General features: G+C 49.2%; 2 protein-coding genes across 14 annotated transcripts in view; both read right to left on the reverse strand.

Moving 5' to 3' along the window:
* Positions 1 to 17,274: 17,274 nt before the first annotated feature.
* PFKFB3 (6-phosphofructo-2-kinase/fructose-2,6-biphosphatase 3) lies at positions 17,275 to 74,842 on the reverse strand. Of its 13 annotated transcripts, none has more exons than XM_089906540.1 (15): positions 74,597 to 74,842; positions 35,649 to 35,774; positions 34,566 to 34,662; positions 33,900 to 33,966; positions 33,357 to 33,431; positions 32,910 to 32,990; positions 30,610 to 30,734; positions 29,920 to 30,127; positions 29,357 to 29,503; positions 29,136 to 29,240; positions 27,663 to 27,792; positions 26,975 to 27,037; positions 26,796 to 26,860; positions 24,871 to 25,044; positions 17,275 to 19,839 (listed from the first exon to the last, which is right to left on the reverse strand). In XM_089906540.1, the coding sequence occupies exons 1-15, from the start codon at positions 74,655 to 74,657 to the stop codon at positions 19,789 to 19,791; spliced, it is 1,575 nt and encodes a 524-aa protein (XP_089762666.1). In that variant the 5' UTR covers positions 74,658 to 74,842; the 3' UTR covers positions 17,275 to 19,788. The 13 variants fall into 13 exon arrangements, with proteins under 13 accessions (XP_089762666.1, XP_089762669.1, XP_089762665.1 ...); XM_089906543.1 differs by lacking the exon at positions 74,597 to 74,842 and adding an exon at positions 45,262 to 46,537; XM_089906539.1 differs by lacking the exon at positions 74,597 to 74,842 and adding an exon at positions 42,658 to 43,833.
* Positions 74,843 to 129,749: 54,907 nt separating this feature from the next.
* Positions 129,750 to 143,673, reverse strand: part of RBM17 (RNA binding motif protein 17) — a 21,826-nt gene continuing 7,902 nt past the window's right edge. The window contains exons 3-12 of the mRNA XM_022580226.3: positions 143,372 to 143,488; positions 140,370 to 140,536; positions 139,444 to 139,541; positions 136,641 to 136,697; positions 135,560 to 135,701; positions 133,362 to 133,513; positions 132,228 to 132,301; positions 131,631 to 131,729; positions 130,461 to 130,533; positions 129,750 to 130,328 (exon numbers count right to left, since the gene is read on the reverse strand). Of these exons, the coding sequence (XP_022435934.1) occupies positions 130,225 to 130,328; positions 130,461 to 130,533; positions 131,631 to 131,729; positions 132,228 to 132,301; positions 133,362 to 133,513; positions 135,560 to 135,701; positions 136,641 to 136,697; positions 139,444 to 139,541; positions 140,370 to 140,536; positions 143,372 to 143,488 (1,083 nt within the window). The 3' untranslated portion in view covers positions 129,750 to 130,224. The remainder of the gene's footprint in view (positions 130,329 to 130,460; positions 130,534 to 131,630; positions 131,730 to 132,227; positions 132,302 to 133,361; positions 133,514 to 135,559; positions 135,702 to 136,640; positions 136,698 to 139,443; positions 139,542 to 140,369; positions 140,537 to 143,371; positions 143,489 to 143,673) is intronic.

A 143,673-nucleotide genomic window follows, 5' to 3' on the forward strand; every position in this document is an offset into this window, starting at 1 on the left:
ATGGGTTTGGTGACGTGGCGCTTGGCATAAGTGATTCCGTTTTGGTCCCGTTGACTTGTTCTTAACAATATAAAATGGAAAACAACATAGAACTAACTCATAAAGTTGTGAGGAAGATTCAATGCAAAGTTTCAAGTCTAGACATCTAGCCCATAGTGGGCATTCAAATACTACTTCTGTGTATTCTTGGGGACCATAGAATATTATATGTCTTCATATATTAATATATATTATATTATATGTTATATATATATTATTATATGTCTTCATTTATTCTGTGGTATTAAATCAAGTTGAGTCCTTGCCTGTAGTCCTGATTCCCAGAACTCATCCAACACCAAAACTGGCCACCGAAGAGCTAAGGCGATTCCCCCATCAAGACCAGAAAGGGTTCAGTTAGGACGGGTCTGAAAGATAACACATCACAGCAGTGGAACCGGAAATTGGGCTGGTTGGGGGAAAGAAAGATGGATTTTTCCCTTACTGAAGGGAGAGCTGAACTCTTGAACCAACTGGATGTGTTTTCCTGTGTTTTGCCGACTAGCCAAAAGCGGTGGGCGGATGGATGTCTCTGCCTATTTCCTCCCGATTGTTTTCACAGACCTACACTTTGAGAGGGCTAATTGTTGAGTCCTCATCTTTCCTCCCCACAAGAAGAGGGCTTTGTTCAGCGATTAAATCAGGCTGGGAGGCAAAGCCTTTCCATTTTAGATCAAGGTTTGGGCCCCCAAGTAAAAGAAATATCGCTTCTTTTTCGTTTAGCTGACAATGTTTTCTCCCTGAGAGAATGAATTGGAGATTTCCACCCCCGAGAAAGGCCCCACCGTGACTCATACGGATATCAAAATACCAGGAGGTGAGACCCCAGCTAGCAAACCAGAGCATGAAGACAATCGTTTAGACATCTTGTTTCTACTTCCAGTGAATGAACACAAGCAAAGATCGCCTTTGGCTCATCTACACAATGGCCTCAGCCCTCTCCCTTCCTTTGTCTTGGGGTGCTTTGCATTTCAGACTCACGGGGAGAGGAAACCCTGCCGGTGGCTGGGTTCTGTGCTCACTGTCACCATCTCGGGAGGTTTCTTTGCTGCCCAGCTTTGCAAGACTGATGGATTTTTCTCTGAAGTTCTAGAGCTGCTGAGAACTTCTCATTGTTGCTGTCTAAAGTCATCACCTTCTCTGAGATTAAAGCATTGTGTTCCATGGCTTTAATCTGAGTATAAACTTCTTCAGTCCTTTCTTTGGGAAATAAATATTGCCTAAGTTTCTTAGTGCAAGTCACATGGCAAATTCACCCTTTAAACAGGAGGCTCTAAGCAGCCTGGGTCCAGCGGGGTTGACGGCCAGCACCAAAAAGCAACGCAGGAGAGCGCTGGGGCTGAGGAACCCCATGCAGCATCATTGAGAAGGGGGAAGAGGGGCAGCTTGCAGGAGACGAAGGAAATTGTCTTCTCAGCTGTTCTCAGCTGTTAGTAGTAGTGGGTAGTGGCTGTAGCTGGCAGCTTAGAGCTTTAATGCCACACGGAGCTTCTGACACATCCTGGGGCACTGTTTTCTCTCTCATTCTTTCCAGGGAAGTAACTCTCAGTGAAAAAAGAGCTGGATCAGGAGTCAAGTCGGTTTAGTCCCAGCTGCTGTTATGCCTGCAACTGCTTCCCCTCTGTGAGACTCGGTTTCCTCCTTTGTAAAGTGTTAGGGTTGAACTAGAGGACCTTGAAGACCCCAGCTCGAGCCATCATGGCTTCGAAGACTAAAAGGCCCATATGATGATGTGTTTATAATTCTCTTTGATAGGAACTAATGTTTTTCTCATTCATCTCCTATAAAATTTTCTCCTAGCATTTAGCAGTCTTGGACCATAATAGGAACTCTATAAACCCCAAGTGAGTGAATGAAGGAACGAACCTGATTTAACCCGCTCTTCTCACTCCCGAGAAGCTCCATCTGAGTGAGGAAGCCTCCGTACAATACTCCTTTGTCCTTAACTGCCCTTTTCCAGCTTCTCACTCACCTAATCCTTTGTGAGCTGTGGATTTTAAAGACCAGGAATTACTTGTCCAAGGCCAAATAATTCTACTGGCAAAGTATACCAAACGTCCGAAAAAGAAAAACACTTAAGTGATTTTTTATAAGGGATACAGCTTCCCAACTCTTGCCTAGTTTCTCAGAGATGTGCTTCCTAAGTTTTGTTTTCTGTGAAGAGAGGGAAGGATGAGAAATCCGCCCCATCAAAGAGCCCAAGTCACCAGTTTTCTTCCATGTGTGCTCTAGAAAAAGGAGAGGGGTCATATCATTATTCAAGGGTCTATCTATTACTATATAAAGCAATTCCTTTTTCCACTACAAGGACCACAATTTTGTGTCTTTGAAGCATTGTGTTTTTATTGCATTACTGGGTCTAGAGTAGACTTGACCATAGCCTATTACCAATATACACAAAACTCCTAACAATGTCTATCTGCGATGTATTTTAAAAATAAATAATGACCAGCTTGGGTATATCTTAGAAGGATATAGTAAAAGCTCTCATAACGTAATACAACACATCAATAGATAAAAGGGCAAAAAGCACAATTTTTGTACATGCAAAAAAAATCCACATTCTGTTAAATCAACTCTAATTTATGATTTAACATAAAAAACTGATCAAATCAGGAAAATAAAAAAAAAAAGAATTACTCGTCCAGAGGTACTCTGCTTGCCACAGAACTAATTTATTCTTGTGTAAGAAAGCCCAGAGTGTTGACTGGGCTAAGGTCCCTCTGACCCACAGCATCCACTGAGCGCAGCTCTTTGGGGGGGACTGTACCCACACTCTCAGGCCTGGTCTGAACTGGAATACGGTTAGTGTCTTTCTAAAACACAGTGAGCAACCAGATTGCTCCAGAGAGAACAGCATCTCTCCAGAAAGTCCCTTTGTCTTGACCAAGCCTGTCTTGCTGTGGCTGGTCCGGCTCCCTTGGAGAAATGAGGGTTTGATCTTCACTACATGCACCGGACTCACGCTCCCTGGGTATGTGCTTTTTTATCCTGGTAAATGGAGTGGTGTCACGCTCTTCATTTGGCACCTGGGGCCCAGAAAGTCCCCAACAGCTGAGCTGAGGCTACGCCGTCCCCTCAATGGGCTGAGGAAACTAAGAGCTAACACGTTTAACTCCAAAACCCTGGAGTTACAAAATGTCAAATCATAATTTGTCTCACACCTTTTCCACTCCACTGAGGGGGGGAGAAGCAAAGTGAATTAGAGAAAGAGAACGGGCCCCAGTAAGAAAAAGTCCCAGGCCCCGGGGGAGCAGCCCAGGAAAACGTCTGCCTCAGCTGACAGCTCAGATGTGCAGACAAGATCAGAGGGGTGGCACTTAGAGGCCAGCCTGAGCACATGGCCGTGTCCTTGCTCCCTCCTGGGGGGGGTCGGGGAGGGCTCGTCTGATGCTGTCACAGGGCGTTTACTTCCCCTTCCTTATTCTTCGCTCCATCCCTTGTCATTCCTCACCAACTTCATCCACTGAGACATTCTGGGACTTTAATAACAAAGTAAAGAGCCTTGGGTGGGGAGTTAACATCTAGTTACATCTCGGAATTTTGTGTATATTTGTAATAGGCTATGGTCAAGTCTACTCTGGACTCACATCTTGGAGGTGTACAAAAATGCTAACTGTGTTGCCCTGGGACCAGCCACTGCTCCATTTCCAATCATGACAGTGTGGTTTGTAAAGGAATCTTTTTCTTTCTTTAATGAGACACTGAAGGTCCTGCCTTCTTCTCTAGGCTGACACCTCAGCCGTACTGGAACTCTTAGGACCTGGGCACCCCCAGTGAATCTATCAGATTGCTAGCTCAGAAAGGGTGATGCCCAGTCTTAAAATGTTTACTGTCTCTAGTACTTCAAATAATGACTTGCACATAACACACCTTCAACAGATACTTGTTGGGAGGGATAAGCCCCTTCCAAGTCATATGTGAAAGCCTCACGTTCTAGTGAATGAGCCCCTCTAGACTGCACAGTAACTGAATCTGCTGTAAAAAAAAAAGGGGGGGGGGATAAGGGATAAGTTGGGAGCTTGGGATGAACAGATACACACTACTGTTTATAAAATAGATAAACAACAAGGACCTACCATATAGCACAAGGAACTAACTATATTCAATACCTTGTAATAACCTATAATGGAAAAGAATCTCAAAAAGAATTAATATATGTGTACATCTGTAACTGAATTACTTTGCTGTACACCTGAAACTAACACACCATTGTAAATCAACTATACTTCAATTTTAAAAAAAGAAAGAAAAAAAGCAAAACAAAAACTGTTTTTAGGGCATTACATTGAGAATGTTTTCATCCTGCATGCTCAACCCAAACACCTGAGAGAAATCTTCCATTGCAGTTACTGCACTCGAGGAAACCCTGAGCCAGGAAGATGCTGACCTTCCGGTTACCATGGAAACAGGTAACCACCTCCATCCCAGTTAGGAATATGAAGTGCTAAACATTCTGGGTAGTGGAAGGCAATAGTTCATGGAAATCAAAGAACTACAGAGCAGGTAAGAAACTTAAAAACTCATCTGCAAAGGAATATCTGTGAGTCCATAGTGATATAAATAAATGATTGAATAAGTAAATGGATGGGGAGGAGTGACTAATTTTCCTTACAGAAGAATCACACACAATCACTGTAAAAGAAAGGAAGGAAAGAGAAAATTGCCGTTAGACACCACCGTAATAACATCCGCAAAGAAAATACACCAATGAATGCTAAAGTCCAAGGGGTGAAACTTTAAGAAGAAACAAGATATTAGTATATACTCAAAGTGTCTCCCCCCAAGTCTTGATCAATTACTGTGGTGGTTTTAACACATGTCCACAAATTCTTTACTACTCCTCCCTTCAGAGATGGAGATAATTTCCTCAAGAACTGAAAATTGAAAGGGAAAAACACTAACCTGACGGTGAAAAGTGGCAGACAGACACCACCTTCACCAAATGACTGGTTAACATCACCAGCAATAAGTCGTGTTGTTATCTTGTCCCCCAATATGATATGATGAGAAAATCACCTCCCCCAAAAGGCATTAGCTTAGTCCTATCATGAGAAAACCTAAGACAAATCCAAGTTGAGGAGCCTTCTGCAAGATACCTGACTAGCACTCCTCAAAAGTATCAAAGTCATTTAAAAAAAGGAAAGTCTGAGGAATTGTCACAAATTGAAGGAGGTTAAATGCCATGTGGGATCCTGAATGGGATTCTGGAACCGAAAGTGGATATTAGTGGAAAAACTGGGGAAATTCAAATAAAGTCTGCAGTTTTGGTAATGGTATTATACTAATGTTAATTCTTAGTTTTGATGAACGTATCATGTTTTTGTAAGACGTTAACATTAGGAGAAGCTGGGTAAGGGGTAGGTGGGAACTCTCTGTGCAATCTTTGCAACTCTTCTGTAAATCTAAAAAGAAAAGTTTTTCTGAATCTATCTAGTCTATGCTCTTCATTTTATATATAAGAAATCTCGGGATGCTAACATGCAAATGTCCAGTATCCTAGCACCAGGCATGTGGTAAGTGCTTGATAAATGGTCCTTTAATTACATAGACTTTATCCTAATGGCCCTAGAACCCAGGCATCCTGGCCATGCAGTCCTGGGCAAGTCCCTACAAATATTGACTCTATAAAGTAATGAAAGTAATTTTTTTTGTTTTTCGGTTTGTTTTTTTTTAAAGAAGGTGTTGGGGGTAGGAGTTTATTAATTAATTAATTTATTTTTGCTGTGTTGCGTCTTCTTTTCTGTGTGAGGGTTTTCTCTAGTTGTGGCAAGCGGGGGCCACTCTTCATCGCGGTGCGTGGGCCTCTCACTATGGCGGCCTCTCGTTGCGGAGCACATGCTCCAGACGCGCAGGCTCAGTAGTTGTGGCTCACGGGCCTAGTTGCTCCGCGGAATGTGGGATCCTCCCAGACCAGGGCTCGAACCCGTGTCCCCTGCATTAGCAGGCAGACTCTCAACCACTGCGCCACCAGGGAAGCCCAGTAGTGTTTTTTTTAAGTTTTGTTTTTAAAAGATAAAACAGAAATAAAATAAAAACAAGAAGTAGCTCCTTTCCTTTCACTAACCATGAAATTCAGATTTTCCCTAGATATATTTAGTGAAAGAGAAAAGTTAACATGGCTAAAATCTAAACTGTCTGGAAGCTGGCACATAGTTTTAATTTTAATTTTAATTTTAATTAATAGGTGGTAGACATCACTACACATTTAAAAATAAAATAAAAGGAGGACCGGTGACCATCAGAATAAATATTTCACGATACTATTTGATAGAATAGGTTTTAACCATCTCATTAAATGCCCCAGACATTTAAAGAATTCATGAAATTCTTTCACACAACTTACATGTTTCCGTGCTTCTGTTTTCACTCTGCTTTGTCAGAAGCACTGAAGAGAGTTTTATCTTTTCTACTCCTTGTTAGACTGCTGATTTAAAGGGGGGGGGGGAAAGCCAAACTCTACAGACACTTTCAAAGTTCAGTTTTATAATAAAAATTGTTTGGATAATTAGACCTTGACGCTCCTGAAGATAAAATAAACATGTAATCATCTATTTTATTTTGCTCAGTAAAATTGTTCAGAAGATCAAAAGTAGTAAAGACAATGTAAAATTTAACGTTTTGATATTGATGTTGGACCCTGTTTAACATAACATTTTGGAGAGTGACTGCCTCTGACATCAACTCAAGGAACACTTTTTTGCCGCTAATATAATCAGTTTTGTAATGACATCAGCAAAGATATGTTTATTATTTTTTTAACAAAACACACAGAAACATGTAAACGTTTTTAACTTTTACTTTGGAAATAATTTCAAAATACAGAAAAGTTGCAAGAATAAGAATGGAACCAAAACTATACACCTTTTACCTAGGTCTACCTATTGTTAAAATTTTATCCCATTTGCTTTATCATCCTTCCTCTCTCCCTCTCTCTCTCTCCCTCTCCCTGCCCCCAAGGTCAATTTTCACTCAGCCATTTTTTGCGTAAGTTGTACGTATGGAGACATCACAGCCCTGAAACCAGCAATGTAAGAGATAACATAGAAGTTTTGTCTGTGGGGATTTTTTGCAATGTTTTCTACAAATTTTATTAGCCCTAGAAAACATTCCAGTTACATTTTAAAGAATATTTATGACAACCTACATGGCTGCTCTGTTTAAAGGTATTTTTCTCTCCAGCTGGAGAATAATGTTGAGAATAACTGAAAATAATCACTTATGTTTAAATTTTTTTTAAAATTTTAAGCATTCAGTATTTCTTACTGATATTCTTTGCTTTTTCTCAAGCAACTCTCTTTCAGAAGGGTTGTATCCTTGGACACTACTGGAGAAATGGAAGAGGCCAAGGCATTGAAACAAAATTATTATTTCTTCCATTTCCTTTTATCATATACCATTCAGAATAATGTAACAAAATGATTCTCCCTTTAAAGAAATATCTATAAGGCGGGGAAAGGCAGGAAGTTCCAGGGTTCAGGGTACCTTGATTAATATTTGACGGAGTCATTTTTTGTTTCATGCCCTAGAATTTTTTTATACACTAGGGCAATGCAGCTAGGGTAGATTTGAAATGGACAAGAAGCACATTCTCAGACACATTATTTTGCAAAAGAATACAATTTAAGGAATTTAAGGCCTGGGATTGCTCGAAACTATTGCTGTTCCCCTTACACCTTAGAAGGTCTTCCTTTAAACACCCAGGGGAAACCTCAACCAGCTTAAAGGCCACTGTCCTGAACAAGTCATGGTCACCTGGGCAAAGAAGAGGTTAAACTGGAGAAAGGAGGTAAACTGAACCCAGCTTCTTGGAGATGAGAGTAAGGAGATGGTCCACCCCCTTCCCCATTCGACATGATCAAGAGTCGAGATTCAAAAGATGGCCAATAGGCACAAACGATGCACAACATCACTAATTATCAGAGAAATGCAAATCAAAACTACAATGTGGTATCACTTCACACCAGTCAGAATGACCATCATTAAAAAGTCTACAAATGACAAATGCTAGAGAGGGTGTGGAGAAAAGGGAACCCTCCTACACTGTTGGTGGGAATGTAAATTGGTGCAGCCACTATGGAGAACAGTATGGAGGTTCCTTTAAAAACTTAAAATAGGGCTTCCCTGGTGGCGCAGTGGTTGAGAGTCGCCTGCCGATGCAGGGGACACGGGTTTGTGCCCTGGTCCGGGAAGATTCCACATGCCGCGGAGCGGCTGGGCCCATGAGCCATGGCTGCTGAGCCTGCGTGTCCGGAGCCTGTGCTCCGCAACGGGAGAGGCCACGAGAGTGAGAGGCCCGCGTACAGCAAAAAAAAAACCCTTAAAATAGAGTTACCATATGATCCAGCAATCCCACTCCTGAGCATATATCTGGAGAAAACTTTAATTCAAAAAGATACATGCACCCAATGTTCATAACATCACTATTTACAATAGCCAAGACATGGAAGCAAACTAAATGTCCATCAACAGATGAGTAGATAAAGAAGATGTGGTACACACACACACACACACATATATATGTGTATGGAATATTACTCAGCCATAAAAAAGAATGAAATAATGCCATTTGCATCAACATGGATGGACCTAGAAATTATCATACTAAGTGAAGTAAGTCAGACAGAGAAAGACAAATACCATATGATATCACTTATATACAGAATCTAAAATATAACACAAACGAACTTATTTACAAAACAGAAATAGACTCGCAGACAGAAAACAAATTTATGGTTACCAAAGGGGAAAGGGGGTGGGGGAGGAGGGATAAATTAGGAGTTTGGGCTTAGCAGATACAGACTACTGTACATAAAGTAGATAAACAAGCTCCTACTGTATAGCAAAGGAAGATTGCCCCTACTGTATAGGAAAGGAATATACAGGGAACTATATTCAATATCTTGTAATAAACCACAATGGAAAAGAATATATATATATATGAATCATTTTGCTGTACACCAGAAACTAACAAAACACTGTAAATCAACTATACTTCAATAAAAATTTTTAAAAAATAGTTGAGATTCAGAGGGAAATGCAGAGTTGGGTGAGTGTCATTTTGTCCATTGGTCACCACTGCAGCATCTAATAAATATCGTATGATCAGAATGGCAGCCAAGAATGTGATTTGTGATTAATCAAGTGAAAAACAATTTGGTTAATAAAAGACAGAAAGGTCTGAAGTAACCTGAAACAGAAGGATGAGAGTTCCCAAATGGTAGCCCTTCTTTCACTCATTCACCATCAGCCTATTTGCTCTGAGATTGGTTATTGAGTATTTATCATGTATGTGTATATATATATATATATATGTATGTGTATGTGTATATATATATATATATATATATATATATATATATGTATATGTATACCCACTGGTTCTGGTCCTCTGGAGAAACTTGATCAATTAATACAATCCTTAATATTATATACTCTCAAAGAACCCCATACTTAAACTTCATGTTTTCATACAGCTATATAATGGTATAATGAAAGAGAGATAGAGGGATATAGATAGATAGATAGATAGATAGATAGATAGATAGATAGGTAGGTAGGTAGATAGATAGATAAGTAGGTAGGTAGATAGATAGATAATAAGGGACTGGCTCACACAATTAAGGAGGCTGACAAGTCCCAAGACCTGCAGGTTGAGTCACCAAGCTGGAGACCCAAGAGAACCAGCAATGTAGTTCCCATCCAAAAGCCGGCAGACTGGAGACCCAGGAAGAACGGACATTTCAGGCCGAGTCCAAAGGCAGGGGAAGACCCATATCCCATCTCAAATGCTGTCAGGCAGGAAAATTCCCCTTGCTCAGGGGACGTCAGTCTTTTGCTCTATTTAGGCCTTCAGTTGATTGGATGAGGCCCGCCCACATGAGGGAGAGCAATCTGCTTTACTCAGTCTACTGATTTAAATGTGAATCTCATCTAAGAACTCCCTCACAGAAACACCCAGAATAACATTTGATCTGGGCACCCTGTGGCCCAATCAAGTTAACATATAAAATTAACCATCACAAGGATGAAGGAAGACAGTCCAGAAGACTGACACCTAAAATTGAGTCTTAAGGGATTCGTGAGACTTGGCTAAATTTGGGGGTAAAGATTTGTGATCCAGGCAGAGAGAGAAGAATGTGGAGAGGGTCAAGAATAGAAAACATGGCTCACTCTGAAAATCACAGAGGATCAGACAGTGGGAGCTGGGGTAACCAGGCCTGGAGGTCGTTAGGGGAGGTGTTGGAAGGTAAGCAGAAGGGTCCCTGGCTTGGGGGCTTTGCCTGCCACACTAACACCCTGTCCTTTTTTGTGGGAAATGAATGGGTGGTCCCTGAAAGGTTTTATGCATAGGAATTATCAGATTTCCCTTAAAAACCTTTAAATTATAAAACAATACTTACAGACATTTTCTCAAAAATGAATGAAGTGAGCTTATCACTTTAAGGAAAACAACTGACAGTATTTGTTGGCCATTTTAAGTTTTCAAGTGAAAATTAGAACTGTAGAAAACTTGAATCCATCACTATAAGGTTCATTGCTTTCTAATACTTTAAGAAGATGAGATCAGAGGGAGATGAATCAACATGATTGTTTTTAAATATTGTGTTATGAAATGTGTCATATGGAAGATCTTCATAACTCAGTGAATCAATATTTTCCAAATGACCAGTGTTGGATGTTACATAATCACATGTGGGTTTAAAAAATCAATCCAAAGAGCAAGATCAACTGAATGGATTTTTTGTTGTTGTTGTTGTTTGTTTTTTTTTTTGTTTCTTTGCGGTACGCGGGCCTCTCACTGCTGTGGCCTCTCCCGTTGCGGAGCACAGGCTCCGGACGCGCAGGCTCAGCGGCCATGGCTCACGGGCCCAGCTGCTCCGCGGCACGTGGGATCTTCCCGGACTGGGGTACGAACCTGTGTCCCCTGAATTGGCAGGCGGACTCTCAACCACTGAGCCACCAGGGAAGCCCAACCAAATGGATTTTAATGTAACAAAGTACAAAAAGTTCACTGACATGGTTTCAGGTTTGGCACTGCAACTAACATTTAAGAAACTATAATTTGTCCAGTTTGGGTGTAGGATCAAAGGAGAATACTCACAATTATTTGAAAAGGCTATTAACACACTCCTCCCATTTTCAACTACATTTCTGTGTGAGGCTAGATTTTCTTCCCATACTTCAACTCAAGCAACATATCACAATAGATTGAACACAGAATCAGATACGAGAATCTGCCATTAAAGAGATTTCTAAAAAATATAAATGCCATTCTTCTCCCTAAAAATTTTCTATTTTGAAAATTATAGTTATTTTGCATTAAATATAGGTTAGTTATAACATGTGATGTGTTTATTATTTTTAAATAAATTATTAAAACATAGTTTAAATTTTTTTTCCGTTTTCATTTCAAATACACTAAATATGAATAGATATAACTCACATGAACAAGGGCTCTTTGGAGTCTTTAATAATTTTTAAGACTGTAAAGGCGCTTTCAGATAAAAAATTTGGAGAACTGTTGCATTAACATATTGCGTTAACTGTTCTAAATTCAAAACGTTCCAGTAGTAGCTGAGGTTCACGTTTAACAGGAAGATAGGGTAGGAAAGAAATCCCTGGGGGTGCGTAGTGCCTGAGTTAATCATTAATGGAGGCTTCCCTTTCTTGGGTGCCCTGTAGGTGTTTCCACCCTTGGTGCAATGCACTGTAGTGAGTGCTTTTGGGATGGGGAGGGCTTTGCCTTTCTCTGCCTTGTTTGCAAAGTAGAGAAAGACTATTTGTGAATCTAAGCAAACTTCTCAGGCTATCTGGAAAGGGCAAATGTGGAAGTTGAGGATCTGGAAACCTATTTGCCTAAAACGTAACCTTAACCTATGCAGGTGAACTCCTGAGAAAGCCTTCATGTACCCCAGGAATCGGGTACTCCAAAAGATGGTCTTGAGGCCCAGTTTAAAACAGGTGGGAAGGGGAAAACACAGAATCTTAGAGACTGGGCATCCTGAATCACGACCCCTTAAAGAAATCCTATTTTCTTAACGTATTTTTGGACACAGACAGTCCTCTCCATAGCCCCAGGGACACAAAAGCCCGTTTGCTAATTAACATGTGATTCATCTGGCAGCGCCTGGCTCAGCCCTGACACCTGGAGCTGACCACCAGTTAGGGCTGGGCGGAAACAGGCAGTCTCCGTAAATTCTCCCAGCCTCGGATCCTCACCTGTAAAGTGGGGTCCACAGCATCGACTTTGCATTTAAAGGACCCGGCACCCGTGACTAGATTAATAACAGCCATTCCAGTGCTTACTCTATGGCAGAACTGTCCAGGGCTCTTCATGTATAAGATTTAGTCCTCACAAAAGCCTGAAACTTCATTACAGTATTGCTGCACTTCTAAGGAGACTTTTGGTCTACATTTAACACATCCAAAATTGAATTTTGTCTTGCATTGGTTGTGCATGTGGTTAGTTCTCTTTTGTAGGAAAAGTTAATAAATTGATGGTGTATTCTACGGAAAATATGGTATGAGTTCCCCCATTTTACGGATGGGGAACAAGTTAAAAATATAAAGTGATTTGTCCAGGTCCACACATCAAGAACGTGGGAGGACAGAAGTGAACCCAGGACTATCTTTCTCCAAAGCCTGAGGTCATCTTATCGATTCACTGCACTGGGCTGGTAGTCTCCCCTCTCCCCTTGATTCTGCCACATGGCACAGATTTCTGAAAATAAACTGAGCCCACCCAGGCCTTGAGTGCCCCCTCTACCCCTCTGTGCACCAAATGTAGGTGTCAGAATATCCAGATGAGACATCTTTTGCGCAGTTAACCCGACGTCAGAGGCAGAGTTGCTCTGATGCCTGCAGCTGAAGTTTAGGCCTCAAGGAACTGAAAATGGACGGCTCGCACCCCCGGTGTAGAGCACTTATTGACAATGCAACGTTATGAAATATCTTATATATGGGGGACACGTCCGCACACTGCCCACCCTCATCCCCACCACCATCAGGTTCTAACAGTCCACCAAGCCAGCCTGTCCCTGGGCTTCATTTCACCCTAGACGTTGAATCTTGTGTGGCTAATGCGTGAAAAAAATGAGGCTTCTTCCATGGACGTCCACACCATTAAATACATGCAAAGACATCTCTCAGGGAGTGTGCGGAGGGCCCCCTTTAGTCCTAAGTGGCTGAAGTACTCTGTTTTGTGCTTCTGCTGTCTTTTTCTTTTTTACTTTTTTTGTGTGATATAGTTGATGTACAATATTATATAAGTTACAGGTGTATATCATAGTGATTCACAATTTTTAAAGGTTATACTCCATTTATAGTTATTATAAAATATTGTCTATATTCCCTGTGTTGTGTAATACATCCTTGTAGCTTATTTATTTTATACATAAGAGTTTGCACCTCTTAATCCCCCATGCTTCTGTTGTCTTCATGGGAGTTCCCTCTGAGCATGATCTTAGTTGTATGTCAGAACCTGTGGGTCGAAACCAGTGCCTAAGCCATCAATGCACTGGCTGAAGACTTGACCCAAACTACTCACACTGTGTCAAAAAAATGTGAGCTCCAACTGAATCTGTTAAAACAACCATTAGAACTTAACTCCAGGGACTTCTCTGGTGGCACAGTGGTTAAAAATCCACCTGCCAATGCAGAGGACATGGGTTCGAGACCTGGTCCAGGAAGATCCCACATGTCGCAGAGCAACTATGCCCGGGCAGCACAACTACTGAGCCAGTGCTCTGGAGCCCACGAATCACAACTACTGAGCCCACGTGCTGCAACTACTGAAGCCCGCATGCCTAGAGCCCGCGCTCCGCAACAAGAGAAGCCACCGCAATGAGAAGCCCACGCACTGCAACGAAGAGTAGCCCCCGCTCGCCGCAACTAGAGAAAGCCCGCACGCAGCAACGAAGACCCAATGCAGCCAAACATAAATAAATAAATTTATTAAAAAAAAGAACTTTTAACTCCAGCAAACGTCAGTTGCCACATCTTTAAATGGTAAGGATTAAATAAAAGCCTTTGTCCAAGGATCTAGAAGAGTCTCCATGTTTTTCTTACTGCTCTGGATGTGTTTCCAATTTATATTTTAGAAAAACTTGGGGATTTGTTGCAAATATCTGTTAGCCTGTTGTTTTCCTTTTACTCATGTTCAAGGTTTTCTATGACATTGAACTTAAAATGTTCACAGGGTGTGGAATCTCAGTATTTCCTTTGTAGTTAATCTTATTGCTTCTAAGCCTGGTCTTTGTCCAACCAAAAATTAGATATTCACCAACATTTTCTTCTCCTTTGTTAATAGCTTGATTTTTTTGTTTTGTTTTTGTTTGTTTGTTCTTGCGGTACGCGGGCCTCTCACTGTTGTGGCCTCTCCCGTTGCAGAGCACAGGCTCCGGACGCGCAGGCTCAGCAGCCATGGCTCACGGGCCCAGCCGCTCCGCGGCATGTGGGATCCTCCCGGACCGGGGCACGAACCCGTGTCCCCTGCATCGGCAGGCGGACTCTCAACCACTGCGCCACCAGGGAAGCCCTAGCTTGATTTTTAAAAAACACTTAGATGGACGGTGCAACACATGATCTGATTAGCTTTTTCGTCCCAAATAGTTGGCCAATTCTCCCGCTAGTTTATTAAGTAATTCCAAGTTAAGAGACTCTCAACCGTGCTGGTGGGAAAAGTGGAGAGTGAGCCAAGGGCAAAGTGAGATGAGAATCAATCTGGCTGGAGGCTCCTGCCAGCCGCCCGGGCCTGCAGGTGTGAGCACCTAGCATGAAGAATGCAGGCACAGCCCGCCCTCGAGAAGGATGCCACCAGCTCTGTTCACTCAGGTCACTTTGCTGCAGCAACTCTTCCCTAAGCACGCATGCCCACTCCCCACCCCACGAGGCATCCTCTATGCAACCGTGTGATCTGTTGCCTCTTAAAGGTGCTAGTCAATTTCTTGGGAGGAAAGATTAGCAAGGCGGATTCTGGATATTACCTGGGGAGTCCAGAATCTGGACCAGGGCGCCCACCTTCTCCTGAAGACCCTGACCGTCCGGCCACCACCAGCTGGGCACCGCAGGGAGCAAGGCGGGAAGACGGCCCATGCCTCCCAGCCCAGCAGGCAAACAGCTTGAAACTGACCTGACCTCTCACCTGTTCCACTGCTAACTCCCATTAACTTGGAGAGACCAGAAATCTGTGGAGGGGAAATTTTACAACGGTTAAAGCCACAAACCTTAGTGTCCCAGGCACTTGGATTTGAATCCTTGAAATTCACCTGCTAAGCAGCCTTGGGGAAGTTCTTTACCTTTGGCGAGTGTCGGATTCTCCATCTGCAAAACAGCAGACAGCAGACAGGAACTGCCTCACCCCTCAGGCCACGTAAGGATCTCCTTAAGACCATTAAGTCTTAGGTGTTGCAGCTGTTCCTGTTTGACAGAATGACTTTATCCGCACTGGGGAATTCCTCACTTGGTTTTCCTGGTACAAAGAGCCACAGTCTTGCTCTAGACCCTCCATAGTGAGTGTCCTTCCAGCATTCACCTTCCTGCAGCTCTCTGCACCCCTTCACCCACCATGCGTCCACCCGGTGACTCATTGTTCAGTATTTTTTCAATAACAGTCACGGTCGCACAGATGACTCTCAGCTTGCCCAAAAGGCCACAGAACTGTCATGGATTCCCATCTCCCAACAGGCCTGGGACTTTAAACTATGTACATATCCTGTTAGGGCAGCCTTCCAATGAAGTGAAAGGTGAAAGCTGCCTCTCTAAGCCCTGAACCCAATGCATAATGAGCACTGTGCCCCGTCACGTCGGTGATGGGTGACAACATCCGAAGTCATTTCACAGTGGAGGTGCCAAACTGCTGAGTCCTACTCTCTTCACAAGGTAGGGCTGGAAAGCGTATGGGATGCAGAAGGACTAATTTGGGAGTGAGGGCTATTTCTGGAGCGTAGCAGTGGGGCTGTGGACAAAAGAAAAAAAAAATCAGACACGGTGAGAGCCCTGCGGGTCACAAAGGCCGTGCCCGATGGGGGTGCTCAGTGCTGCCTTATAACCACACGCATGTCCTCACCCAGCCCCGTACTCACCTGAGGAAGTCCCCTCATCGCAGAGATGAAGATGCTGAAGCAAAATGACAGGCTTGAGTTGTGGCAAAGTGGTCCTGGAAGTTGGATTGAATCTCTTCCCATTGGAACCTTGGAAGGGGCTACAAGGGGGTGGGAGGAAGGGCAGGGAAGTGAAAGGGACCAAGAACCTAAGATGAAATGCCTTCCTGTGATTCTACCCAGGGCCCCAACACCATCTGCAGGGCTTGTATAAGAACAGCTGCTGACTGGGACTTCCCTGGTGGTCCAGTGGTTAAGAATCCGCCTTCCAATGCAGGGGATGTGGGTTCGATCCCTGGTCGGGGAACTAAGATCCCTCATGTTGCGGGGCAACTAAGCCTGAGCGCTGTAGAGCCCGCGCGCCACACCTAGAGAGCCCACGTGCCGCAACTACTGAGCCCTCGTGCTCTGGAGCTGGCACGCCACAAGAGAGAAGCCCACGCGCCACAACTAAGACCAGATACAGCCAAATAAATCAATAAATAAATCAATAAAAAAGAACAGCTGCTGACTGAAGGGGCTGGGGGAAGGGATGGATGGCATTCTGAATGCCGTGATGGTAGATACATATCAGTACGTGTTTGTCAAAACGCACAGGACCACACAACAGAGTGAGCCCTAGTGGAAACCATAGATTCTAAGTAATAATAACGCATCAATATTGGCTCATCAGTTGTAACAAATGCACCACAAATGCAAGATGCTAATAACAGGGGAGACATATACCTGGACCTGGGGGTATCCAAGAACTCTCTGTACTACCTGCTCTTCTCTGTAAACCTAACACTGCTCTAAAAATAAAGGCTATTCATTTTTTTTTTAAAGGTGACACAACATTGTTTTGCAAATGCAGACATTAGGCAATCAGAATCTGCATGTCCCGTTTTGTTTTTTTCCTTGGTCACGCCGCACGGCCTGCAGGATCTTAGTTCCCCAACCAGGGCTCGAACCCAGGGGCCTTGCAGTAGAAGCGCAGAGCCCTAACCAATGGACCATCAGGGAATTCCCTGCAAGTCCTGTTTGAAGGAAGGTGATGGGGCCGAGTGGTAGAAACTTGATGTACTGACCCCAAGTGTGATTAAAGACTCTTCCTCCCCACCCCCCAAAAAGGACCAGAGACACACTTCATCTGTGTATTTCAACCAGGTATTTTATTGTTCTGGCAACTGCAAAATATACAAATTTCCGACAGGCATCCCCTGTTTGAAAGCTGGCACAGCTTCATCCCGGGTAATTAATTCAGACAAATGTATACAGAACAGAGAAGTCAGAAATCACACGTAAAAGGCCCCCAAGCCAACCAACTAACAAGACCCAAACTATACAGCTTTCTGTCTTCAGGATCCCTTATACTTATTAAATAAATAAATAGCACATCTGCTATCAAAATAATAAAAAAATAAATTTCAAGTATTAGAAACGAAAACGTCATTGGCGTGGTTCCAACAGTCTTTCTTCCCCCCCGCCCCCAAACGAAGAGCTTCGCCCACAGTCTCAGGACAGAAGGAGGAGAGGGGTGAGCCTGCCCCCAAAACAAACATGCAAAGTTAAAAATATTGGTCCCAGATGTTTTCCGGGGGGTGAGGGAGTGAGAGTCAATGGTCGGCGTTGCAGAAGCCCTGAGACCGTGGCTCAGACACACCCTTGTCCACCTCCTCCCTCCTCAGATGTCAGGCCCCTGGTCTCCAGTCTCCCAGCCTCCGCCCTCTCCCCATCTCCCCTCCCCGCCCGTATTGATGTTCTCTCTCCCCACTGGGGCTCCTGAAAACCAAGGTCCCGGGTTAGGCCAAGCGCATCCTTTGTGGATGCACTGATTTCGGGCAGTCAGAGGCAAGGGGGGACACACCTTCACGAAGACCCCACTCAGACCAGCCAGAAGAGTCAAAATTCAAGGTCAGCTCCGACAACCAGAGAAGGAACCAAAAGGTGGACATAAGAGAGCCATTCTCAAGAGCAGAGCTGCAGGCCCCTCCGTCTAAAAACACAAACCTACACACACACACACACACACACACACGTCTGACAAGACAGCGAGAAAGTGAGAAAGTAACCAGTCTTGCACGGAATGTAGAGAGAGACATCGTCTTGGGAAGATGGCCAGTTAAGGGAAGGGAGGATTTGAATGGTTTTGTGTGAAACCCACAAACCTGATTGTAGGGTGTCTGAATGGTGTTCCCATTTCTCCCAACCAGAGGAACGTGCATTTTTCTACGAGCTCCTCTCAAACAAAAACCCCAAAACAGCTCCTCTCCCCACTCCCAGCTCCAGCTGTCTAGACGCCCCTGCCTCTACCCCCAGTGACTACTGCACAAGCTAAGAGGGGTAAAGATGTGGGACCCCAAAGCAGAAGGCAGGAAGGGAAGGGAAGGTGACCTTTGGCACCGGCTTTCAGAAATCCTGAAAAGGGTCATTTGGACAAACTCTACTGCTGAGCCCAAATCCATCCTCCTGGGCCTAAACACCCCCCCTCCCCCAGTCCTCGGAGGCCTCAGAGGAAAACCCGCAGGCGGAAACTACAGGTGTTTAGAACCACGTGTTCACAAGCCCTGCCTTGAACCACGCCCCCAAAATGCCACAGGTGCCATGAAGGCAAACGAGGACATTCTCTCCTCCAGAATCTCCCAAGGCACCCAGCTCCATGCTGGGCACACAGCAGACGCTTGACAAGCGTAGGGAACGGAGCTGAATCCTGTCAGGAGACAGCGGACAGCCAGGCTCTCAGAGGAAGTGGCCGCGAGCGAGGCCTGGCTTGGGCCACTGGCCCCACCAGGGAAACACAGGAGGTGATGAAGGCCCCAAAGGAGGAGGCCAGGCCCTCGTTCCCCGGCCGTTTTACGGGGTGAGGGGTCCCTCCCCTCCCCACAGGCTGCCCAACTCCCACATACTTTCAGAGCTCCAACCCCAAGGGCGCAAAATGCAAACATCTAAGTTCCTGAAGGTGTGACTTTCAGGTCACACTCTGCCATAAAAAAAGTGCACGAGCCAGCAGCCCCGGGAGAGCCGTGTCCCAGGCGCCTCGAATCCAGGCAGGAGCCTTCCCTGGGAGGCGAGGCCCCGGTTTTCTTTCGGCAACGTATTTCCTCCTGCCTCCGCAGCTAGACGGTCCCACACCATCTTCAGAGACAGGACACACACCCGGGAGGGTGAGCGACACGCGGAGGGTCGCTGCCTGGCTGACCAGCAGGTCCAGCTCCGGGCTCTCCCGGCCGACCCCAACCTAGCACGGGCCGAGGGCTCCCTGCAGGAGGCAACGTCCAGGCCGAGAGGCACCAAGAGCCTTCTGAAAGTCTTCAGTGTCTCTTAACCTTCAGCAGCTGAGATCCAGGCCCCTTTTAAGGTTAGGACTCGGGGCAGTGTCATCTCCGCAGCAGGGAAGGTCCAGAAACGAGATGAACAAGCCCACGGGGAGGCGCCGCCGTCCCGCCTCCACTGCACATCGTCCTTCCCGGGCCTCAAGGGGTCCGTGGGGCGCGTGGCCCGAAGGCCAGGGGAGCGCAGGCAGGCGGGGGCCCGGTCCTCCTGGAGCAGCAGCCCCTCCTCCACGCCGCCCTCCGGGAGATGTCCTCGGGATCGCTGGCCTTGGGCAGACAGAAGGGCAGGAGCAAAGCTGCGGGAGCGAAAGGGCGGGGCGCCGGGCGGGGCTGCGTCAGTGCGTCCTGGAGGCCTCTGCGCCGCTCGGGGAGCCTTTCATGTTCTGCTTTTGGGAGAAAAGACGGGGAAGCCGGTTACCATTCCTGTTGACTAGGGTTCTAAAGCAAAGACAAAAGCCATGCAGTTGAGGCGTGCCCCCCTCTCCCCAACAAAGAACACGGCTCTGAAGAGCGTCATTACCAAACAGTGGCCCAGGAACGTGGTGGAGGCTAAGCCCGGGGGTCCCAGGGGAGAAGGGCCGGGAGGGCCCCTGACATCTGCCTGAAGGAGGCAGGGAGGCAGGGAGGGGAGGGCAGGCAGCTCCTGTGGGTCACAGCTGTCCTGGGGAGCACTGGGTGCCAGCACCTAGGCACCCCCCGCCGCCCCCGGCTCACGACGCTTTAGAGCCCAAGGCTACCCTTGCCCCAACCCGGGAAACTCTTGCTGGCTTCGCTGTCAGGCAGAGGAAGGAGTGGGGGTGGGGTTAAATCTGGAGAAGCATCAGGACTCTCCTCCCAGCAGGGTATACCACAGATCTAGGGACCTGGATTCCAGGAACACAGCTCAGATGCTGGAACTCAAGCAAGGGAGCCGTGCAGAGAAGGCATGTGTCAGTAAAGCTCTCACCCCGTTCTAATAAAAGCAATCCTACCCAGAAGCCCCACCCCAAAGATGCTGGCCAGTACCAAAACCCCCTTAAAAAATATTTTTCAATCAGCTGGGCACAGACGATGGCTGCCACCACACAGCAGCAGTCTCTTGACCTACTCTCCCTACTAAGCCACCCTGCAGGATAGGGAAGCAGAATCTTTAAAAGTGTTCTCTTGCATCCTGAGTGTCTCCACCAAGACTGTCTCAAAGGGGTGGCAGGGAGAGTGAAACCCAGGCAGACAGAAATGTAAGCATCACCAAGGCTCACTCCCCTCCCGCGTGAACCGGGGGGCTGAGGTGGAGAATCTCTACAGAGGACCATCGCAGGGCTGGCAGCACGGAAGCCAGTGCCTGATCTGAGCCCACTCTCAGCCGGACTCAGGAGCCCAGGTGACCGACCCTCCGACCACGAGTGCATCAGACAGCCCCTGTGAGCGGGGTGTCTCCTGGGGAGGCCCCCAGCCTCGCAGCCAGAGAGGACCCAGTCAACTTGTGGGGTCAGAGATGGAAGTGCTGGCTCCCACCCACCCTGGGACACCTCATGCCCAAGGTTGGAGCACCCACGAATGATGGCAATGCAATGATGACACGGGGGACCACAGGCACAGGCCACGTCATTCGCTCATGGTGCCCCTGGCTCTGGACACATGGAGGATCTCAAGACAATGGGGCACACAAGTTCTGGGGCACAGGGTGTATGAGTCACAGACTTCACAATGGCCAGTCTTCACGCAGACTGAGACGCCCCAAGGGCTGAGATGCCATGACCCAGAGGGACGTGGAGGGGACAGGAGGGCATGCACGGAGCCATTTACCTTTCCAAGGTTAGTAAGGAGAAAACTTTGAGAAAATATGACAGACAGTTCGTCTTTCAAGCATGGGGGGGGGGAGGAAGAAACATGTTGGGAAAGAAAAACAAAACAAGACATCTTTAGTAGGATTCTCTTCTTAGTGTGCATTTGAAATTTAAAAGTCAAGGATGCATCGTGAGGGCCAGATGGTCCGTTGGTCCCCAGCCCTAGTGCAGCCCGTGGAGAGTGGACTGCAGGGTGGGCGCTGAGTCCCACCTGGCTGTCGTGCCTGTTTTACCAGAGCACCACCATCACTGGCATCCTCGGGCCACAACCCTAAGACCCCAGGGGCACCCCACTCCCTAGTCCCTAGGCGCTCCTGCTGCCCACGAGGAGAAATCCCCCTGGCCTGTGCAGGAGGGAACACAGACCAGAGAGCCCTGGATGTAACCACCAAAGCACAGGGCATCACATCTCCCACGGGAACAGCTACTGTGCACCAGGCCCTGACCACACGTCAGGTATCTTGCTAAGTGCTACATCCATATTCTCATCATCAAAACACCTGGACGCTGGGACACCTGAGTGGATGCAGATGTGATGGGTCCAGAGAACACATTTTTGCTGAACTGAAGGGATTTTGGCTACAGGCATCATTAGCCTTAGAGATGGCCAAGTTCAACCTTAGAGGATTGGGGGATGTGCCTGAATGGCCCCCTCCCAGCAAGAAGATTTCTCTCCTGGCAGCATCAGGCCACGGGTCAGAAGGAACAGGATACACACAGATGCAAAACCATAAGGTTCCAAACCCAAAGGCTAGTTTTCACACAAGGAGAACTCTTGATCCCAGGGCATCCTGGGTGCAATGCCTGGTGTCAAGGCGGTAACGGACGTGGGACTGTTACTCTTAAAGACTGAACTCAACGGGCAGGCCCACCATTAAATAAACACATCTCAGCCACGGGAAGCAGCTGCAGGGGAGAGGCTGCAAGAAAGAGAAAGGAAATTGAACAGCTCGGGGCCACGCCCCACAGGCTGCAATCGTCAGGTGCCCAGGATAGGCAGGTGAACGGGACCCTGGGTGTTCTGGAAACCAGCAGAGAGAAAACAGCCAGCCTTTGGGACTGGGAGACCCATTCAAGGGCTAGTTCTGCTACAAACCAGCTGGGTGACCGTGGGCGAGAGACTCACCCTCATCTGGGCAACAGGGACAGGAACTGCCTTGCGACCTCCTGGGGTTGTATTTTAAGGACCAAAGACTCGGGATGTGTATAAGCCGTAAAGTGATGAAATATATTTCTCAACAGGTGGTACCACCTAGTCCAAGCATGATGCCCAACAGCTCCTATTTTCCAAGAATAAGCCACGTTTCTGCGCGAATTAGTCCAGGTAGCCTAACCAGCGAAAGGGACGCGGGGTGGGTGTGACTCGTGGCGTTGGGGATGATATTTCAGGGTATCTCTTATTAAAACTCTGCAACATAAAGGCCTCAGTTCCTTCTGGGGCTGGGGCCGCCGGAGCAGAGAAAGCGCTGGATGATCCAGCGGCTGGTAACACTGAACTCTCTGCAGAGCGAAAGCTGCACCCCATCCTGAACGTGACCGTAAACGTCGAGCAGGTTGTGATACAGGACACCCCGATGCAGAATGATGGCTCCCAAACAGAACTCTCCAGAGCCTGGGGGTCCCGGAGCCCCTGAAGGTGGGAATCCTTGCCAGGACAGGAGGGAGAGGCTTGGGTCCTCCACTCTTTGTTTTGCAGGTTAGGCTCTGGGTAAACTTTCCAGGGCTCTCCCGGGAGAGGCCCAGAACTTAAAAGACAACATCAGTAGGCACAAACCCAGCTCCCGCCAAAATCTGACTCTAAGAGGGAAAAAGTAGATAGACATCCAGCCACCAAGCACTGCAAATACTAACAATCGCCCCGGCCCCGCGGTGGCCGCGGCAGCAGGAGGATGCACCAAAAACCCGGCGACTTCCTGTATCCTTTTCTGAAAATCCATGAATCCCTTATTCTTCCTCCCGTCCCATCTTCCTCCTTCAGATTTCACAGAAACTGGCATTACCCTCAACACTTTTAACAGGTAGGAGGCCAAACTGGCAAGCAAGGAGAAAGAGATGCAAAAAGCAAAAGTATTCAGAGAAAAATACTTACAAACAGGCTTTCCCTAGCAAAGGCTGCAGAGAGAAAAGGTGGGAGAGAGAGTCAGTTGAGGGACAGGGTGAGGGCCCAGGTCATCGGGGACCAGGCAGCCTCCGCGGGGACAGAGCCCTGGACCCTCCCGGCCTGGCCAGCCAGTGGCCCTGCACACTGCCCAACCCCCGCCCGGCCGGTCCCCACGGCGTCTGTGACTGCAGCCTCTAACATTCCAACTATGACCCCACCGTTTACACCAACGCAGGATATCACTGACACACCACTTCAGTTCTCAGTTTTCATAAAAAGCACCTCTGACGTTAGACCTGAAAGGAGCACTAATTAGACATCTCCCAGCCAGTCTACCTCCCTCATTTTACAAAACAGGGAGACTGAAGGCCCGGGGAGATGACGGAACCTGACAGTAAAACCCCAGAGCCGGCGCCAGGAGCAGATACCACCATGTCAGAGTCTCAGCACGATCACCCCATTGATCAGCCCTCGGCAGTAGCTGCTGCTCCCCCATTCCACAGATGCGAAAACTGAGGCCTGAAGAGGTACGATGGCCTGCTGGGGCTGCACAACACCCCCCCACACACACACACAACACATTTTCAGACAACACACAGTTTAAATGCGTTTTGGGGGAAACGCAGGAAGAGCTTGTGGGCCTTCAGCACCCAGCTCATTAACAAATCCAATTCGAACCTGAGCCTGTGATTTCTGTGTCAGAGGCCAGGCGTGGCGGGTTGGAGGTGGGGGAGACCACTGCGTGGGACCCAAATTTGTGCCCAGGGATTTCTACGTCTCACATCCTGGCCAGGATTCTCGGGTGTTGTTGAGGAAAAGGGTGGTTTTCTGAAAAAAAATCTTAATGCCCAGTAGCCAGTATCTTTTAGCCTTGCACCATCACAGCGAATGAAATAACCTAAGAATGAAATCTAATTGGTTTTCTGCTTTGGGGTTTTTTACTACGTTATAGGAGAAAGTGGCTAATTCCAGGTCCTCCGGCCCGGGTTCTAGCCCGGCCATGCTGGCTCCATACACGCTCCCAGGGCCCCATCTGACAAGAGCTTTTCTCTAACGGGGAACGATGGCAAGGGAGCAAGTGAGGAAGAATACTCAGCATGGGGACAGAAAAGACGTCCCCGGGACACACAGATGCCAACAGCCCAGAGCTGGATGGAGACTCCTGAACTGGGGGTTGCCTTCAACTTTTAGAAGAAACTGTTCACCAATGTGAATGGATCGCAGACACTCGGCCATTTCTTTGCTCTGCCTGGTTCTGCCCGGGGAACACCACCTCCCCAGAATGGGCGTATGCACGCACAGCCAAGGTCTCAAGGACGGATCCGGGGGTCCCACACTCAGAGCGGCATCCGTGTCCTCTTCCCGCACACCCCCAAGCGGGCCTGGGTCTGAGGCCGCCACCGCCCCACCGGGCACACTCCTCCCCAGCAGCCACGCTCTCCCCACCCTGCACGAGACTCGACTCAGGAAGGAGAAGGGGGTCAACGCACTTGTCCGGGCAGCTGCGTGGGCACCTCCGGGGGCAGGCAGGTGGGCAGGGCAGCGGAGGTAGAGGCCACATGCTCCTCAAAGCTGTTGATGCGAGGCTTTTTGGTGGGCTCGGGGCTGGCTAGTGGGGTGACACTATTGCGTCTCATGAGCGGGTTAGGTCCCTTCTTTGCATCCTAAGCAAGACAAAGACAAAAGAGAGAAGGCGACAGTTACGAGGAAAAGGAAGTCAATAAGCCAAAACAAAAAATCCAAAACCAAACCAAACACATTTCTCTGCTTCCGGATTTCACTGAGACCACAAGCCCGACCACGGTGAACAGGTGGACCGAGGGGCTGCTGGCTCGTCCCGTGTCTAGCGCTCGGCAAGAACAAGGGATGATCTCTCCTCCCGAACCCCCTACCCGATCATTCCAAGACACCCACTCAGACAGACACGATGTTTGCAAAGCAGGCGAGGGAGGACGAGCAGGACGGTTCTGCACAGACAGTGATGCAGTTACAGCAGGGAAGAGATCAGAAGAAGGACCTTGCTGCCAGCCTCCAAGAACACAGAGGCAGGGGTCCTGGGCGTGAGGCTTGGGCGACCGCTGGGGGCAGCAGGTGAGCAAGTGTGGTGCTGGACCCCCTCCCACTGACCTCAAGCCAGGATCTTCACAGCTCCTGTTGCCAGCGAGAACACCCAGCTTAGGACAGGAAACGCAAGCCTCCCCCAGCCAGGAGACCAAAGACGCAGGAAACCGCGAGGGCCCAACACCAGCCTTCCGACAAAGTGACAACTCCAGTGGAGTGGGGACCTCTGAAGTCCCCCAGGACCTGTCACTCTGTAGCTCGTGGCCCAGGAGCCTGAGCTGGGGTCTGTCTCCAGCAAGCCCCTGCCTGCCCTGCTCTGAACAAGTGAAGTGTTCAGGGGCCACCAGAGCCCAGTTCGGGCCCAACCCCAAGAACCCGGCTGCTGGCAGTCCAGCGGGGAGGCTGCTACTCCTGGAAGGAGGGCAAACGCGCATCCTGCCACCCCAGCCCAGGAGGTGCCGTCACAGCCAAGGGAAGCCGTCCACCTTCACTTCGGTCAACCAGCCAGGCAACTGCCATGGGAGCTGGGATTTTAATGCCAAAATCCTCTGGCCAAGCTCCCTGGGAACAGGGACAAGAACATCACACTCGGTGTAAAAGAAAGGGTCGGACTGATGCTGGCAGAGAGCTGGAGTTTGACAGTCGGTATAGAGTAAATTCAAACTTTCTTTCGCAATGTACGCCTGGGCAGAACCCTGCACTGCCCTTGGGACAGTGCTGACCACCGAATTCCAGACCCCACCCTAGAGGCGGGGGTCAGGTGTGGCCAGGCATTGGGGTCTCCTGGAAAATCATTCCACCCGCCACTGCTCCCATGGCTAACTCCCGAATCACAGCTGTGTTTCCCAGTCCCACCCCTTCTTCACTCTTATTGTCTTCGTGGGAATCCGGGACCTGAGTGCACGCAGATGACTGAGTGGATCTGTGGGTTCCGTGACTCTGGAACCTGCAATCGTTTAGCTGCCCCGGAGGAAAAGGTAACAGTAACTGGGCTACGGTTACGTTTAAAAGAGCAAGAATGTCTTCCTTCTCAACACTCACTTCTCGGGTCAAGTGGTGGGGGAAGCAGCATGGCAAGAAAGAAAAGGAAGACGATGCCGAGAAGCCACCAGACGGGCAGGTAGGAGCACACAGATGCTGAGGAGAGGGAGGGCCGTCACGAAGGCCACTGTTCCAAACGAGACAGAATCCACCGACGGACACAGCCAGCCTTTACAAGCAAACCGCCGGGGGTGTGGGGGGCGTCCCAAGTGCTGGCGCCCACTGGTGCCGCCGCTTGGCAGCATCTTTCCCAGAAGGAGGACAGGGCAGGAGTGTGCGGGGGTGGGGTGGGGGGCAGCGAGCTCGCACTCACCTCTGACCTCTCCCGATGCGTGCTCACGGACTCCACGTTCAGATAGATGGATTCTACTCGGCAGCCTGGGCGAGGGCAGGGAAAAGGTCGGCTACCGGTTAGAGGGGCCCCGCGCTCACAGCCTCACCGCCACCCCGCCAGGGAGACGGGTCTCGGAGCGGCTGCGTCACCACACTCACCGTAAGCGACAGGCGTCAGCTTCAAGACCGCATGAAGGGGGCACTTCAGGTAGGGCATCTCCTCTGAGAAGGAGAGAAGGGCCCACGGTGAGACCGGAGACTTGACGGGGGACATTCCCAGGCCTCAGTGAGAGCTTCTGCCACATGGGGACCACCTGCAGAGGCCTCACTGGGCAGGGTGTCCCCCCCTCAACTCCCGCAACCCGGCCGCCAGCCTGCTGTGCTCGAGGCAGGCGGCCCTACAAAGAACAGAACCGAAGCAAACCCAAACCCTCGCACAATGAGCCGGAGTAAAAGAGTCAATTTCCCAAACAATTTAGGTGTCAGGATCCACATTTAAGTGTTAAGAGTAACGTCAGAGTTTTCTGGGCTATTAGCTCCTTAGAGGTGGGCTGCCTCTTCCCCACCCGACCCACAGCCCCTGAGACGTGGGGACACAGGGCTTCCGGGAGGCTGGTTCTCGAAGCCATTAAGCCCACCCAGCATCAAACTGCTTGAGTGTCTTCCAGGGGCTGCAAGGAAGCGCTAGGCGGGGGAAGGGGGAGGGGACGCAGCCCTTCCTCACCCCTGGCAGCAGGCTACCCCAGCTCTAAGGCCAGTTTCCTTTCCCTCTCTCCTTTGGGGGGGCTGTGACTGGCTCCCCACACCCCTGACCTCCCGGGAGAGGATGCATTGGAGGACCAGGCACCTGCACTCTTGTCCAGGAAGTAGGCCAGGAGGCAGCGCAGGACGGCCTGGTGGCAGATGACCAGCACGTTCTCCTGCCGCTCCAGCTCCATGATCACCGGCTCCAGGCGCTGGACCAGGTCCTGGTAGGACTGCAAGGCAGAGGGACGGGGCACCAAGTTGGAGCAGAAGCCCGGCATCCGTGGCTACACCTCTCCCACTCATAAACCAGAGACCACACGATGGATCCTCCATCAACCTCCCCCCCTCCGCCACCATCAGTGTGCTGCATTCCTCCCGGGCACTGGGGGACCCACCCCAACTGCCCTCTCCCTCTCACTGCTCCTTCCTGACCCTCACCCTCCACCAGGAAAGTGAGGGAACGGGACCCTGACACACACTACAGCGCGTAACAGCCCTGAACACGTTATACAGAGTGAAAGACCACAGGGTGTACGATTCCACTGACGTGAAACGTCCAGAACAGGGAACTCCAGAGACAGAACGTAGACTCACAGTTGTCGGGGGCTGGGGAGGAGGAACTGGGACTGACTGCTAAAAGGCTGTGGTTTATTTATGGAGCGATGGAATGTTCTAGAATTAGTGGTGATAGCTGCACGATATTGTGAAATATAAGAAAAACCACTGACCTGTACACTTTGGTTAAAATGGTGACTTTCATATGATGTGAGTTTTATCTCAATAAAAGAAAATTGAAAAAGAAGGGGTAGGCCTGTACCTTTAAGACCACCGAGGTTCCCTCCACCCCTAGTCCCCTCTCTCAGTAAGCAGGTCCCAGGGAACAAGGGCCTGGGAGGGACCAGGGACAGTGTCCTGGGCTCCAGGGAACTGACACGCTGAGCGGAAGGAAGCACCACAGATGGAAAGCACCCCCGCTGGGTGTCACCAGGCCCAGCCTGCAGAGACCCCAGGGCACCGCCTACAGCTGGACTCTCCATTCAGTGCTGCAGACAGCTGCTCGCTCAGCCCGAGGGGGCTACACAGCCTAAGGGTCCCTCCACCAGCATCGATGGAGTCAGTACAAGTGACTTGCTGACGTGTCTGCCATGTCGCCCACAGTCAAGGGGGCCCTTGTGTCCAGTGAGTCACCATCCAGGACTGTTTTTCTTTCCTGAATTGTCATGTACGTCATTAGAGAAAGACATCTGTCCCTGCTGCTTGTGGGAAACACAACTGTGCTTCTCTGGGAGCTGTTTACAAGGTCCAACTCGGGAAGACTCGATTCAAAGGCAGACGGGCCAGGGCGAGCATCGGTACAGGGTAGCGGGGTGGACGCAGGGGCCCTTCCTCCCCGGAGTCACCAGTAACGGGTCCCTCCGGGTCCCTAGCAGACCCCTCCACAGCCTCGCCTGACACAGTAGCCTCAGAAGGACCAGCTCAGCTCCTTGCCCACAGCACCCTGGCCAGCTGCCCATCACTTGCCCAGAGCACACAGGCCCGAGCCAGAGACGCAGAGGGAGCGGGCGGCACGCACCTCCCCGGTGGGGTAGCGGTAGTAGTACTTGTCCTGCTCGCGCAGCGCGTACTCCTCGGGGTAGGTGTCTTTGATCTCCTCATAGGTCATCTCCTCACAGACACCCTGGCGGGAATACCCAGAGGTCACTGGAGGGAATACCCGCCACGGCCGCCCCGACCTGGCCAGCGCAGCCCCTGCAGGTGGGAAGGACTCCCAGCGGCTCCCGGCCCCGGACTCACGGCATCAATCTCGTTGAGCGCCTTCCACTGCTCGTAGGGGAGCTGCAGGGCCTCTGCCGTCTGGATGGTGCTCTTCAGCTGGCTGGTCCACACCCTGAGGTCCTTCAGGTTCTGCTCCTCCACAAACTTGCTCAGGGCACTGGCGAACTGGGGGGGGGGGGGAGACGGCGGACGGGATGAGGGGCTCACGCCGGACCATCAGCTCTGCCCCTCCCTCCCAGAGAAACAGTGCAGGGCCCGTCCCCGTGCACATCGGGGTCGGCCACACTGTCCTCACTGCTGGTGAGGGGGGCCTGGGAGCAGCCACTGCACACGTACCCCCTCCCTTCGGACACACACACACACACACACCCCTCCCCACAGGCTCAAGAGACCCTCCACCCTCCCCAGACACATATACGTACACACACAGACACACGTGCATATACATACCCAGAGGAACACACACAGACATACATGCACATGTACACATGTACACACAGGGAAACACACACACAGAGACGCACACAGGGACACACAGCCCCATCCCTCGGCTTCCTGCCCCATCCCCGCACTCCTCCTACCTTCCTGCCCCTGCTGGACAGGCCCGAGTCCCCGCCGATCTTGCCCTGGAGGTTGTGCTCGCTCTCCCCGTGCCGGCATAGGTAGATGGTGCGGGGCTGCACATGGATGTTCATCAGGTAGTACACGATGCGGCTCTGGATGTGGTCCTGGACCCTGTTCACCAGGAACCGCCGGCCCACATCGATCACCTTGATCAGGGACAGGTCCCTGCACAGGAGGGCGACCAGCACGTCAGAACACTGGACAGTACAGCCGGGGCAAAGCCCCGACGCCGCCCCAGCCCCACTGCCGAGACTCAGCCCCAACCGATCCGCAGTGTCAGCTCCTGGGGACACAGACGGAACCTCTCTTCTCTGAGAGTCAGGGGGTCTAAGTCTGTAATTCCCGCAGAGGAGTGAGCGCTGGAGAGGCTGGCTGGCCTCCCAGAGCATGGGGAAAGAAAAGCAAGAGGATGGAAAGGAAAGCAAGGGAAACATCAAAGGACAGGAGCAAGACGGGGCTCAAATATTCCCTTTCCACACCTGTACACAGTGTCTACAACACCGAATATGTCATCAAGAGTTTTTTTTTAAGATACTTAAAAAAACAGTTTATAAAAGTATCCAGGAGCAAATGCTTCGTGGGAACATCAAGAATAATATTCAAAGCCCTGAAGTAGGTGGCTCAGACGGTCACCTCTTAGGAATTACCTGTCACATTTATCGGGGTCGAGGGGCTGGTAGCTGGCTTCATAGCAATTAATTCTCTTCATGAAGTCGTCCATAGCTTCTGCTGAGTTGCAGTCTTTGTAATCCGGGCTGGAGATTTTCACTTCCTGTAACGCCACAAAGAGACAGCTGATAAATCACGCTGGAAGGCTTTCTGCTTAGAATGAAGCAGGATTTGGGGCTCGCAAACGGGGAAAAGCACAGACGGGCTCAGAATGATGATGACCCTACCCAGCGTTTTAAGAGAAAAAAAAAAGGAGATATGGCTGGACGCTGAGTCATAACCCCATGCTTCCACGGGGAGAGCACCCAGGGCAGACAGAGCCTCTCAGCTTGGAAGGGCGAACACAGGAAATCCACGCAGATTCTAATGAGCCCCTCTGAATGGGTCCCGATTCGGGATCAATCCAGGAGCCAGGTCACCACCAGACAACCCGGCCTTCAATTCAGCTGAGTCCCCATAAGCACCTACAGCGTTCACCCCACCAAGCGGAGGTTGTCCGTAAGCAAAAGTGCACCGGGTGGTGCTGGCGGTGCCCTGGTCCCACGTGCCAGGCAGGATTCCTCCTCCACTGCCCAGAGGTGGGGGCAGCACGCACTTGTCACCGGTCCTCAATGGATGCTTCTCCGCCTGGACTGCATGTCCTGTCCTCCTGCCCAAGGCTTGCTCTCATGGGACAGAGACGGAGGAGAAATGCCCTCGGGCCTGCCATCCCCTATAACTGACCAATAGGCCTGAGCAACCTGGCAGATTTCAGGGAAACTGCCAGGATGTGTTAATGCATGTGCTCTTTTCGTCCTCAACGATGACCACAACCATAAAAGAGAGGCAGGCACGCTGCAAACTCCGAGTTCAGCGGGGAGTTTCATGGGTGCACGGTTACGTTCCGGGAAGATGAAGAAGTTCTGGAGGTGGATGCTGGGGATGGCTTCCCAACAATGTGAATGGCTGAGTGTCACGGAGCTGAACACTTAAAAACGGCCCAAATGGTACCTTTTATATTATGTATATTTGAGCACAATTTAAAAAAAAATCTCAGTTCACAAACCCCTTTCTCCAGCACAGCCTTTGCATAAAAAGCACAACAGAAAGGCCTAAAAACTGCAAAGCTGCTTTGAGGCTTCATCAGAGAAAGAGATCTCTGAACACGGAGAGGGTCGGGGCAAACAGATCCACGGATTCACAGAGGATGAGACAGAGTTTCTGGCCAAAGCGAGTGTAGACGGCTCACTGGGGGATACGATTCTGCAGCTGCACTCTGCTTCCCTACCAAGTGGAAATGGTAGAACCAAACCAAAGAAATACAGCAAGACCCTTTGTTTAGAGCACGGCAACTTCCGTTTCCTCCTACTCTGAGCCTCTTCCTTTGGGGCCACTGAAACCAATCTGGACTGATTTTCTACCATTTCAATAGCTCTTCCTGAAATATGAACTCATTTCTGAGAAATGAGTGTAAATATTCCCACTGCCTTGGAGAAAAGGCCCAACACCAAAAGCTAACTAACTCCCAGCATCCCTTTAAAGGATGCGCACTTGTAGGAGGCCAAACTCTAGCGCTCCCTGTAGAAGTGTCGGACCAGCTTTTCTTTACAGGTAACGTCTTACTCTGATGTATTTAAGCTGGAGAAGAAATTATCTACGATATAAGAAAGGGAACTGCGGTGAAGTCTTCATAGTAACTGTTTCCGTTTATGAGCTATTGCTATCAAATAAAATTTAAGAATTAATCAAATTAAACTGCCAATTACCCTCAACTTACCCAGGAAACTTCCCCTTGGTACAGGGAGAGGAGCAGGAAGATGGTTTAACCACCCACATTCTTCCCAAATTCGGGAATTCTGCCTTCTGTCCGCTGAGTCCTATGTGCTTTTGTCAATACACAACCATTCTTACCTACCAGGGGCCTTTACAGCAAAAGAGACCAGCCTGCTACCTCCTTTCCCGTCCAGAGGGGTGAGGTGCTCTTTGCCCTAAGCAGCCCCATCACCCCCCAAATGCCAAGCTCCTGCCACCAACAGAAACTGTTCGAGGTTCCCCAATTTCTCTCTTATGTCCCACAAAGACAGCTTTCTGCCAACCATCTGAAGGGACCTTGATAAAGCCAGTCCAAGTCACAGAATGTGCTTTTAAGTTAAATACCACTCTGTACTCCTGACCCCCCGATCCCTCCTCAGACAAAATCAACAACCAGCTGGGAGAGCCAGCTCTTTCTCAGGGTGGCTTCTCTGGGCCGACCCAGTCCCTCACTCTTCTCAGATTAGCACACTACAAAGGGTCTTACCATGATGTTGGAGGCCACAACTGTAGGATCATCACACACAGACTCAATGAAAAACACCTGGGACGAAGCAAGACAGAAACGCTAAGAAACAACAAATGTGGTAACACAAGGGGCCAACTCTGGTATCATTGTGATGTCACTACCACACTGGAGCAGAAAGGACCCCACTCATAAATCCCCAAATACAGAAAAAGGAACCAGCCACTCAGTCCTGAGTCCTCTGCACCCGCCCCCAATAGAGGGATGCTCCCCCTCCCCCTCCCTAGTCGCTGTAACCCCTAAGAGCCCCCACCAGTCAGGCCCAATCTGTAGGCAGCAAAACCCAGGCAGCGGGAGGGGAAGGCCCGAGCATGGAGCACAGGTGCTCCAGACACAGGAACCAGCCAATCCCTGCGGGACTTCCCTTGCTCCTGCGCGCTCCGAGGCGAGACGAGAAATCAGGCTCACCTTGAAATCATTTTCTTTGGCAAAATGAAGGATCATGTGTCTCCTCTCTCTAGTAGTATTGGTGGCGTCGAAAACCTGGCAGGGAGAAAGAAGGGCAGTGAACAGAGCCCAGTTTGAGTTGAACAGCGTTTACCAAACCACCAGAGGTCAGGCCTGACACTTCCTGGGGCTCCAGGAGAGACCTCACCCTCCCAGGCCCCCCACTGCCTCCTCCTGCACTCAAGGATGGAAGGGGAGGGATGGGAATAGAACTTAAAGCAAAGGAACAACAGCCATACGCAGGGGAGGGAGCACAAGGAAGGGACACTGGCTCCCTCGGCTGCAGCCGCCCCAGGTCCAGCTGCCTGTGCCCCGCCCCCGAGTCCGCCAGACGATCACATTCCTCCCGAGTCCCTGTGCTGCCCTTGCCCCCTGCTTCCCTCACAGCTCAGGCCAGACACCTGTCCCCACTGGAGGTGTCCCCACGCAGCTCTGACTACATTCCCTCCCTCCCAGGGCACCATCCCGCTGGGATCGGAGACAGGGCTTATACTCCAGGCTTACTGCAATTTGGCCCCCTTCCTTCGTCAGGTAACTTTTGACATCTCTCAAGGCAGCCAGCGCACACTGCCTGCAACACACAGAAAGAGCATGGGCGCGTCAGAGCCGGGCCATCGCAGGAGGACGCGCAGGCACCCCCAATTCACCCCAACGAGCAGGGTGACCTGTGATTCTACTGCTAAACTGCTCAGGCAGGCGGGACCGTCAGGCCCGAGGCCCGCGATGCGAGGCCCGAGGCCCCCGATGGGAGCCCCGCACACATGGCTGCAGCACTTGGGACTCGGCCTCGTGCCGGCTGCACACTGAAATTCCCCTGGGAGCTTTCAAAACACGGATGCCCAGGTCCTGCCCACAAATGCCCACTGTACACATCTGGGCAGGGCTGTGCCCAGCTCCCAAGTGATCCTAAAGTGCAGATGTCACACTTCAGTTCCCTGGTCACTTTGAGCTGAAAAGAAAATCCTTTTCCAACGTAAACACATGATTTTCCAGGAAAATGATTTAGTTCACTCCTAATGAGATGTTGTTGTCGGACAGCGGGATCAGTGAGGCTCAGAGGCCGAGAGGCTCATGCTGATACACAAGGAGGGGGACCAGCTGCCTCTCTCTCACCCAACCTGGTGCTACAGAGCGCCCGTCCCACTCTGCCCACTGCAGCCGGGGCCTCACTTGCGGACTTTCATGGCCTCCTCATTGTCGGGGCGGAAGAAGTTGTAGGAGCTGTACTGCTTCACGGCCTCCCGGCGGTACTCGCCCACGTTGAACACTGGATGGAAAAGAAAGGTCCCTTAGCTGACCACGCTGACCACCAGAAGGGCCTCCCATGGTCAGGATCGCTCTTTCCAGAAAAGAAAAGCAAGCCGGCACATGACTTGAATAAGATCCCGATAAGACCCGGAAACCAGACAGTGGGCTCTGCGTCCTGTGCCAGTATCGCTTGGCCTGGAAGGCTGCCCAGCTCCCCCAAACCCAGGACCTTGTTTCTCCAGGGTTGCCTCCCATGGCCCAGCCTGCAGGCCGGCCTCTCCAGGCCGGGGCTGGAGCCTGAGCCTGAGAGCAGGTGGCAGCCACAGGCCTAGTGAAAATCGGGGCCATGATGTTCACCAACGCACTGGGGGTGGAGAGAGTGAGGGCTCATACGCATGGCCGGGGCCACAGCAGCCATTCTGCAGATCAGCAGCCCGCACCCAGGGTGGGCAGTGGGTGCTGAGCCAGTGCTTAGTGTAGGAAGCACTGCGCTGGGCACAGGGCGGGGTGGGCAGCAAATGTGAAAAATTAGTCCCCGTGCTCAACACCCCCCGTGTAGGTGGGAAGACCGGCAAAGATTCGCAAAAATATAATCAATAGTACAGAGCACTTTATGACGGTCAGTGGAGGAGTGTCACAACTAAGGGCTTGGGGAACTTAAAGGAAAAGATCCACACAGACTGCGGTGGTCAGAGAAGCCTTCTTGGAGGAGGTGAGGGCTGAGCTGGGCAGGATGCAGGGCAGTGGGAACCAGACAGCAGCCAGTGAAAAGAGACCCTCCCCCTCCCATACACAGCAGGGTGTGCATACAGGGTGGAGGGTGGCACAGCCGGAAAGGAAAGTGTGTCCCTCGACTACAGGGACAGCACCCTGTCAGATGGCCCTGCAAAGAGAGTCCCAGCAGCTGGAGAGGGAAAGGCCATTCTTTTTTTTGGGGGGGGGTGGTCATGGCAAGCGGGAGGGTGCCCTCAGCCTGACAGCCCCGGCCTGGGGGCGCAGGCTCACCTTTCGTGGGGACGCCAATCCAGTTGAGGTAGCGGGTCAGCTTCTTGGAGATGTACGTCTTCCCCCGGGCTGGGAGGCCCACCATGACAATCACCGTTGGGGAGTTGGTGAGCTTCGGCCCACAGGCTGGGGAGAGCAACACAGAAAGGGCCATGAATAAAGCAGCCAGCGGGGCCCACAACAGGCTTTAAAGAATTCCACGAGGGACTTTCCTGGTAGTCCAGCATTTAAGACTCCGTGCTCCCAACGCAGGGGGCATGGGTTCGATCCCTGGTCAGGGAGCTAAGATCCTGCAAGCCTCACGGTGCGGCAAAAAAAAAAGAAAAGAAAAGAAAGAATTCCACGGAAACACAGCTTTCATTCCCACCTCAAAGCCCCTACATTTTACAATCCAGCGGGACTGGGCCCCTGGTGGCCAGAGCCCTTGGTCACACAGCTCCCTTTTGCTTTGAGGTCCACACGGCAGGGACCCCAAATTCCCAGCTTGACACCTGAGGGCCCAAAACCCAACCAGGAACAAATTACTAACCCCAGAGCAGAAAGCACCGCTGGGGTACACTGTATGGCTCACCAGTGATGATGAGGTTATCAGTAGGAGAGGTTGTTTCTGATGCAACATAACACGTAAATCGAGGCGGCAAGTAGGAGCCCTGGGGGTGGGGCCCCAGCGGTGGCCAAATTACAGACAGAAGCCTATTGTCAATGTCTGCACCGCCATGCACGAAGTCTGCATGGCCTTCCTAAAATAAGTAATTTTTAAAAGGCAATTTTCACAAGTAAGAGTTTATCAAATGCAAGTAGGTCAGGGACCCGGAGTCTGACTCCCACAAATTTATCTGTCCCTGAGACTCTCCTGCCCCTTCCTGCTCCCCGCTTCCACCAGATCACATGGGCCCTGGCAGGGGCCCTAGAAACCCAGAGGGTCTTGCCTGACTTTGCTGAAAGTCAAAGGGGACTTGCAAAATCCCCTCCTGACTTTGCTGCTGAACCACTGTCCCATGTTCCTCGGAATCTCAACAAAACAGCAGGGAGAGAGGTTTTCACTGGGTTTGAAGAAAGCAGCCCAAAGAACCCTGTTCTGGACATTTCAGATGCAGTGTTTCCTCGGCTGGCGTCTTGCCCCTGAGATGCTCCGGCATCCTGGTGACGAGAGTGTTCTCGAGCCTGGGGCTGCCCATGGGAGCCAGAGACCAGCCGCCTGCCCGCTCCCTGACCAGCAGATGGGAGGCAGGGAGGGCCACCAGGCTACTGACAGCACAGGCTTGAGGAGATGCCTCCTCTTAAGCTGGACACCCCAACACAGCCCCATGATGCTGGGCCTGGGGGCCAAACTGAGGTCACGTGCCCAAACACCGGCCATGCTGTTGCAGGGTCTGCTCCTGGACCTGCAGGCTGGGGCCACAGAGGCAGCAAGCACCGCACACAGGGGCTGTGTCTCCTTTCATGTTTCTAGACCATCGGTGACCTTCTCCACACAGAGCGAGGAGGAGAAGGAAAAAGGCCATCGGGAGGCCAGGAGACACGAGGGAGCCACAGAAACTCTTGGCTGGGATTCCCCAGCAGCCATCGGCCGGGAACAAACAGGTTCCTAGAAAACAGAGGCCATTTCCCTGCCCTGCGTGAGCACACGAGTGGGGCAAAGACGCACCGGTCGGCCATGTGTCACTCCGGCAACTGCAGGTGACACATGAGAAAGTGAAAGTGTCCTCGCTTGTGCCTGGAAACGATACTCATTCTGCTCACCCTTCCCCCAAGCCACCGGTTTTCCCCTGGTCTTATCTGATGTCCCCACATGCCACCGCTCTCAAGAGCATCCACACACAGAGACAGACGTGCACACGTGCACGCGCGCGCACACACACACTCTCAGCTGTGCACATACATGGAATACTTTTGTTGGACTCATGCCAAGGAAACAGAGACAGAGACTGACTGATTTATCAAATCGGGAATTACTTCTATATCCACTAGTCGTATGCACAAATCTCTGGCAGTAGACACTTGGGGAGGAAAAAAAAAAACCCATAAAGACATGGCAGAGTACATATCTGAAGCCAAAAATTCAAGCTGGATCTCAAACCCAAACAAACCATCCCTCCTTTGTCTGGCGAAGCAGAAATGATTCCTCTCTTCCTTTGGCTTCTTGCGTGAGATTCAGAGAGCTGCCAGAGGGATGGCCAAAGGTGCCTGCAGCTGCCCCTCCGCCCAGGGGTCCCCAAGACAGAAGGGAAACCACAAAACCTTGTGGCTAAACCTTCGGGTTTTACTCTTCTTCATCCCTGCCCCCTCTTTTTTTAAACTCACAACACATCTCAAAGTGCTTTCACGGTCCTATAATCCCCTCTGACTCTCAGTTTCTTCTTCTCTGCAGACCTTTTTAACCCTCCCACCTCTCATACCTTCCTCCCTGGAGCTCTGCCTTTTCGTCTTCCTCCCCAACAGCACAGAGATTTTCCAAAAAGTACTTGTGTGTAAGGGGATACACAGAGGTTAGTGGGGTAAAGAAGCAATCGTCTGAAGCCCCTGGACAGAGGCTGCATTCGCAGGTTCCAATTCCAGCCCTGCTCCCTGACTGAGCTGCTAACCTCTCTGATCTATGTAACCCACTGCCTCAAGCAGGCAGGACAGCTGTCCCGGCCCGCGGCATGGACACCACAACGCAGGCTCAGAAAATAAAAGAAACCAATGGAAGACACTTTGCCGCTGCTCCCATACCTCCTGCAAGCTTTCTTCTACTCAGAGGCGCTCCTAAATGTTAACCTCAAAAAGATGCCACATCACTTGTGCTCTTTCCCTACGAGTAGATAAGTCATGTTTCAGTGCCGAGTTTCAGGGGAACTAATGGAAGACTGACAGCCAAGCTGTAGCTGTAGACAGGGCCAGTGCTCAGGATAGCCCCATGGAAGTTCCACGGCCGGGTGTCTACAGTAACCATGGCAACCTGCTCCCCTGCCGCTGCCCGGCAAGGGCTGTGACCCTGCGGTGATGCCACTGCCCAAGGAGGGCTCTCCGGGGAATGGGTCCATGTGATTGGCCCTGGACTGTGCTCCGGTGGACACAAACCCTCTCCTGAGATCACACCAGCCCAGAGAGTCTGCTTGGTCCGTGTTAAGAATACACATCTAGGGACTTCCCTGGCGGTCCAGTTGTGGAGACTTCGCCTTCTGATGCGGGGCCTGTGGGTTTGATCCCTGGTCAGGAAGCTAAGATCCCACATGCCTCGTGGCCAAAAAACCAAAACATAAATCAGAAGCAATGTTGCAACAAATTCAATAAAGACTTTAAAAATGGTCCACATCAAAAAAAAAAAAAATCTTAAAAAAAACAAAACAAAACATCTAAGTGAGCTTGCCCCAGGCAGGCGGGCTGAGGCTCTGCGGGGTGGAGAGACCCCAGCTCAGCAAAATCTCTTTTCAAAGCTCTTCTGGACTATGTGGTGGATGCCAAACTCATTCATTGCTTTGCACGCACATTTTAACTCGCGCCTAACCTTTGTGCAGCAAACGGTCCTCCCAACCCGACACGCTCTCCGGCAGACAGCGAGGGATGGGCATTTTAGTGAATCAGTTGACAACACAAGAGCATGGTGGCTGAGAGGGTCTAGAGCCAAGCAGAGTTCAAAGCCGGGCCCTGGCACTTCCTCGGGCCGTGGACAAGTTACTTGATCTCTCAGGGTCTCGGTTTTCCCTTTCTGTGAAATGCAGGGATGCTTCAGAAAGGTTCTCGGGAGGATTAATCACAAGATAATATGTGTAAGATACTTGCTACGTTGGCCTCCATCAGCCATTAAGGCTTCATCATCCCAGACACGAGGGAACTAGGACCCACAAGTGAAGGAGGTCCCCCTGCACAGGCAGTGAGGGACAGACCTGGAGCTCACCTCCGTCTTTCTCACCCGCAATCCTTCAGTCCCTCCTTCCTCAATCAGTGGTTCTCAACCAGTGGCTGAACCTAAGAAGCTTTTTAAAACCAGGATGCCCGGGCCCCACCTTCAGCAATTCTCACGTGGTGTGGGGTACCAGCATGGATTTTTTTCCCAAAGTCTCCCCTAAATGATTTTAATGTGAAGTCAGGGCCAAGAATCACCTCTATAAATTATAGTGGCCACCCAAGGATAAGGTCAGGATATTTCTGGAAGGTTTCCTTCCCTTCCTTCCCTCTTTAAGTTGGAAAACCATCAGTGGAGCTAAGCCCCTGATGAGATGAAACCTCCTCTCAGCAGACAGTACACAACCTACTTTACAGAGATGAGGAAACTGGATTCTGAGTGGGGAAACGATAAGTAAGTCCAGACCTGTACACAGAACTCTCAGCTTTCTGTGAGGACAAACAGAAAGGATCGCCAGTCGAGGATTTACTTCTTTGTACATTTAGCTGATTCACCAAGTCAGTAAGTCTCCCTGAGTTACGGTCTGCGCTTGAAGGAAGCTGCAGGTTTTGTAAGAAGCACTTACCACCATGAAGGTATAGCAACGGGGCCCCTAACCGATGTGTTTCAGAGGTGGAAATACCACCAAACGAATCAATCTGGGGCTTTGTACTGTGCTTGTGTGACTGCTCTTTATAATCAGCAGTAGTGTTTCCGCCGCCCTCTTGTAGTTTTCACATCTCAGAGGAGGCTGCTGTACACCCCCAACCAGGACAGCACTTAGAAAGACGGGAACAGGTTCAGAAGGGAGAAAATCCACCCAGTGTTCCGAATGCCATGAAAGAAGGGGGGAGGGGCAGGGAATCTGGAAAGACGCCAAGAAGGGATACCCTCTCTTCGCTATTGGATGAGAGACAAATGTGACTATATAAACGGTGACAGACACTGCTACTTAAAATAATGGCATGTAAGCAGTAAATATCCAGGGTACAGATATTTTCATAAGAAAAAAACATAACCCCACAGCCACACGCAGGGATTCCAGGAGTGGGCGGGGACAGGAGACTTAATCCATCAGCTTTAGCAAGCCCCCCCACCCCCAACCTCAAGCCGTGAATTGTTCCGACAGGGATTTTCAGGCAAATCTCTCATCTGCGTGTGAGACGTGCAGACTGATAGATTCTAATGGATGGGTCTGTGAAGCCTGGAGGAAAAGCATGGCTGCATACTTGTGTCTCTCACAATCACGCGGCTGAGCGGACGCCAGCCAATCTCAGTACCCCGGCACCGGCTGGACCTCCCAGCTCTCACCCCACCGTGAACCCCAGGGAACGACTAAATGTGTGTGTGCATTTGTATGCGCATACATACAGGCGTTTAGAGAACCAACCCATTATTTGTATGACCCATTACAGTTCACCGAGCACTCCATAAATATCTTTTATTCAAAAGTCAAAAAGGCTGGGGCTGTTTCTGCATCTCGCCATCTCCCTCAGGATTTCAGGCGGGGCATTCCTCACTACCAGTGTTTTACAGAAATACAACCAGACCGTGGTCAGCCTGTTCAGCGAGCTATGTAAGAGCATACCTGAAAGGCCGGTGGAACAAGACACCTGAAAGGCCCCCAGCCCTCGGCTACCTTGTAAAGAAGCCCAGCTGTCCTTCAGGCTTCTGTAGCCCGCTGGACCAGAGGGGTCAAGCTGGTGGAGGAGCACCCCCCCCCGCCCCCAGTGTGGGGAGCACCTGGCCAGGTCCCCATCAACAGGACAACCTAGGAGCACCCCAGGGCCAGCTCTCCCAAGCTCCTGGGGCAGGTCCGGGGTTGGTGGGGGGCGGGGGGGGTGATTCACACCTGGGCAAAGCCTGGGGAGAGGAGCTGTCACCGTGGCCTTGGTGACCATCCCCTGAGAAACGTGGCAGCAGAGAAGGTCAGCAGGCCACCTAGTGCCCAGGCTCTGTGGATGCCTAAAAGCCACCTGGAGCGTTTGCACTTGGAAGCCCCCGTTTACCTCTCAGGCAACCTGACCTGACCTGGAGCAAAACACGGCTGTCTCAGCCTGGCCACCTGACAGGCTCCTGGGCGGGTTCCCTGGAGGAGGAGTGTCGCCTTCAAACCACCCACACCACCCTTTTAAGAGGTGCTCTCTCCCTGGCTGGGGACGGAGCCCAAGGTAAACCTTCCCAAAGCATTTATGGGCCACGACGGACAGGGCGAGGAGGTGAACTGCCGGCAAACTCCAAGCTCAGTGAGTGTGTGTGCACACGCGCGCACGTGGGAAACGTTGCCAACTGTGCAGTCACCCACCCGCAGACACACCCCCCCCCAAAACCTGCACAAAGACTTGGTTCCAGACAACTCTCTTGTAGGCCCCAGCACAGGAGCTAGAGGTGGGAGCGGGGAAAGGAAGAGAGGAGGGAGGTAGACAGCAGTAAAGAGAGAGAAGACAGGTAAAAACCAGAACTAGAGAGAGGAGATTAGAAATGCATAGAAAGAAGGAGAGAAAAACAGAAGATATATAAAGAGAGAGAAACATATAGAAAGATGGGGTGAGAGGGAGTGGAAATACAGAGGTTGAGAGATAAATATATAGGAGGGAAAGGCGAGATGGAAAGAGGTAAAAAGGAGGGAGGGAAGGAGGGGGAGAGAGAGGAGGGGAGGTAGCGACGGACAGAGAAAGGGGGCTGAGACCCGCGGAGGCGCGGCGGGCGCCCAGGAGCGGGGCCCGGGCCGGGGGACACGCAGGCGTCCCTTCCCACGCCTCCCCGAAGCGGAGACCTTCTGCCGCGCTCCGCGCTTCCCGTCCCGTGCGCTCGCCGTTTCCGGGTCCCTCTGCGCTCCCGGCGCGAGCGGAGTGGAGCTCCGCGGAGACCGCGGGCCGGGCCACAGCGCCCCCGACGCCGGCCAGGGTAGGCGCAGCGCCCGCGCCGTCCCCGCCTCGCGCCAAGGCCGGCGGGGAGGAGCTGGGGGCGCCTGGGCCGGGCCTCGGGGACGGCGTGGAGGGCGGCGCCCGGCCCGCCCGAGCGCGCCGGAGGAGGGGAGCCGGCACAAAAGCGCTCGGCCGGCGCCCGCCACACAATGGCCTCGCTGTCCACACGGCGCGCCCTCCCCGGCAGCCCGGCCCCGCGCACGTCTGCACTCACATCTGGGCAACGAGGGGCGGTGGTCGACCGGGATCCAGATCTTCTGCACCCGACTCTGAGTCAGCTCCAGGGGCATCTTCTCAGCCGAGACTCGGCGGCCCTCCGCCCCTTCTGAAGAATTCGGACTTGGGGAGGAGAGCGGTCTGGCGACCCCCCGAAACAAAGGGGGGAGGGGGTGCGTGCGTGAGAGCGCGGCTTTTTGGAAACGTGCTTTGTGCTAAATCACGGACGCTCGCCCGAGGCGTGAGGCTCCCAGAGAGGAGCGGGAGGGCTGGGGCTGCACCCGCAGCTCCCGCAGGGATGGACTCTTCCGCTCGGGAAGCCCCGGGATGCTCGGAGCGCCGTGACAGCCGCGGTCCCTGTGCGCTGGCTCGAGTGCGCCGCGGTCCACAACAACTCACCTCCTCTCTGGCTCTGCTGGGATGCCCAGCGCTCCTCCCGGGCTTTTAAGAATCCGGGCCGGCAGAGACGCACACGTCAGCCCCGGGGCGGGGACGCATTCCTCGTGTTCCATCCCCCTTTCACGTGGAAGGAGGGTGGCCCAGCCAGGAGACAGCCTGCTGGCGCCCCCTGCAGGCCGGCGACACCGGCGCGCCCGGCTACTGAGGTCCCCCGGATAACGCCCTAAACCAGCCCTGGCTGAAAGTGCTACTCCGTGGGCCTCCTCCTATCATCCCCTAAAAGCGACCTGCGCAGCCTCCCAGAATAGTCAACTCAACTGAGCTGGGAGGAAAGAAACAGCACCGTCCACTGTGGTCCACGAAGCCCCTCTGCCGAATCACCTGGCATGCTTAATGCATACTGCGGACTCGGTCTCTCTGGGAATGGGAACCCCATACTCTGCATTTTTAGCACGCGCTCCGGGTCAGGCACAGTCAAGGTGAAGACGCGGGTTTCGGGTTAAAGGTTGCAGAGAGGTTAGAGGGGACGGGGGCGGGGGTGGGGGGTGTTGCCTCTGCTACCCTAGAGGGAAGCCAGAGGGAGGATGCTGAGAGCGCCTGTGGGTCACTCCTTGCCGGAGCTGCTCCCTAATAATACCTGTGAGTCACCCACCACGGGCCCCGCCACTCACGGGGAGAGGGCTTCCCTGGTCCTTCGTCCTCACCACGCCCAATTTCCTGAATTCCTTAGAAACCCCAACTAGTGCTGAACATAGCTCCCCCGACACCTAGCCCCCAAGACCTGGAACCCCGGGTCCCGGAATGTCGGGCACGAGGAGGGGGTGGGAGAGACCCGGAGGCTGGACCAAAATGGAACGTGGCATCTTGGTTTTCACGGTCACCGTTTACAATATTTTCGATATACCTTTATCTCTCCGAGTAAAAGAGGAAATAAAATAGATCCTATTCCGACCTGCAATTCATTACTTGGCTGCAAGCCCCGGAATAACTATTGGGAGGCGTCACCATGATTGTGCAAACCCCTAAAATTCGTGCCATTTAACCGGCGCAGCCCTACTGCATCTCTTCCTCGCCAGTTTTTGGTGTATGTGTCCCTTCTGCATCCCCGGTCCCCGCAGCTTTGCATCAGGAGGCGACATGTGGCAGTCGTGTAGTCAGGTCGGTGGCCGCCCCGTGAAGATCTGGGCTGCTTTGAGCGGGGGCTGCCGCCCGCACAGGGCATGGCATGTTTGTGACTTTGGAACGTGATGCCTCGGTGCGCAGCGCAGCCCTGCCCTGCAGAGGTGTATCCCTCACGCTGGGCTGCGCCGTGATTGGAAGGAGGCGGCGCTCGCTGAAACCCACACCGCCACGGAACAGTCTGCGCAGAGGCTGCCACACGTCGCTCACGTACCGCATGGCTCGGCTGGGACGGCGCCCGCTCCCTGGCGGCCGTCAAGCTGCTCCCGCCTGCCCCGCCCCCCCCCCGGCCTCCCCCTTCCCCTCACCCCAGCCTGCCCAGAGGCGGGGACCGCCCAGCGTCGCCCATCGGGCGGGTGCCCCAAACCACCCCCCAGCCGGACCTCCACCCCAGGCACACCCCCAGTCCAGGCATCCCCCTCCCAGCCCGCCCAGGGTCGCGGAGCGCCCAGTGTTGACCACCCGGCGGTACCCCCGACCCCTTCCCACGCCCCGCGCCCCGACGCCCACTCTAGGCACCCTACTAGCCCGGGAATCCCCCACTTTCCCCGCATCCCAGCCCAGGGACGAGCGTCGCCTACCGAAAGGGTGCCCTTGACCTCCTCCTCCCCCCGCCCCGCCCCCACCCTGGGTACCCCCCCCACTCCCACCCCCACCTCCCTCTCCTGAGTCCCTGCTCTCCTTCCTCCCACAGCTTTGCTGACAGTCTGGTTTCGGCGCTTGGGCAGCTGTTCAGAAACCCGAGTGCACTGCATTTGGACTTGTTTTTCTGTACCGGGAGCAAATGCCAGAGATGACACCCTATAGCGCCCCAGAGAGAGTCCCACTCCACTCCTGAAATAAGAATGGTCTGATCCAAAGAGGAAAATAGCAGCGAGGGAGCGCTGGCGCCCGCGCCGGAAAGTCGCCGCCTCCAGATCGCTGGGGCCGGGGTGGGGACGGCTGCAGCCCTACAGGCTTGCACACTTGTCTCTCCCGGAGGACCCAGTGTACCTGGTGTACCCGCGTGCCTGTACTTGCCTACCGATTTTTTTGCACACGCTGAAGGGCAAGCCAGGGGATGGGGGTCCAAGCTTGAAAACAACTGTGGGTCTCAGCTCAGCGGGAGAGCGGTCCACACCAGGGAAGGCACATCTTTAATCTCGTCATCCGGATGATGTGTCTGACCAGGGTCCAGCTCTGAGGGCACGAGGCGGTTGACATTCCTCGGAGCTTCTAGCTAAGTATTCACACTCCACACCCAGACCTGGTGCCTTCCCGGCCCGGGTGTCGGTAACGCCTAGAGCCTCAGGCGTTCTGGCTACAGAGCAGAGATTTTCTCCCTCATCACCTCCTACACCTAATGGGGGCCAGCAAATGGAAGTTTCAAGTAATCCCCCTCCCACTTCTGATATCTAAGTGCAAACAAACTGGGAATGAGTGGGGGACTCGGACAAATGTACACTTTAAAATAAAGGGGGGGGGCAGCTAGAACTGGTGTGGCCCTTGCAATCCTCAAGTGTCATACATTAGCGTAGCATCCTTCTGGAAGCTAACACTGATTGACTGCAATGCCGTTTACAAACAACCCAACTACATCTGAACTCCAAGAACGTACTGGTTCAGTGTTTACTGTTTCAGACATCCACCTCTTTCCCTAGTTCTGCCAAAGACCGCATCTGTATCTAACTATCCAGGGCTTTGACCAACCCCCCCACCCCCAAGCAGACGATCAGAACGCCGTCCTTCAGAAAAGGCAGCAAAGAATGTAAAAATTCCTCGAATACGATGATGCTTTTACAGATAGGACAGCTCCAAGTACTGGGGCAGGTGGTGGGGGATTCTATGACCCGTGGTCCTAGGCATTATTAAGGCTAGAAGGAATTTTCCAGATAATCCAGTCATCCTTTTAAATGAGTAAAGGGAAGTTTAGCGCTTAGAGGAGTTAGAACTAGGCCAAAGGTCAAGGAACACAGCCAGTTAGGACCTTCTACTTGACACAGTGGGCAGATGGCCCCCAAGGGACTTATGATGACTGCAGCCTGACCCGGGGGTGCTGAGTGGAGTCCTGATGAGGGGCAGAGCACACTGTGACTCAGACCATCTCACCCAGAACAGCTGAGCGGTCTGGCAGGAGAGAGCAAAGAAAGCCCTTCTTGCACAGTAGTGCCTCTTGCGGTGCTTATTTATAGCGAATTCCTTAGCTAGCTCCAGGCTCAGAAAGGATGATGGGGGTGGGTTTTCTCCATGACCTCTCTCTTCTCAGTTCCCTCTGCCGGCCAAAGGCATCTAACCCTCACCCCTGCTCCCCCCATGCTGCTGTAAATTCAGCCAAAAGCAACCCCATTTCCACGATCAGAAGCCAGTGAGCCAGACTGAAACACTGAAACCATGCTGGAACCCACCTCCTTCTGTCCAGTGAGAGGAGGCAGAACAAGCCATGGCAGGCGTGAGCAATCAGAAGTTGCTAATTAGACACAAAGCGTCATCACTTGCTCCTGCGAACGATCCTGTGTCTGAGAGAGTGAAGAGAGACACCAAATAAAAGACTGAAATAAGCCCTTACCTCATCGCCCATCCAAAGACAGGGGAGAGGGCGACATTTTTTTTTTTTTTTCTAAATAAAATGTAACTCATGTGAATGGGAACACAGGCACGGACGTCCACACGTTTTCAACGGCAGGTTGAAAACCCAGTTCAAAACTTGCACACAGAGGTTTATAGCAGCTTTATTCATAATCACCAAAACGTGGAAGCAGCCAAGATGTCTATCAGTAGGTGAAACGATAAATGAACTGTGGTGCCTCCAGACAATGGGATATTATTCAGTGCCCAAAAGAAATGAGCTGTCAGCCACGATAAAGACATGGAAGAACGGTAAGTACATATTCCTAAGTGGAAGAAGCCAATCTGAAAAGGCTACAGACTGTATGATTCCAACTCTATGACATTCTGAAAAGGTACAACTACAGTAAAAAGATGAATGGTTGCCAGGGGTTGGGGGGAAAGAGGGATGAATAGGAGGATTTTTAGGGTAGTGAATCTGCTCTGTATGATCTTACAATGATGGATACATGTCTTTATACATTTGTCCAAACCCATTAAATATACAACACCAAGAGTGAACCCACGGTAAACTATGGACTTTGGGTGACAATGATGTGTCCGTGTAGGTTCACCCTTAGTAAAAATGTACCATCTGGTGAGTGACATTGATAACCGGGGAGGCTGTGCATGAGTAGGGGCAGGGGGTACATGGGAAATCTCTATACTTTCCTCTCAATTTTGCTGTGAACCTAAAACTGTCCTAAAAAATAAAGTCTGTTTTTAAAAAAATCATTCCTCTTCTACAAATGTCATGTACACTTTTCTCCAAATGAGGGGACTTACCCATCTTGTTACGAGAGTATCAGGACAGTTAAACGTGGCTACGACCTGGCTCTGGGTGAATCGTCACAACTGAATTCCTACTGAACCAGCAAGCTTCCTTTCCTTCTGCCCAGTCCGCGGTCCTCCACTTCCTGCAGGCCTTTCCTCTTCTGAGTGTACGCCCCTGACCTTGGGACCGACCACGCTATTGAAACTGCCCCTGGGTGTTTCACACCTAGCATCACACCAGGCTCCTGCTTTGAGAGTATTTTACACTCCCTGTCAACCTCCTCACCCTATATGAAGACATATGTTATTTGTGTTTAAAAGTATTACTTTATGACTTCAGAATCTGTGTGCTTTTAAAAACTCAGATATTCTGTAGTCTAGTTAACAGTCTTGTACCAACGTCAATTTCCTGGTTTTGCTATTTTACTACAGTCATATAAGATGTCAGTATTAAAGGAAGCTGGGTGAAGGGTTCATGGGACTCTATGTACTATTTTGTAACTTCTTGTATTTCAAAATTTCAAAAAGTTTTTTTAAAACTCCCCAAATATTAAATCGGTGATAGCTCAGTTTGCTCAAATTCCAGAGAAAAAAAAGAAGAAAAGCATAGATGGTATAGATCCAGGCATTGAGGGAGAAGGGAACTGACGGAAAGGTAGCCAAGAACTCTGTAGTGATTTGCACGTGTTCCTAACACCTTTGCTTCTTGCAAATGACACAAATATACAAACAGGATTTGCACAAATCCTGCACCTGTGGAAACATGGAATCAGGCTTAAGCTGTGTTTTACTTGGGGTGGGGGGACGACTCGATTTCTGGGCTTTGCACAGATCGCCGGGAGAATATCGGTGGGTTTGTAGTCTTTGTTGTCACCAACTTGCAGGCACAACACAAAATAAAGAGAAGACACATGCAGACTTCAGCTGAGGACTCCGGACGGCTATGCTGAGCCTGTCCTTCCCGGAGGGAAGGGGAGCCGCAGAGATGAGCAGCCCGCTGTCCATCTTCTGGCACATTTAATAGATGCTCACAAGCAGTAGCTGCGTGTCAGACACTACACAGAACAGGCTGCACCGGAACCACAACAATCTCGGGTCCAGCCAGGAAGAGCAGGTGATCGAACAGCTGTCATCAAGGTGTTCCAGGCTCCATCTCACTCCGAGTGTGACAAAGAGAGCTCTCCCACGCCCAAGAGCTTGTAATTGAAGACCAGAGGGGGAAATGTACACGAATTAGAATACAAGTAGGGAACTAAGAGAGAGGTGTTGGGTAAGATTATGCCCAATGCAGGCTCAGGGTAAAGTCCAGGTTGAGAGAACAAGGAAAGTTTGCATGTAATTGGGGCAGATCCACGGGGAATTTCATATCCATTTCATTGTCCTTCAGCGTTTCTCTAATAAGCCCAAGAGCAAACATGGAACTAAAAGTCAGTATCTCTCATTTCTTCCCACATTAAACAAGTATTCACCGAAAGCAACTGTCCAGGGGTCTCTAGAGTCAAGTGAGATGTGGTCCTTGTCAGAATTATGAATTCATTTTTGAATTTCACAGTGTCCCTAACACACAAACACACACAGACACACACACGCGTGTGCGCCCCTACCTTTTTCCCTTGGAGTTAATGAAACTGAGGCTCAGAAATATTACATTACTTCCCTGTGATCACACAGCTAATAAGCAAAGGAATAAAAAACAAGACCTCCGGCTAGGCTGGTACTCTTTCAAGTGTCACGCAATTAAATTACTTTCCAACTAGAACATTCAGTCTTCTTCTCAATAACAAAGTCAACAATAATACTTTGGATCCAAGTGGTTTCTATGACAGTGTCTAAATTACTTAGTATTTGGATATAATGAGGAAATAAGAATCGTCTTAAGAAACGATTATGAAGATTAATAACTAAAAACTTTCAAATGAACCTACAATGTAAAGTGCTACTTAGCATATGAAGACAGAGAGACAGCCTCCCAAAGAGTCCCAGCCCTCATACTGGGACAGCCTGCCCTACTGATGCAGAAAAGGCTCATGGTCGACACCATGGCTGAGCCAATTTAAAAAGAAATTACTATTCTATGAAATAAAACTGAGTCAGCTTTAAAAATTTTTTTTAAAGAGGTAGAGGAGGCCTTGGGCTTTCTGTGTACTTCTCAAAGGTTTTAAGATGTCCTAATTGGGCTTCCCTGGTGGCGCAGTGGTTGAGAGTCCGCCTGCCGATGCAGGGGACACGGGTTCGTGCCCCGGTCCGGGAAGATCCCACATGCCATGGAGCGGCTGGGCCCGTGAGCCATGGCCGCTGAGCCTGCGCGTCCAGAGCCTGTGCTCCGCAACGGGAGAGGCCACAACAGTGAGAGGCCCGCGTACCACAAAAAAAAAAAAAAAAAAAAGATGTCCTAATTGATTAGCAAAGGGAAAGAAGAAAAGAAAGATCCTATTTCTCGGACACTATTCAAATTCTTCAGTAAGCTTCAAATTTCTATTGCTGATAATACATCTTTACGGCCAGGCTGTCAACAGCACGACATCACCGTAGCTGCAGCGCAGCACTGGCGCATAGGAGCGGCAACCTTGGCTTAAGGTTTTCCAGTTGTGCGAAGAAACAGGAGAAGCTACCAGCAGCACTAGATACTAGTTGGCCTCACACAGCCCAGATGCTGTCCCTTCAACACGTGCTGTAACAAGCTGGCGAGATGGTCCACATTCCATTTTGTATCCTGCATCTTCGGTCGCCCTTCCAGGTATCTGGAGTATGAGGCGTCCAAGTGGAGACACAACATGGACAGAGGCGCTGGGGTGGGATCTGGATTCAGGGAAGAGCCAGGTGGGTGGCACAGAGAGGACTGGAGAGTGAGGAGGGGGAGGGGCAGTCGGGGGCACCTTGTGGACCCTCAGGACGACTGACTCCTGTTCTGAGAAAGAGGAAGTCCCCCAAAGGGCACTGAGAAGGGTGAGCAAGAGGACGGGAGGGACCTTCCTCGCTTTCACAGCTGTTTCCATCCCGAGGGGCCTAGAACAGAGCCAGGCTGGTGGCATGTATCCGTCAACACTGCTTGACAGAATGCATGTTTGGTTAAAGACTGGCCTCTGGGGACTTTCCCTGGTGGTCCCGTGGTTAAGACTCAGCGCTCGCAATGCAGGGGGCACGGGTTCGATCCCTGGCCAGGGAACTAAGATCCTACATGCCACAGTGGCAAAAAAAAAAAAAAGACTGGCCTCTGGTTACGGTGCTAAGAACAGGTTATAATAAGCAGGTAATGGTCTTGGGATCCTGAAATAACCGTTAGCTCCAGGATCTCCACTCTGGGTTTGTAAGGAAGATGGGGTCAAGGGGAGCTCAAGAGACAGGCCCCTGTGTGGAGACAGTTTCTCTTCCACTCCTCCCCCAGAGAGCATTTATCCTATGAAACTAGAAGAGGAGTCTAGGCCAGAAACCTTTATTCTGGAAAATTCCTCTCCAAGGCTTTAAAACAAGAGGCGGGGGTGGGGTAGAAAAAGATCAGGGTGCTGGAACCCATAACTGGATGTTGGGATCCGTAACCACACTATACGTTGTGGTAAAGGGCCCTCAGATCCTGAAAAAGTTGCCCTGTGCAGTGGGGATAAATTAATGGGTACTTTGCTGAGAAACTATTTATCAGTTTCTGATACACAGCTCTGGGAGCAGCCCTGACAGGAACCCACATGCTCTTTTCTCTGCCCCGCCAGGCACAGAATCCCTCTAACTCCCGCTTACCTGCCCTCACAGACAGCTCACTGGCGAGCAGACCTGAATGTTCTATTCTGACCAGCAGCCACGATCCTCCTAGAAACGTACCAAGTGGGCAATCTAGTTTAAATACCATTCTCTCACCACTTTGGTTTGTGACTTGGTCTCCCTAGGCTTGACCATCTCTGGCTGCACTGCTAAAATCCAGCTTCTAAAGAAGAAAATCTGAGGACTAGACACCGAGGCACAGGGACCCCACACAGACAAGGCTGGCCACCCATTCCTCTCTGATACCAACCTGGTTTGTTTTCATTGTGAGCAAGGATATATGCCCTAGAACACTTGTGGCTTTGTTTCTTGTCAGAAAAGTTTCCCAGTGACAATATTTTATAGACACAAACACAAAACAGAGATGGAAGAAACAATCCAGAAGTGAAGAAAGACCCAGATAAACTGAGGTAGCAGCTCTGGGTAAACTCACTGTGGAGTAGGGAAAACCATGGCAGCTACTAAGCCACTCCAGAAGTCCCCTGTCCGAGAGTCTTCTAGGACCTGCACGACGCTCTCTCCCAAATCACAGATGGAAAAGAAACAGGCAAAAACCCACCTCTGCCATGAGAAAAGGGCTGCATGACCTTCAGTAGGTGAAAGATTTTCAGAGTACATCACTAGATAAACTGAGGATAAGTTGGACAACTCTGGAGTTATTCTTTTTGATAGTTCTTGCTGTTTCCTTATCAGTAAGAAAGCTATCACTCAGCCATTAGTCACGGTGGATAAAGAGGCCAGACAGATGCCAGGGAGAGTGTGCAAACAGCTGGACAGTGATTACATCCACTAAAGACTCAAACAACCCAGCAGCTCTTCACTGCCCCAAGGCAAGCTCACAACACAGCTGCTTGTCAAATACCTGTTACCAGCTTTAGGAGGGCCAGCGCTGCCCTGACACAGAAGGCTGGACTTTGAATCTGCACCCAGACACTTAGGTCCCTGGGGACAGTGTACACATACTACCTGGCCCTCCTCTGCCACCCATCCCCCAGTGCCAGTAACTCCTTTATGTAAAAAGGCAGTGGGTGTAGCAGCATTTTTTGCAAGAACCAAAAGCCCAAGAGTCCATCAAGAGATGAATGGAAAGACAAAATGTGGTCCATGCATACAGTGGAATATTATTCAGTCGTGAAAAGAAAGGAGGGGGACTTCCATGGTGGCGCAGTGGTTAAGAATCCGCCTGCCAATGCAGGGGACACAGGTTCGAGCCCTGGTGTAGGAAGATCCCACATGCCGCAGAGCAGCTAAGCCCGTGTGCCACAACTACTGAGCTGCGCTCTAGAGCCCGTGAGCCACAACTACTGAAATCCGTGCGCCTAGAGCCTGTGCTCCGCAACAAGAGAAGCCACCACAATGAGAAGCTCGTGCACCACAACGAAGAGTAGACCCCGCTCACCGTAACTAGAGAAAGGCTGCATGCAGCAACGAAGACCCAATGCAGCCAAAAATAAATAAATAAATAAATAAATTTTTTAAAAATTTAAAAAGAAAAGGAAGGAGGTATTGAAACACACTGCAACATGGATAAAGCTTGAAGACATTACAGGTGTGGACTGAGTTGTGTTCCCCTAGAACTCATATGCTGAAGCCCTAGCCCCTAGTACCTCAGAATGTGACTGTATTTGGACATACAGTTTTTAAAGAAGTAATTAAGTTAAATGAGGCCATTAGCATGGACCCTCATCCAATCTGACTGTGTCTCTATAAGAAGAGGAATTTGGAAATTCCCTGGGGTCCAGTGGTTAGGACTCCATGCTCTCACTGCCGAGGGCCCGGGTTCAATCTCAGGTCAGGGAACTAAAATCCCACAAGCTGTGTGGCATGGCCAAAAAAAAAAATAAAAGAAGAGGAATTTGGACACACCAAGACATACCAGGTGTGTATGCCCACAGAGGAAAGGTCCTGTGAGGACACAGCAAAAAGCTGGGCATCTGCAAGCCAAGGAGAGAGAAACCCAACCTCATCTTGGGCTTCCAGCCTCCAGAACCATGAGAAAATAAGTGTCTGTTGTGTAAGCCACCCAGTCTGTGGTATTTGTCATGGCAGCCGGAGCAAACTAATACAATTATGCAAGGTGAAAGAAACCAGACACAAAAGGTTATGTACTGTGTGATTCCATCAGTGGGAAATATCCAGAATAGGTAAATCCATACAGACAGAAGGCAGATTAGCGCTTGCCAGGGGCCGCTGAGAACAGGGGTGGCTGCTCACTGGGGGTGGGGCTTCCTTTCCAAGTGATGAACACGTTTTGGAATTGGAGAGAGGCAAGGGTTGCACAGCGCTGTGACTGTACTAAATACCACTGAACTGTGTGCTTTAAAATGGTTCGTTTTATGTTATGTGAATTTCACCTCAATTAAAAAAAAAAAAAGACAGTGGATGAGGGAAGGCAGAGAGCGATCTGAAACATGAAGATATTAAACCTGTTCAAGTTAGGACAGGGTGGTTAACAAGACAGAGAGGAAGAGGATGCTAGAAAGACCAGGAAAAAGCAAATTCGAGAGACCGGAGAAAAACAGAAAAGACACGGTCAGCCCAGACCTCTGCATCCACAGCCCGGTCTGCACCTGCCGACTGGCAGCCTCCCCCCACTTTTCTCCTTAACCCAGGCCTCTCGTCATCAACAACACAAGGGGTGGGGAAGGAGGAGAGGGGAGGAGACCGAACAAAATCATTTCACATCGTGTTCATTTCACATCAGGCGGGTGTGACCTGCTGTACCAGAGTGGCTTTGCTCAACAATGCATTGGGGACAATGCCCACCTATATACAATGGGGTTTTCGTCAGAAGAGTGCACAGCAGAGCCCTGGCACACAGTGGGATCATGATTTTGTAGCCAAGAGCTCTGTGCAAAGCGAGCCTTCAGCTTTCTCCAGAACCTGCAGCTCTCCCTGAACTCTCAGCCAGGTGGTGGCATCTAAGCTAGAAAACAGGTTCCCCAATTCCTTCCCCACTCCACCCTGCTCAGTGAAATCCATCACATAGCTGGGAGGTTCCATTACTTCCTGTAATAGTCAGGGTTCTCCTGAGAAATATGTATGTATGTACAAAAGGAAACTCATTACATGGTTTTGGAGGCTAAGAGGTCCCATTATCTGCCGTCTGCAGGCTGGAGACCCAGGAAATCAGGTGGGATTCACTCAGAATCTGAAGGCCCGATAACCAGGAGCTCCGAGGTCCGATGTCCAAGGACAGAAGAGGATGGACACCCCAACTCATGCCGAGAGAGCGAGTTCACCCTTCCTCCATGCTTCTGTTCCATCCAGGCCCTCACCAGACAGGATGGTGCACACCGCTTTGGGGAGGACCATATGCTTTACTCAGTCCACTGAATCAGAGGCAGTCTCTCCAGAAACATCCACGCACACACACCCAGAAATCATGTTTTACCAGCTACCTGGGCACCCCTTGGCCCAGTCAGGTTGACACATAAAATTAGCTGTCACTCACCCCAGTAGCCACTCTTCCCATCATCCTTAGCAGCAGAACCCCAGTTTTTAGCTAAACAATCTCCCGGCTAAAGGATGATTTTCAGACTTGCAGGTTAGCCATGGCTGAGGCGAAGGTGGAGCCAGGAGAGAGGGTCAAGCTCCCAGCCGCTCCACCGCCCGCACCTGGCACCTCCTTCTGCTGCGGGAACAGCTTACCTCCCCGCCCTCCACACCCTGCATGCTCCCTAGGCTATTTCCACACCGCATCTAGAAACCCCAGTCTAGAAATCTGACGGCCCTCCCGCAAAGCCTCAGCTTGAACCTGTGGCTTCAGCCTAGTCATTCTATTATTAGATGGGCTGCTGGCCAGACAGACAAATGTCCCTTCCTGCAACTTTCCTCAATTCTCTCTCTGCCACCTGCCCCCTCCTCCAGGGCAGATGCCCACCCTCCAACCTGTGTGAGCAGCTGTCGTGTCCCCATGAGACAGGCACTCTTCAGGCTCAGAAGCCCACTCCTAGGCTTTAAAGCAGCATGAACACAGCCTTCCACGGCACACAGCAGAGCAAGAGTGGACAGGCCCCATGATGTGAAAAGAATCAGGTTCTAGGGAGGAGTGAATGCTGACTGACACCATAACACTTACTGCTAATACCACAGCCAGGCTCTTGAAATGACTGGCAAAAAGCAATTCTAGGGAACCTATGGATAACCCAGGTTTGGATCCTCAACTATGCAAACCAGCCCTGTCTGGTCTCCAAAGCTTATTCAGCGGGAGTGGGGGGCACGGAAGAGACTGCAGGGTGGGGAGGGGTGTGGGCTAGGGCTGGGAGCCTGGACCCCGCCCTGACCCTGTCTGTACCAGGTCACGGGATTGCCCTCTCTGAAAAGTTCCCTCCTCTGCCCATGAGCCCTCTAGATGGTCTGGAAGCATCTCCTCCACTTCTCCAAGGATTCTAATTGCTCTCAATGAAAAGCAAATAGAAACTGGGTTGCAATTACTAGACTATAAGCACTTAAAACACAGACAGCTATTCATCTGTGTATCACCAGAGCCTGCCATCATGTCAGGCACATGGGACATCTTCAGTATGTTGGATGAAGGAAGAATGTATTTGCAGTGATGCTATATGGCTCACATCATGGGCTGGAAGTAGCCTCTGTAACCTCTCAGGGAACCCCAGGGCTCAGAGAGAGACAGAGAGCCACTCGCCCTGGTGAGCAGCTGGCTCATCTGGAAAATCAGGATAATCACTGCCTGTGCACCTTGCGAGGTGGGGAAGGGGGTCAAATCAGGTACCACTAAAAGTGCTCATGCAAACACTCCAGTACTCAACACATACATGAAGATTAGCATTTTCTGAATCATCCAGGCCCACCCCGAGGTGGTGGCTGAGGCGTGCTAGTAGACTTCTCCTCGAGGCTCCACGACCTGGTCTCCAGCCCTTGGTTTCCTCAACACACACACACACACACACACGACCTGGTCTCCAGCCCTTGGTTTCCTCAACACACACACACACACACACACACACACACACACACACACGACCTGGTCTCCAGCCCTTGGTTTCCTCAACACACACACACACACACACACACACACACACACACACACACACACACGGAGAAGAGCCGAAGTCAAAACAACTGAGGTTCCCGACCCAGGACCCTGGTGAGGACAGAACTGACAAGCAGCCACCTTCTGCCGTGTGGTGAGCGCCCAGGGCGATGCACCAGGAGCCGAGGTTGAGAAAGTGGGGAGCAGGCTGTGTCGCAAGTCTGCTTACGCCCCATGGCGCGTGCAGCTCTGCAATTGCCAAATCAGAGCTGACATCCTTTCCCCTCTCTGTTCCCCCTTGGACTTCTTCCTTCTCCCGGGGGAAAACATTCTAAAAATAGAGCCAAATCAAGCCAAAAAAAAGTTTAAATGCAGGTTTTATAAAACAGCACTGAGTAGATGTTGGAAAGCCTACAGCAGCTGGGCCGTGCTTATGCCTAGCGTTCAAGTTAGAGGGGCGGGTGGTCTGTAATCGCCGTGCTAAGACCACGCTGCGCATGTGTCCGGTTCTGGGAGACGCCTTTTAAGGGAACGGTCACAAACTCAGACACGTCCAGAGGAAGGCAATCAGAAGGCCCCAGCCATCTGGAAACCACTCTGTGAGGAACAGCTAAAGAACTAGATGTGAGATAAAGAACAAGATGATGAGGTAAAATGATAAACAGGTACCAATACAGGGGAGCTGACTTGCATTGTGTTGCTCCCGGGAGCGGAAGCCCGATTGCGGGCTGGAGGCTACGGGGGACCATGATGGGACAGAACGATGACACAGTGCCTGCCCCATTGTGAGCCCCCGGCCCAGCTCATCAACTTGGTGATTTGGGGCAGGGCACTTCTGTACACCTGAAGTGTGGAACGACCTCATGATCTCAGTGGTCCTTTTCCGTTGTAAAGTCTTAAAGTCTAGAACCACGATACTAAGTGAATCGTGAACCACGATACTAAGCTGCTGACCCAGCATTTAATCACACATCTGATCAGCCTGGGTAGCCAAGGGGCCAGGAGCCACAGATTGGGTGGAACATTACTCTGACAAGCCCCTTGGAAGACAATAGCCCTCCGGTGATCCCGGCTGACGACTCATTCTTTCTAGTCACCCGTTGGGGCAACGGAGACCATTACGGCCCCTCTGAACCAATCAGAGACGCCAGCTCGAAACCCCAGACGAGAACGGAGTTAGACACCTAGACCAGCGTTTCCCATCTAGTGATGACTGAAATCTCAGGGAATGACAAACGTGTGGGACCCCAAGAGGCTGTTCACCCCCGTGTAGAAATTAGTTCTGTTTCAAATTTCTCAAGTTTGAATCAACAAACACAATCTTTAAATATTTTTCCTATGGCAGCCTTAGAGGTATGCCCCTCCGGTCTCCCTTTAAGAAAGAACTTGCTCATCAGCTATGAGGGGTGCAGTTAAATGAGTCTCCAGCCACAGCACTTTGGGATCCGTGGTGGCCTCGGAGCCCAGGCCATGCCCCTCCCGGCAGCTCCCAGGTAAGGACTGAGCCCAGCAGGGCACCAGGGCCTGGCTGTTTCTGCCCACAATGGGCAAGCTCTGCACTGAAGCTCCCCACCGGGGCTGGCAGAGACTTCTCAGAGATGCCCTCCACCTTTTCCTGCACCCCCCCGCCCCGCAGCTCGCCGTTCACAGGTATCAGGCCTGCAACCCTCTCCCTTTATTTTTCACAAGCACTACCCCCAATAAATCTCTTGCACTTCTGACTCCTGTCTGCTTCCCCGAGGACCCAACCAACACACACGCCCAAAATAAAACAGCTTGAGAGCATCCGAGTGTGTACGGTGTTCACAGAAGTTAGGGTGAAAGATGATGTGCTCTTGATGCTTGGCTGGCTTATCGCTCCGATGAATTACCAGCAGCCGCTCTGAGGGGTTTGGCCATGGTACAGCTTTAGACAAATTTAGTCTCAGTTATTTGGTATTTGATGTATACCCTGTATGGATGACTGTGTAAAGATGGGAACCACAAGAATCACTGATGTTGACATGTGACTTCATGAGAAAATGATAAGGAGATGTCAAACAAGACACAAAGGCCTACTTTAAGGCATTCCACGGGTCAAATCTGGTACAAGTTGGGCAACAAAATGAATAATAGTAATAGGTTATAACCCTGAGTAAAATGAGAATCCCCAAATCCATTCACCTGTAAATAAAACGAATGAATGAATGGGTGCAGGAGATGAAAGAGCATCTCTACACAGAATGCCAACAAGTAAGTGTAAAAGCAATGATGAATTTGTAAGGCACTACTTGGTAATAATTATTTCAGATAAGAGTCATCGAGTGGCTGAAAGTTTGACAAGAAATGGGATATTTGCAGCATCTCAGAGTATCTCCCCACAAGACACTTATTAATTACAGAGGAGGAATAGAAACCTCACAGTAGAGGAAGCTGGCAGACGCCATCCTACACAAGGGATCAAAGTGAACATGGGCAGGAATAAGACTAAGACCTACCACACAAAGACCTACCCCAAGGACACGGCACTACTCCCCGGATGTTCCTGCCAAAAATGTAGAGGCAGGATCTAATCATAAAGAAGCAACAAACAAACCCAGATAGGGGGATATTCTAAGAAATACACGGCCTGGATCCCGAGGAGTTACTTGCACACCCATGTTCAAAACAGCATTATTCACGGTAGCCAAGAGGTGGAAACAACCCAAATGTCCATCCACAGATGAATGGATACACAGAATATGGTCTATCCGCAGTGGAATATTATTCAGCCTGTAAAAAGGAAGGAAATTCTGACGTCTGCTACAACATGCATGAACTGTGGGGACATTATGTTGAGTGAAATAAACCAGTCATAAAAGAACAAATACCGTATGATTCCACTTACATGGCACACCTAGGGTGGGTAGGGTGGATGGATGGATGGACGGATGGATGGATGGATGGAGAGAGAGACAGACAGGCAGAGGAGTGAGGGAAAGAGAGAGAAAAAGGGAGAAGCAGAAATCAAATAGGGTAAATGTTAACATTTGCAAAATCTGGATAAAGGCTATCTTGGAAGGCTTTGTGCTATTTTTGCAACTTTCCTGTAAGTCTGAAATTATTTCAAAACAAAAAACAAAACTCAAAAAAAGTTTTAAGTTCATGAAGCACCTAAAATGGTAGTAAAAAAATTTTAAGTTCATGGAGCACCTAAAATGGTAGTAATTCTGCACATTCACTTCAAGAGGCTCTTCCTCAGGGTTGGAATTTGCACGCATCTGATCAAATCACGGCATCTCTCATATTTCAAAATCTAATGTTGAAAGATAATGTATAATGGCAATTACATTTAATTTAACTTTTCACTTGTTGGCAACAAAAGACCTGCCACATGGGAATTCCCTGGCGGTCCAGTGGTTAGGACTCCGAGCTTTCACTGCCAAGGGCCTGGGTTTGATCCCTGCTCAGGGAACTAAGATCCCACAAGCCACGTGGCTTGGCCAAAAAAAAAAAAAAAAAAAAGTCCTGCCACACAGGAAACAGGTAATTTGTAGAGAAGCAGCCTAGAATAGTTGCCTAACATTTCTCTCCTCATTTACTATATTTTAAATGGTGTAACATAAGCCATGTCATATGTATTACACTATATTAAACAGTGTAACATACGCTATGTTGTACATATTACACTATTTAAATATTATAAAGTTATGTAGAGCAAAATATACTGGCATAAAGGATGCTTGGCTTTTTACTTTTAAAACACTCTGCAGGGGACTTCCCTGGTGCGCAGTGGTTAAGACTCTGTGCTCCCAATGCAGGGGGCCCGGGTTTGGTCCCCGGTCAGGGAACTAGATCCCACATGCATGCCGCAACTAAGAGTTTGCATGCCACAACTAAGGAGCCTGCCTGCCACAACTAAGACCTGGTGCAACCAAATAAGTAAGTAAATATTTTAAAAAATCAAAAACAAAAACACTCTGCAGAAGTCTTGGAACTCCTCCCCGTCACCTCACTGGCCAGAACGTGGTTTCCACACTGGCCACAAAGTCAGGAGGGAAACTCAGTCTTTTATCCGGACCAAATGCCCAGGATTCTGCTGCTCAGAAAGGGGGGCCCGTGGATGTTGGGGGAATGCTCGCAGTCTCTGCCATAGCATCCTTTACGGATAACACAGTTTTTCAACAAACCCCTCTCAGGAGACATAGTCTTTTATTACAAAAAGAGTGGGGAAAGCTATCAAGCTTTGCACTCAGACGAGACCAATGAGGTTTATATGTCCCGTCTCCAACCCGAACAGGTACCGTCGTGCAATGCCTTTTTTTTTGGCCACGCTGAGTGGCTTGCGGGGTCTTAGTTCTGGGACCAGCGATGGAACCCACGCCCTCAGAAGTGAAAGTGCCGAATCCTGACCACTAGATCACCAGGGAAGTCCCTACAATGCCATTCTTGAACTCACCTGTCGAAAATTCATGTTTCCCTTCCATAACCAAAGTAAATCAAATAGCGTGTGTTAGCTGTAAAATACCGAAAGCTGAAGATCTGTTTCAGTGGATGTGGAGACGTGGCCCACTGCCCGCCCTGCAGCCCCTCCGTTTCTCCCCGGCTGCCTGCACCTCGCTTGGGCAGATGGGGGAGGCGGAAATCCCCAATTTCAGGGTAAGCTGCCTCCCGTCCCATCCGCAAGCCACTCCCCCTGGCAGGTCTGGCTGTGACCATCTGACCCGTTCTCGATGGAAAACAATAAAGAACATCCTTTAGGTTTAAGCTACTGATGGTCAGGAATTCTGTGAGTTCTAGCCAAAAGCATTCCTAACTGGTAGATGTGTCATGAGAATCATCAAAATTCTAATACAGACTTCATACACAATTATTATGTTAATAATATAATCAAGAACAAAAGAGTTTCACTTAAAGTCATTTCTCTTTTTATATACCACCAAAAACACCACCAGAACAAAAAAAAAAACTTTTGATTTTGGCCTCTTTGCATCCCTGAAAGCAAGGGAAGACCCCAACAGCTTCACTGGAGCCACCCCAGAAAACTTGGACAGGGCTCCTGCTCTTGCGGGAGAATCAGCAAGACCTTACATCACTGTGGAAAGGGTTCCGGGGTTTTTGTAATAAAGGAGGAAGGAACTATTGATCTAGTATAACTGGGTGAGGCCTGAGCCCCACAGAGTGACTTGCCTCAGCTCCCAGACTGAGCACTTGTCCAGCCACACCAGAGGGAAGAAGGACGGGACCAGAGGGACCACATCTGAGGCCCTGGCCTTCCTCCACCGCCCTCCTCGCCCCCTCAGTTGGCCAGTTTTTGTGGCCTGTTCTCTTCATCCTTATCAAGCTTTCTTCCAGAAAAGAACCTGCACCCCATCCCCATTAGATTATCAATGATAGCTGGGTGGCTTAAAGCATAGCCCCTCCCGTGGTCCTTGACTTAACCGGCATCCAAGCCCTTAAGCTGAAGAGACAGCACATCAGGTACAGATCCCGAGGCCCTGCACGTGGTGGGTGGGCTCAGGACTGGCCTCTCGTGGCCTACATCTGCTTCCAGGGGCTGGTCTCTTCCGGGGGGATCCCTGAGCCCCTTCATGTCTGCCTGCTGAGGGGAATTCTCTCTTTGCTTTGGTCTTTAGGAAACTGGCCCGAGCCACTCAGCGTCCTGGCCTGGGCCCCCCCAGATCGCTGCTTCTGGAGCTGGAAAGACACCCACACCCAGAAGGAGGCAGAGGCACAAGGCTGCCAGGCAGAGGTGTGCAGGGAGAACCCTACTCACTCGGAACAAGAGGGAGGCAGAGCACCGGCTCCAAGGGCGTCCTTTGGGTGCACAAATCAAGTAGAAAACACCCCCATGGGCGAATAGCCAATGCAGGGGACCCAATCTGATGACCCAGCTCCACAGTGAGTGGTCAGAAACTCATCACCAGGGAATAAGGAGGAAAAGGATAAAAGCCAGAGACACAGAAGTCACTGGACCCAGATGGTGTCACTGCCGCGGTGAGTGCGTCTTTTGGACACTGTCACGTGCCATATATGAGGTGTACTGCTGATAGCAGAATACGGCGACAAGGAAATTACACATAAGATAATGCTGGTGGGATACAGAGAACAGACTTGTGGTTGCCAAAGGGGAAAGGGGTGGGGGAGGAACGGAATGGGAGTTTGGGGTTAGCAGATGCAAACTGTTACATATAGAATGGCTAAACAACAAGGTCCTACTGTATAGCACAGGGAACTATATTCAATATCCTGTGATAAACCATACGGAAAAGAACATGAAAAAGAACATATATATGTATAAATGAGTCACTTTGCTGTACAGCAGAAATTAACACAACATTGTAAATCAACTATACCAATACTGCAATAAATTTTTTTTAAAAAGTAATGCTGGCGGGCTTCCCTGGTGGCGCAGTGGTTGAGAGTCCACCTGCCGATGCAGGGGACACGGGTTCGTGCCCCGGTCCGGGAAGATGCCACATGCCGCGGAGCGGCTGGGCCCGTGAGCCATGGCCGCTGAGCCTGCACGTCCGGAGCCTGTGCTCCGCAACGGGAGAGACCACAACAGTAAGAGGCCCGCGTACCGCAAAAAAAAAAAAGTAACGCTGGGGCTTCCTTGGTGGCGCAGCGGTTCAGAGTCCACCTGCCGATGCAGGGGACGCGGGTTCGTGCCCCGGTCCGGGAGGATCCCACACGCCGCAGAGCGGCTGGGCCCGTGAGCCATGGCCGCTGAGCCTGCGCGCGTCCGGAGCCTCTGCTCCGCAACGGGGGGAAAAAAAGTAATGCTGGTGGAATCTCAACTTTCTAGAATATATTAGATGTGTCTATAGATCAGAAATGATAGATCTAGGTGGTTGAATTATAGGTGATTTTCATTTTGTGAATGTATTTTAAGATATTTTATAATGACTAGAGTACAATACTATAACAACTATTTGATAATCATAATAGTAATCATTATTAAAACAGCTACCATTTATCAATCACTAAATCTGGGCCAAGCTCTATGCTCAAGTTTTACATATAATTTTCTCAACAGTGCAATCAGGTAAGTAATGGTGTCACTAGTTTTCAGAGAAGGAAATCCAGGTTGAGAGGCAGAAATCCTGCACCAGCTCACACGACAGGGATTCAAATCCAGATGTGCCTGCCGCAAAGTTAATAGTTGTTGCCGTTAACCACTGCACCCCATCGGCCTCCTGAAATGAAACCCTTTTAAAAGAAATATATATGTGTGGGTGAAACTGGTTAATGGGGGCAAGAAAATGGGAAGGATGGCGGGTCTGGGCTGGAGGTCTGCTGGTGACCCTCAGGCAGGAGGGGCCACCGGGAGCCCCCGTGTCACCCAAAGGAAGGGGCCCCTGAGGTTTAACTCCCCGGGGAGGGAGCCTGAGGTTGGCAGCCCTCACTGCCCCTTCTCACCTACTTGCTGATCCAAACAGTCTTCCTGGAGGAAGACAAAGGCTCTCATTTCTCAGTCTGACCTCCAGTGCAAATTTGGGTTAAATAACACTTTAACAAAAACAAGGGACACAGTAAATGACTAGCATATTAGCAACTATAAATAGGGGTGTCTTCTGATTACCTTCTTTTTTTTTTTTTGACAAGGGAACTCAAGAGCCCCATGCTGGAGGTTGGAGGAAAGGCACCAAAAGGAGAAGAAACTTATGGGTCTTGGCAGATGCTACAGCCTCCAGGTAACGTGGATGGGATGAGCTCCCTGCAGAAACAGCCTGGCCCGGGATGCCTTGTAAATGGACTGTGGGTTAAAACAGCAGTCGTTTCCATAATCCTCCCAAAGCAATGAGAGATCAAATGAGGATGTACGGAGAGAACTGGAAGACCTCATGGGCCGATAAGAGTTGCTGAAGTGAAGCAACTTCAGCAGGAAACCCTCTGGGGCACGACCTGGTCACCCATGCGTTTCTTCCACTGAGCCTCATGGAAAGCCAGGCCTTAGCCTCCTGGCTATTTCAATCAGGTTTGTTATGTCCTGGGTTTCAATAACTTGAGATCCCAGGCTGATAGGCTGGATAATCTAGGGGGAAAAAAAACGAGTGAATATGCAAAACTGATTACTTAACCTGAACCATGATACAGATCACTGGTTTTCAGCATCAGGGACACATGAGAACCATCCAGAGAACATTTTCCAAACATCCGATGTGTAAACCCCATGCTAGACCCATTCGGTCAGAACTGCTGGGCAGGATTTAGGCTTTGCAGTTTCTTAAGAGCCTCTCAAGTGATCACTGTGTCTAGCCAAATCAAGATCCTAATTTGCACCACACCTAACCAGCCCTATGCTGAGCTTCAGGCTGGGGCCACAGGATTAGGAGAAGTTCGTGGCATCTGACTACAAATGCTTTATATCTTGTTCAGGAAACAAGACATATCTGCATGGGAAGCAACTAGTAGACACAATCGCCATGGAGTTTGTTGGTGTTTTGGAGAGATCTGTGAGCCAAAAAACCTAGACTAAGTGAACCTCTCGGAGTCGGTGAGCCCGCTACACCTGCAGCCTTTTCTTGTTTTTGTTTTTATTTTTTTTTGCGGTACGTGGGCCTCTCACTGTTGTGGCCTCTGCCGTTGCGGAGCACAGGCTCTGGACGCGCAGTGTCGGCGGCCATGGCTCACGGGCCCAGCCGCTCCGCGGCACGTGGGATCTTCCCGGACCGGGACACGAACCCGTGTCCCCTGCATCGGCAGGCGGACTCTCAACCACTGCGCCACCAGGGAAGCCCTGCAGGCTTTTCTTTTCCGTGCCTTATGACCAGCCACTTACCAGCCTTGAAACTTGTTCTTGTTTGTTTTGTTTTGCTTTTGAGAATGAAAAACTGCGTTGACCTTCTCAAAGAAGGCTGGATAAATTCTTAGGATACTCAACTACTAGATAGTTTCCAGAGAAAATTCCCTTCTACCTGCTTTGCTAGGCTAGAAAAGTCCCCCGAAAGGTCATTTACCCACGAGGTCCGTTCACCCAACGGAGACGAGGAGAATCACTGGGAGTCCCCTCCCCACCCCCCATGAGAGCAGCTGGGGTGGCAGGTAAAGACTAAGTCACCTAGGGATGGGCCTGGGTGCATGCGTGTGTGTCTGCGTGTACACGTGTGCACGCAGGGCTCTGCTGCTTCAGACCCTGCAGGGCTCGGCCATGTCCATTTTTTGAGGCCAACAGGGTGGGTCCACAGGGACAGACGGACACTCCGGCTGACCCTGCCGTGGAGCAAGTGGGGTCCCTGGGGCACCGGCAATGGGGTTGCAGTGTCTGGCAGAGACTCGGCCCTCTGCCCTCCTGACCCTGGCCCCAGACCCTGGACTGGATGACAAACTTCACCCACACTTGGGCATCGTCCAGCTGAGCCAGGGAGAGCCTGGGGCCAACTCGCCGCCTCCTCCACTGGCCTCCACGGGCCCCCGAGCCAGGCTCCATGTCCGCAGCCTGGAGGAACAGGAGTGGGCGGAGAGCCAGCCCGTGGGAGGCATCGGGCCTGTGATCTGGGAGGCCCTGCTTCTCCCAGAGGTGGTGTCAGGATTCCAAGCCGCCCCAAGTGTGTGCCGGGCTCCCCTCCGCTACCTGCCCCTCCTCCTCCCCTCTTCTTGTGTGTGATGCACAGACTCGCACTTCCCAGAGGACGGGTCAGGGGTTAGAGAGGCAGCCGCGGGGAGGAGGGGGACGAAGAGTCACCAGAGCAGAGACACCACGGCTGGAAGCCAGGCTCCACGGCTCCAACTCTTTTGCCCTGTTTTGTTTCTTTCTGGTGAAATATATGTAACCTACAACGTACCAATTTCACCATTCCTAAGCGTTCAGTCCAGTGGCACTGAGCACATCCACGTGCGGTACAACCATCACCACCATCCACCTCCAGAAATTTCCATCTTCCCAAACTGAAACTCTCACCCACTAAAGGATAAGTCCCCCTCCCCCTCTCCATCGGCCCTGGTAACCTGCATTCTACTTCCTGTCTCTGAATTCCCCAGAGAGGTGGAATCCATGTATTTGCCCTCTCGTGACTGTCCCATTTCTCTTAGCGTGATGTCCTCAGAGTTCACACGTGCTGCAGCACGTGTCACAAAGTCCTTTCTTCCACAAAGGCCGAGTATTATCCCACTGTGTGGGTTAATGCATTCATCCGTCGATGGGCACCTGGCTGCTTCCGCCTTTTGGCTGTGGTGAACGTGCATGGGTGTACAAACGCCTGTTCAAGGGTCAGCCTCTATGATTAGGATGTGCCTTAGTTTTAGGGACACATTCAACAATTTGCCATTTTCCGGAGAACAAATAAACCGAGTAGACCATCTTAAGTTTGAATTCTTAAAAGTAAGGCAGTCAGAGTACAAACTGCATACATCCCATGATCAACTTTTTGGAAAAAAGTAGGAAATTCCCAGAAGTGATAGCAACAGCTACCTCTATGTTAGGGAAACACGGGTGATGCCTTTCTTTCGTTGTACTTTCCTGCCCTTTCTACAGTAAGCCTGTATTATCGTTATCCTTAGGGGAAAAAAAATAGTACTATGTTTTTCCCTCGGTCTGAATGCCTTTGGACTGCCTGTTGCCCTGGAGTCCACACTGACTTACATATACATCATTCACTCACTCATTCATTCATTCGTTCGTTCAAAATAGCGCTAATTCCAGACATTTCTAAAAGCTGGTAACTTTGAATGGCTGGGTGCTGAGAGTCCAATCCTTCCCGCAGTCGCACCTGTCACTTAGATTGATCTCACTCTACACCTGTTAAAGGGCACTCCCCACTGGAGCTAGTCACCAAACTGGCAGGAGCACTGGGTTCCAGCGCCAGCACCGCTGTCTGCCTTGGCTGAGTCTGGCTCCCATGCACACCTCTGTTCGTGCCTCCCGTACCTACCCGCTCAGACAACAGGATTCCTGTCCACCTCGGGCTCCTGGGGCGCCAGCTTCCTCACCATTCAAAAACCCAGCCTCCGACAGGTAGAACTCAGGGGGATGGGTTCCTTCTCTTCCCCCACCTTCTGCCCGTTGCCTTCCTGGGCCTCCACACCATCCTCTGAGGACCCGAACTGATGGTGACACCCCAGAGCAGAGGAAGGAGGGACAGGAAAATTCCTCCAGCTGGGGGTCTCCTCCCCATGCCCCAATCTTTCTGCTTGTAGATGTGGCCTTTCAGCACCAAAGGGAACAAACTGTTAGTTGATAAATGATCAGAAAGCTCCCAGCACAGAGTAAGGGACTCGGAGAAAGACCTCAAGAGCAGCATAGGGTCCTACAAGTTCAAGCTTTTGCCTGCTTCACCTTCATCTCTTGCTCTTCCCTGGTGGGAACCAGACTGCCTGGGTTCAAATTCACCACTTACCAGCTGTGTGACCTTGGACCAAGAACTTAACCTCTCTGTGCCCCAGTTTCTTCACTGGTAAAACAGGGTAGAAAATAGAGCCCAGGAAGTTTAGCTACTTTTATTCCTAGCCAATAAATTCATCACAGCTCCCTTTTATTGAATGTACCAGGCATCGTGTTAAGTACTTAAAAGAGATTATCTCTCATCCTTAGAACTACCCAACCGGGTAGGAACTATTGCTATTCTGGAGATAAGGATGCAATCTCAGAGAGATTAAATAACTTGTCCCAGGACCCGGAGTGGTAGAGAAGCCTTCCACAGTGGTCACCAGAGTAGGGAGGAGGAAACTGGGACTAGAGACCATTTCCCAAGGCAGTTTGTTTCAAAAGTGGGGCTTCCCTGGTGGCGCAGTGGTTGAGGGTCTGCCTGCCGATGCAGGGGACCTGGGTTCGTGCCCCGGTCCGGGGGGATCCCGCATGCCGCGGAGCGGCTGGGCCCGTGAGCCATGGCCGCTGAGCCTGCGCGTCCGGAGCCTGTGCTCCGCAACGGGAGAGGCCACAACAGTGAGAGGCCTGCGTACCGCAAAAAAAAAAAAAAAAAAAAAAGTGGTGCCAGCAGTGACCAAAGTCCTACATCAAATCCCACCAGCCCAATGTGCAGAAGCAGAAGCGCAGGGTGCCCTCTGGGGCAGAAGAGGCAAGTAGGGGCCAAACACAGGCAGGGGGCCTCAGACACTTCCCCACGTGCCCTGCCCTGTGAGGCCTGGAATTGCTCCAAAAGCAATAAATCCCTTGATCCAGCAGACAAATTCAAGGCAAAGATGCCCACTCCCTGCCCCCAGGAGAAATAACACCTGACTGCATTCCAGAGCAATCGCCAAAGGCCCCTGTGTCGGGGAGGGGCTCTCTGTCCACGTGACAGGCCCCCTCCTCCCCTCCCGCACCCCCTGCCGAAGTCACTTGGTGATACCACCACCACCACCACCACCCCCCGCCCCGTCACTATGATTTAGCACACACACACATCCCCCCCGACGCTTCACACCCCTCCTTCCTGTTTTATTTCCCCCCCTGCACACTTATCACCATTAACGTGCGTGTTATCCTGTTTACTGTCTCATCTCCTCCATGAGGGCAGAGATTTTTGTTTGTTTCTTTCTGCCGCTAATGAAGCCTTGGGACGAAAGAAGCCCGGCCCCCAGTAGGTGTGCCGTAAACATCCGGACGAGTGGGTGGTGCTGTGCTGGGCAGCGTGTGCCCACAGAGGCCTACGCAATGGGGCCTGAATAAACAAACGGGCTCTCTGAGTCTGGGCATCACTGATGTTCGATGCCTCACGTTTCCCATTATTACCCAGGCGGCATCCAAGTCCGACAGGAGCTTCTCCGTACGTTGGCCCCTCCCGTGTGTGGGGTCTTCACACCAGCCCCACTTCTCACATCCACCCTCACGTGCACCCCTGCAGGTGCCCGGAGCTCTCTGTGATGCACTCCACCTCCCAGAGTTTTCCACACTCCCCAAACAATCTCCACCCCATGCCTGCATCCAAAGCTTCCCATTAACTGGGTTTTCCTGAAGTCTTTTATGTGTAGGGGAAAGAGAATCTGGTACGAGGAATTCATACAAAGATGTGAATGGCTGCATGTCAGTCACCAGGTAGCGGCTGAATTTCTGTCCACTGGGAGTCAGAGCAAAGCAGTTAGCCCAAACCCGGAGGGTTCGGGCTGACTGTAGAGCTCGGAAGTGTGTCCTGTAAGAAGCCACTGCAGAACCACAAGCGCTGGGGTGGCTCCCTGCAGGCGCTCTTAGCGCTGCACACCGGAGTCATAGGAGGCCTCAGAGTTGCTCCCAGCCCAGGAAGCCCAGCTCGGAAAGCCCCCAAGAGCACGCAGTCAGGGGGCTCCCATCTGCTTTCCCCAGCCCTGGCCAGACAGCACCTGCATCTCCCGTCCTGATTTCATCCCCGATTTCTTCCCAACCCACTCGATCTGTTTCATGTACTTAGACTTCAGGTGAGGTTTTGTTTAGAGATGGTTCTGCGGCCCTGAGAGATCTGCAAACCACCTAGTCCCGGCCATCAACTTCCCAGAAAAGTGGATCCAGACGGAGGTGGCTGGCCCGAGGCACTCACAAGTTGGCGGCAGCTAGAACCCAGGTTTCCAATCCCCCAAGCCATTTTTAAAATCAACATCTCATTCTCATTTTTGTAACATACGTACAAAAATGCACCCCTCGATAAAGCTCCAGGTGAACCCGCCTGCGTAACCATCGCCCGCGCAAGAACTAGGTCACTTCCCGAAACCCCAGGAGCCCCGTGCCCTTGCCGGTCACCACCCACTTATGATAATGGATTAGTCTGTTTGGTTCAAGCGCTACGTCAGCAGAGCAGCACGTTACTGCTCTCCTGGGTCTGGCTTTACGCACTCGACGCTGTGCCCGTGAGATTCTTTCGTGTCGCCTCTTACAGCCGTGGTTACTTCGTTATCACTGTTCCATTGCACAATGTACCACAATTTCTTTCTCCATGTTGCTGGAACGCTGAATGGTTTCCACTGGGGGGCTCTTGCGATAATGCCGCTGGGAACGTTCTTGCAAGTCTGGGCACATAAACGATTCCTGTGGGTCTACACCGAGGACTGGAGCTGCTGGACCACAGTTCAGTAAATATTGCCAAAGCATTTTCCAAAATGATGATAGCAATTTTCACCTCCAGACGAGCGTTCCTGTCACTCTAGTCTCCTCAATACTTGGTCTCTTTCTTTTTAGCCATCCTGGCTGAAACAGGGACAGACAGTTGACCCTTGAACAATATGTGTTTGAACTGTGTGGGTCCACTTTTATGTGGAGTTTTTTCAATAAAGAGAGTACCTGTGTTTTCATTTTACAGACCCTTAAATTAACTAAGGGTGGGGAAACATTTGTGGCACTTAGAGATCATGATACGTGGAATCAAAAGAACAAAGGTTTGAGTCCTGATTCGCTCCAAACTGTGTCAGCTTCCTGCCCTTGGGTGAGTCATTTATCAATTCCTCTGTTTTTGAGGCAGAGATAGCAGTAGGTGGATTCTCGACTATGTGTGTGTGTGTGGGGGGGGGGTTGGGGGGTGTCAGCACCCCTAACCCCTACATTGTTCAAGGGTCTGATGGTGGCTTTAATTTGATTTCCTAGACGACTAGGGAGATGGAGTCACTTTTCATTGCTTCCTGACCATTTGGATTGCCTCCTCTTCTGAACACAATGAGATGTATATCTGTGTTTCCACATTAAAGCCCTTTCTGGTTTGTTTGGTTTTTCTTTCTCCTTCCTCCACAGTGACTTTCATGGAGCAACGCCGTTTCCTGGGTAAGGGCTCCGGAGCCAAACTTCCTGGTCACGTTCCAGCTCCAGTGACACAGGGAGTGGCCATCACTCTGGGCTCTATCCCTCCCCATGCCCAGCGACACCCTCTGTGAAACGGGACTGTGGATGCTAGGACCTCACTCCTTAAGCTTGAATGTGCGCACGCAAACATCCAGGACGACACCTGCACGAACTAAGTGCTCCATGCATTGGGATTTTGACCGTGACACCTGGCAATCTGCCCCTGAAAGAGCCTGAAACTGCAGAGAAAAAGGACAGAGGGCGCAGAGCAAGACTGAGACAACGTTTCACAATCTGTTAGTAATTTTTCACAATCTGTCAGTAATTTATCACCACTTCAATAGCGGCCTCCTGCTTCTCCCTATGAAAAAGAGAGATTTCCCTCATGCGCGGGAACCCGAGAAGAGGTGATGCTGGTGTCCGAGGAGAGACGCTGGGTCCGATTCATCTCCACTGAAAAAAACCAAACAGGCCCATGCATGAGGCTCGCCAGGACCCCAGGTCCGGGCATCACCCGCAAAGCCTGCAGACTGGGAACTCGGAGCCCCTGGGCCCCACGGAGCGCCAGGTGGCCTCACACCCACCCTTCGTCCCGCCATACCCAAAGCGCTCAGTTCCGGCCTCGCCGGCCAGTCCCCACGGTCCGGGGCAGGGATGACCATGTGCCTGATAGCTGGGCTCCATCTCAGCCTCCTTGGCCGGGGCCTCGGGCAGCTCCAGGCAGCAGGCCCAGGAGGTCAGCCCGGGCTGTGGCCACCCTCACTTGACGGAACCTGAGCTGCACCTGGGGACACCCTGCCTGGACAGCCGGGCCAAGGCCAGGCCAGGTGCTGGGGGTGCTGGGACTCTTCTAAGAAGCCCCATGCTGGATGAATGGGAAAAGTAGGTGATGCGGCCAGACGGGAAGAGATCAGGGAGGGCTGGGCTTCCGGTAAACAGGCCTGGTCAGTGAAACGATGTAAACAGCAGGCGTGTGCCAGGAGACCAGGATGAGTCACCAGGCCCCAGCTCCCTGAGTGTACAGACAAGGAAACTGAGGCTCAGGGAGGTTAGAAGCCCAACTGGTGATCCCTGGTCCCTCTGACCATAACCTGTTCCTCCAGGCCCCTCCAATCCCCACGGCTAATTAGTCACCAGACCCTATTTTACGTAAGGTCACTCATACAAGTGATCTGTGTTCTCCTTTCCTACTGTCTCCTGTCAGATGTAAGCCCTCGAAGCTCCTGAGACCACAGGTCGTCACTTCCCATCTCCTCCCCCAGCCTCCCTATTCCAGTCCAACATACACACCGCTCACACACTCATCTCCTAAAACGGTACTTCAGCTCTGTCCTTCCCCCTGCTCAGGAACTATCACTGGCTCCCTACTTCCCCTAAGACCACTTCCAACCTCCTCAGTCTTCACTGCAGGTCCTCTGCAGGGACCTCTCTCCCCTGCGCCTCCTCCACTTGGGCCAGAGATCTGCTTCTTTCCCCAGACATGCCCTCCCCCACCCCCTTCACCCCCCACCCCCCCCCCGCCTGTCTCTGCTTTTCTACAGAGCAACCCTCCGGAAATCCCTTTCCTCCTTTCTGTCCAATCCCTACATGTCCTCCGTGTCTCTTAGCATCTCTCCCTTGCTGTTCCCGTGAGCTTTTATTTCCTGTACTACATCAAACACTGGCATCCTGTCTGCACCTTTTCACATGCGTGGATCTGTGTTGTACGTGTGTGTTCAGAGCCTGAATGTTCTCTCTGCATCCAACACAGCGGGCAGCATAGCCCCCCAGAACGTGGGTGCTGAAAGTATACGCTGACGGACTAGACACACACAAGACGCCGACAGCACGCACAGCCTTCTTGACAAGCTCTCCCTCCAGTTTAGATGCACTCGGCCTTGGGAACGCGGAGGCTACGGAATCTCACATCCACCTTCCATGGGCCGCTGCGGACACAGACACGAACACAAGCAGTGACTGTTATAGAAGTGCGTGAGGGCCTGGTGGAAGGAGCGAGGAGAACGCTCAATTCTTCCACGAGCAGTCTGGGAAGGCTTCGTGGAGGAAGTGTTGTGAGGGGAAATCTGAAGTGTCAAGTGCGGGAAGGGGGAGCACAGGGGTGAGAGAGGAGGACGTCCCCAGTTGGAAGAGTGTGTGAGGGGGTCTGGGGAGGCCTGAATAACGGGCCTTCGTGACTGAGCAGGTCGTGAAGACAGGCTCATCACGAAGGGGCCTTTCCTGGGGAGCGACAGGGCAGACGTGCTCCAGCACTCCTGGAGGTGGAGGATCTTGTCCTGCTGCTGCTTCCCAGGTGCTGTCTGGCCTTGGGGGGCTGGTAAATCACTCTGGTCCTCAGTGCCCAGGTCCTGGTGACCCATCACCTGCCATGTGTTCCTGGTCCTTGTCGGAAGCCAAGCCTCTTATGTCTCCCAACCCACTGACTGCTGGGTCTCGTTAGGGGTCTGAGAATTTAGTGTTTGAACCACAAGGACGCTGAGTGGTGACTGGATGCATCAACAGGGCATTCAGATGTTTACCTGGAGAGCAACCTTCCATTCGGATGCTGCAGACACAGGGGGGGATGTCCACCTGTCCCACGCCCAGGGCCACCCCTTCTGCTTCAGGACGTGCCAAACCAGGCCTGGCTGTTACATTTGAGGCCTCAGGGAAAGCGTTAGAAATTCTCTTTTCAAAGAGACTCTTCTCATGCTGTGTTGGGGAAGCTTACCACACTCTGGGCCACCACAAGGCTGGTGTTGAATGCGCGTGCCTTCCACAGCCAAACCCCTTTGTACATCAGTCAGCAGCCCAGGAAGGCTTCATGGAGGAAGTGGGCTTACGAGCCTCCTAAGTGGGCTTCTTCTAGCCAGAGGGGTTTGAAGGGGGAAGGTGGGGCTTCTAAATGGCAAGACATGGGTGTGAGGATGGGGACGGTGGGGCCTGTGCTGTCTGTTCACAGTCAACTCCTTTCCCAAATCTGTAGACCAAGCTCCATGGGCTCCAGACCCGAGGTCACAGACTCTGGGGCCCAATGCTGGGAAATATTCTTTAGAGCCAGCAGGCTGAACCCCATCCAGACTCTGGCCCAGAACAGACTGGAAGAAAATCCTCCCACCTCGGTTCCCGGAGGGGACATTTCTGTTCTTGTGCTTGAGGACAATTCACAGCTACGTTAAGTGCAAATGGTCAAACACTACTTAAGAGACACATCACACTGGATAAAAAGAAAAAGCAAGCCCCACGAAAAGAAATCCGGCTTAAGTATGAAGACATGCATCATTAAAAGTAAAAGGATGGGGGAACTACAGCATGCAAACACTAGTCAACAGAAAAGGGAGCTGCTGTATTAACAGCAAAGTAAATTTCAGAACAAACAATATTAGCAGTGTTCAAGAGGGACCTTCCTTAGCGGGTAAATAGGCTGATTTAGCAAGAAGACATAACAACCAGCATAAATCATTAGGATTATCGTTATTAAGTTTCAAATGTATTAATCACCATCGTTTCTGTTTCAGTCGAATTGAGGAGAAATTCCAGTGTCTGCACACTGAGTCCCCTGCTGCCATCCCCCTCCCCCCACCCCCCCTTATCTTGCTGAGACCCTGAGGTCTCAGCCTAAACGCTCCGCCAGTTCACCTTCTCTGCTGCTCCTTCCATGGCAACGGGAACCCGCAGCAGCACAGAGACCTGACCCCATCACGGCACCCAACAGGCTGGTAGATGCATCTTTGCTCCTCTGTTTCCCTCCTTAAGGCCAAGGACTGCCTTGTTCATCCCTGAATTCTGAACACTTAAGACTGGACACATCCTAGATACTTATCTGATGAATGAATGGAGGATTGAAGTCCTCAAAAACTCAATCCTCTTAGCTCTCACTGGCTCCTAGAATAGAAACAAGTATTTATTCCAACATAAAGAACAAGCAAGCACGCAGCGGGAAGAGCCTGCCCTGCTCCACTGCTGCCCAGCCCTGCAATCTTAGATGAGTCGGCTGACCACTCAGGGCCTCAGCTTCCTCATTTACAAAGTGGTAAAAGGAATTCTAGGCCCGGGGAGCTGTGGTTTTTAGGCAGCAGTGTCGAAATGTGCTTTGCCAATGTTAGTTAACGTTAGAAGCGGTAAGTACCAACCGTGTCACCTGTGTCTCAGAGTGCCCAGACAAGGCCGGCAAGGGAAGGGAAGTGCGGGGAATGCACAGAAGGCAGGAGGGGCGGGGGCCGGCTTTAACGGGGCGTACCTGTTTGCTCACCTCCTCCCTCCCCTCCCCTCCCCCTCCCCCCCTCATCTCCCCTCCCCCTCCTCTCCCTCTGCACTGCATAGGGTTAGGGCCATCTGGACCAAGCAAAGCAACGTCATATGACCCAGGGCAATGACACATCCCTGATGGGAACAGATGCCAGGACCTCTATGATATTCACCACACAGGGACTTCCATGCAGCGCCAGGGGTAAGCCTGGGACATTCTGGGGAGGAGGTTCCAGAATATCTGTTCCTGACCCCCTGCTGGCTTCCAGGTTACACTCTATGACTAAGACACCGGATGAATGGATACTGTGGCAAAAAAAAAACGGGGGGGGGAGGGGAGAAACACCATTTCACCCCTTCTGAGTCAACCCTCCAACTGCAGAAGGGGGAACTCCAGCCCAGACCTATTGAACACAAATTTGCATTTCAACTGCATCTCCAATGAGTCACGTGCATTCAAGTTTGCAAAGCACTGTTCTCTCCCTGCTGTGTCATCATTTCTCTGAGCAGTGGCCTCCCAACTTCTCTGATCACAAATCACTACCCCCCAATAAGATACGTCTTTAGTTGTAAATTATATACAGGTGCTACTGCGCTGATATATTATGTACGTTATAAAACTTGCTTGAAAATTAGAAATTAAAAAGGATGAGTTAATAATAAGTAGAAAGAGAAGGTGCAGTATTTTCTTCCTGCACTTGAAGTCATCCTTTGGGGGCTGAGGAAGGACACAGGCATACACCCTGCCTTTCCCAGCTGCAGGATTAAGGAGGGATACTCAGCACAGAGGTTCGGTTGGGGTCCTGGCAGCGGTCCTCTCCTCTGGCTTCTCAGCAAGCGCTCACGCCCCGGTATCACCCCCACCACTCTCGTTCTTAACCGTCCCATTTGCACCACCGATGGCCTCAGGAATATGTGTGGCTGAAAGTTTCCACTCCCGTTTAAACGTTCATCTTTCTGTATTCCATTTGTTACAGGGGCACGAAAGCAAGGATACATGAGGAGTGGAAGAGAGTAGGAGTGAGCTTGGAAGATAGATTTCTCTTTTGATGTGAAAGCAATCCACACTCTTTCTGATTTCTGGATCACCGGACACTCCAAGCAGTTTCTCAAGATAAGATGAGGATCAAACGACAGAGGTTTTTTAATTGCTTCTAGCACGCTGCCTACTATCTTGGAATAAGGATCTATTTCTGGAGCTCCAGGAGATGGTAAACCTGGTTCTTCTGCTTGAAGGCAAAACCACCTCCTCAGAGAACCGGCGGGCAGGCCCCCAAGGCACATCCCCCCAGCCCTGCCACTTCAAAATAACCACAAACAGACATCCAGGAAATTCGCTGCAAAAAAAGATTCCCAAAGTGTTACTAATTTAAGGTTCGTACAAACAGGGAATAGGAAAAGTCAAGTCTTTCCAGAGAGCAAGCCATACATACAACCAGTAAGAACGTCAGTCTTCTAGTGTACAGACCCAGAACCTCAAAGAGGCTGGTGAAGGTTTAAGGAAATGCACATCTACAAAACTAAAACTTCATAAAAACATAAAATTGGGAGTCAGGCCAGGGCCAGTCCTCCCTAGGGTCTCTGATCCTTGTTGCAAATTTTGTAGCAAGCCCAAAGGCTGGGATTTTGCCCCATTACATATGCATTTAAGGATGCTGCATTTTTTAGAAGGATTTTTAAAGATTCTTCACACTTGTGAGCCTCTCCCTGGACCTCAGAAAACTACCCCTTTCTCCCAGTTCCTCGCCCACACCCACCAGTCAGCAGGGCAAGTACACACACACACACACACACACACACCCCCTGCCCGCTGGAGGCCTAAGGAACAAAGGCCCAAGATCAAAATCAAAAATCCAGCGGGAACACAGGTCTGCTCTGTATCTACTGAGGATGGACATCTCCTCCCGGCTCCCAGCAACTGCAATGATTGTGGCCCGGTTTTGAGCCCCTTTCACTCCTATTTCCACTGAAGTTAAGATCCAGCTCTGCTTGTAGCCACCAGAGACCCCATTACAACCCCACAGGTGTGCGAGTGAGGAAAACTGGAGAAACTTTTCGCCCCCAGGCCGAGGGACGACCCCATCAGCTGCACCCGGGAAAGCACGAGGGGGTCCCTGCTGGAGAATCTGGGGAGGCGGGCAGGGGGGCGTTCCGCCGAGGACCACTTTGGGGGGTGCGGTCCCCAGGCAAATGGATCACTAGCAAGTTTCCTAGACAATCGGCACCGCGGACCACCTGCCTTCCCACAGGGCAGCCCTGGGTGTCAGGGTCAATCGGGCCTGGAAGGGCAGTGAGACCTCCAGGCGGCAGCAGATGCAGTGCTGACCGCTCGCCCCCGCCCCCCGTCGTCCAACCCACTGGAGCTCACTCAGAAGCGGGTGGCAGCAGCAACCGCAGAGCTGTCATCGCTGGGCTGAGGGCACCGGCTGTGGAGCACCGAGCATGTGCCAGGCCCAGACTGGAGTGCTTCCTGCTTCATCCTCAGGACCACCCCACTCGGCTGACGGGGGAGGAAACTGAGGCACAGAGACATGAAGGAACTTCCCCAAGGTCACGCGGCTGGTGTGTGAGCCCAGGAAGCGTGACTCCAGAACTCGAAGCAATATCCCACCTCTCTCGCTTGCAATCCCAGCCTCCAGCACAAAGCCTGGGCGGTTTGATCTTATTGACCGAATCCCTTATTGAATGAATTATAAGTGAATACAAAGACCACCGGGCAGGGAGCAGGACTCTGGCTCAGTAAGCACGAACGTAAGTGGGGTGTCTCACGGCTAGCTTCCAAAGCACTCATCACCTCCACCTCCACAGCTACCCACCCCTCCCCCAGCTGCCCTTTAGGATGTGAACGTTGCGGGGGAGGGGGGGGGTGGAAGCTAGGGAAAGAAGAGCGCTGTGACTTAACCTTGGCCCCTACCCTAACCCTAGGGTGTTTATCAGTTAAAATGCAAGCTGTGGGAAAAACGGACCAGAAGGAGGGAGGCAGACAGAAACATTTCCCCCTCTCTACCCTGTTGATTAGGGCTGGGCTGGGCTGCCTGGGAGACGACCAACGCCTTGATACCCTGGAGGCAGAGGAGAGAGGAGGACCCAGGAGGTTAAGGATGAAAAATCAGGAGATTTACTGAAAGGAAGGAGAGTGGACCTTCAGAAATCGCCTCCAGAGCTCTAAAAACTGTGTCCAGGGCAGAAGTAGCCTCAGACAAGTTCCTCGTGGGGAAGAGGGCTCAGCTTGGTATTTTCTCACTGGGTTTTTTAAATAAGAAATTGTAACCAGGAAGTGAGAGTGGCATGGACATATATACACTACCAAACGTAAAATAGCTACTGGGAAGCAGGCGCATAGCACAGGGAGATCAGCTCAGTGGTTTGTGACCACCTAGAGGGGTGGGATAGGGAGGGTGGGAAGGACGGAGATGCAAGAGGGAAGAGATATGGAAACATATGTATAACTGATTTACTTTGTTATAAAGCAGAAACTAACACACCATTGTAAAGCAATTATACTCCAATAAAGATGTTAAAAAAAAAAAAAAGAAAGAAATTGTAACCAGGTCCGCTAGAGATCCAAGAAAAACCAGATTCTTTACAAGCATTTCATACCCCTACCTTCCTCCCAGGGATGCTAAAATGGGATACACTGAACAATTTAATACATGCAGTGGAGACAAAAACTGACTCCTAAAGTACTCTTGTCTTTTCAGAAAGCATGAAGCTATTAATTCATAAAATGAACCCAAGACCTCAGGGAGGGCCACCTCCTCTATGCATCTTCCCTAGAGGCTTAAAGTCTGAACTATGAGGCACTGAGGGCCACAGAGAGACTCCAACCAGCCCGGGCCCTCCCCTCCTGACTTGTCAGGGCACTGTGTCTCATGCTGCCTGCAGGGCTGACATGTACTCAGGTCAGAGTTATTTGTTCCCCCAGTCCTCAGCTCTTAATGCGTTGGTCCCACTTTTAGCCAGGTCTAGGCAGACAGAGTGGGCAAGGGGCAGAGGGGCAGAAGCAAAAAGAGGGCTGGGAGGCCATGACAAAGAGTGACGACCGTTGGGTACTGTGATCCCATCTGTTAAACTCAAAGTCAAGATTGGTGTAACAGGGCTTCCCTGGTGGCACAGTGGTTGAGAGTCCGCCTGCTGATGCAGGGGACACGGGTTCGTGCCCCGGTCCGGGAAGATCCCACATGCCGCGGAGCGGCTGGGCCCGTGAGCCATCGCCACCGAGCCTGTGCGTCCGGAGCCTGTGCTCCGCAACGGGAGAGGCCACAACAGTGAGAGGCCACAACAGTGAGAGGCCCGCGTACGGCAAAAAAAAAAAAAAAAAAGATTGCTGTAACAAGTATGAGAGCACTTGCAGGGACAATGGATCAGAGATGTGCGTGGCTGGAAAATCTGACTTGCTGGTGAGATAGGGGCCCTCCTCCTTCTCAGGTAGCCGTGGCATCCTGTCTGGCCCAGGATAACCTCCCTCTTCATCGGATCTAGAATCAGTGACACCACTATCCTCCAGTCCAATGCACTCCATCAGTGCAGAAACCCTTTGGCACTGTCATTACCCCCAAAGTAACCCATCCCATTAAAAACAGATACGTCGTGAAAACTGAAAAGGCAAGGGCTTTGGAATCTGGCAGATCAGAGTTTGAATCTAAGCTCCACCATTTTCCTACTGATACATGTAAACACCCAGCTGTACCAGGTTTTTGGAGAAAATGCCATCAACTTTCTTCCCTGCCCCGTCTCTGTAATTGACCTGAAATTCACCTCCTGTAAACATGTCTGTTCTGTCAGCTCAGGCAGCACGGGGAACCAGAGCAATCCGAGAGTCCTTCACATATTTGCAGCTGGGCTCGTGTGCCCCCGAGGCCTGTCTGGGCTAAACACCACAGTTCTTCAGCCACTCCTCATATGACTTGGTTTCCTGACCCTCCACTAGCTGAGTCACTCTGCGAAAGTTAACTTCAGAGAGAAGAGTCGTATGTAGCCACGGTCCCAACTCATTCTAGGCTCTGGGGGAGGGGGAGGGCTGGGATGCGGGCTGAGGGGAATTGCTCAGCTCGGGGTCAGACCCGGGCCTCAACCCGGGGGTAGGGGAGAGGGCTGGGAAAGCTTGCATGCAGGGGTGGTTGCGGTTTCTGGGGTTCACTGAGGCCCCCGACCCTCGGGAGGCCTCTCAGGGTGGCTGTGCGGGCTGTTTACACGATGTCACACGGAACATCGCGTCCACAATCAGCGGGTTTGGTACGTCTTTCTGCCGGGCAGGAAAACGCAGCGCGTGGCACTTGCACTGTTTATTTCCCGAAAATAAAAACACTGCACGCGCTTACGCAATCTCCCGCGTCCAGGGCTCTTTTTAATGCCTCCCCGATCCCCTTCCTCTTCTGCGGCGCGCACCCCGCCCCCGCCTGGCACCGCTCGGGTTCGGCAAGCCACCTGCCGACATAGTTCCTCTGGCGCTTTAACAAAGCTCAGCCACTCTCAGGCCTTCTCAGAAGAAACCCTTGGCCGGAAAATAAAACCAAGCCGCGGGGAGGGGATGCAGCTCGGGGTGCGCGGCAGCGCGCGGTACACGCCGCGCCCACGTGCAGGACCCGCGCCGCGGGGCAGGCTGGGGTGGCGCCACGTGAACGCTGCGTGGGGCGCGCCGGGGCGCGCGCTGACCGGCCCGTGCGCCGCGTTGACAGCCAATCCGCGCGCCCGACCGCACACCCGGTCCTGCCCCGCCCGCCAGGCCCCGCCCCGCCGCTGCCTCGTGTCCGGGAGTGACCTCTCCAGGGGCGGCCCGGCTCAGCTGACCTGCGCGCAGGCCATCAGCCCCAGGAGGGCGAGGCGGCGGCTAGAGCAGGGCTCCACCTGCAGGCTCCTGCCTGGCCTCCCGCCCGGGAGACGCCGCAGAGCCCTGCCCGCCTGCCCCGCCTTATCCCACGGTACCTGCCCACCTCCGTCCCCACAGCCTGGCTCCAGGAGTTGTATCAAGGGCGGCAGAATCTGCCACACCAAAATATGCCTCTTGGCTTAAGGGTTATTTTGAGCTGGTTATTTTTGAGAAACCGCAGACACAGGAGAAGTTACCCTTTTACAAGGGGAATTTACATTAGAAGGGGGGGACTTTCTGGGAAGCAGCACTTCTTCACCTGAGACACCTGTCTGCAGGGCGGGGGACTGTGGACCACACCTTTCCACCACCCCCCGCCCCCCCCCCCCGCCTTCCAGCGAGCAGCCTTCCTCCCCTGAGAAGTCCCCAGACCCCCATCCCTGGCCTTAGCTTAGGAGGGTATATAAGCCTCAACTGCCTGGCAGCCTTTTGAATCTCATATCTTTGTGGGTACACGTACGTCCATCATTTAAAAATTTTTTTCCTATTAATCTTTTTTTTGTTGGAGGGGGAGTCCTCAGCCAACGACCCAGAAGGGTGGAGGGAAAATTTATTTCCTCCCCTGCAATATGTAGGATGGAATGTTGGCATCCGATCCATATAGGGCTTTTTTTCTTGCCCTCCTCTCTCTTCCCTCTGCAACCTTCCATCTTGACAACCTTCCATCTTGAGATTATCTAGGATTTTAGTTATACATATTTTAAAATTACTCATCGAGAATTACTGAAACCTAATCTAGGTTTTCTATTTCGTTACTCACCACTGTTTCTTGTATCTGATAACATTAAATTCTTCCAGCTACCTTCCTCATCCTTCAGTCCCCCTCACTCCCCAGACCCTCTGCCAGAGGGCATGAGCCTAGTAACTTGTCTGAATCTTTGCCATCCTAAATGCGTCTTTATTTTGCTCTCATTTCACTGGTACATTATATACTAAATATAGGATTCCAAGAAAAAATATTTTTCCTTGTTTTCCCCTAATGTCTGGTTTTGCCAGTGAAAGCTCAGATGCAGTACTAAAAGAGACCACCTCACCTGGGGCTTCTGACTCACTAATTTTCAGTTCAGCTGAATCTACTTCTGCTTTCCAGTCCACCAATCATTTTTTCCATTCAATCATCAAAATCTCAAATGCCAGGCCCTCCAGCTCAGCGCTGCAGACATCAATAGGCATATAGATCACCTGTGGGTCTTGGGAAACTACAGGTTCTGTTGTCATTCTGGGGTGAGGCCTGAGAGTCTGGATTTCTAACAAGCTCCCAGGTCACAGCGAGGGGGACCACATCTCGAGAAGCAAGGCTCTAGCTGCTGCCTCTTCACAATGTGACTCCGCTTTAATCATTCTGAAGATGTTAATCATCAATCCCACAGTCTGCCTCTGTGTTCTCTAAGAACTCTGTATCTTGTCTGTTAATACTTGTATCTGTTAAGCTTGTGGCTTCTCTCTTCTAGCGCTGGTTTTCCTCAGTATTTTTCTTTTTCTTTCTCCTTTTTAAATGCCTGGTGGTCTGAGCTGCCTGTTGCTTATCTGCTCCCATCAGTGTGGGTGAGGAGCAGCCCTGCTGCCCAGGAGGCCGGGGTCGGGGGGGTGGGGCGCGGATAGCAGGCGAGGGGGTTCTACACCCCATCTCCCGAACTTTTCCCTTAGAAATTCCTGTGTCTTATTTTTAAAGTAACATACATGCATTGTGAAATGACTGGCAGGTACAGAAATAACGTGAAGAATTCCTGGTCGTGTTTCCTCCAGAACCCCCTGCCTGTGCAGGTTTTTTAAGGCCCCAGAAGACTCGGTGTCAGCCCCCACCTGTGCACTGAATTTACGATCCATTCACTGCCATTGCTCGTGGGGAATCAGGCATTCATCGTGAGGAATTTCGTTTACCAAATTAATAACACCAGGAGTAAAGGAGATTCAAGATTAAAAAACAAAAAAGATTCCTGGGGAAAATATAAAAAGTAAATATGGAATTGGAGGGGAAGGAGAGGAAGAACTGTCTGGTATTCGACCGGAATGCGAGAGAGCAGTATGAATTTATGATATTTTAAAGCATCTGTTTCCTAGCTCTGCCCACTGAAAAGGCCCTAGAAACAGTGGTAGCCCAGGTGCAGGAAGCAAACCAGAGCCCAGATCTGGCTTCTAACTCCCACCCTCCTGTGAAAGTAACCAGGGCTCCTTGGAGAAATGGCGGATCCCAAGGCTGAGCCAGGCGGTAGAGGCGAGCCCACAGCACCTGATTGTGCCAGAAAGTAAGGAAGAGCTCGGAAAGCAGAGGGAATGTGTCAAAGAGACATGGCAGCCATGTTGAAAGGGTCTCAGCAAAATCTGGGACGATTTGAGCATCAAAATGCATCACCTCGGGAATGGATTCTAACACATGCGATCATAATTTTAAAAATCCCCGAATCCATATGGACAAATTAAGAGAACATTCTTGGACTTCCCTGGTGGTGCAGTGCTTAAGAATCCACCTGCCATAGCCAGAACATGGAAGCAACCTAAGTGTCCCTCGACAGATGAATGGATAAAGATGTGGCACATATATACAATGGAATATTACTCAGCCATAAAAAGGAAATGAAATTGAGTTATTTGTAGTGAGGTGGATGGACCCAGAGTCTGTCATACAGAGTGAAGTAAGTCAGAAAGAGAAAAACAAGGACCGTATGCTAACACATATATATGGAATCTAAAAAAAAAAAAAAAGAGGTTCTAATGAACCTAGGGGCAGGACAGGAATAAAGACGCAGACATATAAAATGGACTTGAGGACACTGGGAGGGGGAAGGGTAAACTGGGATGAAGTGAGAGAGTAGCATTGACATATATTTACTACCAAATGTAAAATAGATAGCTAGTGGGAAGCAGCTGCATAGCACAGGGAGATCAGCTCAGTGCTTTGTGACCACCTAGAGGGGTGGGATAGGGAGGGTGGGAGGGAGACGCAAGAGGGAGGGGATATGGGGATATGTGTGTGCATATAGCTGATTCACTCTTATACAGCAGAAACTAACACACCACTGTAAAGCAATTATACTCCAATAAAGATGTTAAAAAGAAAAAAACAGAATCCACCTGCCAATGCAGGGGACACAGGTTCGATCTCTGGCCCGGGAAGATCCCACGTGCTGCGGAGCAACTAAGCCCATGCACCACAACTACTGAGCCTGTGCTCTAGAGCCCGCGAGCCACAACTACTGAAGCCCACGCGCCTAGAGACTGAGCTCCGCAACAAGAGAAGCCACCGCAGTGAGAAGCCCGCGCGTCACAACTAAGACCCAACGCAGCCAAAAATAAAGAAAGAAAAAGAAATTTATTTAAAAAAAAGGGAGAGAGAACATTCTTGATCTGGGGAGGTACACGCTGAATTATTTAGGGATGATGTGTCATTATGTCTGCAACAAAGTCTCAAATGGTTCAACAATAGCAAAACAGGTTGAGACAATAACACAGAAAAATGCAACAGCCGGGGAATCCAGGTGGCACAGGTTGTTCCCTGTGCCATGCCTGCAACTTTGCTAAATGCTTAACATTTTTTAAAGTCAAAAGAGAGACAGAAATGGAAAACCCTCCAGGCAAGGAGCGTCCCTCGTTGCCGTCACATACTTTTATTACTTTCCTGACACACGCAATTAATGCTCATGCAGCCGAAAACTATTCCTGAGTCATCAAGTGTAAGTTAAAAGTGTTATGTTTGTGTAGACACACAAATAAAATACATATGCAATTAAAGGGACACGTCTGGGGCAAATGAGTCCCAAGTGTTTTATCCAACATTGAGTGCAGGAAAAGATTTCCCATCTGCTCCCAGGCCCCCCGCCTCCCGAGCAGGGCAGTTGTCCCCTTTAGGGAGGCTCACACGCTCAGTGGGCGGCCACTTTATAACAGACTTCGAGGAGGGTAGATGCTGCCATTTCTGCTGCAGATCAAAGAACAACGTGGACATTGATAATTAGGAGGCACAGGGGGTCACAGAAAAGGTCTCTTGAAACCTGGGCCTCCCTTTGGCCACTTGTGCTGGGACACATTTCTGCTGTCACTTAAGCATTTCGTGTCTCCTTTGTTACGGGAGGCCAGCCAGGCCTGTCCTGTCCATTCATCTCACACACACTGCAGTGGTTCTCAAACCTTCAGGAGGAGACCCAGGACCGCCTGAACTCTATTACCTCGTGTTCCAGGGGGGTCCTCTCAGGGGTTCTGATTCGTTCTTAACGTCCCCCCAGACACCCTGCATGGTTGTGATGGCGGGTATCCCGGCTGGAATAACTTAGGATCCTACCTAAGCATCTTGGAGAGAACAGCGTCTAACTCGTCTCTCTCTGCAAAAGAGGTGTTTGGTTAGAAGGGGGAGCAATGAAGGAGAGGTGCAATGCAGAATAAAACTCGAGGAAATGCCCCAGAAGAAGTCATCGGAGCTATTCTGCAGGGTCAACAACACATGAAGGCCTAGAGGCTGGGTGCTCCCAAGACAGGCAGCTGCAAACCCCAGAGACTCTGGAAAAGGTGTCGGTTTTCGGGCTTCTGTTCCTTCGCGGGAAGCGCACCTTCTGTGTGATCGTTGTCAGGGACTGGGATAAGATTCTGATTTAATCAAGAAGCAAGAAAGACCCTCAAGTCAGAGATGACATTCTTTGAGGCCTCTTCTGTGCACTGAAGTATTAATGTTCCTATTAATTCATTAGTTAATTCAATATGTGGTTATCAGTCATCTACCAGGCCCGAGGCTGGACAACAGGACACTACCTGGGAGCTTACAGTCTGGCTGGGGAAATGGAATGAACACACATTACAGCACAGGAACCACGACTACCTCCAGCTTGAAGACTGTAAGGCTAAATTTTAAAAAAATTAATTAAATTTAAAAATAAAAGAAGAAAATGCTGGATCTTTTTTGCAAAGAATTGCTCCTACTGTAATAGCGAATTCAACACCTATAAACATTTTAAAAATAAAACACTAGGGCTTCCCTGATGGCGCAGTGGTTGAGAGTCTGCCTGCCGATGCAGGGGACGCAGGTTCGTGCCCTGGTCTGGGAAGATCCCACAAGCCGCAGAGCGGCTGGGCCCGTGAGCCATGGCCGCTGAGCCTGCGCATCCGGAGCTGTGCTCCGCAACGGGAGAGGCCACAACAGTGAGAGGCCCATGTACTGCAAAAAAGTAAAATAAAATAAAACACTAGACAAATTTTAAAAAGACTGTAAGGCAGCCTGTGTTTTGAGTTGGGCCTTGAAGGGTAGGGTACAGATGCATCCAAGGAGGGAGCTGATGAGAAAAAGCAGAGCTGGGAAAGTGAGGGGTGTGCACAAGGAAAAGCATGCAATGAAACTGCAAGAAATGTAAAGAATTGCAAAACTTTGTGTTTCCGAGAGCGAAGGCAGAGTAAGGAAGATACGAGGGGAAAAAAATCTCCGGAAGGTAAACTTTTCCCAAGGAAGACAGCATCCTTCCCCAACATCAAGTAGAAAACACAATCTCTAATCCACAAAGGAGAGAGAACTTCATCTACAGCCAGGTGCTAGAGGAACTAAACCTCCGTCTCCACCATCAGCTGGCACGTCCACAGAAACGAGTGTTTTCACCACCAAAAGGCAGGTACAGGTAAAATGTTCATCGGAGCTCAGGGTGTAATAACCCCAAAGCAAAAACAACCCAAAGGTCCACGAACAACAGAAAGGACACAACGAAACACTCCACAGCAACAAGGATGAACTAAGCCTCCTACAAACAACCACATGAGAGAATCTCACGGTCAGAATGTTGATGGAAAGAAGCCACCTTCAAAAGATACGTAATGTTAAAAAAAAGAATGAAATTTTGTCATTTGCAGCAACATGGATGGACTTGGAGGGCATTATGCCCAGTGAAATAAATCAGATGGAGAAAGACACATACTGTATGATATCACTTATATGTGGAATCTAAACAATAAACTAGTGGGCTTCCCTGGTGGCGCAGTGGTTGAGAATCCGCCTGCCAATGCAAGGGACACGGGTTCGAGCCCTGGTCCGGGAGGATCCCACATGCCGCGGAGCGGCTAAGCCCATGCGCCACAACTGCTGAGCCTGCGCTCTAGAGCCCGCGCGCCTGGAGCCTGTGCTCCGCAACGGGAGAGACCACCGCAATGAGAAGCCCGTGCACCGACATGAGGGGTGGCCCCCGTTCGCCGCAACTAGAGAAAGCCCGAGCGCAGCAACAAAGACCCAACGTAGCCAAAAATAAGTTAAATAAATAAATAAAACTAGTGAATATAACAAAACAGAAACAAACTCACAGATATAGAGAGCAAACTAGTGGTTACCCATGGGGAGGGGGAAAGGGGAGGAGCAAGATATAGGGGTAGGGGATTGAGAGACACAAACCTACAGGGGCTTCCCTGGTGGCGCAGTGGTTGAGAGTCCACCTGCTGATGCAGGGGACACGGGTTCGCACCCCAGTCTGGGAAGATCCCACATGCCGTGGAGCGTCTGGGCCCATGAGCCATGGCCGCTGAGCCTGCGCGTCCGGAGCCTGTGCTCCGCAACGGGAGAGGCCACAGCAGTGAGAGGCCCGCGTACCACAAAAAAAAAAAAAAAAAAAAGAATCATTACTATAGCCCTTTGGGGGCTAAAAATCAAATGCATGTTTAATGCTGTTCATCCTAACAGCATGAGAGATGAAAGAAGACCACTAGAACTGCAGAAGGAACTTGCTGGAAGAGATGACCCAGTTAACTCCTCCATTTTATAGAGGAGAGAATGAAGGTCCAGAGAGATGAAGCGACCATCAGAGGTCCCTCGACAGGTAGAGATATCACAGGACTGGAATCCAGGTCCCTCCCGCCTGCCCAGCACACTCCCATACTCCCGGAGGTCTCCTGAGGCAGTTCCCAGGTCAAGGTCCACGTCACCCCTGCCCCGAAGCCCCCCTGCCCCGAAGCCGGCCCTCATGGAAGAAGGACAAGCAAGTGATGGGCAGGCAGAAGTCTAGACAGAGCCTGGAACCCAGGAGCAGCCTCAGCCATTCCTCCTGGTCACCCGTCACCTTGACAAGGTCTATGAAATCTTTCTCTTTCTGCTCATCCAGGAAGTGGAGCCAAACCTTGCTTCTCAAAGGCTGAGAAACCAGCCGCTGGTTGGCTCCAAACAGCCAGGCTCCAAATGAATTCTGCCAATTGGCACCATCACGCCCAGCACCCCGGGCAGGACCACCCACCGCATTTACTGTCCTCTCTCTAATCTGGGTCCCTAATACTAATACCTAATACTAATACTAATACTTTAAAGTACCTACTATTTGAAATGGACTCTCCAAATCATTTCATTTCTCTGTTAAAACTTAAATATAATTGGTAATAGTAGAAACAAGAATTTAAAATTTTAAAATACGACTTTATGTTCTATTTAGATGCCATGTGACATTCAGTCCTGGATTGACCGTCTTCTTCTTGCTACACGTCCACTCACTTAGCAAACGATCCCTTCTGTGGGCACAAACGGCAATCTAACTGCCTTACAGCTATTTTATAAACCATGAAAACTTACAGCTTTGGGAGCTGCTGATCTTTTTAACAAGTAGGAAGGAAAATTCCTCTCCATGCTTTGGTGATTTGGGTATAGAGAACTGGGTTAATCTTAACCCTTGGTTCATCTCATGCTCCCATCCTTGACCCCTGAATGGCCCTCTTCTGTATGTTGGTTCGTTTTGATGATATAATAGACAACCAGGAATCTATCAGCCAATCGACATCTGAATTACCGGCTCTGATGACATCTGTCTGTACGAGAGAGAAGTAACCATTCTCCTGAATCTCATAAAAGAAATATCATTTTATTATATAGGTATTCCTCAAAAGCATATTGTTTAGTTTTTGTTGTTTTAATTTTATTTTTTAAAAAGTATCTGACTGTATCTAATGTTTTGAGTTTTTTTAAATTGTCATGGATAATACAGAGTGTAGCTGTCTTCAGAGCGTAGCTCATTCAGACGGCCACAGAATATTCTGTTATGGGACTATACCAAGAGTGAATTCATTCTTCTCTTGTCCATGTGCTTTCGGGTTGTTTAAAGGCATTCCTAATAGAATCTTAGAGTGAACGCCAGCGGCCCAGAAGTCTCTCTGTGACACACCCAGGAATGACACCTGGTTACAGGGTGTGCGGATTTCAACTTTACAATTCCAAACTGTTTCCCTCGCCCACCAGCAATATATCAGAGACCCTTCTGACCAGCATTCTCTCCGACACTTGATAACGTCAGACTTCGTTTCTGCCAGCAAAGAAGGGTAAAAGGGAGCCTTCCGGGCTTCCCTGGTGGCGCAGTGGTTGAGAGTCCGCCTGCCGATGCAGGGGACGCGGGTTCGTGCCCCGGTCCGGGAAGATCCCACATTGCTGCGGAGCGGCTGGGCCCGTGAGCCATGGCCGCTGAGCCTGCGCGTCCGGAGCCTGTGCTCCGCAACGGGAGAGGCCACAGCAGTGAGAGGCCCGCGTACCGCAAAAAAAAAAAAAAAAAAAAAAGGGAGCCTTCCACGGTGATCTCCATCTGTGTTTTCCTGAGAAGTGAAGAGGCTAAATTTCTCTGTTTTTTCTTCAGCCCGTTACACACTCCCTGATTTATAAAAGGTTTTTACCAGTCATCTGGTTATTTCTAACAGAAGCCAGAGAAAGGAACATGGCCACAGAGACACACAGGCCCGTCCCCTTGCTGGGCACAGCTGGCTCTCCTGGAGAGCAGATGACCAGTTTAGTGTCATGCCATGTATTACTTATTGGGAGGCATCCACAATGAATTTGTAAGAGTTTTATATGGTTAAGAAACCAATTTCCTCTAAAGCAGTAGTGACCGTATGACCTTTCACTGCATTCAAATGACTTTATCCAAAAAGCTTTTATATCATCCGGGATTTGCACCAAACATGATTTCAGCTGGAACTGCTTTCTGCTTTCTTTTCCCCACTTATATCTGGGAAATGATGCAACAACAGCAAACATGATTCATGGTAAAGTGGATGCTGACTGACTCATTTTCATGAAAAGGGGATGACATTTGAGTTTTAGGCTTTTCACACTGAAACCAGGCAATTTGCAGGTTCAGACTCCTGTGCTGTTATTACAGCAAGTTGATGATAAAATTCTTGCTCTGATTTCCTGATGCGGCTGTTGGCAGAATTGCTTTGAAACGTATTTTCCATACTTTCAAGCCGTAACCCAGGGCCACAGAATTAGCTTGGATTCTATTTGTTGTCCAAACGTGGTTGAGGTTTGCAAACCTCTTTCTCTAACATGAGGCCGTCTAGGGGTCACCAAGCCCAAGGCATGAGGGTTGGCTGGAGGTGGGGAGGCTGACCCACTGTCCCAGTTTGCCTGGGATGAGGAAGTGGCTGGGTCTTGGGACTGTCGAGGCTGAAACGGAAATCGCGGGTGATCCCCGGTGAGCTGGTCACCCCGCTAGGAGGCTAACTTGGTCAGCTGGTGGCCGGCCTGAGTTTGTTCAGGAAGCCTTCCTGGAGTGGGGTTTTCCTTTTCTCCCCACAATGGGGGCCTTCACACTTTAAGGAAACTGAGGAAGGGAGAGAAATTTAATTGCTACTTTGGTACTACTGACATGGAAACACTGGCCCCGTGGGAAACCTACCAGTCGCTTCCCTCCCAGCTTGGAAACTATCTGTGCCCAGCGCCACACGGAAACTTGACGGATCCCTTATGTGAGGCAAGAATGGTCAACCCTGATTTGACTTGGAAGCCAGTTGCTTCTTATGAGAAGCATCTATCTGGAGACGAGCCCGAAGCATAACGGATCTTCGCAGAGGGCCGCGTGCCGAGTCCCAAACCTCTCGAATCCCCTCGTAGTTACTCAACAGGCACTGGGCCCCCTAACCCCACCCTGCTGTGACCTGTCCCCTTGGCTGGTCCTGAGGCTGTTAATGTCCTCAGCATCCCCACAGATCAGCCAGGGGGCAGTCGTGGGAGCTACCCTGACTCACTCTCTCTCCCCCCACGTCCAGTCCATCCACAGGCCCCGCGGTCTCTACCTCCTGAACACACTCAGAACGCAACCTCCCACTGCACCACCCGGACCCCAGCCCACGGCACCGCTCGCGGGCCACCTTAGCCGACTCCCATGCCACCTGCAACCTGCTCTCGGGAGGGCAGCCACGGACCATCCAGAGGGTTTGCTAACCTAAAGTTCACTCGAGCCTCGCCCTCACTAAAACCCTCCCAGGGCCTCCCACCCACTCCAAGGAGGAGGTCAAAGCCTTACCACAGCCTCGAGGACCCAAATGACCCACGCTTTCTGAGCCATGTTCCACACCCACTACACACCAGCCCCACTGGCCTCCACGCTCAGCCCACTGTGGCCACAGGGCATTTGCACCTACACGTCCCCCTGCCAGACACTCTGCTAAGATACCGTGTGGTCCACTCCCCCAGTCCCTTTGGTTTCTGCCCAGGTGTCCTCTCAGTGACCATCCTATCATCCTACTTAAAACAGCAGCCCCTGCCCCCTCCCTCTTCTTTCCCATGTTATTTTTCTCCCCAGCACTGGTACCCACTGGACACATACTGTACTCACCCGTCTGTTACCGTCTGTCTCCCCGTCAGGACGTAAGGCCACGAGGGCAGGTGTCTCTGTCCAGTTCCCTGCTGCACCCTCAGCACTTGACCCAGCCCTGCTCCACGAGGCGCTGAACAGACATTTGCCGCATGATGGAAGGGCTAATGGGGGCGACTAAAGTATTGATAACATCACGGGGCTGGGGGCAGTCGGCACAGGCAGGGGCAGTGCAGCCAGCCTCCTAGTATGTTTCTTGCCTTTTTTTCTCAAGTTCCTCAGCTGTAACTCTCCCTTTCCTATATTCCCAAAATGTTTACTTTATGATGTTTTCCAGCAAAACATGGCCCATGCAGATGGCTGCTTGACGGGGGCCTCCCTCCCTCTAGATGGATCTGCTGCTTCCTCCCACGGGCCCCTGGCTCAGAAACCCATCCCCCAAAGGTCAGGCAGGTCACTTGCACCCCCCAGACCTGACGGAGACCCTCAGTCACACCCAGAACCCGAGGTGCAAGGGAGTCTGGGAGGTGCCGGTGAGGGCTTCCTAGCATTTTCAAGAGTGTGGGTCCCTCCCCATTCATGGCCTTGAAATGGGTCTTTGGAGCCCGACCAGAATCTTTAATGAAATGGAATAGACTGGAAATGTTACCGTGTACCTTGTATCCTACAGATAAGATCGATTCATGAATCTTTCTGCCCAGGCATCAACCCAGAACCATTAAATCAGAATTTCCGGAGCATCCGAATTTTTTAGAAAACTCCCCAGTTAACCCAAATGTGTGGCCAGGAATGAGATAAACGGTGCCCCTGTACCCGTTGCTCCCGGGCAGCATGAGCTACCCCAGCAGTCAGGGGGCGTGCTGCCGAGGGCCAGGCTTTCCCGAGAGTCTGCATCAAAATGCATCTTTCTGTGCTCAGGACCTCTCTCCTTCTCTCTTCCTGCTTCAAAGCCCACATGGGGGCACCTTGCTAAGCTCCTGTCCGACCCCCACCGGCTGATGGAATCTTGCCCTTCCTGTGAAGACTGGCCCTTGTCCCCAGGCCTCTGGATGAGGCCTCAGCGGGAGGCCTTCCTGAATCCCATCGCTGGGGTGCAGCAGGTGAGGCCGACAGTCAAAATAGCAAAGCAATCGGCCCTCGGTTGTTTTCTCAAAAGCATCAGCATCCCTGCACTTCCAGGCAGGAGGGCCAGGGCAGCACAGCCCCAAACCCTCCTGTTCCGCAGATGTCACCTGCCCGGCCCCTGATCAGGACCGTGACACCTCCAGGCTGGGCCCCCTTGCTCAGTCTGGACACCGATGCAGGCAGGAGCCAGACGTGCTGTTTCAGGCCAGTGGGATGGGGGCTTGCTCCTCTTACTGTTGTCCCTCCTCCGGCCTTGTCACCAGGAGGAATCCGGGAACCGTTCTCTGCAGGTCGTGAAAGGATGAGCAGCTTTCATGTTCTTTTCGGTTCTCTGCATTTTCCAAGTTGCTCACAATTGAACTTACGTGGGAAACACTACAGCTTCAGTTTTTTTTTAAAGGCTTGTTGATGTGGACCATTTTTTTAATAAGATGAACCACTTTATTTATTTATTTATTTATGGCTGTGTTGGGTCTTCGTTGCTGCGCGCAGGCTTTCTCTAGCTGCGGCGAGCGGGGGCTACTGCTCGCTGTGGTACACTTGCTTCTCATTGCAGTGGGTTCTCTTGTTGCGGAGCATGGGCTCTAGGCGCGTAGTCTCAGTAGTTGTAGCACGTGGGCTCAGTCGTTGTGGCTCGCGTGCTCTAGAGCGCAGGCTCAGTACTTGTGGCGCACGGGCTTAGTTGCTCCATGGCATGTGGGATCTTCCCGGACCAGGGCTCGAACCCGTGTCCCCTGCATTGGCAGGCGGATTCTTAACCACTGCGCCACCAGGGAAGTCTATGTGGACCATTTTTCAAAGTCTTTATTGAGTTTGTTACAATATTGCTTCTGTTTTATATTTTGGTTTTTTGGCCCCGAGGAATGTGGGATCTTAGCTCCCCAACCAGGGATTGAACCCGCACCCACTGCATTGGAAGGCAAAGTCTTAACCACTGGATAGCCAGGAGAGTCCCCACGGCTTCGATTTTTGATATACATGAGTTACAGCTCTTCCCCAGGCCCCCTGTGAACACGTGAGGCTCAGTCACTCTTTGCTGAAGTTCTGCACGGAAGGTCCTGCTACTGGTGATTCCTTTAGACTCTGGGGAGACCTGTCAAGAGACGGTGGCCGCGAGCTCCCTGCAGGATGCAGACCCAGGATTACGTCGGCCTGACATCACGGGCAGGTTCCAGAAGGGTTCCGTGTGCTTCCACAAAAGGCGGGCTCCAACACCGACTTCCTTTTGGTCCAATTTCCATCCTGAAGTCGTAGCCAGAGGAGTGCAGAGACCAGAGACAGCAGGCCCAAGACGCCATCATTTGCCACTCGCCTCCCGCCTGGAGCTGCTGGAGAGACAGGCCAGGGTGCCCGGGACAGAGTCCCTGGAGGACCCGGCCCAGCGGGGACCCCCAGCCTCCCGTGGCCCGGCTTAGCCAAGGAGCTCGGAGGGGGAGATGGGGCGCATGTGTGACAAGCTCCCCAGCAACTGGGAAGCATCTGTCTCTGGGCCGGAGCTGCAGGGAATCTAACTTCACCCCCTTTGTTTCCAGATGGGTCAACCGAAGCCGAGCGCCATCCAGGGGTGGCCCTGAGACCCAGCCCGTCACCAACACGGTGGACCTGCCACCACTGGGTCTCCCAGCGCCCGGCCGGGGTGTCTCCCCGACGGCACACATCTGACTCCTGCTGAGGTCACGGCCCCACATCCTTAGATGCTTCCTGCAGCTTCCACGTCACTTCTGCCACCTGTGGGTACCTGCCCTGCCCCAGCCACTCTCAGGACTGTCCCAACAATGATGAATAAACGCTGAGAGAAGAGCCTGTCTGTAAACAGGACTGGCTCCTCCGCCTCTTGGGCTCTGCAGATCATCACCTGGGGCCATCACACTGGGGGCGGCGGCAGAGGTTATAAAAGACCCGGGCTCTTAGGTTATAGACCTCGAACCTCAACTCCTGCAGAACAGCAGGCGGGCCAGGGGCCAGGGGTGGGAACACTCCTGACCTCCCTCCCCTCCCCTCCCCTCCCCTCTTTTGTCCCCTCCCCTCACTGCCTGTGCCCCTCCCCCTGCTCTTCCCGGGCTTCTCCTGTGACTTGGTGACTTCCTGTGTTCGTTTTATCCAGCTTTCATCTAAATGCAGCAATTGGGAAGGACGGGAAGACACAGTCGGCCTGCCTCTTGTAGGGCCCCCAGGTGCTGATTCCGGCACCTCCCAGGAATCCGATGCAGATAAGGAGGAAACAGGAGGCCACCCACGTAGGTGCCAGGAGCTGGGACGGAGGTGACCACCCAGGCCCTGCCCTGGGAGAGTCCTGTGAAGTTAAAGATTCGCATTCCTTGCAGGGGAGGTAAAGGGATGATGCATGCTTGGACGCTTCATGGAGGTACAGTTCCTGAGCATGTGGTACTTTTAGCTCCACAAGGAGAAGAGTGCCTGCTTGCACCGGGCCCCCAGGTCTGAACTAACCAAGGTGCAGACCACACTCAGGCACACAGCTTGTTATTGTCGTTTGGACCCTGCAATTTCACCCAGAAGCACCAAAATCGTGACCACAGTAAAAATCAGAAGAGTGTCCGCCTTGCTTACATTTATGACTTGGTATTGTCTTTATTTTAGATTACACGTGGGACGCTGACCCTAATCTTTCGGTGATTAGGGATCTGACAGTCTTACTTCAACTCTGCAACTACCCACTGCAGAAGAAAATGGAGTTTTGGACAAATTAACCAGGCAAAGGATTTATGAAGCACTTGCTACCACCTGTTCAGAGGGAAGTATGAGATCTAGGCCCTCCCCCAAATGGAGGACAATTAAGTGCGAGGACAAGTAACTGCCTGCAAGAGCCCCATCTGCATAGAATAGATGGAAAATGGGGCAGAGAAGACTTGAACTTGAGCAGGGCCTTAAGGAACCACCAGAAGCCTACACGTGCCCACGTGTATATCCACACGTGTGCAAATGTACCGTGAAGGATGGTGGCACCTGGGAGGGTGCGGCTGGGTCCTCGGAGGGGAGAGGATGCAGGAGGGAAGCACAGATGTGGGAGCACAGGGACGCTGGTGGCCACTACTGGACACCGAGGACACAGACCAGGGCAGAGGACACGCTTTAAGATAACGGGAAGGGGCTTCCCTGGTGGCGCAGTGGTTGAGAGTCCGCCTGCCGATGCAGGGGACACGGGTTCGTGCCCCGGTCCGGGAAGATCCCACATGCCGCAGAGCGGCTGGGCCCGTGAGCCATGGCCGCTGAGCCTGCGGTCCGGAGCCTGTGCTCCCCAACGGGAGAAGCCACAACAGTGAGAGGCCCGAGTACCACAAAAAAAACCCAAAACAAAACAAAAGCAAACAAAAAAAGATAACGGGAGGGCATTAGAAGGGCGCAGCCCAGGGATCAAAGGCCTGAGAAGACAAAGCAGAGGATTCAGAAGGGAAACCTGGAGACAGAGGCCCTGCGGGAAACGGGCAGGCCCAGCCTGGTTGGCGGCTGCTTCCCTGGGGCCGTAGTCTCCGAAATGCAGCCCGTCCTGCCCAGCAAGCTGCCAGACCCCAAGGGAGGAAAGTTTGTCTGAGGACAGAGCCCGCCAGCAGGGCCCCAGAGTGGAGGGCGGTGCCGGCCCAGCACCAGAGCTCAGGGGAGGGATGAAAGGACCAGGGGCCAGCCCAGCCCTGCCGAGTCTAGTCGGGATCTGCTCTTTGCACTCCTACTGGGAGTGAAAGGAAGGCGAGGTCCCGGGTTTGGGTCCAAAAATGCTGACCTAACTGCGATGGAGTTCCCACTGCAAGCAGCTCACCTGCAGGAACCCCTAAGGTGCTGCATCCTCCGTGCCCAGCAGGGGACGGGGCAGTTCCTGGGCAGCTGTGACCTGTCATCTGGCTGGAGTATCATCTCCACGACACCAGAGCCATGTTATGAGTCCAGCCCCTGACAGCTGTGCCCTTGGGGCCACGAGAGACAGGGGACCCCCGACTGTCCCCACGTGCAGTCCCATCCCTTCCACCTGTCTCAAGGATTCAGAAGAGTCAGGCATCTAAGTCTGTCTCTCGGCTCATTTCTAACGTGGAAGACGTCTGATGTTCATAACGGCAGACTTAGCATACTGTACGGTCTCAGCCTGACACACGTCATACCACATCCCAAGCTAGCCCATCACTGGGGTCCAAGCCGGAAAGGCAGAGCCTCAGCCCAGCACTGCTCAGCACACGAGTTGACCATTGTGTATGGAGCCTCTCTGAGCCTCACTTCCTTCACCTTCACAGTGGAAATAATAGCCCCTGGGGTAGCTGTGAGGACAAATGCACATGTGCAAAGCACTCAGCACAGGACCTGGAAGGTGGTCCCTAAGTGTGTTTGGTTTCTTACTGTTATTTATTATTAGAACCTTCACCCCTATCCCCATCCCTACTGAAGGTAGGATGTGCAGGAATACTTGGGACTCCACCATCTGAAGACATTTTTTTCAGCATCTCCACCTGAAAGGGACCTCGAGAATTTAGCCAAGACCACAGTCTCTGAACAGAGCACTCCTCAACCCTCTAGAAAGTCACCATCTAGCCTGCCTTTAACATCCTCCAGAGAAAGAAGTTTCCAGCTTTAATCACCCCATTCACCACCTTCCTCCTGGGGCCCACCTAAGTTCTTCCCACCCCTTTGTTCTCATGAGTTTCCTTAATGGTCCACGTCAGGGCATTTCCTTCTTACTCGAGCCCATCTCAAAATTCCAGCAGCTCAGCTGAGGGTCGGACTCTGTTCGCCCCACTAGCCCCCAGCACCCTGGAACCACCAAGCAGAGGCCAGGGCGGATGTGAGTGCGAACGCGGTGCCCGCATGCCATCCCCTCAGCCGGCGGGGAAGGGCACCATCGGCTACTGCCCGCCACCCCGCCCCACCATTCACCCAACTCAGGCTACACAGTCCCTGCTGGCCATTATCACAGCAGGTGGACCACGCCGGGGTGGTGTGACTGCGGTGAGGGAACTGTCAAGTCTGTCATTCACCGAGAGCCTCCAGCGTGCCCGGCGCAGAGCAGGCGCTCTGTCTAGAGAATGAATGAATGAATGAACAAATGAATGAACGAGCGAATGAATGAATGAGCAAGCGAGTGAGTGGCGTGCAGTCACTGAACTCTGCCCTAATTACATTCAGTGCCATCGATCAAGGCAAGGCCCGGGATGAGTACCAAAGATCGGCTGGTCATCTCTTTGTTCCCCCAGATCCGCTGTCACGAAGGGCAAATCCACCCGTCTCCGGTCCCCGCAGGCTGACCTGCACACACACGACAGGCTCCCTGGCCCTCGGCTGCCCATGTCCTGGGGTCAGAGGGAGGGAGCAGCGTGGGGCCTCTGCGGGGGCCACAAGCCGCCTGCATCCTCCAGGGAGGGACAGCCCGCCTTGGGCCACTGGCTCCAGTGACTGCTCGACCCTCACCCCTCAGACCTGGGGTGGGACTGCCTGGGCTTCTGCAATATCCCCTGTGGTTTTCCTCTACCCTAACCCAAACCTTTGTAACAGCCTTCATTAAATTCTTTTCAACTTGCCCTATATGAGCGGGCGTGTGCTTCCTGCCAGGCCCTGACCCAGCTGGTCCCCGAGTCTTACTTGTCAAGACATAGAAACACAGCCTGGGAAGGGAATCAGCGGTCAATTAACCTTCTAGACGTTAGCTACAAGGAAGTCCTTCTCCATCTGGCTTCTCTTCGTTTTGCGCAGAGAGAAGCAAAGTCTTTTCATTTCCCATTTTTTAAATTACTTTTTTTGAATAGTTAATAGATTCAGATGGTTCAAAATTTTTTTAAAGTATAAAAGAGGGGCTTCCCTGGTGGCGCAGTGGTTGAGAGTCCGCCTGCTGATGAAGGGGACACGGGTTCGTGCCCCGGTCCGGGAAGATCCCACATGCCACGGAGCGGCTAGGCCCGTGAGCCATGGCCGCTGAGCCTGCGCTTCCGGAGCCTGTGCTCCGCAAGGGGAGAGGCCACAACAGTGAGAGGCCCGCGTACGGGAAAAAAAAAAAGTATAAAAGAGTATATATACTGAAGTCTGAATATATACTGTATATATATTCCATATATATACATATACTGAAGTCTCCAGCACCGGGACAGTTCCAGGGATGGGGTGCCATATCCCCGGTCACGGGCCCAGCTTTCCACCTCCAGGCAGGTCCAGATGACGTCTCATCACCAGATTGAACAAACCCGGCCTTGCCATCATTTCCACTTACTGTGTTCACTTCTCAACAGGAGGTTCCGACCAAGCCAAATGGGGAGGTTCTGCCTTGGGCTGGAAGCAAGCCCTCCAGGGCCCCTGCCCTGGCTCACACCAAAGCTTCCAGAAAACCCAACAACGCCTGTTTCTCACACCCTGGCCCTTTAGGAATCAGCATTCACAGAATGGAGGGGCAGGATTCACCTCTCCAGGCAGCAGTGCTCTCTTCAGATTAGAAAAAGAAAAGTCAAAGCTTAACGTGGTTGGCGGCGGGCAGACAGACGTCTGTCGCATGTGACCTAATGATGCCATCACATAGGGAAACCTTCCCAGGTGAACACTCACTCAACAGCCCAGGTACTTAAGCCTCCTGCATAAGGCTCCCTCCAGCTCTGTGACAAGTAAACGGGCACTTTGCCTCCTAGGAGTTTGCCTCCAGAGACCACAGAACACAGCAGATAAATGGCCATTCACACTGCAGCTAAATGAGGTCAGCTGGGGACTCGGGGGAACGTCCAGGGACACAGCATTGCCGTTATATATGGAATAATGGAGCCAATGAAGACGGTGAGTTTGGGACCACACGTCATCAGCTCAGGATCCGACTGACCCCTGAACCCTCTGTCCCTGCTCGTGGCTTTCACCTTCCTTCTCAACATCCCCACAGCACAGGGAGTGCCAACCATGCATCTTCACAACCAGGACCTCACAGTGGCACCTTAGCAACCTCCGTTTAAGGGACAAAGGCCAATAGGGTAATACTGGCAACCGTAGCATTAACCTGACGATTAATCGGGATTATGAGAGAAGTGAAGAGACGGCCAGAAAGGTGGGGTGGAGGCAGCGGCGGGAAGCCACGCAGCCAGTCCCAGGTACCCGGGTGCCTGGGAGGGAGTCTCGGCTTCCTCTCTGTTCGCCCCGGTCAGTGGTACCCAGATGGGGGTGGGGAAAGCTTGGGTCAGAGTGACAATGGGTCACCGAGCCCAAGCCCCTTCCAACACAAACAGAAAAAGCAGGAGGAGCCAATCAGCTCTGTTCGGAAAGTAAAAACGAGTCTCCTCCATCCTAGGCTCCGACCTGAGGGTGGCAAGTCCCGACCCAGCTCTGCAGCGCCCTGGGCACAGCAGGGCCTCCATCGCCCTGCCCGGAAATTGGGGCCCCGCGAGCATCTGGGATTTTCCGGCAGGCCTTGCGCACCCAGCCCGCGGTGCAGGTGGGCCAGGTGGGGCGCTGGGTGCCAGCTGCCAGGCACAGGGAGGCAGGTCTTGCCTGGCCGGCCGGCCGTTGCCCCGCGCCTCTGCATGCTGAGCCGCGCGCCTCTCACCCGTCCCGGTCCCCACACGGTCGTCCCGGTTCACGCGCTCGTTTTGCGGATGAAGAAACTGAGGTTCCGGGTGGTTAACTGACTTCCCCGAGAGTCAGAGGGTAGAAAAGGCCGAAGGCAGGACCCGTACTCGGACCTGCTTCCACACCGCCGAGCTGCCCACCCCCAACCCCTCGCCCTCCAGTCCCTCCCGGAGACTCGGACCGCAATCCGAGCGCGCCGCCGGGACCCCACGCTGCAAACCTCTCGACACCGTAGAACAATCGACCCCCCGCCCCAAATCTCCAGTCCGCCGGGAGAACCCGATTCCACCTGTATCTCAGAACTTGCTGCGGCGCAATCCGGGTGCGGTCCAAGTATCGCGACCGCGCTCTGCTCGCCGGCTCTGCGCACCGGCTCCGGCATGTGGGGTCGGCCGCCGAGTGCCCGGAAGGGGCGAAGTGGGGTCGCAGGGGCGATGCGGCAGGAGAGGGGCAGTGCGGGGTCGGGCCCTGCGCCCTCCCGGCCGCCCCCCGGCACCTGGCGGCGCAGGTCTCCCGCTCCGGCCCGGGAGCGCTAGCGGGGGGACTCCGCCTACCTTTCCGGAAGGGCATCCTGGAGGGGCGCTCCGGGAGGGGCCGGCCCGGGACACCGGGGCCGGGCGACGTCCGAGTGCCAGCCCCGCGGCTCGGGGTTGCCTACGGCCGCCGGGTGCCGGGCGAGGAGAGGGGAAAGGGACATATTTGGGCAAAGGCCGGGGCGTCACCGGCGGAGGGAGGAACCACGGCGAAGCGGGAAGCGCGGCCCCGGGGCGGGCCTGGCGGAAACCACTTAACCCCTGAGCTCCCGGCCGAGCAGCGCGCCGGCGGCCTCCCCAGCCCGAGCCGGGGTCTGGGTCGCGAGCCCCCCACGCCGTGCATCGGAGCTGGGCCTGCCTCTCCCGACGCCCCTGAGCGGAAAGGAAACTCCTGATCGGGAAGAAAAGCAACTCGCTCATCCACGCCTTTGGGCGGCTGGAGGACATCATCCCTGGAAGTATTTGGGGAACTTTATTCCATTTTAATCTTTTTGTCCTCAGGCCCAGGAGTCCGCTCAAAGGCTGGTTGACTTGACTTGAAATTAAGGGAGGGCTGGGGGGAGCAATCCCACACACAGCTCAATAAATATGTTAAAAAATAATGATGGTAGTGGGACTTCAGGAACTATAACCCAGAGAAATGGGGGAGGGGCCTCACCCCCCACATTACTATTTATTTTGCCTTTGGGAAGACCCGCACCTGAGAAAATGCTTTATTATTTGGTGGACTCAAAAGTCTCAAAGGCAGGACATCCTTCCAGTCAGGTAAGAGTTAACTCCTGTGACAAGTGCTGTTTCACATTGCAGTTTGAAGACCGGTGTCACCACAGTCTCCTGATGTAATATTTAAAGCACCCATGCAGATAGCAATCGGCCCACTGTCTGTATAGTGAAAAAAACCCATCGAGGTGAGCTGGGAAAGTCAGAGCCAGTGGTTTGGTGGTTTGTTTTTTTTTTTATCTTTTCTTAATCAGAATCAGTTGTTCAGCCTGTTGTCTTTTATGATTAATAGTCCAAACTCTCCCCACCCCCTTTTGAAGGGAGAAGGAAGTAGCCATTAGGTCAGGTACTGTATTGTCAGCTGGCTTGGGAACATGGTAGAGCCTCCTGGAAAGACACTGTTGCATGGACCCAGCTGGAGATCCAGATGGTGAGCCCTGATGAGTGTAGGCATCAGTCTGCCTGAGAGGAGCAGGAAGCGAGGGATGCTGGGGGAGTCCCAGATTCAGTGCTGGCAGCAATGGTCAGCTCCCTCTGCCCTTTTCCCTGGCACGACCATAATGCCTGGTGGACATGCACTTTACTCAGGCGACTTATCTGCTAGGGAAGGCAAATTGTCTTTAAGGCCAGATAAAGCGTCAAGACCGCACATCTTGGACTCAGACTGCCGTGAGTCATCCTGAAGCCAGAGGACATGCACTTTGAGAGGACGGACCTTGCGTCCTTCTGGTTGGCACCTTTACTGCCCTATGGACTCATGTGGCTGCTTGTGCTACGTACGGTAAGAAATTTATGTTTGGTCTTTTTCACCGGTTCTTGACACAGAGCTCCTAAAACCTTTGGAATCTCTGCAGTGATCTTCTGTATGCTAAGGAGAGGACAGGTGGCTGGGGGCCCCTAGATAGCTTCAGGAGAGGGGCTGGTGGCTAGAAGACCAAGCACGATTAGAGGACTGGAAATTGAGTTCAATCACCAACGGCCAATGATTTAACCAATCATACCTACAAAATGAAACCTCAGTAAAAACCCCACCATGACGGGGCTTGGAGAGCTTCTGGCTGGTGGGCACATGGAGGCGCTGCGAGGGTGAAGCACGCAGAGTGGGCACGGAGGCTCCGCGTGCCTCTGCGCTCTCACCTTGCCCCCGTGCATCTCCTCCACGTGGCTGCTCCTGACTTGCATCCTCTATAATCAACTGATAATAGCAAGTGAAGTACTTTTCTGAGTTCTGTGAGCCGTTCTAGCCAATTATCGAACCTGAAAGGAGGGCGTTGGAGGATCCCCAGACTTCGTAGCCAAGTTGGACAGAAGATGGGTACCCTGGGCATCTGTAGTGGGGCAGTCTTGCAGGACTGAGACCGTAACCTATGGGATGTGGGCTAAACCCTGGTAGTTTCAGAACGGAGTTGAATTGCAGGACATCCAGTTAGTGTCCAGAGAGCTGGACAACTGGCTGTTGGCGTGGAAAACCCACACATTTGGTATCAGAAGGATTCAGATTCATACAGCCTGATCTCGGCTTTGAGTCTAATGCCATGCAGGAAAAAGAACACAGGGAGCCCTTTCAGCCTGGTTACCATCCTGTGTTCAGAGAGCAGCCCTCTCAGATTTTTGTAGTGCTTGTTTAACAATCCTGAGAACACTTTTTCTTTCACCACCAGTCAGAGGCAGCCAGCAAGGACTGATGTCAACATCTTATAACTCAGAGGGCTTCTACTTGTCCCTTGCAGAAGGGAGGAAACAGCCCAGGCAAGTTCACACAAGAGATAAGAGTGGCGTGGACGGCTGGATTTGCTGAAGCACTAACTCATCACCGCCAGCACTGGGGGGAATTGGGCTGGAGTGGTGGGTCATGGCCCTCTGGTTTTCAGACGTGGAAGAAAGATTGGAAGCAATTTTAAATTGAGAATAAATTCCCAGGCCCTGTCAACAATGTAGCATGAGTCATAAACTAAGTCATTTCATCAGTGTTCACCAAATTTCAGTTGTGTCTGGTGACACTTCTGTTCTCAATCTGATGCACTATTGATTCAACACTGCTCCTCTCCTAGGGAGCGCTTAGTACCTCAAAGTGATGTTTTTAAAATCTAGCCTAATTGCTATGACCATGAGGAAACTCCAAGGCCTCCTCCGGGCCTCAGTTTATCGTCAGTTTAGGATGGTCACCGTCAGCAGCATAATCTGAGGTCACCTGAGGTCCAACTTGCAGGCAAGAGAGGAGCTTAGAGGGCTGCCCACACGGATCGCTGGGCCTCAGCCCCCGCTTCTGATTCAGTCTGGGGCGGGGCCTAAGAACTGGCCCACTCACAAGGTGCCCAGGTCATAAGGATGTTGCTGGTTCTTCTGGTTCCAGACCGCCCTTGAAAAGTGAAACTCAACGGTGAGGTGAAGGCCCCAGAGGAGCTAGATCAGAATCTTGGGCTCTGTTTACCCAGGGCACGAGCTGCCTTTCTCCTGGCTTTGGTGACCTGTTCCCAGGCTCTTGGCAGGGAGTGCCCAGGCCACAGCCTCTGGTTTTCTCACTGCAGGGTAAGATTTCTTTTCCGATTCATAGGCAGAAGACTTTCATGCCCTCTCAGAGGGACGGTAGCACTCAAATAGGAAGAGATCTAACACTCTGTACCCCTGGCAACTCACTGTCCCTACCACAGCCTTTCCCTTCCCAGGTATTTGGGCATCTGCATTTTTAAGCCTTGTCTCTCTAATTATAGAATGTAAGGCTTTGTCTCCGGTGAAGGGTTCCCAGGCCAAAGAAGGGGACTGGGAACTTTTGATGGGGGTCAGGAACAATGGTAAAAAGAAGTTTGTGTGTGAAAGAGGAAGGAAGAGGAAGGAAGAGGAAGGTGCCGGGGGCAGGGCCCACCCCCGCCTCCACCAGGCTGCCAGCAAGGGGAGACCAGGGGCTGTCCCCACTGCACTGGCTCCCATGGCCTGGCCGCCCCCTCACTCCTTGCCCCTCGGCATGGTTTAAGCTTCCAGCTCCTTGGCGTTTGCCAAAAGGCAGCCCTACAGCCAGCACAGGGAAGGGTGGATGCGAAGAGCAGGGGTGGGGAGTGAGAACCGCCACAGTGTGCTTCCTGCTCTGGCTGTGTGCTATGCCCTCTTGGAGCCTCTGTTGTCGGTCTATAAATGGGGATACTGCCTTCTCCGTGCATCGCTGTAAGGATTCGAACTCATGTTTGCCTGGAGCACGAGGACCCAACAAAAAGGTAGTTACTGTTAATAATATTAATAGAGCTGGAAGCGGAGAGAGGCTACTTTCAGGGTCCCCAGGGTAATGAATGGGAAGGGTCCCAGCAGAGGAGCTAAGTGATAGGAACTCCTGGGGAGGCACAGGGTGGGAGTGCGTGGCTGGCCCAGGAAACGTAGGGGCTGGTTCAGGGGGGGTCAAGTGCAGCAAGAGAAGTCCAGCTGCCAGGGGATGAGCTCCCAGTGACTCTGCGTTTTACCAAAATGTGAGTCTGTGTGTGTGTGTGTGTGTGTATGTGTGTGACTATGAAAAGATTAATGATCCACAGTATCAGAGAAAACTATGACCATTAAGAGTAGATCTATGGAAATAGCCAAGATATGGAAACAACCTAAATCCATTCATCAGCAGGTGAATGGATAAAGAAGAATGAAATCATGCCGTTTGCAGCTACATGGATGGACCTAGAGATTATTATACTAAGTGAAGTAAGTCAGACAGAGAAAGACAAATACCACATGATATCACTTATATGTGGAATCTAAAATATGATACAAATCAACATATCTACAAAACGGAGACAGAATCACAGACATAGAGAACAGACTTGTGGTTGACAAGGGGGAGGAGGTTAGGGGAGGGAAGGATTGGGAGTTTGGGATTAGCAGATGCAAACTATTATATATAGGATACATAAACAACAAGGTCCTACTGTGTAGCACAGGGAACTATATTCAATATCCTGTGATAAACCATAATGGAAAAGAATATATTTTATATATATATATAAAGAATATATATATGAGTCACTTAGCTGAACAGCAGAAATTAACACAACATTGTAAATCAACTGTACGTCAATAAAATTAAAAAAAAAAAAAGAACCGTTCTGTGGACACGTCTAACTCACAGATCTTGGTTTCTAAATACCGTTCTCTGGTTAAAGGGCCCAGGAGATCTTGGAGGGTTGGAGTGGAAAGATGAGCCTGGAACATGTTAGGGTGCCAAGAAATAAGTAACTTTTATGCTGAGGTGCCAACAAGTGACGGGGACGTGTCTGAAACACCCAGGGGCCAACCTGAAAGGGCTCTTCTGGGAGAGTTTGAGCAACAAGATAAATCATGATGGCAATGGGTTCTGACGCATAGAATAAAGACTCCGTGAGTCCAAGCTGACGTAAAGAAATAGGTACATGAGTAATAAGTGGGAGCAGAGGGAATGCTCTTCCTCAAAAATTCTAGGATTTATAGAAATTAATGATTTCTAAAATTTATAGAAATTATTATAATTCTAGCTAATAAGCCGCATAGCACAGGGAGATCAGCTCTGTGCTTTGTGACCACCTAGAGGGGTGGGATAGGGAGGGTGGGAGGGAGACGCAAGAGGGAGGAGATATGGGGATATATGTATACATATAGCTGATTCACTTTCTTATAAAGCAGAAACTAACACACCATTGTAAAGCAATTATACTCCAATAAAGATGTTTAAAAAAAATCCTGCCATTCATATAAATGCATCAACTCAAATTTTTTCCAAGTATCAAAAACAGCATTTCTCCATAACTACCTTGTATTGTAATTAAAGTTCTTATCTCAGTTAAAGTGTTTTCCCTCTAATACTGTTCTTTGTGGAGAAGCTGTAGAACACAATTACTGATATTCAGACTTTTTACTTTTTTATCTAATTGGTTTACTATTCTTCAGCTTCGATCCCAAATAAAAAGATAAAAATTTAAAACTCTAAAAAAAAAGAAAAGAACTCTAGTTAATAAATGTAGAAGGAATCGTAGACTAGGACAGTCACTGGCAAATCCCACAGTAGTGCTTGTTTCACAGAGGAATCATCAGTGGTTGCTGAAATTAGCAAAAATACGATGAGAAACAGGATACTGACAGTTTCACAGTATCTCCCACAAGGTAGTTACTACTGACAAAGGGGAAGAAGGCAGCTTTACCGGGGAGAAACCTGGCAGCTGCCTTAACCAAGGGATCAAAGTGAACGCCTCCAGTGATGGACCAAATCGACATTGTGTGCCTCTTGACACAAGGCACTGAGAAGGGCATGGGATGACACCTTCAGTGTTCTTGCCAAAAATGCATAATTTGAATTTAATCCTGAGGAAACATCAGGCACCTAAAATAAGGGGCATTCTACAAAATAACTAGCCAGTACTTCTTCGAAAACGTTAAAATCACAATGGACAAAGACTGAGGAGGACTGAAGGCTTCCTGCACTGCGTCCTGGACCACAAAGGGGACACCAGTAGGACAGTCGGGGAAATTTAAATAGGATTGTGCCAGTGTTAATTTCCAGATTTCCATAATTGTGCTGTGTTTATGTAACAATTGGGAAATTGGAGTGAAGGTATTTGAGAGCTCTTGGTACTGCTTACAACATTTTTGTAAGTCTGAAATTAATTCAAAAGGAAAAGTTTTTAAAAAGTAAAAAGTAATTATAGATGCTGGAAAGCTCACTAAATGAGAAGACTCCCAAATTGATTTGGCGTGTAGTCAGCTGCTAGTTACCTTAGTGACAGGTAACCAGCAGCTGATCACTAGCAGTGACAGGAACGGCCCAACTGCCAGGTGGCAGGAGCATCACCACACATCGAGGGGCTTCAACACTGCCCGTCTACTAGCTCGCTGTTCTGTAGGTCAGAGGTCACGCAGCAAGACTGGGTTCTCTGCTCTCTGAACCAAGGTGTCAGCCGGGCTGAGTTCTAACCGGGAGGATCTGGAGAAAAACCCACTTCCGAGCCCTTTCTCGTGGGCAGAATTCAGTTCCCGTGGCTGTCCGCGGGTTCCCATTTCCCTCTGGCTGTCCGCGGGGGCCACCTGCGTTCCCGCCTCCATCTTCAAGGCGGGACGAGTCCTTCTCACGCTCTGAGCTCTGACCTCTTCTTCTGGGACCACCTGGAGAAAACTCTCTGCCTTAAAGGACTCTGGCCCACCCGGATAATCCCCCTCTCTTAAGGTCAGCTGACTTGGGCTCTTAATTACATCTGCAATTCCCTCCTCTGTGGTACCTAGACTCCTGTTTGCCGGAATCACTGCGGAGGTGTGTGTACACCGCGGCCAGGAATCTCGGGGGCCATGGGAGAAGCCCGCCAACCACGGGGGAGTAATCTCTTAAACCGAATGCATGCATGCGAATTGGCAGCAGGTGATGGCCGGGGAGAGTGGGCTACCCACAGTGAGGGTGCGGATGCCCCAGGGCCCCCGCCCCGCCACGGGCTGATCCTCAGAGAGGCCTCCTTTCTCTCCAGGCAATCCTCCTGCTTAAACTCCCTGACCGTGCGGGAAGGTGGTCAGTTTTCCTCTCTCCTCCTTTCAGCTGGAGTTTCAGAAATCAGGATTTAGTCTCTAGGGGACCGATCCTTTTCAAATCCTTGATTAATGCCCCCAAGGGAGGAGAGCGCCATTGTGTTTCTTGTTCAGCTGTCCCTGCAACTTCCTAAGCACGGAGCAGTTACAGCTGAGCCTGTTGGGAACATGTGCCTCGCGGCCAACCAGCTCCATCGGGGACAGTCACCCCTTTCTTCAGAAGGAAAGGATAGCTGAAGTGAGGCTCCAAAGTCAGTGGTTGGCCTTGGCCAGCAGTTCACAGAGTCTAACTCCAGCCTTTGAAGCCCACTGGGCCCAGGGATGGGTTTGAGGTGAGGACAGAGCCACTGAAAACATCAGAGCCCTCAATGACTGAGCGTAACCAGTCTGCTCCTAGGAAGCCACTCCTGTGGCAGTACAAGCAGGCTTTTTTTTAATGTTACAAAGGGATTTCGTGTGTTTTCACTGCACTCTGACAAGTTTTTGATTCATGCAGAGGCCAACATTCACCCCGTTTCTCGGACGACAAAGCTGGCCCCGGGGCGGGGGGGGGAGGGGTTTGCCCCCGGGGCTGGGCCAGACAAGGACAGAGCTCCGAATCTAGGCCTCTGGACCAAGGCCATTGTTCTCACTCCGCACCCTCTCTCCAGGGAGCTGTGCTCTCTCCTGGCCCTCACTGTCCTGCGGGCAGGATGTCACAGTCCTGAGGGTAAGCTTAGCCGGGAATCGGGGGCCATTTGATCTCAGTGTATTTTGTCTTAATAACCTATTCATGGCTGAGGAGCCAGGCTGCCTCTTTCCCAGAAATCAGGCTAAATCTCCTGGGCCAAGTGGCGGCTTTCCACCCCATTATGGTCCAAGAATGTGATGCTGCCTCTGAAGGGGGAAATGAAGAGTCATTGTGATTTCAATGAGTCACATAATCACTTCTGGAGAAAAAGGGTAAATTTGCTTTATGACATAGGTTTCACTTCACCTGTAATAAGGACACTCACTCAAGAGGCAAACGAAACAGTGGAAGGGTCAGGCCGTGGAGGCGGGTGGCGGATGCGTGACCAAGTCCAGCGCTGGCTCTGGTTCTGCTGCCGAGGCCACTTCTCCCTTCCTCTGCCTCTGATTCCCCATCTCGGCAACAAAGAATACCAGTTGTCGGCTGAATGTAAGGAGCAAACGACTGCTTAAAAGATACATCAAAGTTCTAACGTAAGACAAACATCTTTTACTGTAATTGAGAGTGGCTTTTACATATATAAAAAACTGCTTGAATTATGTCTATTTTTATTTAATATCCATTTTATTCAAATTCAAAATTTTAGGTTTTCCTTAAGCTTTTAGGCTTAAAACTGCATCATTCTACTTAGAACTTTATTTTATAAAATATAGTAAAATTTAGCTGTCACTGTTAAGGGAAACTTGGATGACTGGTCCCATTTAGAAATTTAGTTATTTAAACTGCCTTAACAATTTAAACCTGCATTTATGAAATTAACTTTAGAATACTTCAGTTTGCTCACAAGTCTTCCCAAGTTCTTTATTTATTTTATTTATTTATTTACTTATTTTTGGCTGCGTCGGGTCTTCGTTGCTGCGTGCGGGCTTTCTCCAGTTGTGGTGAGCAGGGGCTACTCTTCGTTGCAGTGTGCGGGCTTCTCACTGCGGTGGCTTCTTTTGTTGTGGAGCACGGGCTCTAGAGCATGCAGGCTTCAGTAGTTGTAGCGCACGGGCTTAGCTGCTCCACAGCATGTGGGATCTTTCCAGACCAGGGCTCGAACCCGTGTCCCCTGAATTGGCAGGCAGATTCTTAACCACCGTGCCACCAGGGAAGTCCCACTTCCCAAGTCTTGACCAACTGAATATGGTGAATCTTGAGTTCACTTAAATGTTTCCATACTGCTTACAATCTTAATAAAATTGCACTGCACCTTTCAGCTTAACACAAGTCAACATCAATTACTCAATTCGAGTCACAAGCTTCCTACATTGGTTACCCAAATTTGACACTTTCTCTTAAAATTAAAAGTTCTTAAAATACCAAATACAGATCACCTAAACTAACCCCAAATTTTCAAAAGTATGAGTTTAATTTGCTTCACATTCCTCTGCTTACATAGAAACTTTTCCAGGGTTATAAGAAACTTAATAAAGAAACAATTGTCATTACCAGCGAGTCAAGGGTTCTGTCCCAGGGCACTGAAGTTACCTATAGATAACACGTAATAATGGTTTCCAGACCGGAGTTGGGGGTTATTTATTTTTGCAATAAAATGTTTAAAACTAAAAAGAAAGCTAAATTATAGATCTGCTGCTGGGAAGTTTCTAAACGGGATTTGAGAAGAGCTTTGAAGCTGTTCCCAGGCCTTTGCTGCTTGCTTCAAAAGGGCTTCAAGAATTAGCCAGGGAATTAATTTCTAAATGGTGTCATGTGCCAGAAGCATCCAGGGCTGTGTCTGGGGTCTCTGCCAGCCGCCCTGCAGAGCTTCCTCAGGCACAGGGCTGCAGAGGGAAGGAGAGAAGGATGAGACTGCGTAAGGTTAAAGAAAAAGCAAGGCACCAAAATCAGTCCCACGGGGCAAGGGCATCAGACTCTTGGGTCTGAAGGACAGATATCTAACTCAAAGGAGTGTAGGCAAAAGGGCAGTTTTCTGGAAGAATGCTGAGGTTATTTAGGACAAGCCACAGGACAGGATGACAGCCTGCTACAGGGACAACGGGCACAAGGACGCCTGGACACAGCCGGGACCCGCCCCTCTCTCATCTCTTCTTCCTGCTGATGGTCGCCTTATTTCACGGTGAACCAGCCCCCCACCCCTGTGTGGAGGGACACAGCTGATGGCGACAGCAGGGGTTTTTGGTGTCCCCACTCCCCCTCCATCGTGGAGGTCCTGAAGGTGCAGGCGGCTAGGACAGGAACCAAGCTTTCTGAGCTGGGGAAGAACGGTTCCCAAAGTGAGGAGCTGTGACTCCAGGAGCGGGGTGGGCGCTCCTGAAGGGTCAAGCCTGGCTCAGAAGAGCAGCTTGTCCCCTTGGGCTTCACCAACCATAGACAGATTTACGGGGAGGGCCAGGCATCAGGAGACCTAGGTTCTGGTGCCAGCTGCTGCCACCAGCTAATCTGCTGACCTTGGATGAGCCTCTTCCCTTCTCTGGGCCTCAGTTACTCTAAAGTGACTGAAAGACCTCAAAGGGGGCTTCCCAGCTCTGGCACTACAGGTCTCTGAATTAGGGACGGAAAGGTAGACTGGGGGGCAAAGGAGGGGTAACAAGGGCACTGGGTGGACTGATGGAGATGCAGGCACTGATTACATAGCCAACACCCTGGAGGAAATGGGGCTTTGAAGCGAAGGATGTGGGCCAGCGGAAACTGCCCGGCCAGATGCAAAACGTGGAAGAGGGAGAGGGCTTGTGGCCCAAGTGGGACTGGAGCACCCGGTCATCCCGCAGCGAGAGCCCTGACCATTCATGCTGGTCAGACCCACCAAAGTGCCTCCATCTGGGTCCCCTCCCCTTGTTTCATTCCTTCCTGAATTCAACTTCTGGCACCTATGGTCCTATTCAAAAGCAGAATGATTTTGTAATCCTGTTTACTGATGTTTCCCCTCAACACATGAGCTCTGAGCCTGCCTGGTACATAGTAGGTTCTCAACGAACATTTATTGGGTAGATGAAGGATGGATATTTGGAAGACTGTGCTCCTAAAAGCTTAGGGCCATGATATTCATCTCTGTATCTTTAGCTCCAAGAGTCTGGTTCACTGTAGATGCACAATAATTGTTACAAGAATGAGCCAGCCAATCACAAAACTACCTTTGCTGAATATGGATTCATATTTCTATGTGGCTTGGACTCTAAATGCATCTTGTTCCTTTTGTGTCGCTGGTCTTGCACAATGCGTGGCGTGCAGAAAACGTTCAGTAAACACTTGTTAAAATGCAGTGAAATAAACAGAACCTCCTAAGCTCCATATTAAATTTAAAAAATAATCCTGGGAGCCACTCATTTTCAGATACCTATTTCTGTATCAGTCAGGGATGTGTCTGCCCATAAGTTACAGAAACCTGGGTCTGCTGGGACTTAAACAAGAAAGGGCTCCTTTTTCAGGTGTAAGAAGTCCAGAGGTGAGAAGTCCAGGGCTGGCAATGAATCTACAGGTTCTGTTCTGCCGACCATGGCAAGTAGGCTTGTTGCCCATGGTCCAGCCACTGTTGCACCTCCAGGCACCGGGGCCACATGGTTCAAACTTGAACTGGGACAAAGGGTAACCACCAGCTCATCTTTCCCTTTTACCAAGAAAGCAAAAGCTTTCCCTGAAAGGGCTGAGATAGTTCTACTTTCATCTCATGAGACAGACTTACAGCTTGGCTTCTGAGAAGCAGAAAATGTGTTTCCTACAATAGGACAGGTGGGAAAAGGAGGGCTAGGGGATGACATGTGACCACAGTGCTCCTATATGGAGAGGAGGGCATTTGGAGGCCTTTCAGTCCTGTTCAACATCAGTTGGGAGAAGCATTCTCCATGGGATATTCAAGGTTCTTCCTATCCCAGTCCTGGAAACTTACTCAAAACAAATGTTTTAGACAAGCACCAATCTTGGACCAAGGATTTTTTTTTTAATACATTTGTTTGTTTGTTTATTTATTTATTTTTGGCTGCATTGGGTCTTCATTGCTGTGCGCGGGCTTTCTCTACTTGTGGTGAGAGGGGGCTACTCTTTGTTGCAGTGTGCGGGCTTCTTATTGCAGTGGCTTCTCTTGCTGCAGAGCACGGGCTCTAGGCACGTGGGCTTCAGCAGTTGTGGCACACGGGCTTCAGTAGTTGTGGCTCACAGGCTCTAGAGCACAGGCTCGGTAGTTGTGGCACACGGGCTTAGTTGCTCCGCGGCATGTGGAATCATCCCGGACCAGGGCTCGAACCTGTGTCCCCTGCATTGGCAGGTGGATTCTTAACCACTGAGCCACCAGGGAAGTCCTGGACCAAGGATTTTTAAAACATCTTACTAAAATGAACTGTTTCGGATTCCCAAGATTAGCTTGGAGTTCACAGTCGACATGCTGTCTCATAGGTAAATTCGGTGTGACGACTGTACCGTCTGACCGAGGATGCCTAGTGGCCCATCTCTGGCTGGTGGACTGAGAACTAAACACAGATGAGACGTGGAACCAAGGCTTTCATCCACCTCTGGCTGGGTAGGAGGAGTCTACCTGCCTTTCAAGGAAGACTGATGAGCCAGGTAAACACTAAAATTTTGGTGTGGATAAGAGCCTTCAGTGGCTTCGGCAAAGGGTTCATGCTTTGGGATTTTTTAATGTGGCTTTAAGAGCTGGAAAAAGGAAAAATAATCTCTTTTTTCTATGCCTTGGATGCAGTTTTCAGGCCAATCATACCTTCATCTGTTTGCTAACATTACGGTTTACATATTTTAGAACCATATTTGTTCCCACATTTTCAACATGATTTTGGGACATCTGATAGATATATGTTTTTATTTATATTAGTGCCTAACAGTATGGTAAGCATTTCATAAATACTTCTTCAGTGTCTAACTGGTATGAAAATATATGATTTCCCTGAATACATTTTTCAACCTGCCCCAATAAACAAATAAATTGCGTAATTTGGCTTAAATGATTCTTCTTTGTAGATAAGCAGAGAGATGGCATCTTTTAACACTGGAAAAAGCAAGTTATATCACTCTTCCCCGCCTCACCCAATACTTTCAAGTTGACTTGTTTCAGAAAGAAGTTGAACATCTTACTCCAGCCTCTTCTTCCCACTAAGCCTTGGGAAGATGAAACAGTTCAACACGAGTAAGCTTGATAAGGGCCATCAACCAGCACAGTGGTGGCAGCACCCAGCTGGCAGTGGTATTTCAGTCTTTGGATACAACTTCTGGGTCTGCCCAAAAGGGCTGTCATTAGTAGGAGGGGACTAGCTCTCCCGAATGAGGTATGTGTGGGTTAGCCTAAAAGGACCCGCGAGGAGGAAGGTTTATTTTTGTCAGAAGATATGCATTTGTCTAATCGCCTGGAGGGAAAAGCATTGCCTTTATTCCCGCACAGTCATTGTTACGAAAATAACACAACTGGTGAGAAGCGGCAAATGAGGAAATCATACGCCAGCCTCCATGAGTTGTATAAGCAACTGTCCGCGGTGAAGTCTTATTAAAGTGAAATTGTTAGTTCTCGGCTTCTCAAGAAGCATGGAGTCTTTGACTAGAAGCTCTCAGGTGGAGGCCATCCTGCACCAGCCCTGCTGTTCGGGAGGGCATTCCGCTCCAAGAGCAGGAACCCACGAGAAGGCGAAGAAGGGCGCGGATGAACTCGGGGGAGGAGCCTAACGATGGCAGGTGCCCACTGCCTGGCGCATCGTCCTCACCTGCGCATCCCGGCTCCCGCCTCCCTCCCGCCCCCAAGCTGTGGACTCAGCTGAGAAGTGTCTAAGCCCCTCCTACGTGTCCTCAACAAGCCCACTGAAATATGCTAGGGGCGGGGGCGGGGCAGTGACAACGAAAGGAGCGTGAGGCGCGCGATCTTCACAGACAGAAAGCCCCCCTCAGCGGGAACACCCGGTAGAGACTGACAGAGACAGGCAAAGTGAGTCAGAGGCCTGCGTCAGCGTGAAGATGGGGACTCACTGGACCAGGGCCACATGAGGCGGCACAAATGAGAAATTCTCCGCCTCCGTCCTCGGCCAAGCCTCCTTTGGACCAAAGGTTTTATTTTCAGTGAATGCCATGTCTTCCCTCTTACGTTATCTGATAAGGTCCAGACTTATTAAACTGCTGCAAGAAACCCTAACTCCTTTCATACCTTTGGGGGCTTAGAAACACCTCTAGGAAGGAGACGGAGGAGAACCATCTGCAAAAAGAGCAGCGCAGAGGAGACTCCACGACACCCGGGTGCGAGTGGGAAGGCGCCGCTCTCTGTGAATGAGGGCTGCCTGGGCAAGGTCGGGAGGCTGGGGCTCAGCTACCTAGTCGTGCTGGCAGAGCAGCAGACGTGACCATCACTTACCTTGAGCTTCCAAGCTAACGCAACAGCCTGCATCTCATTAAAAACAAAGTCAGTTTTGGAGTTCTTCAGACGTCTCTGGTTCCTACAACATAGATCACTTTTTAAGAGAATATATTATCAAGACATTTAGAAAATCATTAAACAAGGACAGTAACTTTCGGAGATTCATTTCAGAAACGACTTTCTATACATGTCCTGGGGAAATAAGACAAGCCACCCTGACTGTGGAAGATTGCTGGTTGCCTACCTAATACCCATTCACCCTCTTCTTCTCAGAAAGAGAACTTGCAAGGTTTAGCAGGACACAAAGCTGTCTGAAAAAAGGCAACGTCCCCAGCCTCCTTTTCAGCTGGCTGTGCACATGACCAAGTTCCATCCAATGCAAAGTGAACAGAAATACTGGATTGTGTTATCAAAGTACAGCTGGCACATGCCTCCGTAAACTCTTCTTCTACCCCTCTTTCTCCTTCTTGTAGATGGAAAGCAGATGTGATGGCTGGAACTTAAGCAGCCTTCACAGACCATGAAGTGGAAGGCACGTGCTAAACATGGTAGGGCAATTAGATAGGCAGCACCTGGGTTCCTCTTACTGTCACCTGGCCACCTCAAACTGCTTCTCTTGGAACTTTCCTGTGAAAGACAAAAACACTCTTATTTAAGCTACTGTACTGGGTTGAATAGTGTCCTCCAAATTTATGCCCTTTCCAGAACCCCAGAATGTGACCTTATTTGGAAATAGGGTCTTTGCAGATGCAATTAGTCAAGATGAGGGCATACTGGAGTAGGGTAACCCTAAATCCAACATGACCGGTGTCCTTGTAAGAAAGATACCGGGACAGAACGCCACGTGATAGAGATTGAAGTGATGTGTCTAAAGGCCAGGAAATGCCAAGGATGGCCACAACTACCAGAAGATAGGAAGAGGCCAGGAAGGATCCTCCCCGGGGCCTTCAGAGAGAGCTCAGTCCTGTCGACACCTTGATTTCGGACTTGTAGCTTCCAGAACGGTGAGAGAATAAATTTCTGTTGTTTTCAGCCCCCCAGTTTGTGGTCATTTGCTATGGCAGCCCCAGGAAACTGGTTCATCTCCTGTTATATGTTTTGTCTTTGTTACACAAGGCCTAGCCTAACCCTCTGTACTAACCCTGCAGAACCACTGCTTTTTCCATTTGACGCCACTGTTCACTCAGGAATGGGAAATTTTGCTGGCAAATGGCTGATGATTTCCACTGATTTATAGGAGATGAAAGTTTTATTACCAGCTCCACTCTTAACTCTGCCCAGACCCTTCCTCCCTGCACCTCACACTAGATTCAGCAGTGCTCTCTGTGACCGCGCAATTGATAAAAAAACGCAATACAGTTGGTTCTTTGTATCCACGGGTTCCACATCCGCGGATTAAACCAGCTGCGGATCAAAAATATTTGAAAAAACTTTCCAGAAAGTTCCAAAAAGCAAAACTTGAATTTGCCCCGTGCTGGCAACTATACAGCCTTTACCTTATTAGGTATTATAAGCAATCTGGAGGTGATTTAAAGTGTACGGGAGCATGTGGGTAGGTTACATGCAAATACTATGCCATTTTATATAAGGGACTTGAGTATCCTCAGATTTTGGTATGGGGGGGTGTTTCCTGGAACCAATGCCCCACAGATACCGAGGGGTGACCCTAGAGGTAAGGGGGGCAGAGCAGGAAAACTGCCTGGTTAATAAGATCACTCAGCGCTTACTTTCTAACACCCAGTTTCTCTTTCACTCTTGTTCTGTCATTCCTCTTCACCGTCTCCCCTCTCCCTACCCGCTGCCCCATCCACTCTGGGCAAGGAACCTTTGGGCCATCCCAGAAGCAAGTCACAAAGTGCTACCTGGAAAGTATATCTAGACCCCTCTGAAGTAGCTGTGGTAACTAGGCCTTCCACACCCAAATTCCAGATATATAACTGCAAGGACTCCAAAAAGAAAACAACAGTAATAATCAGAATCTGAGCTGGATGACTGCCACGTAAGAGGTGCTTTTAGCACAAGCTGCACCATCCTTGCTCTTGGCTTCTCCTCATGATGTAATGGCAAGTGCTGACCTGAAGGGCACACACAGCCCTTGCCGACAGCCTAAGCCATCAGCGCTCCCTGCTGCAGCAACAACGACCCACGAGAATGAGTGTGTCAAGTTTCCCTTTTTCCAGCATTGGATGACTCCACTTATCTCTCAATCTTCAAGTTCATTAACGCCTCTGATGCATCACTGCCATACTTCAAGTGTCCCCTTAGGCACAGTAACCCTCTTTTACTGATGGCAGAGGTTAGAACAGAGACTGCAAAAACTTAAAAAAAATCAAAAGTTTCCTTTGAGTTCATTGATACGTATTATCAATGCCCTTAAAACACCACAAACCTTAACTTACTGATAAAAAAGAAAAAAGTCAAGAATAATTATCCAAAAGTCACACCAAAAATGTTCAGAGCTCAAATAAGTTGTCATTCATTCATTCAGAGATCAGAGAGCCTACTGATGCTCTCTGATGCCGGGCTTGTTGGCAGCGTGGACTCTTTCTGCACAGTCCGGGGGTGCGTACAGACCGGCAGCCACATGCGCTCCACAGTGTGACGAGTGCTATGACACAGGGTGACAGAGGGGGTGACGGGAGCAGAGGCCACGCCTAGCGTGGAGCTGTGGGTACAGGTATTAGCAGGCATTTATAACCTAAGGGTTGGAGCCTGAAGGATCAGCAGAAATCACCTAGGGGAAAGTGGAAGCCCCACAAGGTGGAAGAACTCTGAGAAGTTCTGTGTGGCCCTGGAGCAGGTGCAGGGGTGTGGGAGGGTGACGGTGCAAGGGGAGGATGGAGAAGCACGCAGGGCAGGAGAGCGGGGGCTTTGTTGGGCATGCGAAGGAAAATCAGGGCAGCTCCAGACTTGAGGACACAGACTCAACTCGGAGTAAAGTCTAGGCCTTAGGCTGAAATCAGGGAGTTAAAGAAAGTTTGCTGAATTAAGTGAGGGGAACCCCAGCTCACTTCCCAGAACACTAGCTGGGGAATGTAGTCTTTATTTTTTGGACAGTTTTGTGTTCAGCTAAAGCTTAGAGGTCTCTTTCTAAGGAAAGGGGTGTGAGGGGTATTAGGGTAGGAAACCAGCAATCTACCACAGTCAGGATGGCTTGTCCTATTATTCTGTTGTTGTTGTTTATCTTGTCCCATGTATAGTCCAAGTGCTTAGACAACTGCCTGTACATAGCGCTTAATAAAGAATCATTGAGATAATAAAACAAAAAAACCTCATTTATGTCCTCAAAGAGATAAAGTTAGGGGAAAAAAGAAAGACCAGGATGCCATGCTAAAAAGTAAAAAGAGAGAGAGAAAGGAAGGAAGGGAGGACGGGAGGGAGGGAAGAAAGAAGAAAGAGTATATCAAAATAACATTTCAAAAAGAATTTAAGATCCAATACTTGATTAATTGGAGTTTCAGAAAAAGAGAACAGAAAACTAAATGATGAAGCAATAGTACTACATAATACAAGATTAATTTCCCAGACTTTAAAGACACAAGTCTCTAGGTTGAAAGGGCCAACGACATCATGACATTTCTCAACACTGGGAGTAAAGAAAACATCCTAAATGTTTCCAGAGAGAAAAAGATGTCACATTTAAGGAAAAATCAGAAGAGTCCTAGACTTCTCAACATCAACTGAAGGAACTAAAATGAAATGGCATAACAGCTCAGAAGTCTGATGGAAGACAGTTAAAAACCCAGCCACGTATGTAAGTATAAAAATCAAGGATGGGGTTAGAATAAAGACATTTATAGACACATAAAAACTAACAAAATTCTCATGAAGTTCCTGGCGGGATGTATTCCGTGAAAGCAAGAACATAGAAGATAGGAGACTATAAAAATAAGGGACCCAACACTGAAAACAGACAAGGGAGGTCTCAAGATGGCAATGCACAAATACCTAGAAAGTGACCAGTCCAGATTGGGGCAAAAGGTCAGAGGACTCAGTGGGGAGAGGGCTTCAGGAAAAATATGAAACTAATGGATTAACTGATATACCTGCCCAGGGGTAAAAATATTTAATGGCAGATAAAAACCAATGGAAGAATTAGGAAAAAAAACTTAAGTACATACACTAAACAGTTTTTTGAGTTTTTTTTAAACTGGGCAATTATTATTAACTCTACAAAAACCCGGAAGTTATATAAGAAAATAATCACGATATACTACCTGGATCATAACTGGATCATATTTATGTACTAGTAAGTTAGGAGTGACTACTGCTTTAACACAAAATTTTGATGTAAATATATTAGAACTGGGGAGGAGATACAGGACACAAAAGTGGGGTTAAGAGAGCTAAATCCTCCTCTCCCATAACAGAAAATCCTTAAAAAAAAGTCTAAAAATAGAAAGTCAAGAAATAGCATTATTAGCAAGTGAGTTAGAGCCAGGGGAATAGATGCCATGAAAAGACAGTTATAAGAGTTGAATGTGTTTTCCTTGGGGGAACAGGATTGGCGGCGAAGGGGGCAGGTCTAATTTGCTATAAACCTTTGAGCACTTAATTTTACAATTTAAATTGCTCTGAAAATAGGAACAACAGCCCTGAACTTACTTTCCAACCCAAATTTTTGTAGTAATTATGCAAAATTCAGTTCAGAATGACGCAGTACAGTTGGTCCCTTGTAAACGACCCATATTCATACCCGTATCTAAGGTGGTTTACTGACTTGCCATGCGTTTACTTCCGAAGTGACACAGAACCAGCACGATTGTTTCTTAATTCTTGATTATGACCCTAAGAACAGAATTGCAAGAAACTGCAAAGTGTGTCTTTGCTAGTTTAAGATTTTTTGCCATATTCTCGCTTTGATTCCACTTGTTCCTTCTGTTTTTCCAAGATAAACCAGTAGTGAATTCCCTTTAGCAACTTGTTCACCCATTTCCTCCCATCACGAGCTCTGGTTTCAGCAGGACACAGACGCACTCATGGGCTCTGCTCCAAACCCACCCATGGGGACAGTGTGTGGCTTATCAGAACTTTGAAGACTTCATGTGTTCACTGCTTAGACAGACACTTACGGAGAGGGAGAAAAGGGCAACAGGAAGCAGATAACAGAAGAGATTTAATAAGAGGTATTTTTAATATCATGTGAGAGTGCAGAGGAGGGAAAAAGGTGGTTGCTAAAGAAAAAGACCCAGCTGTCACCAAATCCAGAAGTTGCTGTTATCCTGAAACATATTTTAAAATATTTGCAGACCATATAACTTTTAAAGGGACAATAATGTAACAACACTCTTTCTCTATTATTATAGTTGTATGAACCCAAGGCACTCTACACGTAAAATATTCCCCCAAAAAAGTTTTAGATTACGTTTAAAAAATTAAACTTATTTTGTGAATGTCTAGTTGATAAACGAAGGAAACTTACTAAACAGCATTTCACAAAATAGGGTCTATGTGTTGCCCTTCGTTTAGTAAATAATATCTATCTCTTAATAACTGAGTACTGAGTAAGAAGAACATACTTCTAAAAGGAAATTGCTAATTTTCCCATACTGTCAATATATGTGCATTTACATAAAACATCATTATTAAATTCATTGTTCTTCAAAAGATCTAAAAATCTTTAGAATATTCTGCTTAAAAAAAAAATAAAACAACACATGCAGCTCCATAATTTAGATCCATCGTGACTCAAGGTCCAGGACTCAACCACTTCTGTACCTTACTGCCTTCAATCAGAGGTCAGCAAACAACAGAGGAAAGATAGAAAGACCAATCCAGAAACTGACTAATACAAGCTCCAGAAAGAGATACAATGAAGGAAGGGGAGGGAATTATCAAGGCAATATGTTGTGAAGAATTTCCAGGATATGAATTCAAAGGACATGAATTTCCAGATTGAAAGCGTCCATCTCTAACAGCCAGCATAGGCGTGAAGAGAGAGGCACATCAAGACACATAATCATGACACTTGAGAACAGTGGTTCCAAACCCTTCCAGAGAGAAGAAAACAAATCATAAAGGATGATATTGATTCTCTCAACAGCAATATAGGAAGAGAATAGTATAGCAACGCCTTCAAAATTCTGAGGGAAAATGGGTCTTAACCAGGGAGTCCCTATTTAGTCTAATTAGCAATTAAGTATGATGACAGAATTAAGATATTTTCAGATGCAAAGCTTCAAAAAACTGTATCTCCCAAGTCTCTTTTCTTAGGAAACTACTAGAGGATAAGCTCCAGCAAAAAGATAGAGGAAATCAAGAAAATGAAGATATAGGATCCAGCACAGAGGACCCAACACGGGAGAGACGAGAGAGAATTTTAATAATCCATTGACTTCCTGGAAAATGAAAGGGTCCAGCCTTCAAACACTCCTTCTAACCCTCTCTGTTCATTCTTTCAAATTAGTCATAAAACAACACTATAAACAATTCAGAAATTAGTATTTATATATATATATTTTTAAATATTAACTTATTTCTGGCTGCGTTGGGTCTTCGTTGCTGCGTGCGGGCTTTCCCTAGTTGCGGCGAGCGGGGGCTACTCTTCGTTGCAGTGCATGGGCTTCTCATTGCGGTGGCTTCTCTTGTTGCGGAGCACGGGCTCTAGGCATGCAGGCTTCAGTAGTTGCAGCACGCGGGCTTCGTTGCTCCACAGCACGTGGGATCTTCCCGATCCAGGGCTCGAACTCATGTCCCCTGCATTGGCAGGTGGATTCTTAACCACTGCGCCACCAGGGAAGCCCTAGTATTTATATTTTTAAGACATTCTGCATATTGTTCTCAGCTGAGCCAACTGTATACGGTGACTAATTTTCATCATTATACAACTTTTCCTGTGATTAACTGAGTCAAGTTTTTCCTGGAACTGAGTCAGAGTATGTAATAAATCAATTCCATTCCCCACCCCACCCCACCAGAGACATCGGTCTGAGAGCCCTCCTCTTCCTGCTCCAGTGGGGACTGAGTTCTCCAGGCCTTCTGCACGTCACAGCTACTGGACCAAGACTTCCTTTCCCATCATCCTGGGAAATACTTCTCCTTCTCTCCTGTGTTGGGTCCCCTGCTTCCCTGAGCCAATGTCATCTTTTCTGGATTTACTCCTTGAGCTGTGGTGGGAATTAAGGAGGTGGAGACTGAGTTCAGACTATTCTCCTTAGACGCCTGCTCAGGAAGAGAAGGATGAAGAATAGGGGCAGTGGGGGGGCAGTATATTTCTAAATACACCCTCATGAGGGTATATTTAGAAATACAGAGGCAGACACCAGAAGCAACCAGCTAAAACAGTTAAAAGCAGTTACCGCAGGAGAGGTATAGAGCAGAGGACTGTTGTTTTCCATTATAAGCCTCATGGTGCCAATACCTTGCATGAGTAGCAATTCACTAGGTGCAAGATAATTGTTGGAAGACTAGGGGGGAAGGGCCAGTTCTCCAGGCAGAGGGAAGGACATGAGCAAAAGCCCTGCCAGTGTTTCCACTGCTGGAACATAAGGTGAAGGTGTGGTGGGGAAGCGTAAGCACGGGGTAGAGAGAACTCCCCAGTTTACTCACTTACAGAGTCTAGAGTGGCTGTGGAGAATGGTCGAAAGACTCTGATATTTGGGGGTAACTTGAATGGCTGGGGTATCGCTTCGGCAGATTAGAGGAGGGTAAGATTAGAGCAGGGAGTCTAGCCGGAGACCAGGGTCTGTTACAGGCAAGAGATGATGAGGTCTGAAATCAAGGAACTCCTCCGGGTTAACATGAAAGATGGAAAAGAAATAGAATCAACAGGTCTCAACTACAGATTGGGCTGGATGTAAGGGGACGGGAGTAATCTAGGATGATGCCTAGGCTTCTGACTTGGGTGATGCTTCCCCCAAATTAGAGAACCTGGCAGGTATGAAAGGGGAAAAGTGAGTGAAGTTTGGGACAAGTGTGTGGGATGGGAAGGGATCATCTAATAGGCAGTTGGATTGAGATCTGAAGTTTTGTAATGACAACTGGCAGAGATAAAGATGCGTGTCGGCCACAGCAGAAACTAAAGGCCAGGAGAGTAGGAAAAAAACACCTAGGAAGAGGGAGAAGGGTAAGAGATAAAGGGAAACACTAACAGGAAGAGTGGTCACAGGCCTCAAGAAGGGAGTGGTTAACAGTGTCAAATGTCATAAAAGGTCAAGAAAGAGAACAGAACAGATCCCATGAGATGCGGGGCACAGTGATCTTTAACAGAGCAACTGAGGAGGAGGCCTGGTGGAAGTACAGGTCTAGCTTGTAGTCAGTTACAACCCCCGTTCCTTGAGTGTGGGCGGAACCGAAGGGGTGAGCAAAGTAAAGAGGAGGCAGTAGAGTGCAGGTGATTCTGAGAAGCCTGGCTGTGAAAAGAAGAAAGAGCAGGGGCACTGGGGAGTGGCAGAGTGAGTTAAAATTCAAGGGTTTGACTTTTTTACCCCAAAGAAGCGAGAGATCTGAGAATGCTTATATGATTCAGAAAAGTTGTCAGTACAGGGAGAGTGTGAAAATACAGGAGAGGCAAGAATAAACAGCCCTACCATGCAATCCAGCATCACACTCCTAGATATTCCCCCAACTAGTGTACAAACTTATGTCCACAAAAAACCTGCACACAAATGTTCATAGCAGCTTTATTCATAATCACCAAAACCTAGAAGATGTCCTTCAATAGGGGAATGGCTAAACAAACTGGTACATCCAGGTAATGGAATAAAAAATGAGCTATCCAGCCACAAAAAGACATGGATGACTCTAAAATGCACAGTGCTACATGAAAGAAGCCAGTCTGAAAGGCCGCGTACCATATGACTTCACTACATGACCTTCTGGAAAAGGCAAAACTATGGAGACAGTAAATAGAGGAGTATCTGGCAGGCATGGGGGAGGGGAGAAATCTGAATAAGTGCAGCACAGGGCATGTTTTTTTATTTTTAGGGCAGCGAAACCGTTCTGTATGATAGTGTAATGTAATTTACAAATTAAGCATTTGTAAAAACCCATAAAACTTTACAGCCTGAAGAGTAAGCCTTAATGTATATAAATTCTTAAAAACTCATTTAGGAGGTTGGGGGATCCCAGGATGAAATGAAGAATGGGACAAATAAATCTAAATATATTACAAACAAATAAAACAATACTACTGAAGGTTGGGGTAGGGGAATAAAGTGCTGAGCTAAGTAACTTTGGATATGTGTGGAGTCTGTAGGACTAAGGGCATGATAAACTGTACATAAAGCACTGTACTCTAGTTGATAGAGTTGTTTCCCACAGGGCATGGACGAACGATTCTGAAGGTGCTGCGTATGTATACTGGAATTGAACAAGTAAGTGGATGGCAGAAGTGGGGGCTTCTCCCCGTGGCAGTGTGAAGTTACTGTTGAGCAAGTGGAGGAGGCTAGAATAATCAGATCAGACATCAGTATGAACTCATGTTTACCTTAATATAGATACAGATGGTTACATATCTACACACATATATTTCCTTGCTCTATTAGATGAGAGGGCCTAGACACAGTGACACCCCATTAGCAATGAGCACACCTAATGCCCAGACCTTGGTTCCTAATACCACTCTCCAGTAAAAGGAACCATGGCAGGAAACAGACAAGGTGAGCCTGGAGCATCGTGTAGTTCCAGAAAGTAAGGAAGTGCTAAAAAAACAAACAACACACAGCAATGGGATGTCGAAAGCTAAAGGGATACAGCTGCCAACTGCAAAAGCTTCCAATTGCCAAGGCTGGAACAATTTGAGCAACAACATAGAGTAATATTGGATTATAACCCAAAGTGTAAGATAAATATCCATATGTTCATATTGATATAAATGGCTGAATAAGTAAACAAATAGATAAAACTTCCATGCAGAGCTCCAAATAACTTACATAGCTACTCCACTCTAAGGAGGTGGAACATACCTCCTACTCCTTAAGTGTGGGCTGTGCACAGTGACTTTCTTCCAAAGAGGAGAAAGGAATCACTTCACAGTGGACAGGCCTGACAAACATGACCTCAGCCAGGTGACCAAGTCAACATGAAAAGGGATAAGTTGTGTTCATAGTGTGCACCCTTGATACAAAGTGATGGGAACGCACTTCACCTCTGTGGTCTTCCTCTCCCTAAAACATTACCCCAGTCTAACCATGAGAAAAACACCCGACAAATCCCAGTTGAGGGATGATCTACAAAATACTTGACCAGTACTCAAAACTGTCAAGGTCATCAAAAAACAAGGAAAGTCTGAGAAACAGTCACAACCAGGAGGAGCCTAAGAAGATAAGACTATTAAATGTAATGTGGTATCCTGAATGGGATCCTAAAACAGAAAAAGGACCTCAGCTAACAACTAGAGAAATTTGAATAAAGTACATAATATGCTAATACTATATATTCTACAGGTATATAATAATGTGTCAATACTGATGCATTAATTGTGACAAATGTACCACACTAATATAAGATATTAGTAGCAGAGGAAGCTGGGAGTGTATAAGGGAACTCTGTACTACTGTCAAGGCAATCTATAAATCTAAAATTCAAGTTATTTTTTAAAATATGGGAGAGGAATAACTAATAGAGCTGGGGATATGAAATCCGAACTAGCCCAAGGTCAGAAGGCAGCAGCGAGACAGATGGGGTCACGCTGTCACTCCTCCATCCTTCCCCTGCAGTTCTGTCTGGAAGCCCCCCTGTTGCCTTTCCAGAGGGCAATGCCTCTTCTTCCTTCAAGCCCCAGCATACATCCCCTCTCGTTTATTGCCATCTTGGCCTTTGCCACACCTAACAGATCTGCTCGGTCATCTATGACCTCAGTACTTCACACACAGTCAGCAAATTTACTGCCAATTTATTGTATACCAGACACGTGCTAGATGCTGGGACTAGAGATAAGTGCCATTCACCACAAACAGCTCAGTCGAGGGGCATCTCTTAAGTTAGCCTGTTTCACCTTGCACTGCTTTTGCTTCTCTCTCTCTGAAATAAACTGTGAACTCTTTGAAAGCAAGGATTACTACCTTGTTCATTTTTTTCATTGTCAGTGCTAAAAACAATACCAATATATACACAGCAATTCACAAAGAAATGCTTGTTGAAACGACATGAAGACCTGAATTCTCCTTCAGTTTAGATACGGATGACTTAGAGGAAAAGCAAACTATGAGAAAATAACAGTCTGCAAGGTTTTACACTCATAGGTGATTTTTTAATTGTCTGCAAAATAATCTCCCCCAGCTTTTGAATATATTACACACATTGTGGAAAGCAGACCATCAGCAAGAGGTGGATGTACCTACAAGCAACAAATAAACCACGGGTCCAGGGGCTCACGTGGTTTTCCCCCCCCCCAAGAGCTGCACCCAGGGCTGTGGCAGCCCCTCACTGCCCATGACCGGGACGCCCCTTTCCACCACGCTTGGCATGTTGGCCTCAAGTTCACCAAATGGTTGCCTTGGCTTACTTGGAAAAGTGAAAAGCATTTCTAAAACTACCTCAATTGCCACTTACAGCTCATTGGTCGGACACATGGCCACCCCTAGTTCCACATGAGAGGTTCATTTTTTCTGGCCTTTAAAATAGAGGCCTAGGAATGAAAGGAGGAGCTTGGGAATAGGTGCTGGGCTATGCAGTGTCTGCCACAGCCAACCTTTTTGGCTCCCCACGAAGTATACATTGATCATCCCGTACATACACTTTAAAAGCACTCACCCCATCCTGAGGAAGACGACTCCGGTCTCTTGCTGTTGACTCCAGTCCAGTCTCTGGGTGATGTGTTTTCTCCATCAGGTCAAATGTGGCTCTCCATGCTGCGCAGCTATAGCTAGAAAGCCAGGCCATCTGCCCTGGACACAGTACCCAACACACAAAGGCTGGAAAGGACCAGGACACCGGCACATGCCAGGCCTGAATGAATAAGGACCTTACCTGGACGGTCTTTGATCTGAGCTCTTTGTCTTATAGCAGCTGGTCTCCGGCTGTCCAGTCCCTCCCATACCTCAGTGGCTACTATCTTGGGGCAATTCAAACCATCAGTTGAAGTGGGAAAGCAACACCTTTAACCCCGTTTTGCAAGACCACAATCTCCAGTCTAAACTGCTGAGGCTGCTGCTGGACCTGTTGGTTGAGTCTTAGTTCTGGTAGGTTTTCCCAAACCAGCAGGACTCTTAACTGTGGAACTCTCAACTGACTCGGACTTCAGGCCGCAGGCAGAGAAAGCTTCTCTGGGTGAGGCTGTATTTCTTCCTCACTCTGCTTTCGAACCAGCTCCCTTTAGTCTGATTTGATGGTACTCCCGCAGGACTTCGCAGCCTGTGTGTGTCCCGTGTCCTGTGATGCTGCTTCCCACGTATGGCTTGTTTAATCCTCCTGACAACCCTAAGAAGTGGGTATGATTATCACTTCCATTTTCAGCAGAGGCACCTGGTCACACGAGTGAGCAGAACCAGGGTCTGACGCCATGCGACCTGGCACCAATACCACAGCTGCCTAAGAGATGACCAGCCCAAGCCAACGCCCTGCAGATTTCCCTATCCTTCCCCTCAACGTCAGTCTTGTCTGGACCCTAAAGTACAGTAACAGTTTGGCAAAATGTTTTGCCACCAAATAACTAGGTTCATCAACTTTTCACCAACTAACCTAAGACAGTAGGCCCTCCATTCTCCAACTTTTAGGATTTGTCATTTGCAATTCCAGATATCAACTTTTTTTTTTATCAGTTCTTGGTTGCAAATGAGAGAATTCACTCTGGCTTGTTTAAGCAGAAAAATATTTTACAAACAAAAACAAAACCTAGGTAGCAAATGGAATCTCCAGACAGGAAGGCCCCAGTCAAGTTTGGAGGCTTTTACATAAAGAAAGAAAACTCCCACACCACACCTAGAAATTGCTCCAAAGCCTACCCTTCCACACAAGTGGCGCCGCCTCAAGACATGCCACTATGGGATAAGGTCTCTGCCACCACCGTCCCAAAGGCTAGACAACGCTGGGCCTACTCTCACCAGTGTGAGGATAGCTGACGGGAAGAGCCCAGGGCTGAACCCCTGCCCCTGCTGCCAGACAGGCTGGGAAAGCAAGTTCAGAGTCTCTACCTCAGGGAGGTGGTAGAATGTGGGGGACCCCCAAACACAGGAAGGGCTTTCAGATCACAGGCGGGCCCAGAATGACAAATGTCTATTACACAGAACCTTTCTAGTTATATTGTAGCTTCATTAATTTTCAATTTACACTGAAAATTTTCCACTGAAGTTACTTTGAATTTTAGTTAATACTGAAAATTAATTTCAAATGTCTCAAGCACTACATTGCAGATTTTAAATTATTCTAATGTTGGAAATTCACTGCAAGTAATGTACTAAGTGATTACTGCAATCATGGATAATTTAATAATTAGAGAGATTGGGGAGAAAGATATTCACTAAGTTGTACCCATGCTAATAAAAATCAAAGTAGTGCAGTCACTTGCATTTCTGTGGTTGATCATGAGAATGTTGGGAAAATCCACCTAAATGCAAATAAACAATGATGTTATTATAAAGCATAACCATAATAATGCAGGTATCAAAGGGGTTGGAACTTAAACTTTAAAACATCAGGGTTTATACAAATTAAACTAAGCCATCATAATAAATACTTAGCGTGAGCATATTTAGGTACTGGCAAGCCCAAGCCAGGCGCCATCACTGGTATTCCGGAGCTAAGTCCGCAGGTAGACCTGTTCTAGTTTCAGGCTGGCTGTTGATTCTCACATCCTACAAAATTCTGTCCAATTATGTAATTCTTTTACCTTATATTCTTTAACCCAAATTTATTTCAGGGTATGTGCACTTTTATTTCAAAAGCAGAGTCTTAATTCACTTTTACTCAGTAAAATAATACCACAAAAGAGAAAATGTTATTCTTTTATTTATGTTAAATAAAAACATGAGAAAATCCTTTTTTAAAAAGGGTCAGAATATTCCTTATGTCTCCAAACCAAGTCCATGGATGCAAAGAAATGCTGAGTACTTTCCTCCCCCGCAGGGTCACAAGACGCTCTCATGTCATAAAGACCTAAAGAGACAACACAGGCGCACGTCCCGCAGCTGCCGCTTCAGGTAAGTCACATGCAACATTTGGGCAAGCAAGGAACAGAACACAGGCACAAGTATATTCTGGAAACACTTCCTGCTCTGGCCAATGAACCGTAGTGCCAAACATTTTTATCTGTTTTGTTTTGGGCCCTGCTAAATGTTTGAGCCACATACACCACTGCACTTCAATGATACAATTTTTCACAATTCCATAATTATATTAATCGCCAGGACAGTTTAAGTAACTGATGTGGCTGAATTTTATACATTTTAAAATTATGTATGAGAACTAACACTATTGCAAATTTTGCCAGTAGAAATGTGACCCCAGGGAACCACCATTTCCAAAACATAATTGGGCACACATTTACAATGTACCTGCGAGGTTCTGAATTAACCGGTCACTTCTGATCTACGCTAAAGACTAGGCTTGAATATCTGAAAACAAAGGCTATATTCATGATTTCTATACCCAAATACCCCTAAATCCATCACATACTCTATAGTCTGACTTAGCTTAACCGAAAATGATTCATCCCAACAGGTCATGGTAGGCTCACAATTCTTCAACCTTAGTTTAGGTCATAAAGAGTTTTTTCTACGACTGGAGTCAATAAGAAGAATTTCTCTGTTAGAGAAAGCAGAAATTTTCACCTTTGGCAGACTGCCAAGATGATACTTTATTATAGAATTTATGAAGCTACAGTTTAGTAACTTGCAGGTTTTATTAAAATGAATCAAAAAAAAAAAAAAGAAAGAAAAGCAAAGGGTAACACAACCCCATATCCCAAAACTTTCTAGATTTTTTTAGTGCAAGAAATGCTGTATCACTGAAGCACTTGAGAATTATCATGAAATCCTAGCAAAAAATGTAATCACCTCAGAAGTGGTAATAAAAAAGAGAAACAACCAGAGAGGCACACAGATCGTTTTTTTGTTTGTTTTTTTTAAAGGATTTTTATACTATATTAAAAAACCACAAAATAAAAAAGGGATCAGTCAACATATATCTTAGAAGTCCTTCCAGAGTCTCTGTACCCACAGCCATGCAGGCTGCCTGTTGCCTTGCTCTCCTCTGCTCAGTCTGTGGCTCGTTGAAGGATCCTTGGAGATGACTCAGGCTCTAGTTCTTACAATCACACTTGTTCTGCCAAATCCAAGACCCTGAATTTATCCAAATTGTAGAAACATGCTTTGACCACCCGTCCACCAAAATACCTCCCATTCAGATCAACAACAGCTAAAAGGCAAACAAAAAGACAGTCAGTTAAGGCAGGTATTCCATCAGACATTACAAGAACATGTTTTAATTACAAAGATTAAGATCACAAATTCAACTTTTTAATTCTTTATAGTTAGCTGTACAACTTACCTTTAATTGCTGATTCAACCCTCTCAAATTCTAAAAATATTCGTACTGCTTCATCATCAGGGGCACCAGGAATCTGGAAAAGAAATGAAAGTATAGTAAGTAAAGATATCATCGGAGATATCACTGAATGTGAGTTTTCTCCCACAAATGATTTTTAACAGAGTAAGTATTCCAACTATCATCATATACAGATAAGCAATGGTCAAATACCAAGGACATAAGTATAACTCATTCACCATCAAAATCTGCTGAAGGTCCGTTTATGACAGGTCTTGTGTTAAGTGCTGGAACACACAGCCAGGCAGGACTTTGGAGGTCCTATGCCATCTGACACATAAATAATTATGCAGTCAACAGACAGCAAGATGATATGGAGGAGAAGGTGAAGTGAGCAGAAATTAAGGCAAAAAGACCCGTATGCGTTATAACCGTCTTTCATACGAGGCCAAGCTCCTTGGTGGAGCTTTCTAGGCCCCGCTTCCACAGCCCCACTGCCACTGTATAAGTGCGGCTCCTGCTAACCCCCATCACGCCCAACCACTCCATTTTGCAGCCCTCCTCGGTCTCCCAGAAGCCGTGACCCTAGTCTGAACACCCGTTCTCTCCTACCCACTCATTCCAAAGTTTCGCTCACATCTGATACTGTTCACAAAGCCTCCTCTAACTATTTTGTGTGGATCTCATCCTTCTCTCGCCTCCTGTACTTATAAGTCAACATTACAGAGTCTAGCAACTGAATGTTCTCTAATTTCACGTGTTTGTTTTGTGGTTTCTTCAACTGAACGTTATCACCAAGAGCACAGAATGTGTTTCCCCACCCACAAGGCTCTCAATGCAGTACTGGGTATGTGGGAGGCACTAAGAAAACACCTGCCAAATGAATGAGACCAGAGGCACGTCCAAGTCACTAAACTACTGAGCACACTGTCATCAAGTCTAAACCTCAGTCACAAAATGAAATGTTTCTTCACCAAATAAAATTTGAAGTCCTTCTTGTGTTTATGTTTGAAATTGTAATAACTGAGTAAAAGCAGTGTAACTAACCAACATCTGTCACCTTCTATAGTATGACAATATGTTACTTATAGCACACTCTGTCGCTATAGAAAATGTTTTGTAGTCTATCAATTATAACTTGGGTTTATAAACATCAAAAGAAACCCCTCTTACTTCAAATATCACACATTTTCCAACTTTGCCGTATTTTTCACACTCTTCCTTGGTTTCAACTTCCAAGTCTTCATCTACCTCTCCTGCACCAACCATGTTCTATAAACAAAAATAAATACATAAATTCCACTGTGAAGTATAATTTACAAATATGTAAAAGAGATGTATAAATAACTTTTTTCCATGATGGCAAACGTTCCTAATCCCAAATGACACGAAGAAAATCTTCATCCCTGAAATACCCCAAAGTTGGTATTGAAAAATATATAAAAAATAAAAGTATATATTAAGCTTCATAAAGAGTTATAAGAGCAACTGTGCAAGCATCAAAATATATAAACCAAGTTGAACTTCTAACAATTTCAAATATTTTAAAGTAATTACCCACTGTAGTCTTAAATATTGTGTTTAGCGAAGAAGCATTAGCGAAAAAGGAATCTAAAAATCAGTCTTATATGGAGTCTATCCAAAAGTGTCATTTTCAGTTTTCTTTAACTGTTCTGTCATCGGGGGGGGGCTGCAAGCGTGCAGGGACAGGTCAAGGTGGAGTGACACAATTCAAAGGGAGCAAACAGGTTTCCTCCTTCTGCGTCTTACCCTTAGTAGGACCACTTTAGTAGGACACTTAAGTATTTCAGTTAATGGATTTGAATCCGACTTCTTGGCTGCATCTGTAAGAAAACATTATCAGACATAGACATGTTACAGCACTGAATCCAAGTTACAATGAATAATTTAATTTCAATAGCAATCCCCACTATCTATGTCCTAGAGCCATCTATAAGCATCCACACAGTCTCTCAGCAAAAATGCAGCCTTATCTGGCTGAGAGCATCACTTTGCTTTGGTATAATTTTTACCATAATTTCTAGAACTTTTTAATATCCCCAATTACCTGCATTTTTGCTCAACTCGCTTCCTAAAGGGCTCACAGGGCACAGTGATCACAACCCTCAGAGGTGAGTCTTGGCTCAGGCAGTGGCCGAAGGTCCCCAGCTCAGTGTAACAAGCAGTTAACTAGCCAGCTCCTAGCTGACCAATTTCAGACACTTCCACAAAGCCGGGTGACTGCTGGTTTTTGGTTCTAGCCTGTGAGGCTCACTGCTGCTTCCTAAAGCTGTGCGTCGACAGGGCTCCCAGAAAAGTTCTCTCCCTTCTTTAGGAAAAGGTGTTCAGCTAAGCTGACTCAAAACCACTCAGTTCCACTTAAAATGCTAAGTCATGTTTGACCCATTCCAATACGCCCTCACTACAGAACAGGCTGTAACAATCATATGAAAATAAAACGCCAAGCAGGCATCACCTACCAGTAGACTGCAAAATAACATTAGTCTCACAGAGCGATCAGTCAGCAAGAAAATTAGGATGAAAGGGCAGAAGAAAGAGCAGAGAACCTTACAGGATGGAGATGTAGCAGACAGAATCACCGATACACTGTGTATGGCTCTGTCTTGCTATAAAAACATAATCATGGTTTTATCAATGGTAACAAGGCTCTCTGCTAGTAGAAGCAGGCATGACATGATTTTCTGGAGTCCTATTCATTTCTGCCAAAGTCTCTTGTCTTCTTTTTCTTCCATGGGCGTTCCTATCTGTCTGCATGTTCTGAACTATTTGTAAAAACAGGCCTCAGGATTCAGTTTCCACAACGCAGAGCTGGAATGCATCACAATCAGGATGGCCTGCCTCCACCCTGCTCACCCCCAGGGACCCGCTCAAGGGGAGGCCCACCTTTCTCAGTGGCGTCGCCCACGATGATCTTGCCTCCCCGCTTGCTGGTCTTCTCCACTGACAGCGCTGTGCTCAAGCCCTGCTCGTGCTTCCCGAGACCCTGGCCTTCCCGGAAGCCGTACTTCTGCATGATTTTATGTGCTACTGTGCCACTGTGGGGAGGAAAAAGGGAAAGGTACTTGCACTCAACGTCATCAGCTACAGCATAATTGGATTTTACATCACAGTAATCTCCTTCTGGAAAGAGAAAGTGTAAACTGCACAAGGGCTTCGATGAGGTCACATATAATTACCAACAGGCCATGAGATGGAAGCCATGAAATGTTCAGGAGAAAGATAAAAAGTGAACGCTGAAAGCCTGGGCATCCTGAGATTACCCCTGAGATGAGGGGAACACTAGTTCCCCTAGTGAGATTTCCCCAGGGCCTGTTAGAAAACACTAGACTTCCTGTGTGCTCCAGTATCTGCTCTGCTACAGGGCTCATAACCAGTTTATTTTAAAGTGAGCCTGTCAAAAAATAAGTATGGTTTCACATAATGAAGATGATTGCATTTTTCTAAATAGTACAGCAGAGTTTCCAATGACTGACTTCATACGTGAAAGGACACTTAGGGACCATCTATTTCAGAGCTAGAAATGAAGAAACTGAGGCCCAGATGGGCTGGCGAGCTTAAGGCTAACTGAAAGCAAAGCAAGACACTGCGTGAGAATTATTTCTGTAGGAGCTAATGGTAGGATTGAAGTGTAATCCACCACTCCGGATTCTTAGTGCACTGCTCTTCCTCTAATCCCATGACAGTTTTCCAACTGCACCGTGAGGAGCCTCATGGGTCTCAAGGGTGCCCCCTACTGGCCACTGCTACTGAGGGCTTAAATCACAAAACGCTGCTTCAACCAGAACTGTACCTACAGTATTTCATGTATGTAATTTCCTTAAGTATTTCATTTGAACAAGCTGTTCTAGGGCTAAAAAGACTGAAAACTGATGAACTGTACTACACTGTAACTTCCTTAGGCATAAAGATTTAATTCCTGTTTAAAGGGGATTCAGCAAAAAGTCAATTCTTACCAGCAAAAGGTCAATTTTTTCATTAGAAGAAAAAAACAAACAAAGCCACCCCAATGGCTTCATGTCTGTCCCCCTCTAGCATACACTCTAGGGCAGGCTTTCTGCAGTGAGGGAAATGTTCTCCATCTGCACTGCCCAGTACAGTAGCTGCTAGCCTGGTGAGCACTTGAGACTAGTGTGACTAAAGAAATACATGTTAAATTCTATTCACTTTCAATTAATTTAACAGCCACGTGTGGCTAGTAGCTACCACAGAGAGCAGCACAGGTCTAGAAGACGGACACAAGGTGAGAAACTCCAAATCCTCCTGCAGTGTGCAAACCCTAAGGTGGAGGACCCACCTCCTCCAGCTCTGACTAGCCCAGCTCCGAGGACGCTAAGGATCAAAGCACATGCACACAGGCAAGGGCAGACCAGTGTCACTACTACAATCACAGCATTGCCACCAGAGGCAGTCCTTCTAGAGGACACAGAACACAAAAGGCCTTAGTGCAACACTGCTTCACCTGACAACCCCTCAGAGCACAAGAGGAACAGAGTAAACAACATAAAACACTCTTTTAACCAAAACGCATGCCAAATCCAGTGAGACTTAAAATCCACAAGCCCCACCTGAAAGTCAACCTTAAAACTGATTTTCATACACCAACAAATTTCTAATTATAGTTAGAACGACTGAGAGTTTTTAGACCAAAGGTATAGAACCATGACCTTAAAGCAAAGGTCATTTTATCAAAAAAAAAGACGTCATTCATCTTTTGGACATAGCGTAAGTCAGCTCTAATTCATATGACCTATTTGCAAATGTTATGAAAACAAATATAATGATCACAAACTATTCCTAACTAGAGAATATAATGTTCAGCATCTAAATCTTTCAAAATTTCCATTAGAAAGCTTTATGATTTGTACAAAACATAACAGTGTCATGCTGGGATACCCTCCATGTGACTTGAACCCTGATCCTCAAGAAGGAGGCTGCGTGACTGAGCACACTGAGCATCTCCCCATAAACCCAAAAAAGGCCCCATCCCAAAACATGCTGCACCTCCTGGAAGGGCTGACAGTGCCTCCCATTCGGCCCCGCCCTCCCTGCACCTGCCGAGGTGAGAGCACCCGGACCATTACCCCATGTTGGCGAGGAAGGAGTTGCCGGGGCCAGTCGGGGATCTGGGTCTGTCTTGTTCCTCGTACACTGGGGGAGGGATAGCAGCTTTGGAAGACTGTGAGCGAGGTCTTGAATCCTCTTCATAAGGAAAGTCTCGGGGTACTGTTGGATGAAAATAAAATAGGTTTACCAAACTGTGACAAAACAATTCTGAACTGCACTTGGACATTCCGTATGTTCCAGGAGATATGATCAACCCCTCTTTTGACTCCCATAGCATCCTGTGTACCTGTCTTAAGACGCTCATCTTACGATCTTATTACCCTGGCAGACGATAAAGGTCTTTGAGGTTAGGGACCATATGCCAGTTCAGTGATCTGTAACCCTAGCTACACCTTAGAATCAACAAGGAAGCTTGTTGATCCAGATGCCTGGGCCCTACTCCCAGAGACTGGTTTCAACTGGGGTTTATGGTTTGTCAGGTATTTTCACACAAAAGGTATTTAACAATTTTTTAATTACCTTCTTTATAAAAAGGTACCATTCATGGTGCAACAGGTATTAAAAAGCACGAGGGATGACTATATGTTCTTGGGGTAGTTTAGGTATGGTCCAACCCAGAGGGCAGGAAGATGAGCTTCATGACTCCTCAAAGTCCAACTCCAACCCCAAATTCTAGAACAGATCACTGGGAGAAGACTGGGCAATCTGAGTAAACGCACACAACCTGTGCACTGACCGAACTCAGGAAGGTGCTGCCACCTTGTGGAGGGTCACAAATTTAACAGCCCCTAGACTACTGAGCACAAAAACTCAGCTACTGTTTTTTACCTAACTCCAAATAACAAAATGTTGGAGAAGACAAAATGAATTATTTTTAAAAACAAACAAAAAAAGCATCTCACAAGAGAAAAACCCACGCCTCAGAGCCTGGTATTAAACTTAAGGGGTGGAAGGGAGCACTTGGCTGAGGGTTAGAGCAAGGACGGGTTTCCAGCCATTTCCCTGCACTCAGAACACCTGGCTGATTCCAGCTAAGACTTCCCACAACTGGGTTAAAGATGTGTATCTGAACAGAGAGGGGAAGAAACAGGTACGTACACTCTTTGTCTTTCTCTACAAGAGAAGTGGGTGGTGCGATGGCAGCTCCGCCCATACCTGCAGAAAACAGAAATTCCACCAATTAAAGGAGGGAAAGCATTTCAGATGCCGGATCCTCAGGAATGTGACACAGGCCACCTGTCACATCACACCACCCTCCAAAGAAAGAAGCAGGAAGGGATGCTACTCCATCCCTCCCACTAACATCTGAAGACTTCAGTATCTGAATCCAGGATCAAAAATACAGAAGTAGGTTATCACTGCTTCCATTTTCCAGATGAGAAAATGATCGCGGGAGAGTGAACAGGCAGGGACAGAATGAAACCCAGCTCCCTGTGAGGCCAGAGCATCCCCCACAAGACAGCACCCTTCTTTCCAGGATGCAGACCACTGGGACTGAACACCTATTTGGAAGTGTCAGTACTTCTGGTTATAATCTGTTTTGTGTTGTCACCATTCCTGCTCATGTTTCCTGGACAGAGAGTGGTGGACACGAACAAACCAAAGTAGACTCCATTTTCTTTCAGACAACCAGAGGGAAAGCATGAGCAGAGAACATAAGGAATTTTTCACTAGGGAGCAGTGCTAACATATGTATTATAACCTCATCATCAATGAAACACTCCAAAAAAATCGATACAATGTAAAGAGACCAATTACAAAACCATGCTGCACCAGCACACAATGTTTCACAAAAGAAATCCCCCAAAGCCAGTGTATATGCATAATGATTAACAGGCCTAGACTAGAAAAAATACTTACGGAGAAATATGAGCCTTAATAAAACTTCCATGTCTTTTGACATACCTATTATCATTTTTCACCTTGCCACTAAGACCTAAGTGATTATTAACTGATTCTGAAAAGATCAGCTCCAATGAGTTTAGTATACAAAATTCAGGTTGTTTACTGAAAATTTGCTACTAATCATGTTAAAATATGACCACCAATATGTTAACAGCAGCACACATAACAGATATTAACACCATTACTTCCCTAATATTAGATTATATCGTTCCTGCTAATGTTCCAAAAAAAAAAAAAGTCCTCAGTATAAGAAGGCACACCTCACAAAAAAGGGTAGCTGATTTGTAAGTTGGAAAGATGAAACCAAGAAATATTCAACCTATGTACCGGATTCTAAAACAAGTTAATAATTATCAGGCATTTGCTGGTTAGGAAGATAATGAATCTGAAATGTTAACATAGTGCCTGACACACAGAGCACACTCAAATGTTAACTATTCCGCCGCAGAAAAACAACGCAGTGTCTGATAGTGCTCAGCACGCAGTAAGCCTTTTTTCAGTTGAGGTATAATTGACATGTAATATATTGGTTTCAGGTGTACAACATAATGATTTGGTATTTGTATATATTGTGAGATGATCACAACAAAAAGTCTAGTTAACATCTGTCACCACATAGTTACAAAAATTTTTTCTTGTGTTGAGAACTTTTAGGATCTACTCTCTTAGCCAACTTTCAAATATGCAATTATTTTATCCCCAAAATGTAACGGCCTAAAACAATAAACATTATGTAAAAAAATCCAAAACTCTGCAATTGTTTGTATTATTAACATAGTGACCATGCTGTACATTACAATCTCATGATTCATTTTGTAACTGGAAGTTTGTACCTTTTGACCCTCTTCACCCATTTCTCCCAGCTCCCCACAACCCCTGCCTCTGGTAACCACCAATCTGTTTTCTGTATCTATGAGCTTGGTTCTTTGTTGTTGTGCAGTAAGTATTCTATAAAACTGTGTAACTCATATCTGCATTGAAAGAGTAAGAATTCTAAATTAGTACAGACCCACTCCTTTCCAACTCATTTAGTATTTTAAAGTTTAACCTAAGCCCTGAAAAGCCTTGGCTGTACACTGGGAAGACCAAGCTTGCCAAACTGCTGGTCATAACACAGAGTTCATGTATGTGGAAATACACTCCAGCTTCATGATAACATTCTTCTTAGGTCTCATGGTAAAGGTGACCACGTCGCAATGAGGTTTTCAGGTAAAGAAAGATCTTGGTTAGATGCACGACGGACCCGTTTCATACACAACGCTATTCCCACCAGTCCCTGTAACGAGGATTATCGCAGTTATCTGAGTCGTGTGGTGCAAAGGAGGCAATCCATCAGAGTGCTTAGAACAGCGCCTGGTATCTAGGAGACAGGAAGATTTCAATTTCTCATTTAAATCTCAATCTGTCAACCAAAGTGGTGAGCAGTCAAACATGATGAAGCTAGATAAGTAGCATTCCATTCTCTCAAGAATGAACACTGCTTAGCTATCTAGTGATCACTAAGAATTTGGCTCTAACACAACTACAATGCTGCTCTTAGAGACCTCTTAGAGGTGGAAGAGGTCTTACGAAGCACCTAGTTCAAATGCTTGTCTCCCTGCTCCCCGTACGACACGGAAAGAAACCAGCGTCCAGGGAAGCTCAGTCATGCGTGTTAGTGGCAAAGGTTCTGGAAATGAGTGCCTTGACTCTCCATTCAGTGCTGTTCTTAACGGAAATGTAGCTGGATACAGAGAACAGGTTGGTCCGACTGTGCTGAGGGTAAAGACGAGAGTGGGCATGTATTTTAAGTTATGCTCCAAGTGTCCAACAAGTAAATGTTTGAAAGACTATATGTGAAAACAATGTAAATTTACACTGTCATGAACATGTGGGTTGCTGAGATTCTGGAGAGAAAATTACCCAAATCAGTGTCAGATGAACCATTTATGAAATTGAATATGAAACGGTGGAACTGCACCATGTTTGAAACATAGTATCTGTGTTCATGCCTTACTTCTCTTCCTCCTCTCTCGCTCATAATCTTCATCTTCATCAGAATCTGGATCTGGTCGCCTGGAAAACCCACTAGCTTCATGTCTGTCTTTACGCCTCCTGTGATAAGAGGAAACAAATGTTCACCACAGATGAACCAATTCAGAGATGTGAACTCAAGGACGTCACCTTGACTTTTTTTTGGGGGGGGGGGCGGTGGGGCATGCAAACTGGTTAAAGACTAAAGTAGCAAAAGTATGAGAAGTGAGAAAAATCCAGAAGATAAACCGAACAAATTTAAGAGGTATATGAATATAAACAGCAAGAAAAAAGTTTCCTTGATATTTACCTCTTTCAATTTTAAAGCATATCAACAATAGGCAATAGTTAATTAAATAATTTTGATTCTCTAGAACATGCTTTCACTTCATGAAGCGATTCAATAAATAATAATATATTAATATTTTATATAACTATTTAACAATACTCAGTATTTTTAAAAGAAGAAATGCAAATAAATCCTTGTTGCCCATACTTTCAAAAAACATAAAAGATGTATATGAGTTTTTAAAAACTCCATCTGGCTCAAAAACAGCAAAAGTTAAGAATAACATTTTAAATACTTTAAGCAGTTATGACACTAGCAGAGTCACAGCATAGGAAAAAACCCTATTATTCAACGTCACTTTGTAAGTCATTTCTCCAAGAACTCACCCAAAACGTATACTCTAAGTTTTCTGCAACTGTATATGAAATTTGCTCTGGAGTTTGTTTTCGTGCTGGGATGTAACGACCACACATTGTTAACAACAACCTGACTCCTCCTGACAACTGCTCAGACCAACCAGGAAACTGACTCAGCCTTACAGACAGCACTAAAGTTCATTCACCAACATCTGAACGACCATTTCAAACGTAGAGCACCTCCACATCCGCGCGAGGCCTTACTTTTCTCTCTCTTCTATTTCCTTCTGTCTTTCCAGCTCCCGCTGTCTCTGTCGCTCCTCTCTTTGGCGCTTCACTACTTTCTCATAATCGTTAGGAAACATGGGATCATATTCATCAGCTAGGGGAATCAAAACTTCTCCTGCAGAAAACCCACTGGGAACCGGGTCCTGAAGAAGGGAAAAATGCCAAAGTAAGTATCATCCTCTGTCCTGGAATTTTATTCACAGAATTAAGGTCAAAAAATACGAGGGCTAGGAGGGGCCCTGAAGACCACTTGTCTGCCTCTGCTTTACAGATGAGGGAGCAGATGCCCGAGGAGGTTCAGGGACTTGACGCGGCCACACACCTAGCAGCAGAACATGACAAAGAATTTCACCTCTCAGTTTAGTACTAATTCCATAAACACCCTACAGCACTTTCCTGGAAGTCTTAAACAAGGTGCCACCACCTAAAATTTTAAGCAATAAATTTGATTATTTATAGCAAACACAGAATACTTCTATATATATATATATATATATATATATATATATATATATATATATATATATCTGAAAACTTAAAATATGAAACAACTCATGAATAACACATTCTTATAGTCATTTAATAGAATAACTTTAGATTCTGATTACATGGAGACATGACATATTAAAATTAAAAAAAAAAAAAAGTAAAAGGCATCCTCTTGGGCTTTGTGAAATCCTCTGGAATGCACACCCTCCCCAGTCATCTGCATTTCAGGCCTGAGTCTGCACAGGTGGAGGTAACTGCCTTCACATTATCATTCATTTTTTAAGGTCCACTAAGTCAGGTTCAGATGACAACATTTTGCATTTCTCTTCTGTACATTTAGAAACTGGGGCTACTCTTTGAGAGAAAAAGAGGTAGTAGCCTTAACAAAGAAATCGGAAAAACAAAAGGCAGACAGCACACAGTCAACTAGAAACACACAATGAGAAGGGGGCTTTGCCCTAGGCTCGTGGTCTTGATCTCCATGGTTCTCGTAAGCCCTGACCTACTGCGTGGTCTCACGTTCCTAAACCTCCATACTTTCTTCTGTTAGTTTTCCTAGCATGATGCCTCCTTATTGTCTGTAAAAGTAAGATGCCTTCCCTGGTCTCCGCAGATCCCCCAAATGAGCACAGGTCAGTGTCCCCGAGCGTCCACTCTGCACCTCTTTCAGGAGGAGCACGCCCAGCACTGCCAAAGGCAGGAAGGTTGTTTGTAAAAGGTACTTTATACATGAACACAAAACTGGCATGATAAAGAGAGCTTATGCTCATCATCAATGGCTCTAAATCCAATCCAACAATTCCTGGATTACACTGTGCAGTTTGATGTTTTTTCATCATAAAACAAACACTTCATGGTTTCCTTACACCTAAAACTCAAAAAACACTTTGATTTGATGAATAAAAGAAATTAGAAAAGTAACTGTAATCACCTCCCAGGCCCTATCACTGGAAATCTTACAAAAATCTATTTAATGCAGGGCTCCCAAAGGGCAGTTATTCATTTGTGTTCACATAAAAGACATTTTAGAAACACAAAAGCGGGCTTCCCTGGTGGCGCAGTGGTTGAGTCTGCCTGCCGATGCAGGGGACATGGGTTCGTGTCCCGGTCCGGGAAGATCCCACATGCCGCGTAGCGGCTGGGCCCGTGAGCCACGGCCGCTGAGCCTGTGCTCCGCAACGGGAGAGGCCACAACAGTGAGAGGCCCGCGTACCGCAAAAAAAACAACAACAAAAAAACACAAAAGCACATGAACGACATTTCCTTTCAGTTATTAGTAAGATAGGAGAAGCTAACAATGAGCCCCTCGATTTACAGAACACTGCCATCACAAAGTTTCTAACTCGGAGACCAGACTGTCAGCATGAAGGTTAATTTTTTGTCATTTCATTATTTGACAGCAAACAACTTTTACTGTATAAACCCTGCTTAAGTTCAACAATGAGCTATCCTTCTCTAAATGCTATAAAGAATAAAGCAGCTTGCTTGATTTTAAAAGCCTGAATGTTAATACCCAATGCTAGGGAGGGTAGGAAAAACCCAAACGCTCACATGTTACAAGTGATACTATTTACTGCTACAACTCTGCCAGAAACAAGCTGGCGCTAAATAAATTGCCCATAAAAGTGACTGATCTCCTAATGTCACCTCAGGAAATCTATCCTAAGAAAATAATTTTAAATGCATAGAAAGCACTCTGCAGAGGTGTTCACTAGAGGTCTACTGGTTCTACAGTTAGGAAATAGGTGTGTAGATCACCATACATACTCACCTGATGGGAATGCTTTACAATTAAAAATTGGCTATGCAGCAAGAAGGAAAATGCTTGCTGATTAAATTTGGGGGTGATATTATAGGTTCTAGAGCCAATATACAATAACAGAAGATGACTAACCAGTTTTTCATTAGATGTAGCAAGAAAAAATTAGGCAAAGAATTTGTGGGAAAAAATGTTGAATGACTAAGAATCCTCAGAAAATTTCCACTGTGGGGTGCCTTTCCCTCTGGACAGACTATCAGCCTTGCAGGAGCAGGACCACTTCCTCTGGTCAAGAAACCCCAAGAGCTTCACAGCAAACCCACACAGGGGAATACTGTGAAGTCAATAAAATGATCATATGGTCCTAGACTTTTTGACACAGATGGCCACTCACAATATATTAAGTGAGAAATGCAAATCAGAGAACAGAAGGTGGAGAAGGCGAAGGATAGAAAGCTATTCCAAAATACAAAGTTTTTAAATTCTGGAGGGTAGGACCAAAGTCATTTATTTTTCTTTTTGCCTACCTCCAGTTTCTGATTTTTCTATAATTAACTACTGTGTTTTAAACAGATGAATGTTTTAAACTTGATAAAACTGAAGTAAACATTAAATTGAAAATGATACTGCCTAGAGTGCAAGGCCTACTGAGGAGGTGTGTTCAGAGTGATGTGTAAAGCGCAGCCTGTGGAAAGCAGGAGGCCCACCCAGCTGGGGGTGGGGAGTGTACCTTGAGGCCCGCCGCCACGTGCGGCGGGGTGTCCACGATCTGCCGCTCGTCTGAAGAGCCACCACGCTTCAAGTCGATTACTGGGGCAAGGACCGTACTTTGTTTTGTCCTCTGGCTCTAAAATCATCAAAATATAAGAAAAGTGTACTGAGGCTTCAAATTAAAATTCATACTGTTTGTAACAAAGCTTTTTTTGGACTCTGCAACAAACCTTTCAGATATGAGAAAAACAATCTTAACAGCCTTTTAATTCAGTTATTACAATAGCCATATACTAGTTTCTTTAGCCCTTTTTTTTACAA

This window comes from Delphinapterus leucas, chromosome 2 (assembly GCF_059928025.1).
Source record: "Delphinapterus leucas isolate spDelLeu-1000000601 "Yukka" chromosome 2, BTC_Dleu_Yukka2, whole genome shotgun sequence".
In the NCBI taxonomy this organism is placed as follows: Eukaryota; Metazoa; Chordata; class Mammalia; order Artiodactyla; family Monodontidae; genus Delphinapterus; species Delphinapterus leucas.

Excerpts from the sequence above, each read along its gene's own strand:
- PFKFB3 (XM_089906539.1), bottom strand. The coding sequence starts at position 42,733 with ATGCCCCTGGAGCTGACTCAGAGTCGGGTGCAGAAGATCTGGATCCCG. Across the intron at positions 30,128-30,609 it reads GACCCCGATAAATGTGACAG|GGACCTGTCCCTGATCAAGG; the intron begins GTAATTCCTAAG and ends CCTCCTGTGCAG. Across the intron at positions 29,504-29,919 it reads TGTCCAGCAGGGGCAGGAAG|TTCGCCAGTGCCCTGAGCAA; the intron begins GTAGGAGGAGTG and ends CCCCCCCCCCAG.